General features: G+C 42.4%; 3 protein-coding genes across 3 annotated transcripts; 1 reads left to right on the forward strand and 2 right to left on the reverse strand.

Annotated features, from left to right (window-relative positions):
• Positions 1 to 15,669: 15,669 nt before the first annotated feature.
• nanog (nanog homeobox) lies at positions 15,670 to 19,094 on the reverse strand. The gene is made up of 4 exons (XM_060920453.1): positions 18,617 to 19,094; positions 18,098 to 18,489; positions 17,898 to 18,014; positions 15,670 to 16,574 (listed from the first exon to the last, which is right to left on the reverse strand). Exons 1-4 carry the CDS (start codon positions 18,999 to 19,001, stop codon positions 16,266 to 16,268), a joined length of 1,203 nt encoding a protein of 400 aa, XP_060776436.1. The 5' UTR covers positions 19,002 to 19,094; the 3' UTR covers positions 15,670 to 16,265.
• Positions 19,095 to 22,035: 2,941 nt separating this feature from the next.
• On the forward strand, positions 22,036 to 79,434 carry ipo4 (importin 4). Its single transcript, XM_060921427.1, has 30 exons — positions 22,036 to 22,363; positions 22,486 to 22,572; positions 22,654 to 22,733; positions 23,354 to 23,395; positions 23,495 to 23,624; positions 32,472 to 32,651; positions 33,390 to 33,455; positions 33,638 to 33,739; positions 34,237 to 34,320; positions 37,648 to 37,800; positions 38,179 to 38,232; positions 51,899 to 52,008; positions 52,124 to 52,232; positions 52,380 to 52,509; positions 54,979 to 55,092; positions 55,283 to 55,396; positions 55,477 to 55,600; positions 64,603 to 64,714; positions 65,532 to 65,647; positions 65,743 to 65,820; positions 66,024 to 66,081; positions 66,269 to 66,374; positions 66,536 to 66,729; positions 72,624 to 72,671; positions 74,380 to 74,505; positions 74,594 to 74,820; positions 74,910 to 75,042; positions 76,968 to 77,072; positions 78,419 to 78,488; positions 78,582 to 79,434. Exons 1-30 carry the CDS (start codon positions 22,298 to 22,300, stop codon positions 78,710 to 78,712), a joined length of 3,249 nt encoding a protein of 1,082 aa, XP_060777410.1. The 5' UTR covers positions 22,036 to 22,297; the 3' UTR covers positions 78,713 to 79,434.
• Positions 79,435 to 79,517: 83 nt separating this feature from the next.
• Positions 79,518 to 101,873, reverse strand: si:ch211-196f5.2 (uncharacterized protein LOC556372 homolog). Its single transcript, XM_060920788.1, has 4 exons — positions 101,663 to 101,873; positions 80,601 to 80,727; positions 79,780 to 80,009; positions 79,518 to 79,612 (listed from the first exon to the last, which is right to left on the reverse strand). Exons 1-4 carry the CDS (start codon positions 101,871 to 101,873, stop codon positions 79,518 to 79,520), a joined length of 663 nt encoding a protein of 220 aa, XP_060776771.1.
• Positions 101,874 to 144,179: the final 42,306 nt, after the last annotated feature.

Raw genomic sequence — 144,179 nt, forward strand, 5'->3', positions numbered from 1 at the left:
GCCTGTGTGTTGCGTGAGCGGCAGTCAGTCAACAACTCTTCGCAAAGTTTCCTTATGAAACAATATGCTCGCTGAAATTATGGCAGGAAACGCCAGATTAAATATTAAAACTGCCTTCTGAGCACTGTATCTACAGGCTACCACCGAAAGAAGGAGGCTACCAGAAAGGCATCTCTACTCCGTACGATTTTACTTTCACTACGACATTACTTTGAACAGACTATCAAAAAATTGCAAGGTGATATGATAAAGTAAGGCACAGTTTACTTACAGTCGTTGTTTTTTGAAAAAACGATGCAATCGTTTTCTGCCTTTTCGGTTTGGCACCCCTTCATCATGCCGTGTTGGGGTCCTGAACTAGGAGCTGTCCCCGATATGCCTGTCAAACTTGTTGTGGGTAACCATAGCAACCAAGCTCGAGCTTGCAACCTGTGCAGTCTGCGCAGCTCAACCAACCGAATATCAGTCTTTGTTTTGTTTTATGCGAGTTGTTGCAACTATGTATGTACTGCTGTGCACCTCAATAAACCGAATGGTAATTAGTCTTTTGATTTTTCCGTGAGGTTTGCCTTATGCAAAGAAAGACAGCATAGACGTTTTTTCCTCCCTATAAGTGGGAGGGACCGAACGAGGTGAATTTAAATCTGGGTGGGACGAATCCTACCCGTCCCACCCTCTATCTGCGCCCGTGCTGCATAGTAATATTCTAGTAAACATGGAAGCCCCATTCCTCCATATTCTTTCCGGAGCTGTAATGTTTTATATTTAATCCTCGGCTTCTTACCATTCCATATGTACCTAGATATAAGCTTATCCCACTCAATAAAGTGTTGTTTTGTGACCTCTATAGGCAAAGCCTGAAAAAGGTATAATAACCTTGACAGGATATTCATTTTAACTGATTCAACCCTTGAGCTTAGACTTAGAAAAGGAATGACTTCCCACCTTCTGACATCTGCTTTTATTTTTGAGTTCAGGGGTCCAAAATTCACCCTGAACAAGGTATTTAAGTTTTTAGGCAAATACACACCCAAGTACTTTGAGTCATTATCCCATCTTAATTGATACTGTTGAATAATATCTGTGGGGGGTTCATAATTAAAGGCAAGGATCTGGGTTTTTGACACATTAACCTTGTATCCAGCCATTGGGCCATATTCCTCCATACGACCCAACAATCTGGGTAAGGATTTGGAGGGCTGTTCTAAATACACTAAAATATTGTCTGCAAAAAGTGCCAACTTTTGTTCACCCCCAATAGTTGAGATCCCTTTAATATTAGGATCTTGCCTGATCCATTGACTTAAAGGCTCTATAAATATGGCAAACAAGAGAGGGGAAACGGCACATCCCTGCCTACATCCTCGCTGTAGGGAGAAAGAGGTAGTGAGGTCTCCGTTCACTTTGATTTTAGCTGTGGGTTTGTCATACAATGTTTTAATCACTCTTATGAAGCTCTCATGAAAACCAAAAATATATAGTGTTTTATACAGAAATTTCCAGCGAACTGTATCAAATGCTTTTTGAGTATCTAGACTAATCAGGGCCGATTCAATATTATTTTTTGTAGCATGGTGTATTATATGTAATGTTCTTCTTATGTTGTCCTGTGTTTGTCTGTTCTTTATAAAACCAGTTTGGTCCAAGTGTATTATGTTCGGCAGACATGTTTTCAGCCTCCTTGCTAATATGGATGTAAATATTCCATAATCCACATTCAGTACACTTATAGGTCTTAAATTTTCACATTCTTGTCTGTTTTTACCTTCCTTGGGAATAAGAGAGATGACTGCCTCCCTCTACGATGGAGGCATTTCATTTTTTTGTAAGATCCAGTTATAAGTCTTTGTCAGTCTAGGGATCAGCATATCCTTCATAACTCTATACCATTCAGTGGTGAAGCCGTCAAGACCAGGGGAGCTACAGTCTTGTAATGGCCTGGTTAATTTCCTCACCAGTCACTTCAGCCCTGAGTGTGTCATTTTGGGTATCCGTGATTGTTGGCAAATTGATTGACCGTAAGAACGTGTCAATCTCCATATCATTGTCTAATTCATGTTGAGAATATAGTTTCTGATAGAATGAAACCAAACATTGTTTAATCTTCTCCTGCTGATATTCAATTACCTTAGTCTCAGGATTCCTTATTTTGTAAAGCGCACTATCAGCTTGTTTTTTCCTTAACCTATAAGCTAATAGTTTGGATGCCTTACCCCCAGCTTCCCAGTATCTCTGTTTAAAATAGACAAGTTTTTTCTTTATTTCCTGTGTATATAGGTCATCAATCTCATTTTTCAGAGTTTTTATTCTTTGCTCAGTACTAGGCTCCAAATCATTTTTATGCTCTCTTTGTAACTGCTTTAATTTTAATTGAATATTATTTAACCTTTCCGGCCTTAACTTTTTAGAACATGCTGATCGTGCTATAATATTTCCCCTCATAACCGCTTTGAATGCATCCCACAGCATGGGCGGGTCCACCTCCCCTGTGTCATTTATCTCAAAATAGGCTTGAATTTCCTTTCCCAACTCTTCCTTGATTGGTGTACTATTCAGTATACTAGAGTTGAGCTTCCAATACGTATGTCTGGGGTTTCGGTTTGAATTGATGGTAAGATATATCGGATCATAGTCCCATCTATCAATATTTCCAATATTGCATTGAGCAATCCTATGTCTTTCTGTGTTATACATTAGGAAATAGTCAATACGTGTATATACTGAATGAGGATGAGAGAAGTGGGTATAATCCCGACCCGTCGGATACAAATCCCTCCATACATCTATAATTCCCATCTCTCGCATTGTGGCATTAATTTTCTTATTTATCTTGGTTTGCCTAGTGGTTGGTCTTGATGAATCTAGTTTGTCATTTAGCTTTATATTGAAATCTCCACCACATATTAAAATCCCTTCAGCCTCTGATGTCATGATATCAAAAACTTGCCTATCGAAATTCCAGTCACTATTTGGGGGTGCATAAACATTTAATAAAGTAATCACTGTACCATCCAGCTTCCCCCTGACCAGCACATACCTTCCCTCCTTGTCTCTCTTCTCTAGTGTGTGTTCATAATTCAGAGCATTTCTTATTAATATTACAAGTATTACAAGTATTATGTCATAGTATATACAGTGGTGCTTGAAAGTTTGTGAACCCTTTAGAATTTTCTATATTTCTGCATAAATATGACCTAAAACATCATCAGATTTTCACACAAGTCCTAAAAGTAGATAAAGAGAACCCAGTTAAACAAATGAGACAAAAATATTATACTTGGCCATTTATTTATTGAGGAAAATGATCCAATATTACATATCTGTAAGTGGCAAAAATATGTGAACCTTTGCTTTCAGTAGCTGGTGTGACCCCCTTGTGCAGCAATAACTGCAACTAAACATTTCCGGTAACTGTTGATCAGTCCTACACACTGGCTTGGAGGAATTTTAGCCCATTCCTCCATACAGAACAGCTTCAATTCTGGGATGTTGGTGGGTTTCCTCACATGAACTGCTCGCTTCAGGTCCTTCCACAACATTTTGATTGGATTAAGGTCAGGACTTTGACTTGGCCATTCCAAAACATTAACTTTATTCTTCTTTAACCATTCTTTGGTAGAACAACTTGTGTGCTTAGGGTCGTTGTCTTGCTGCATGACCCACCTTCTCTTGAGACTCAGTTCATGGACAGATGTCCTGACATTTTCCTTTAGAATTCACTGGTATAATTCAGAATTCATTGTTCCATCAATGATGGCAAGCTGTCCTGGCCCAGATGCATCAAAACAGGCCCAAACCATGATAGTATCACCACCATGTTTCACAGATGGGATAAGGTTCTTATGCTGAAATGCAGTGTTTTCCTTTCTCCAAACATAACGCTTCTCATTTAAACCAAAAAGTTCTATTTTGGTCTCATCCGTCCACAGAACATTTTTCCAATAGCCTTCTGGCTTGTCCATGTGATCTTTAGCAAACTGCAGACGAGCAGCAATGTTCTTTTTAGAGAGCAGTGGCTTTCTCCTTGCAGCCCTACCATGCACACCATTGTTGTTCTGTGTTCTCCTGATGGTGGACTCATGAATAGTAACATTAGCTGATGTGAGAGAGGCCTTCAGTTGCTTAGAAGTTACTCTGGGGTCCTTTGTGACTTCGCTGACTATTACACACCTTGCTCTTGGAGTGATCTGTTGGTTGACCACTCCTGGGGAGGGTAACAACGGTCTTGAATTTCCTCTACTTGTACACAATCTGTCTGACTGTGGATTGGTGGAGTCCAAACTCTTTAGAGACGGTTTTGTAACCTTTTCCAGCCTGATGAGCATCAACAACGCTTTTTCTGAGGTCCTCAGAAATCTCCTTTGTTCATGCCATGATACACTTCCACAAACATGTGTTGTGAAGGTCAGACTTTAATATATCCCTGTTTTTTAAAATAAAACAGGGTGCCCACTCACACCTGATTGTCATCCCATTGATTGAAAACACCTGACTCTAATTTCACCTTCAAATTAACTGCTAATCCTAGAGGTTCACATACTTTTGCCACTCACAGATATGTAATATTGGATCACTTTCCTCAATAAATAAATGACCAAGTATAATATTGTTGTCTCATTTGTTTAACTGGGTTCTCTTTATCTACTTTTAGGACTTGTATGAAAATCTGATGATGTTTTAGGTCATATTTATGCAGAAATATCGAAAATTCTAAAGGGTTCACAAACTTTCAAGCACCACTGTAGGCCCCTTTGTTACCAGATATGTGATGAAGAAATATGTTTAAATCCCATCCTTCCCAGGTTTACATGTTCAGTGTTACTTAAGGCAAGGCAAGGCAAGGCAAGTTTATTTATATAGCACATTTCATACACAATGGCAGTTCAATGTGCTTTACAGAAGTAAAAACAAAAACAGTAAACAATAGAGAAATAAAATTACATAAAATAATTTTATCTTTATTCTAAAATAATTAATTAAAAGAATTAAGAGAAAATAATAAGAATTAAACAATAGTAGAAATAAAATATTAAAATGCCAAAAAGAAAAAGGAGAAAGAGAAAAAAAAACTAGCAGAATAAAATAGAATAAAGTTAAAATAAATTTAAAACATGCAGAGAAAAAGATTATAAAAAATGTAAAATATTAATTATTTAACAGAAAGCATCTGAAAACAGCTTGGTCTTTAACCTAGACTTGAAGCTGCCAACAGCAGGAGCATTTTTAATGTCCTCTGGCAGTTGGTTCCATAGCTGTACTGCATAGTAGCTAAAAGCTGCTTCACCACACTTTGTTTTAACAACTGGTTTTAATAGTAAATTTTTCTGTTGCGATCTGGTAGATCTGATTGGGTTAGGCCGCTGCAACATATCAGAGAGGTAATTGGGCCCTGTACCATTTAGAGATTTGTACACCAGCAGCAATGCTTTAAAGTCAATTCTGTAGCTTACTGGAAGCCAGTGAAGGGACCTTAGAATTGGAGTAATGTGCTCTGTTCTTTTTGTTCGTGTGAGAACCCTCGCCGCTGCATTTTGAACCAGCTGAAGTCGTTTGATGGTCTTTTTTGGCAGGCCTGTGAAAAGGCCATTGCAGTAATCAACCCTACTAGAGATGAAGGCATGTATTAGTTTTTCCAGATCATGTTTTGACATAAGTCCTCTTAGTTTGGAAATGTTTTTTAGGTGATAAAATGCCGTTTTAGTGATTGCTTTCATGTGACTGTCAAAGTTTAGCTCGCTGTCAATGAAAACACCAAGATTTTTAACCATTTCTTTAGTTTTAATCGCTTTTGTGTCAAGAATAGTGGTAATCCTGAGTCTTTCATCTTTTTTTCCAAATAGAATTATTTCTGTTTTATCTGTGTTCAGCTGAAGAAAATTTTGTGACATCCAGCTATTGATTTGATCGATACACTGGTAGAGACGTTCAAGGGGGGCATAATCATTTGGTGATAGAGCAAAATAAATTTGGGTATCATCTGCATAGCAGTGATACAAAATTGAATTTTTATTGATAATTTGCCCAAGTGGGAGCATATAAAGGTTGAAAAGTAATGGTCCAAGAATCGACCCCTGGGGGACACCACAGGTCAAGGGCATTGACGTTGAGGAACAATTTCCCAGGGTAACAAAGAAGCTTCTATCTTTTAAGTATGATTTTAACCAATTGATAACTTTACCAGTCAATCCAACCCAGTGTTCAAGTCGATATAGCAGTATGTTGTGATCAACAGTATCAAAAGCTGCACTGAGGTCCAGTAATACCAGGACCGATGTTTTGCCTGCATCAGTATTAAGACGTATGTCATTTATAACTTTAATCAGCGCTGTTTCAGTGCTATGATTGGCACGAAATCCTGACTGAAAATTATCAAAACGGCTGTTTGATATCAAGAAGGCAGTTAATTGATTGAAGACAATTTTTTCCAGGATTTTCCCGATAAATGGTAGATTTGATATTGGCCTGTAATTATTTAACACTGAAGGATCCAGATTATTTTTTTTAAGAAGGGGCTTTACAACAGCTTTTTTTAGGGACACAGGAACAACACCAGTCTCCAAGGATGTATTTATAATTTGAAGCACATCTGTAATTATAAGATGAAGAACAGACTTAAAAAAGTTGGTGGGCAGAATGTCCAGTTCAGATGTTGAGGAACTGAGATTTTGTACAGTTTTTTCAAGAGTCTCATAATCAATTAAACAAAATTCTGACATTGTGTTAAAGTTATCTATCTGTGTCATTGGTGATTGAAGTTTTTCAATTTTTTGCAACTGAGATATATTATGAGAAATATTCTGCCGTATTTTATCAATTTTACCTTTGAAGAAGGATGCAAACTCATTGCATTTATTAACTGAGAGAAGTTCAGGTGCTAATTGTGGTGGGGGATTAGTTAGCTTCTCTACTGTTGAAAATAGCACACGGGCATTGTTCATATTCCTGCTGATGATATTGGAGAAGAAAGACTGTCTTGCTTTACGAATTTCATAATTATAATTACAAAGCATCTCTTTATGGATTTGATAATGGATGTGAAGTTTAGATTTGCGCCATTTTCTTTCAGTCTTTCTACATTCTCTCTTTAGCAGTTTAACAGCCGGGTACTGCTTCCATGGTGCTTTCTGCTTATCATTGACTCTTTTGACTCTTAAGTGGGTTTCCTGTAGGAAAGCAATATCTGTTTTTTCTTTTTTTAACTAGGATAATATCTTGCCCCTTTTTATAGGATTATGGATCCCATTGACATTAAAAGAAGTAATTCTTATTCCCTCCATAGGATTTCCCCCTGTAAACTTTGGTTAGTGTCGAGTATTAACATCTTAAACCATTCCTCCTTTTTAACCAAGAAAAGTAACGAACAAAGATAGAAAAAACAAACAAAAAACATCTCAACTTCACTTTTTAAGGCTTCCAAGTGCCAGGTCCAAACTATGTCCTTGATCGAGCTAGTCAAGTCCAACTCTGAGGGAAAGCCTTTGTCACTGACAAAGGGCCCTCGCCCATATTCTTGGCAGTTTGAAAAAAAAATTTTTCAAGCGCAAGCAATTTGAAGTCTGTTTTTGGCTGGCACTTCTACTTTACTATGCATGTGATCAGCTGCCGAGCAAGTTTAGGTGATACAATTATTTGGTATATGAACATTTTAAATGCAGAACTGTCAGAATTAGACTGAATAGACTGTTGCCGGTTTAACAGCATCAATTCTTGCACTCCAGCGAGTGTCAGACAAGCTGTGGAGAGAGCAGCCGGTAGTTTCTTTGTATATGGCCCATCGTTCTGGACTGGCACTTACAAATTTGTAAAGACAATTGATGAAGCCAAAAACAGCTGACACTTCCTCACTTGATCCTGCAGCATGTACCCCAGCGAGATTTAACACATGAACATTTTGATTGAATAAACTCCATACTAGGGCGGCACGGTGGTGTAGTGGTTAGCGCTGTCGCCTCACAGCAAGAAGGTCCTGGGTTCGAGCCCCGGGGCCGGCGAGGGCCTTTCTGTGCGGAGTTTGCATGTTCTCCCCGTGTCCGCGTGGGTTCCCTCCGGGTGCTCCGGTTTCCCCCACAGTCCAAAGACATGCAGGTTAGGTTAACTGGTGACTCTAAATTGACCGTAGGTGTGAATGTGAGTGTGAATGGTTGTCTGTGTCTATGTGTCAGCCCTGTGATGACCTGGCGACTTGTCCAGGGTGTACCCCGCCTTTCGCCCGTAGTCAGCTGGGATAGGCTCCAGCTTGCCTGCGACCCTGTAGAAGGATAAAGTGGCTAGAGATAATGAGATGAGATGAATGAAACTCCATACTAAGTTACCTAAGAATAGTTGCTCATAAAAAAAAGAAATGTCTTTTCATTTTATTGCAAGTCTTAATAGCCTAATGCTGCTTACTGTAGCCTAGCAATTAAAATAGTTTTTAACCCTAAATCCTTTATTCATGGATTGTATTGCTCACCTCCTTCTCCTAGGATTTGGGTTGAGGGCTGGGGTCCTATTCCTGAGGCTGAATCTGTGGATGTTGAGGGCACCTCATTAGTTTTGAAACCAGTTATTAGCACCAGTATCATGTAGGCTAGCCTAATATTTTACCTCACGTATTAGCCGAGTAGGCTAGTTTACTGCACAAGTTTAGCTAGTTCTGTGCAGACCTTCTACATTACATTCATCTGCTCTGCCATGGCAATAAACGTGAAGTATTTAAATAAAATGACACTTTAAAATTGAAAAGTGGCTTATTGAAAAGTGTTGTCTTGATATTCCAACTCGGTTAAAATGAAATCTGCTAGTCTATCATTAGCTAGCATGCTGTAATGGCATCGAGTGTCAGTGAATAATAGGCTTTCTCTGGGAAAAACTGAGTCACCAATTGTCGACCCTTTTTCTCCCTTTCAGCTTTCTGCTGCTTCTCCTTCCGTTTTTGATATCCAGACTTCATAATTTATCTCACCACCAGCACTCCTGCTTAGCAACTTCTAGAATGTTCACCTCTGTTGCGCACGGAGAGAAACCGACAACTGATCTGAGCTGCGCTAATAGCGGCGCTGTGCGCACACAGAGCTACACAGTTCATTGTCCCCGCCCACAATCAGACTGTACCATTACTAAAAAGGGAGGAGGGGTGAAATGACAATATCATAAATAATTCAAGGAAAATGTGATAGCAAATCATAACCATGTATAATTTGCATATTTTAACAGATGAAATGAAATATTTTATTTCAAAAACTTACACAAGGCAATACTATTAAAATAATATTAATATCCCTCACAGGGCCCCCTGTCAGTGCCAGGCCCTTAGAATCGTCCTAACTTATCCCCCCTAGCGGCGCCCCTGGCGCTCTCTCTATCAGAAGGGAAGAGTCTGTCGGTAGATCTAATAGCGCTTTCAAAAACGTCTCAACCCATTGCGCCATATCCCCCGACTCTGTGCCTTCTAAAACTCCATACACTCGCAAGTTGTTTCTTCGTGTGAAGTTTTCCAACTCTTCACACCTTTCCTCAAGTTGCCTCTCTTGGCGCAGAAGGTAACCTAGCAGGGGTGAAGAGCGTGCGGAATCTCCCTCCACCTGATTAATTCGGTCCTCGGCATGAGCTAGGCGTTCTCCCATGTTTTTAACTGATTGTTCTAAAGAACTAATGGCCGCTGTCATAGCCGTCATGTTGTCGTTATTCTCTTGTTTAAACTTTTGTAGCTCGGATAGTATTTCCACACTTACATTAGTCTCTTTGTGGGGGCTAGCTGTAGAATTAGCCTCGTCGAGTCTACGCCGAAAGTAGTTTGGCCTTGCTAGAGCTGCTCTTCCCATCCGTTTTTTTCTTTCTGAGATTTACTGTGGTGACTCATTTTAACTTTGACAACAATTTCTCACAACTTTTGAATCAATAAAATGAAGGAGGATAATGAAGAGGGTCGCTGCTCCACTAACACGCAGCCGCCATGACAGAACCGGAAGCCATCAATGTGAGTTTTGAATGAAAGACTGGGGTCAATAATCACCCCGAGGTCTTTTACTGCTGCACGTGAAGAAACAGAAAGGCCGTCCAGAGTCACTGTGTAATCAGAAAACTTACTTCTAGCTGTATGTGGTCCTAATACAAGTACTTCAGTCTTGTCAGAGTTAAGCAGAAGGAAATTAATAAGCATCCAGTGTCTAATGTCCTTAACACATTCCTCAATTCTATAAAGCTGGTGTCTCTCATCAGGTTTTGCAGAAACATACAACTGTGTGTCATCAGCATAACAGTAGAAACTAATACAATGTTTATGAATAATATCACCCAGAGGTAACATATATAGAGAAAAAAGCAGTGGACCCAAGACAGAACCTTGTGGAACACCAAACTTTACCTCAGTACGTCTAGAAATATCACCATTTATATCAACATACTGATAGCGATCAGTTAAATAAGAGCTGAGCCAGGAGAGGGATGTTCCCTTAACTTCCACAACATTTTCTAGTCTATCCAGAAGAATGGAATGATCAATGGTATCAAATGCTGCACTAAGGTCAAGCAACACAAGCAGCGAGACACAGCCCTGATCAGACGCCAACAGTAGGTCGTTTACTACTTTAACCAAAGCTGTTTCTGTGCTGTGATTAGGTCTAAATCTTGACTGATACATTTAATGGATGTTATTCCTATGTAAATATGAGCATAACTGCTGTGCCACAGCTTTTTCAAGGATCTTGGAGATAAAGGGGAGGTTTGATATTGGTCTATAATTGGACAGCTGACAGGGATCAAGGTCAAGTTTTTTTAATCAGGGGTTTGATAACTGCTAGTTTAAAGGATTTGGGTACATAGCCAATCGTAAGAGAAGAATTTATTATTTTTAGAAGCGGTTCAATTACTTCAGGTATTATCTGTTTGAATAAACGTGTAGGTAAGGGATCTAGTACGCAAGATGAGGCTTTTGATGCCGAGATTAATGAAAGTAATTCAGTTTCTTTAAGGGGAGTAAAACATTCTAATTGATGATCTGATAGCGTTATATTGTTAACTACAAGGTCACTTTCATTGTCTGACCTTAAATTAGTAGTTTGAATTTTTTGTCGGATATTCTCAATTTTGTCATTAAAAAAATTCATGAAATCGTTACTATTATATACTGCAGGTGTGCATGTGTCTATAGTGGACTTATTCCTTGTTAATTTTGCTACAGTATTAAATAGGAATCTAGGATTATTTTTGTTATCTTCTATTAGGGAGGAGAGATATGTTGATCTTGCAGCACTAAGAGCTTTTCTATACTTCAGGAAGCTCTCCTTCCACGCTAATTTGAACACTACCAATTTTGTTTGACGCCATTTACGTTCCAATTTTCGAGTGGTCTGTTTTAATGTGCGAGTGTCATTATACCAGGGTGCTAATTTTTTGTCTCTGACCATTTTCCTTTTAAGAGGAGCTACATTATCTAAGGTATGGCGGAATGTTGACTCTAAGCATTCAGTTGCCTGATCAAGTTCTGCAGGGGCTGACAGTGACCCAATCAAAGTTGATAACTCTGGGAGATCATTTATAAAGCTCTGTGCAGTAGTTCACATAAATGTACGTTTAATACAGTAGCATGGTGAGGTGCATATATTATTACTCAGACATAGTTTGAATGAGATGAGATAATGATCTGAGATAACTTCAGACTGTGGAAGTATGACTATATTGTCTACGTTTAACCTGAATGTTAGTATTAGATCAAGGGTGTGACCACCATTATGGGTCGGTCCTATGACATTCTGATTAATCCCTACTGAATCTAAAATGGACACAAACGCTGTTTTTAAAGGGTCTTCTGGGTTATCGAAGTGAATATTAAAATCTCTGACAACTAAAGCTGTGTCTAAGGAAATAACCAGATCTGAGATAAAATCTGCAAATTCAGAAAGAAACTCAGAATATGGCCCTGGGGGCCTGTAAATAATAAGCAATGGAATTAACTGGGTAGACTTATTTTTCAAGGCTACATACATTATATGAGTATGAAGAACTTCAAATGTATTAAATTTATAACCAGGTTTTTGTGTTACACCTAGATAATTATTATAAATAACCGCAACGCCTCCTCCTCTGCCAGTTTGACGAGGCTGGTGTATATAACTGTGTCCAGGAGGACTCGCTTCATTTAATGCTATATATTCATTTGGCTTAATCCATGTTTCAGTTAAACAAAATACATTAAACTCCTGATCAGTAATGAGTTCATTAACCATTAGTGCTTTAGATGTAAGAGATCTAATATTTAATAGCCCCACCTTTAGATCAAAGGTGCTGGCAGCAGCTGTACAGTCAGTATGATCTAATTTTATATTGATTAGGTTACTGGAGCAAACTCTCTGAAAATTTCTACCTTTTTGTTTAGCCAGGGGAACAGACACAGTCTCAATGTTGTGGACCCTGAGTGACGACTCTGTGCAGCTAGCAGACAGTCGGTTTAGCCTGTTCGTCTGCTCCCTGGCCTTGGCTCTGGATTGTCAGAAATTAACTAGGCCTGTTCTGAGACTATGACCTATGCTGCAGGAAATGAGAGCAGCACCTTCCTGAGTGGGATGGATACTGTCCCGCCCGAACAGGCCAGCAGTGCCCTCAAAATTAGCCCAATTATCTATAAAGCCCACACTGTTTTCAGAGCACCACCTGGACAGCCAGCAGTTCAGCGACCATAACCTGCTGTAAGCTACATCGCCACGCCGCATTGGGATGGGGCCAGAGCATACTACAGCATCGGACATCGCCTTCGCTAATTTAAACACCTCTACAAAGTTACTCTTAGTAACCTCAGACTGACGAAGGCATATATCATTAGCTCCTGCATGGATAACTATCTTTGAGAACCTGTGCTTGCCTAGGACCCTAAGATTACCTGCTATGTCCGGCACCATGGCTCCCGGTATACACCTGACTAAAGCTGCTGGTGCCCCTAAAGGCTGAGCTAATTTCACGTGCCGTATGATAGAGTCCCCTATAACCAGAGCTCTTTCAGGTTTCTCAGTGGGTGCGTCACTAAGGAGAGCAAACCTGTTCGACACGTGACGCGGAGAGGAGTGGTGCTCCCGTGGATGAGCTTCAGTGGTAGCTTTGGCTCTACGCTTATGCCGCCGAGTCGTCACCCATTCGCCCCGCTGTAAGGGCTCTAATGCCAGAGTTGGGGGATTACTAACTTCACCTAGGGCATCCAGACTTTCCCCTACAGAAACTATACTGTTCTCACACTCACTAACCTTCTCTAAAGCCTGGACACGCACTTCTAGCACTGCAATCTTCTCCATCAGAGAGCTATCTAATCTGCACTTATCACAAATAAAGCTAATAAAGCTATCACTAGCGACGGAGGAAGAATGACTAAACATCCTGCACTCAGCACACTGAACAGGCTGAAGGTGTGCCATGATGAAAAGATTCATGCACCTTAATCGAAGATCTGTTGATATTAAAGCAGATCCAATGTAGATGGCCTCTGCTTGTGGTCTTTACACAGGAGGAGAGAAAAAGAAAGTTTCCAGTCTCTGTGTTCTTCCAAAAAAAGAGAGAAAAAAATGGAAAAAGGAAAGCGAAAAAGTACAAAAAGGAAAATGACAGTACAATAAAAATGAAGAGGATACTACTGGTCACCTGGCCCCTCCTCCTCTCCGCTCCTGCCCAGCCTGCTCAAGCCTGCTGTCTGTTCTGGTTCACCATTGGTGGAATGACCTTCCCGTTGTGGTTAGAACTGCAGACTCCCCTGATCACCTTCAAGTGCAGACTGAAGACTGACCTCTTCAGGCTGTACCTCTCCCCTGGTTCCCTGCCCACTGTGTAACTGCATTTCGGTCTAGACCAACCCAGGCTGTGTACTGTGAAGCCTAGAGTTTTGAGTTCTCTATTTAGTTGTACTTTTGTAGGGTTGGTTTGTTTCCTTGGATGTTTGCTGGGTATTGGTATTTCAACAGAATATTACACTATTATTCAGTCACTTGTTCAGTTGGTACTAGAACTTTCTTGCCTAGAAGTTCAGCATTTCGCATACCTGACACTTGCACTCGTATGTTGTGCTACTTAAGAGCATCTGCTAAATGCCATGTAATGTAAAGCAGATGATCACAGAATTCTTTCTTCGAAGAAAAACCCATGAAGATGAAATTGTGTTCATTAGCGAATTTAGTTTTACTGTCCCCCCCCCAATTTTTTTTCAGTAAAACCCCCTTCACAACATGTAGCCAAGTCAAGAACGCTCAAATATTATCAAAAGCTTGCAACTCCCTTGTGTCAAATCCCTTTACCAGTACAAAAGCACAGAGTCTTCTATAACATTTTATAAGGTTGGAGAATACAGACCAGGGCAGCTGGGACTATTCCTCTTTACAAAATATTTACAGAAATTCCTACACTCACTGGGATTCAGGGCAGGAGACTGAGATGGCCATGGCAGGAGCTTGTTTTGGAGATCAGCTAACCACTTTTGGATGTATTGGATTTGGACATATACTTCAGATCATGGTCCTACTTTGAAGATCCAGTGATAACCCAGTTTTCTGTCAGAGGCAGCCAGATTTTGATTTAAAATGTCCTATTTCATGGAGTCCATGATGCTGTTTACCCGAACAAGGTTTCCAGGGCTTTTGGAGGAAAAACAGCCCTAAAACAAGTTCTACCATATTTTACAGATTGGCCAGTGTTTTAAAACAGCAATCCCATCTTGGGCTTATTACCCCAAAAAAGGCTTACTTACATTTGACTATAGAACTAAACTCAACCAAAATTGTCTTGCAAACCTCAGGTACTTACATCTGTGGTTAAGTGACAGAAAAAGGCTTCCCCCTGGCATCCCTTCCAAATAATCTGTTCACAGGGAGGGGGTGTCTGATGGCAGTTTGAGACTTAAACTTCTTTGCCTTGTAAGTCATCCTTGGGATTTTTTTTTTTGGCCCCTCACTGTACCTAGAGGACAAAAACTTAGATCCTCTTCCAGGCAAGTTTAACAGTTCTGGTTGGTGGCCACATACCCCAACAGAAGAAATGGAGTCAGGTCAGTGGCCATTTTTTGTAAGCATTCCCTGACACTTCATCCACTTTGGTTTGTATGTTCACTTCTCCATGATGGATTTCCACTTGGAAGTTCCTACTCACACCACTATACCATTTAAGTGACCTGCTGGTTATTTCGTTCATTCATTTGTAGGAGGGAGGCAAGTAGTTTAAATGAGGGTTTTTCCTCTCTGCAGAAAAAAAAAAAAAGGATTCCCTCTGCTCTAGTTAAAAGCAGCCATTTCAAGTATGGCATTTAATCTTTACAAAGGGTGCTCATGATCAGGGATTGCACAGTGTAGGTTTGTGATAAAACATGGAATTGATTTAATTAAAAAAAGTTTCATTTTAGGTTCTAAATAGGTATTATTTACCTTAACGTTTTGTACACAATTGGCATCATAAATCAGCTTCATAAGGTAGTCACCTGGAACAACTAGTAGTTGTGGCTCATTAAGTTCATTAGTAAAGTAAATGTCCCACTCTACTGTAGTAATCCAGATTGTCAAGAATCACCAAGAGAAATGACAGCAAGTCAAATGTGTTTTAATAAAGTAAAAAGTTAGCTGTAGAAATTGGTACTACATATAGTACCTGTTCACATTCCATGTGTGTGATGTGCATACACATGAGGAATGATCCCCAAAAAAAAAAAAACCCTCCCCACACAAGTCAAAGAAAAATTAAACGAAACAATGGTTTGGGATGTCACATTGCTAGACAAAAGTAGAAATAGCTATAAAGGCTTGCTTTACAAGGTTAAGACATTCTTGATCAGAGAAAACATTCTGAACACCATAACATGCACAAGGTCTACACAAGGATGGGTCCAAAAAACAGCTTAAAGACAAGGACCAAAAGGTGGGGGGGAAAAAAAAAAACAAAAACAAAAAACACAAGCATTGCAGGAATTAGAGAGCAAGGGTTCCCAAGAGGATTAAAATACTCTGGAAGGCTCATTGACAAAATAGATCTTCCATATAAAAAGTAGAGGAACAAAATCATTGCTCAAAGCATTGACCACTTACAGCAAATTTAAAAAAAAAGTTAACATACTTCAAAGCTATTGACAGCATACAGGTTCCCAGTTCCAGTCTTGGAGGGTCACCGTAAAACTGTTCCATCTAATAAACAGGGCAGAAAACCAAATTATACCAGGACCCCCCCAATGACTGGAATGGGGAAACCCTTTGCTATAAAATCAAAAGCAGCCAATTCTGAACTACACACCACCTTGCAAGCCACAGGCAGCCAGGTGCAGTTGCTTATTATGGCCACTGTGTGGCACCATGCACTGTGGCCATCTGTGCAGGGGTGCTGCCTGGATCAACACAAACATCTCCTGGACCAGTATTCCCACCAACTGGCACATAGTTGGCAGGATTGAGGAAATCATAGTGCTGCACAGCTTGGGACATACACCAACCTCCCTGAGGCTTAGATGAAGCCTGGGAAGGTGACATCTGCCGAGAGTAGTTGAGGTAAAAGGAGGGGGCCTGTGGAGGGCTCTTGAACACAGCATCTCTAAACTGGTGGTTGTAAAGGTCTTGGGTCAGTATTGGTGCATCAACCTGGAACTAAAAAGGGACAAGAAATTAAGATAAGACAAAGCCCTCTAGTGATTATATAGAACTAGTTGTTTCATCATGACTAAGTGCCTATATACATGAAGTACATCATGGAAGTTGAAGATTTCAGTGACAGTTTCCCTCCAATACAATACCTACAGATCACAGTAAGACACCAATCTACAAAATATCAAGTTATGACCATACAAATTTAGATTAAAAAAAAGTCAGGAAGTACACCCTTCCATTTATCACTAATTTTATGGATGTCAGGTGTTTCAGATGGAAGAGTCATTGATTAAAGCCTCCTGCAGGTGGAACCCATCTTGTTTCAACCCGACATCTAGGGTCTGGTGTTCGCTTTGCTATTGAAGTGTGAGATGTGCCAAAAATCTAAGTGCTCAGAAAAGGTTGTGGATATCTGAATCTGGAAAGGGCTTTAAAGACCCCTCAACTTGGAAATAAGTCGTTCCACTGTAAGGAAAGTCTACAAGTGAAATGATTTCAAACAACTTCCAGTTGTCCAGGACTGACAGTCCCAGCAAATTCAGCCCAAGAGCATACCATTTGATGCCAAAACTAATCCAAGAACCACAAAACATCACTGGATCTAGTCAACTCTTACAATTGGTAGAATGAAAGTGCATACATCAAGCCAAAAACCTGGACAAATCTGACCTGCATAGGAGGCATGCCAGGGGAGAGAGAAAAAAGGGGGGGAAAAAAACAAAACACTTGCTGTACAAATGGAATGTTAAAGACTGCAGTTTACCAGTGAACATAGGCAAAGACTAGGCCTTTCAGAATAACACTGGAAAAGCAGCTTTGCCAACTGAAGCACCTCTGGTAAGACATTGCTTCAACTGAGTTGAGTCACAAAGGAGTGCTTGAAGATGGACCAACAAGCAAATCCACCAAGTAACAGTTCAAAAAAAAATTAAGAAAAAGTGGGGTGGGTTATGGAATGGTCTAGTCAAAGCACACATTTGAATCCCAAGAAAGTATGAGGAAGTTTGAAATGCAGTATATGCAAGAATAATCTTAATCATCTTGCAACTGAAGGAATTTTGCATAGAAGAGAGGTCAAAAGTTTCAGCAAGCTGATGTCAGATGGGTAGACAGTTACACAAGACACCTAGAAGTTAGTTCTGTTAAAAAAGGGGGCAATACTGGCTTCTGAAGCCAAGGGTGTACTTTCTCCACAGAAGACAATTTGTTGAATGACTGAAAGATCCAAGTTGCCTTGTTTTATTCAAGTGAATCTGTAGGCAGTGTGTAAAATGTTTGCTTGTTTATGTTAAGTACATGGAAGTTGTAGACACTGGTAGTTACCTGAGAATGTGCAGTCTGTGCATTTGGGATGCCAGTAATGTACCGCTCAGACACCCAGCTATTATCCTTCTGGTGCCTCTTTAGCTTCATTCTGCGATTCTGAAACCAGGTTTTCACCTTTAAACGAGAAGACAGTCAAGCCTTCCATTACAATACTGCATTCTTAAGAGACTTAGATGGTCAAGAGAAGACGTGTATACCTGTTTGTAGGTAAGCCCAGTGAATCCTGCTAGAGTCTTCATCTCGGCGGGGGTGAGGTACCTCTGCACGTTAAAGCGGTCGTTTAACGCGCTCATCTGTTCCTCAGAAAAGGCGGTGCGCGCTTTCGCTTTGCGCGGCTGAGGAGGCGCCGCCGTTTCCACTGGTTTGGGAGACGGAGCTTCTGTGGGCACCTCTGGCAAGACACCGCCACTCTCTGCGTTCATACAAGCCGGACCTTCTGAAACCGCGGATACGGAGCTGGAAACGACCTTGCTACCGTTAGGGCCATCAGTGTTAAGCTCCTGTGTCTGCGCAGTTTTAACCCAGTTAGGGAGAACTGCATCCACTTGAGCTGTGCCGCCTTCCCGACTGCTCCCCGAGCTCCAGGAATCTGGTCAAACAGCACCAAGACAGCACAATTAGACCACAAAGATACGTGAAAAGAAGGAGCATTACAAGTTCTGTCCTGGAGTTAGGATTAATTAGCAAGCAGCTGAGGAGTTAACACAGTTAGCCACCTGGCGTGTGGGCCTCGGAGTCGCTCGGTGTATCACTGCTGGCTCGCTCCTGTGGCTTGTTCGCTTGGCCAAACTGAAGCCGGTTATTCGGGAAGAAAACACGGCCAGTCTGTGTGCGCGCCTTCGGGTTGGCGTAGTACACGACTGAGCCTGGGTAACCAGAGGTCGGGTTGTTGTGTTCCGGACTCCCGGGCGGTGTTTGAGAAGACGGCGGCTGTGGGGTGTAGTAACTCCCTGGAACCCCTACAGAAGAGCCATAAGCAGACTCTGTCCAGTTCCTATTAGCGTGGGTTTGCTCAGGAGTTTGTGGGTACCTTAACCCATACGCGTAAGCATGGTACGACGGACTGTAGTTATAGCCCATTGGTACTTTAAAATTCGCCATCCTGTAGGATAAAACCTACTTGAACAAGCCCTCAGTCTAGCAGAATTGCCCAAGTTTCCCAGGCAATCCCCCAGGAGAAGTTCAGCGTCTTGATGGGATTTAAAAAAGCCAGGTGTTTGAGGATGGATCAGGTTTATACGGAAGCTTCATGTTCAGACCAATCAGAAACAGCGTGGGCGTGTCTCACCTTGAAACCTTACCTGAAAACCACGTCCTGAAAAACTCAGAACTGGGAATCTATGTATGTTTTGAGAATAAGAACGCAGGGTTAGTCAAAATTATGCTAACGCTTAATTCACAAAACATATATCATGTACAAGATTTACAGGACGGTCTCAACCTGTATCGTGTTCAACACACAAAAAACAGCGAGCAGCAGTACCATTTAATCTGTCACCCATGGCGTACGTCTATCTGCAGGAGAAAAATAATCCATTAGTGTTAACATAATTTTGACTAATCCTGTACTACTAGAATTGTTGTTTAATAAAGAAAACTTGAGCAGTTGTGTAAGATTGTTTTATTATCCTCAATAATTTTAAATTACATCTGTAATTTAAAAAAAGTGCTGAGACAGAATAACATTTTAGAAAGAAGCATAGATTGAAGTTTTCTTCAAGGCGTAGGTTCAAGTTTTCTCAAACTTTCAAATAAAGCTTTCTTTCTTTCTTTCTTTCTTTCTTTCTTTCTTTCTTTCTTTCTTTCTTTCTACCACGGATTTTACTTGGACACATTGTGTCCTGGAAAGGAAATCTGATACTCACATAACTGTAGGACATTTAAAAAAATAAATACAATTATTAAAGGAAAAAAGCTTAGAGCAAAATCAAACACAAGACACATAGCCTATATGCTTACTTTAGACTTCTATAGACTACCACTGGCAAAAAGCGTCACATTTTTAGCATCACGTTAAGAAGCAAAATGTGAACTCACTGAACTGAGCACAGATAAACAAAAAGCAGGCATTAATTAATTATTTTTTTAATCGGACATTGAAATTATAGTCTGTTTATTTGTGAAAAGAAAAATCCTGTGTCTAAAATCCATGCACTATCTTATATCTTGGAACATAAGCTCTAAATGTTATTCTGTAATTCAGTGTGGCCTGAGTGTAGTCTCTCTTTTTTAACTCCTTGGTTTAAAGTTATTATTATTATTATTATTATTATTATTATTATTATTATTAGGGTACTTATGTTGGTTCTGTTTATCTTGCTTCATTTTGTGAAGAGCTCACTGATGCTTTCATTTGCATAATCATGAAATTAAATGGTTGTTGGGAATGTATTATGTTGTTAATACTCCAAATAAATGTAAAGGAATGTGTTAATGGTGAGCCTGTACATGTAGCATTTCAGAGTCAGAAACAACTTTTGGTCAAGCTTTTGGACAAGATTGGGAAAGTTCTTGCAAGGCCTACCTTGCATTTCTCTGTTATTGAATATTTCATTTGCTGTTAGAGACAATTGCAATACATGTGACTAGATGACTTATCACGTTATTACGTAATGAGATTGATGACACTGAAACAGTACAATACATATACAGTTCCCTCCACAAATATTTGCACTCCTTGTAAAGATTAGTAAAAAGCTTTAGAAAAACTGAACCTTTAAGTGAAGTCGCTTCATCTCACACTGCAAAATGAGAAAAATCCAACTTTTAATTGAAACAAATTTAGTTAAAAACAAATCTCTCATCAAGAAATAATTAATGCAAAATGTTACTACAACTTTGATTGGAACCATATTCTATGGACTGATGTAACAAAAATAGAACTTTTTGGCAATAAACACTCAAGGTGGGTTTGGTGTAGAAAGAAGGATGGCTATAAGTAAAAAAAACCCAAACGATTCCCAACTGTAAGTTGTGTTATTTATTTATCTATTTATTTATTTATTTATTTATTTATTTTTGGGGGGGGGCTGTTTTTCTTCCAGAGGCCCTGGAAACCTTGTTGGGATACATGGACTCCATGAAATATTAGAACATTTTAAATAAAAATCTGGCTGCCTCTGCCAGGAAACTAAAACTGGCTCGTCACTGGACCTTCCAGCAGGACAATGATCGAAGCACATGTCCAAATCAACACACACACACACACACACACACACACACACACACACATGTGGTTGTCTGAGCACAGAAACAAGTTTCTGCCATGGCCATCTCAGTCCCCTGACCTGAACCCCATGGTGAGCTGAAGAGTGCACAAGAGAGGGCCAAGGACCCTGGATGATCTGGAGAGATTGTGTGAAGAGGAATTCTCTCAGGTGCCCTGCTCTGTATCTCCAACCTTATAAAATGTTATAGAAAACTCAGTGCTGTTTTACTGGCAAAGGTATGTTTTATTAAAAGGAAGGTATTAAATGCTTGAGTGCCAATAACAGTGGCATGTGTTGGATTTTTATGTTTTCAGTGTGAGATGAAGCTATTTGACCAAAAGGTGGAGATAGATAGATAGATAGATAGATAGATAGATAGATAGATAGATAGATAGATAGATAGATAGATAGATAGATAGATAGATATCCAGATCTTTACAAGGATTGCTAATAATCATGGACGGCGCTGTAACTTCCTCCCTCCTGTCGCCCGGACCTATGGCCGTTCCTGTAAGTGTTTCTTGCTGTAGATTAATGTGGTGTTTTCTTGTTCGTAACGAGCCTATTGTTTTCATCAATGTGGTTTAATGCTCTGGCATTCTGATACAAATAGCCTATTAATGCTCTGGTATTCATGTACAAATAGCCTGTTATCACCATATTATCCCTGTCTATCTGTATATATCGATGCGATTAACTTCAAAGAAGGGTGTAGTGTTGCTCTGGAAATTTCTTGCAAAGCTTTAATCACTCTCTCTCTCTCTGTGTGTGTGTTTGAAATTGTATTTAAACTAAGCAACAATCAGAAATATGAGAGAAATAGTAGGCATTATGATGATGATTATTATTAGTCAGTTAGTGAGTCCTCCGTGTCTATAAGCGGCGCTTGTTGATGGCGTCACTGTAGTTTGAAGCTGCTGTCTCTTTAACAGTCACCTCGCGACTTCTTTCCTTCCAGCGTGCTGACTGAGTTCGACTACAACTTTGCTAATGGGCGGTTTTTCTTTCTGTCAGTTCAGTTTTTAGTGTAAAGTCGTTCACGTGATAGAAAGTGCCATTTTACATCTGTTTGACTCAATTTCTGAAGGGTAATTCGACCACTTCATACTGCCTCCTGTTCATCAGACAGTGGTAGCCGGTGCTGCTGACGGTTTCTTTTGAGTGGTGGCGTAATTATCTCCAGCTAACATGACCGAGGAACTGGAGCACATTCTGTCTCAGCTGACACTCCCTGATAATGCAGCTATTCAAAAGGTATCATGATGGTTAACTTAGCTGTTGTGATATTACAGACTCCTAGAGTTAACATATATGCCCTAGAGAGATCGTATTGCTGGAACCAATACAATACATTTTACGCCGAGTTTCCATTTCAGGCCACTGCTCAGTTGAAACAGGCTTTCAAAGACCCAGCTGTAATCCCAGCACTATGTGCTGTTATGACCGGATCCACAAATCCACAGGTGGGAAGCAGGAGAAGCCAACTTCTTTCATTGTAGGCAATCACATCACATGTGGCTTAGTCCCACGTTTTTTTTTTAAAGGTTCGGCAGTCAGCTGTGGTGATGTTGAGATTGAGAGTCAAAAAGCACTGGAGGAAAATTATTCCTGACCATCGAGAAAGGTTAAAAACTTATACACAGTACTGTGCAAAAGTCTTAGGAACATGCCAAGAAATGCTGTTGATCAGAAATGACTTTAAAAACATAATGAAATGTTTCAACATTAAGTACTGTAAACAACAGTAAGCCATAATAAATGAAACAAAATCAATATTTGATATGAGACGACCCTTTGCTTTAAAAAAAATAGTAATTTCCGGTACAATTAGTGCAGTTTTATAAGGAAATGAGCTGTAGGTTTTACTGAGCATTTTGCAGAACCAGCCACAGTTCTTCTGGACACTTTGTCACACTTGTTTTCTTAATTTTGCAGCAAACTCCAATAACCTTCTTTTTTTTTTTTTTAATCTGAAAAGTGGTCCCTTTATTATATGCTGCTCAGATACAGACTTTTTTTTTTTCTCTCCCTGTAATATTTAATTTTGTGCTAGAAAATGAATGTTTGGAACTGTGAAATGTTTTTGTACTGATTTGATAATGTAGAAGTCATAAAATAGAAATCTATGATAAAGTTTGTATGAAAAAAGTAGGGTTCCTAAGACTTTTGCACAGTACTGTATATATTTTGGCATTTACAAGATAACACCATATCGGATTTTAATTTATTTATTTCACCCTTTAGTCTGAAGGAAGTGGTTCTGCAAGCTTTCCGGAAAGAAACTGAGTAAGTCTCTAGTTTTTTAAAAATATATAATAAAGAAAATGTTGTTAAGAGATATTTTAGCAATGTATTGGTTGTTTCTCTCCCCATTCTTTTGTTAAGGCGCACAGTTCGCTACTCTCTCTCTCAGCTCATTGCAGTGATGGTGAAACATGAAACACCTGACCGCTGGCCTGTGCTGTTTACACTGCTGACGGAATCCACCAACAGCAGCAACCCTCAGGACAGACAGGTAGAGATCACATGGAAATGAAGGACCGTTTATTTCTCATGATGGATCATCTGTGTATTTTACAAGCAGGAACAATGGATGATGATGGGTCATGTAGAACAAAAATCACTTTCTCACTCATTAAATCATTCAGTAAATCCTCATAGCCTGTTAATGGAATATTGGAAGAGGTCACTCCCGTCTGGATAGAAACGCTTCATCATAAGGATAGATAAGTCAGAGTAATGTTGTACTGTTTTACAATGATTCTTTTTCTAAGGGAAAAAATTGACTTAAACGATGAGTTAAATGTCTTGCTGGATAACAGTCTCATTACACACACAGTTTACAAATAATCTCTCTTAAAAACAGGCAAATGTAATAAATACTCCATCTATTGTTTGTATATGAAAAGAGCAGTATTTTTTTTTTTTCCCAAAAGACAAGCACAACAGAGTAGGGTTTTTATTACTATTATTTTTTTAAAAATGTAAACTAGGTGTGAGAGAACCTCATATTGAGCCTTATTTTATCAGTCTTTTAGTAAAGTTGTTTGTAAATGTTTGCAGAAGACACCCCACACACACACACACCCTGCCCGGAGTTATAAAAGTCTTGTAAATGCTGATTTTTATTTGCAATCGTGTGCATATGTTGATGTTATCTATAACTGGCCAAGTGCACATCAGAGCTGATTCGATGCCCACCAAACTCCAGAAAATAAGAAAATCTTGTTGAACTGAATTAATGATTAAACAGCAAAAACACGAGTTATTTAGACTTCTGTTTATGATAATAAAAATATGTAGTATTTCACAGAGTAACATCTAGTGATGTGATTAAACTTGAGACAAATTACAGAAAAGGTGTGTTAGGTTGAATTAAAAGAGGTGGGCAAAACTTCAATGCTCACGTGGGCAATGACCGTGAGACCTGGAGGGGTGTGATTGGGAGGAACTGCCTGCCTGATCTGAACCCGAGTGGTGTTCAGTTGTTGGACTTTTGTGCCATGCACAGTTTGGCCATAACGAACACCATGTTTGAGCATAAGGGTGTCCATAAGTACACGTGGCACGAGGACACCCTAGGCCACAGATCGATGATTGACTTTGTAGTCGTTTCATCTGATCTATGACCGTATGTCTTGGACATTCGGGTGAAGAGAGGAGCAGAGCTGTCAGCTGATCACTACCTGGTGGTGAGCTGGATCAGATGGCGGGGGAGGAGGACGGACAGACCGGGCAGGCCCAAACGAGTAGTGAGGGTATGCTGGGAACGTCTGGAGGAGGCTCCCGTCCGTCAGATCTTCAATTGTCACATCCGGCAGAGCTTCAACTGCATACCGGGGGAGGATGGGGACATTGAGTCCGAGTGGACCATGTTCCGCACCTCCATTGTTGAGGCGGTCGTGCAGAGCTGTGGCTGCAAGGTTGTTGGTGCCTGTTGTGGCGGTAATCCCAGAACCCGCTAGTGGGCACCTCTGTTAAGGGGAGCCGTCATGCTGAAGGAGTCCTATCGGGCTTGGTTAGCCTGTGGGTCTCCAGAGGCAGCTGACCAGATACCGATGGGCCAAGCGGAATGCGGCTCTGGCAGTCACTGAAGCAAAAACTCGGGTGTGGGAGGAGTTCGGTGAGGCCATGGAAACTGACTTTCAGTTGGCCTCAAAGAGATTCTGGCAAACCGTCCAGCGGCTCAGGAAAGGAAAACAGTTCTCTGTCCCTACTGTTTACAGCGAGGATGGAGTGCTGTTGACCTCAACTGGGGACATCATCCAGTGGTGGAAGGAATACTTTGAGGATCTCCTCAATCCCACCTTCATGTTGCCCGAGGAGGACGCAGAGTCTGAGGGTGCTTGGGAGGACTTGTCCATCACAGGGGCTGAGGTTGGCGAGGTGGTTAAAAAGCTCCTCGGTGGCCGGGCTCCGGGGGTGGATGAGAATCATCCCGAGTTCCTGAAGGCACTGGATGTTGTTGGGCTGTCTTGGCTGACACGCCTCCTTCCCTTTTTTTTTTTTTTTTTAAACTTTATTTAACCAGGAATAATCCCATTTGAGATTCAGAATCTCTCTTGCAAGGGGATCCTGGCCAAGAGAGCAGCACAGTAGGTCCACATAAAGTACACAATTGAAAAAAACAACAACAAAACAAACATAAAAACTGTTAAAACAAATTGGCAAATGACATAATTATATTATAATCACCAGCTGCGTTCAGTAAGAAGACGTGCATTCAGTAGTCAAATAGTCCTTCCTACCTTTTAAAATCTTCCGTACTTGGGAGGTAATCCAATTTAAGATGACTCTGTAATTTATACCAGGACAAGGGTGCGAATGCTTTAAAGACACTTTCACCAAAGACAGTTCGCGTACAAGGAATGGCGTACATTATCAATCTATCGAGCCGGAGACTACAGCTTTTGGTGGTGACTTTAAGAGTCAAAAGAGTACATAAATAAGGAGGCAAGTCACACGGCCTTTATAAAGAAAACTGTACCAGTGTTCCCATCTCCGATTGTGCAGAGAAGGCCAACCAACACTCTCATATAGGCTGCAGTGATGAGTATGAAAACCCGAATCCGTTACAAACATTAATGCTGCATGATGCACTGAATCCAGCATTTTCAGAGAGGAGAGATTTGCATGCATGTATGTCACTGTAGTCAAGTATTGATAAAGTTGCCTATATCAGTCTTTTTCTCGCACTAAAGGAGAAACAACTTTTGTAGAAACCCAGTTTAACCCTGAGTTTCTTTGTAATGCACTCAATATGGTATTTAAAAGACAGATTTTCATCCGAATAAAATCCCAAGTATTTGTAGACTGAGACTTGTTCAATCACTTTCTCGTTTTGTGTAACAATCTGACAAACATCATGTGTTCCCTGTTTTTGAAAAGCACATTTTAGTTTTGTCAGAATTGAGCACAAGTCTTAATTGAATAAGATTTTTCTGAATAATATTAAAAGCAGATTGCAGCTTTTCTGTGGCACTTGCTAACGATGAAGCAGAACAATACAAAATGGCAAATCTCTCTGCATAAAAGTGAAATTTGGCGTCAGTTACGTTTTGACACCCGACATTTATATAAATAGTAAATAAAATGGGACCCAGTATGGACCCCTGGGGGACACCATTTTGAGTCAACAAAGGATTGGAGGACATACAATCAACCTGAACACTTTGTGTTCTGCCACTCAAATAGTTTCCAAACCATTTGACAGCTTTTGAAGACCATTCCAATATCCCACAGTCTGGCACAAGACTGAGTGGTCAACTGTGTCAAAAGCCTTTGAGAGATCTAAAAACAATGCAGCACAGTATTCTTTAGAATCCATAGCACTTATGAGATCATTTAAGACTTTTATAGTGGCAGTGATAGTACTGTTTTTTTTTTTTTCGGAAACCAGACTGCAGTTCATTTAAAATGCTATTTCTTGTTAAAAAATCTTTCAACTGGTCATTTATAAGCCCTTCTAAAACTTTGGCTAAAGCAGATAATTTGGATATCGACCTATAATTATTGGGATTTGATCGGTCACCACCCTTCAATAAAGGAGTGACATATGCTGACTTCCATACACTGGGAATTATCCCAGTTTCTATAGTCAGGTTGGAAATGTATGTCAGAGGTTCTGTAATATGTTCAGCAGCAATTTTCAAAAAATGAGTCTAACCCATCAGGACCAGAGGATTTCTTGGTATTTAACCTAATGAGAGCATTGTATACCTCCTCTCTAGTAATAAGAGCAAGATCAAAATCACAAGGTACATTTTCACCAGACAGAGTAATCCTCTTGACTCATCTCTTGTTGCATTTCCTGCTCAAACAACAAACCAGAAAATATAAAGTGCTGGTTCAAAGAATCTAGCATACTTGTCTATAATAATCTCATCATTCAGCATTAAAGTATTCGGAAGCATAGTGTCCCTTGTGCCTGAAGACAATGATTTAATCATCTTCCAGAATTTAGAAGGGTTGTTTGTGCTATCACATAATTAACATAAAAATCTGCTTTAGCTTTATGTATTTGAGACACCCTTGTTTCTCAGATGCCTAAATGTTGCCAGTCTGAATTGCTTTTGGATTTTCTTGCAGTTGCCCAAGCAAGATCTCGTTCATGAATTATCTCCGACAGTTGCTCTGAAAACCACGGGTTGTCGTGTCCTTTAATCTTGTATTTTCTAAGAGGAGCATGTTTATTTATAATTTAAAATATTGCAATGCTATCTCGGGCTCTGGGATCAAATTTACCTTAGTCCAATCACAGAGATAAAGGTCATTTAAAAAAGCTTGTTCACAGAATGACTTAAAATTTCTCTTGGTATAATACGTGGTTTACACTTTGATAACCTTGTGTCTCTCGCACAAGCAATTATGCAGTGATCGCTAACATTTGCAAAAACAGCAGAAGCTTTGTATTTCTGCAGAACATTAGTTAAAACCAAATCAAGGAGCGTTGACTTCTCAGGATGTTTGGTGTTTTGGCCTAGTTGGTGAGTCTATAATTTGGGTCAAATGCGCTGAATCGCAGAAGCATTTAAAAGAATCAAATGCAGGAGTTAACCAGTCCCAATTTAAGTCTCCCATTAAAACCAATTCATCGTAGTTTAAAGATGATAAGCAGTCAGACAATGAGGATAAAATATCCTTTGATGCAGAAGGAGGTCTGTAGCATCCTGCAACCGATATAACACAGCTCTTTGTGAACTCAACTTTCAAAACAAGCAGTTCAAATTGTTTAGACACAGACTTGGATAATTGTACTGTTGCCTGAAAGGTATTTTTGATATAGATAGCCACCCCTCCACCTCTAGCACAGCAATCAGTATGAAAGATGTTCTACCCATCCATATGTACATAACTATCAGGAGTGGATCTACCCAACCATGTCTCAGATAAAACCATAATATCACCATTGGTTGATTTGGCCCAAATTCTAACCATATCAATTTTGGGCAGGAGACTTCTCACATTCATATGTACAAAACCAATACTGGACCTATTTAAAAAATCAACAGGAGTTTGTAGTGGTATCACATCAGGCGCAGGACCTGGGTTAGACTGCACATTTCCTGACATCGGCAACATAATACATTTCTACATGTGCGTATAATGAAAATGCTTCTTGATTTTCTTAGTCACCACTCATAGTGATAGGCCAAAAGCTGCTTGATGGGATAAAACAGTTACTTAGGAGAAGGAGGCTTAAAAGCTGTTTTAAAGTTTTTGTGTTCTGAAACCAGGCTCATGCCAAACATCCAGCACCCCTGGTTGCTGACAAAGTCCTGTGCACAGCCAGTAACCTTTGATGGTGATGACATGTAAAGTGTATAAAAGGAACTGTTAGTCACTCACTGGGATCTCCCTGTTAACTTCATACTCTGAGATTGTAGACAAACAGAGCAAAGTCAGGAGGGCATGAATAACACTTGCCATGATGGAGTTGGCACAGGTACAGAGCAGGATGGATGGAGGTAGGCCTCAGGCTGCAGAGCTGGGTGGATGGAAGTAGGCCTTGGGCTGCAGAGCTGCATGGATGGATAGAAGTGGGCTGCAGAACTGCATGGATATCTCTGCTGTAGATTCTTGGCTAAAATCAAGCCCCACGGTAGATAATTGGTCTCAGAATGCCTTGCTACTGTACTGCTGCAGTTCTAGGCTGAAAACTAACCACACTGCAGCAGCTCCTAAAGTCTCTGAGTAGGCCAAAGAGGCTTTCTATGGTAGCCTATAGTAGAGGCTAACTAGATCCAGCCCATGGAGTCAGACATGCAGAGAAGGATAGCCTCCCAAAATGGACACACATTTGCCCAAATCCACAGAGATTGCTGTAAACTTCCAAGGGAAATCCAAGCAATGGTAAATCAAGACACTAAAAACTATTAAAAACAAACACTGAACAAAGACACCAGACACTGAACAGAGACACCAGATATGCTGCCATCTTGGATTGGGGGAGGTAGTCCTACTTCAACATTGCATGGAGGTTGGGGACAGTGCCTTTTGGATTGGCAGACTGGGGTGGTGGTCCCCCTTTCTAAAAAGGGGGACCAGAGGGTGTGTTCCAACTATAGGGGGATCACACTTCTCAGCCTCCCTGGGAAAGCCTATGTTGGGGTGCTGGAGAGGAGAGTCCGGCCGATAGTCGAACCTCAGATTCAGGAGGAACAATGCGGTTTTCGTCCTGGTCGTGGAACACTGGACCAGGTCTTTACCCTTGTAAGGGTACTGGAGGGTGCATGGGAGCACATGCCCAATCAGTCTGCATGTGTTTTGTGGACCTGGAGAAGGCTTGCAATCATGTCCCTCGTGGTGCCCTGTGGGGGGTGCTTCAGGAGTATGGGGTTCAGGGCCCACTACTGCAGGCCATTCGGTCCCTGTATGACCAGGAGTTTGGTTTGCATTGCCAGCAGGAAGTTGGACTCGTTTCCAGTGCATGTTGGACTCCACCAGGGCTGTCCTTTGTCACCGGTTCTGTTCATAACTTATGGACAGAATTTTTAGGCGCAGCCAAGGGGCGGCGGGTGTCTGGTTTGGTGGCATCAGGATCACTTCTCTGCTTTTTGCAGATGATGTGGTCCTGTTGGCTTCATCAATCTGTGACTTACAGCATGCGATGGGACGGTTTTGCAGCCGAGTGCGAAGTGGCTGGGATGAGGATCAGCACCTCCAAGTCTGTGGCCATGGCGCTCAGCCAGAAACGGGTGGAGTGCCTACTCCAGGTTGGGGGATTTGCTACCTAAAGTGGAGGAGTTTAAGTATCTTTGGGTTTTGTTCACGAGTGAGGGTAAGGGGGAGTGCGAGTTGGAAAGAAGGATTGGGGCAGTGTCAGCAGTGATGCGGAGGCTAAACCAGTCTGCTCAGAGAGAGCTGAGCCAAAAGGCAAAGTTCTCAATTTACTGGTCCATCTACGTTCACTTATGGTCACGAGCTATGGGTAGTGACTGAAAGAATGAGATCGTGGATACAAGCGGTAGAAATGAGTTTTCTCCGCAGGATGGCTGGGCTCTCCCTTAGAGACCAGGTGAGAAGCTTGGTCATTCGGGAGAGACTCTGAGTAGAACCGCATGTGACTCCTCCTCATCAAAAGGAGTCAGTTGAGGTGGTTTGGGCACCCTGTTAGGATGCTCCCTGGATGCCTCCCAAGGGAGGTTTTCTGGGCATGCCCCACCGGGAGGAGAGCCTGGGGCAGACCCAGGACACACTGGAGAGATTACATCTCTCGGCTGGCCTGGGAATGCTTCAGTATTCCTCCGGAAGAGCTGGTGGAGGTGGTCAGGGACAGAGAAGTCTGGGCTGCTCTGCTTGGGCTGCTACCCCTGTGACCCGGATCCGGTTAAGCAGTAGAACATGGATGGATGGATGATTGGTGTATTAGGTTGACTTAAGAGGTGAAAGGAAAATGGTTTGACCATAGATATCCCATAATAACTAGACAGGGCACAATTAGACGCCATATTGGTTAGCTGATTCTCGTCATAGATATCCCTTTTTGTATATTGAGTTTTTGATCATATCAATGGAAATAGCTCTTTGCAATGATGAAAATAAGTGACCGAGGATTTTTGATCACTCAAAGCGTCAAATTTTCTTATTGCTGTTGTTGAAATGTACCATCAATACGCACATCACTCTCATTTTATCCCCCCAGGCTTCGTGTACCGTATGAAAACCAGTGCACTCAAAGGCCAAAATGCTGTTAGTCGCACAAAATGAGTTTTGAACTTGAATTCTTATCTGTCTTGATTTCCAACATTTTCCTTATAGTAGCTGCAGTTAATCGTGACTTGTTTATGCCCCTTCCAAGGAATTTCGTCCACTTGCTTATATCATCCCATGTATCCTATTTGTTTATTATGGGATGTCTATGGGTTTGACATGTTAATATGGAGGACATGGACATTGAGCACATCACACAGGGAAACTCCCCCCGAGCCAATGTGTTGGCTTTAAAATGTTGCACTGCATTTAAATAAGATGGTGTGGTGAATGGAACCAATTCATAAGCCAGCTTTCACCTTCTGAAAAAATCATACTACTTAAGTTTCTTTGCTCACCAAACCTTCCATCATCTGAGGTGTTTGTTTATTGCTATGCAAAGACTAGCTTGTCCTTGGTTTATACAAATAAATTTATATAGTATCATAACTGAATTATTAGTTTTATTTTTCTTAAATGTATGGGTTATGTTGTATTGTTTGTTTTATTTTTCATAGCCTTTAATTGATAAAATTATAGGATTTCACAAAATGTTCTTGTTGGTATTTGTAGTCCCTGACTTTGTGTGTGTGTGAAATTAGATTAGACAGCATGTCTATAAATCGCTGTGGAGAAATGGGGTTTGCTAAATAATACAAATGTAATAAAAATAAGCAATTTACTCAGCATATTCCAAACGTAATTGCAGTAATCCATGCAAATTATATAATTTGAAGTTAATCTAAGCTTGCATTAGTTAACTTCTTGTACACTAATTTTGATTTAGCTCAAATGACTCCTTTTCCACATGCAGAATACAAATGTTTTTCTGAAATTGTGGGATTTCTTGTGCTCCTGTGATAGGCTCTGGATAATGTGGTTACAGAAGATGATAAATACATTGCACAGTAGTTCAGTGGATATAGTTTATACAGCTTTTCTGGAGACTGACATTTTCTGACATTTTACTGCACTTTTTATTCAACACAAAAGCAGTAATTATTAGGACTAGATACTGACACAAGCATAAATGTTTACTCGGCTTATTTCACTTTAATGAACACAACAAATGGACAATTGTAGTCATTCTCATTTGTGCTAATGAACTCTCTCAAAGAAAGGGGTTTTATGATAAATGCCCACCCTAACAGTCAATCTCCTTTTCTCACAGGTGGGACTGTTGTTGCTGAGCAAAGTTGTGGAATCCAACCCTGAGCCCTTCAAGCCCCACTACAAGCAGCTGCTGCAACTGTTTGGTGTTGTGCTCCAGGATGTAACCAACACCACAGCCTTGTACTACTGCATCCTCACTCTCACTGCCATCACAGTTTACACTGGCACAGAGGAGATGGTTAGTTATGCCACAAAGCAAATGCATTTTTACTGGCTTGAGCAAAACTGTTTAGCAAAATGAGGTGTATGCTGGTCGGTTATACTAAGGATAATGGTATTACTTTTGTCGTGTGCAGACATGTACAGAAAAAAAGACAAGCTTTAAAGTGCATATTCTGGACCAATTTCATTTTTTTTAATATATGAAAGTATGTCCCTTTACACACTCATCCAGAAGGGTAATTTCTCTCTCATTGTCTGGTCTTTTGGGAAACAATGAGTACTAATCCCATCAAGATTGGTGTTGCTACACCCTCCTACGATACATTTGTTAACCATTTTAATAATTACGTGATAATGTTGAAGAAATTTGCAGAAAACCACCAGGTCGTTTTCTCATAAACAAACCAGCGCTGACGTAGGATTCAGAGGGAGGCATCCCGCATGTGACATCACGAAAATCGGTGTTTGCCGGGAAATCCAAATGCCAAGTTTTTTCAGAGGCGGACGAATTCGCCTCAAATGGCTTGATTTCAACTGAATTTTTCTGGTATTGTGCAAGGTCAAAAAAAATTGCACAAAATACAAAATGTGACACATATTTGACAAGTTTAATATAAAATAGGAAAATTACATTGATCTTGCTCCTGAATTTACCTGTGATGTGCACTTTTAAGACATAAGACAAGCCTTTGAATTTGAGTGTGTTTTATACAATTGTCACAGGACCATTTTCCTTTTGTTCTCTGTTTTTCAGAACTTGATGCGTTCGCTAATCCCGAAGCTGTTAACTGCTCTAAAGCATCTCATTCAGACTGACCAGGTATGAATATTTTACAATGTATTCATTACCTTACTACTTCAACTTAAAGCATGTGCTAACACTTTGTTCAGCACTCACTTGGTCGCTGTTTGTTCAACCTATTTAGCATTCCTAGACCTGTTAATGTTGCTGGACTTTTTGTCCTCTTGTGTCTTTTGCATTGTTTGCCTTTTTTTGGGCAGGATCAGGCCAGCAAGGCAATGGAGGTGTTTGATGAGTTGATGGAGAGTGAGGTCTCTATTGTAGTCCCACACATTACTGAAATTGTTCGCTTCTGTTTGGAGGTGGGTTTTAAGAATCTCCATTTTGCACACATTTGTCTCTTAATTTTTGCTGCTGAAGTAATATTTATACAACCTTTCTTTATGTACAGAGTAATGGTCTGACATAACACCATGTATAAGAAGTAAAGTAGAGAGGTACAATGGCACAGTTGGTTACAGTTGGACTACTGTTTATGTAATGCTTCACATGTTCTACCAACAGTTTTGAGCTTCCTACAGGTTTTCTATTTTGTTACACCACACCCCATCCCACCCTACCCTACCAAAACATGCTCAGAGTTGCATGGTTGACCAATTTGCCCCAAGGTGTGAATGTCCGATACTTTGCAATACTGTCCTCCCATCCAGGGTGTATTTCTGCCTTGTTTCCAGTGTAGAAATAATAGGCTTTGGATCCATTGGTGATCCGGATTAACATGAAACAAAAATTAGTAAATTAATGTGTTCTCAGTACTAAAGATCAATTTGGCTTTGTATGATTTTTTTTTTTCTTTAAGGTGAGTGCAGATGTTTCTCTCAGCAATTCTCTGCGTGTCAAGGCCCTCTCTTGTATTGCCCTCCTCATCAGACTCAAGAGCAAGGTACCTTACATACTCAATTATTGCATATAGAGACTAATGTAATGTCAGAAACTTGTACAACCCCTGGTAAAAATATGGAATCACTACTCTTGGAGGATTCAGCTTCTTTGAAGCAAAAAAAACAAGTCACAAAAATTACAACCTATTTTTTGTTTAACAGCTGAACATACTTTGTTCAACATACCATAACAGCTTTGTACAACATACCTCAAAGAGATTTAAATTGTTGTAATTAATTGCATGGTTTTTTTTTTCCTGATCAAGTAGAGGAACTTATTATGGAGTCACTCAATGACGAGGAAAAAAATTATGGCATTATCAACCAAAAAAAATCACAATCAATACAACCCCAATTCCAAAAAAGTTGGGACAAAGTACAAATTGTAAATAAAAATGGAATGCAATAACTTACAAATCTCAAAAACTGATATTGTATTCACAATAGAACATAGACAACATATCACATGTCGAAAGTGAGACATTTTGAAATTTCATGCCAAATATTGGCTCATTTGAAATTTCATGACAGCAACACATCTCAGAAAAGTTGGGACGGGGCAATAAGAGGCTGGAAAAGTTAAAGGTACAAAAAAGGAACAGCTGGAGGACCAAATTGCAACTCATTAGGTCAATTGGCCTAACATGACCTGGGTATAAAAAGAGCATCTTGGAGTGGCAGCGGCTCTCCGAAGTAAAGATGGGAAGAGGATCACCAATCCCCCTAATTCTGCGCCGACAAATAGTGGCGCAATATCAGAAAGGAGTTCGACAGTGTAAAATTGCAAAGAGTTTGAACATATCATCTACAGTGCATAAGATCAAAAGATTCAGAGAATCTGGAAGTATCTCTCTGTGTAAGGGTCAAGGCCGGAAAACCATACTGGGTGCTCGTGATCTTCGGGCCCTTAGACGGCACTGCATCACATACAGGCATGCTTCTGTATTGGAAATCACAAAATGGGCTCAGGAATATTTCCAGAGAACATTATCTGTGAACACAATTCAACACAATTTAGCTGCCGTTGCCAGCTAAAACTCTATAGTTCAAAGAAGAAGCCGTATCTAAACATGATCCGGAAGCGCAGACGTCTTCTCTGGGCCAAGGCTCATTTAAAATGGACTGTGGCAAAGTGGAAAACTGTTCTGTGGTCAGACGAATCAAAATTTGAAGTTCTTTATGGAAATCAGGGACGCCGTGTCATTCGGACTAAAGAGGAGAAGGACGACCCAAGTTGTCATCAGCGCTCAGTTCAGAAACCTGCATCTCTGATGGCATGGGGTTGCATTAGTGCATGTGGCATGGGCAGCTTACACATCTGGAAAGACACCATCAATGCTGAAAGGTATATCGAGGTTCTAGAGCAACATATGCTCCCATCCAGACGACGTCTCTTCAGGTAAGACCTTGCATTTTCCAACATGACAATGCCAAACCACATACTGCATCAATTACAGCATCATGGCTGCGTAGAAGAAGGGTCCGGGTACTGAACTGGCCAACCTGCAGTCTAGATCTTTCACCCATAGAAAACATTTGGCGCATCATAAAACGGAAGATGTAACAAAAAAGACCAAAGACAGTTGAGCAACTAGAATCCTACATTAGACAAGAATGGGTTAGCATTCCTATTCCTAAACTTGAGCAACTTGTCTCCTCAGTCCCCAGACGTTTACAGACTGTTGTAAAGAGAAAAGGGGATGTCTCACAGTGGTAAACATGGCCTTGTCCCAACTTTTTTGAGATGTGGTGTTGTCATGAAATTTAAAATCACCTAATTTTTCTCTTTAAATGATACATTTTCTCAGTTTAAACATTTGATATGTCATCGATTTTGTTCTATTCTGAATAAAATATGGAATTTTAAAACTTCCACTTCATTGCATTCTGTTTTTATTTACAATTTGTACTTTGTCCCAACTTTTTTGGAATCGGGGTTGTTCAGTGTTGCACCTCCTCTGACTTTTATGACCACTTTAATTCTGAGGCATGGACTTTTACTAATGAAAACCAATATTATGCAATCAGGTTCCAACTTTTTTGTACAGCGGTCGACAGATCAGCTTTGCAAGATTTGAGCCTTGTCATGGACCCCCCCCCCCCAAATTTCCACTATAACTTTTCAATCAGATTGAGATACAGACTGTTTGCTGGCCAAGTCATTGAGTTTGTTTGCATTTCCTCAAACAAATTAAATGTTAAAGCATTTAAAAAGCTTTAACACTCTTTGCTCTGTGGCAAGATGCATCATCATCATCTGGAAAAATGACTATCACCAAAGCTATTTTCTATTTGATGGAATGAGAAAAGTGTCTAAAATGTCAGTGTCAACCTGTGCATTTACTGCAGAGGTAATGGTTGCCTTCTTCCCTGGTCCTATCATCAATGTTTGCAGAAATTTACTTGTTTTCTTCAGGCAGTTATCTATTATGTTTTATTGGAACGGCACCAGACAAAAGATCCAGCATCATCTCCTTGGCCAATGCAGATTCATGAGTCATCACTGAACATCACTTTCATCCCACCATCCACAGTCCACAACTGCTTCTCTTCAGCCCACTGTAACCTTGTTTTCGTTTGGCTTTTCTGTATGTAAATCCCATTTCCTTCAGCCAATTTCTTACAGTTTGGTCACAAATGATCGAGTTGATTCCTGTTTCTGCCCATTTGTTTTGCATTTGTTTTTTGTATTTTCTATTTTCAAGGCATTGCTTTCAGTTGTCTGTCCTGATGCTTTGTCATGTCTTCTGTGATCTACCCATATGTGTTCCTTTTTGCAACCTTCCCATTTTGTTTTTACTTGCTCCAAATTTTAGACACAGCTGACTGGGAACAACCAACATCTTTTACCAGACTCTGTGTTGAATTACCTTCTTGAAGGAGTTGTATCCTTTCCATTGTTTGAACGGACAGCTCTCTTGTTGGGGCCATGCTTCCTTTCAGTTAACCAGGTGCAACAGCTGCAGACTAATTTGCATATTTAGACTTGTGCAGGTATTTGTTTTAGAAACGCAAATTACAAGGTGATTCCATAATTTTTTTTTTCTCATCATTGAGTATCTTCCATAATTTTGTTCCTCTACTTGATCAGGAAAAAAATATAAGATTAATTTCAATGTTATTTTTATTTGAGGTATGTTTCACAATGCCAGAATGTTCAGCTGTTAAACAAAAATAGTTTTGTCACATCTGTGAATTGATTTTTTGCAACAAAGTAAGAAAGCTGAATCTACATCCTTCAAGAATGGTGATTTTAATTTTTTTTTGCCAGGGGGAGCACTCTTTGAAAATTGTGTTTAGGAAGGCATAACTGTTTCCTCTTCTTCAAGGCTGTGTTAAAGCATAAGCTTTTGGCACCGATCTTGCAAGTGGTGTTTCCTATTTTGAGTGCAACACCTCCACCCGGAGAGGAGGACCCAGAGGATGAGGAGAATGTGGAAGGTGATGGTGACAGTGAGAGTCCCAAACACTTTGCTGCTCAGGTAACCCTTATGCCTTTTGACACCTGATATTTGCTGCCTTTCAGCCTTTTTTTGGTTATACAGCAACTACATGCAGTTACATTGTTTAAAGAAAAACACTCAACATTTTTATAGTGCTTGGATTTACACTCAGCCACCCCTACTAGTCCCAACATTGACCTTTCAACCCCTTTAGAGAGGGGGTGAGAAAGAAGGAAATGTATTTATTTAATATTTACAAAAAATTTTTTGTATAGGAATAGACTGAAATAAGTTTTTTTAAAAAGGATGCATTTTATTATTTTTTTTATTTTATTTTTATTTTTTATTAAATTCACTTGACCCACCAAGGATGGAAGAAGAGAAACTTTTTAATAGGTGTTTGTCTCAAATTTGCAGGTGATTGACACAATGGCTCTTCACATGCCACCTGAAAAACTTTTCAACCAACTGGTAAGAACATCAGTATGTTCTTAGGACATGAGTAGCCCATCATTAACATTTAAATGTATTATTAATAATAGTTATTAAATCACCGGTGATTTCAAATGCACGGGTGAATTCTTTGAGTAATCAGAAGGGGTGTGTGTAATTATTTTTAGTGTGTATATATATATATATATATATATATATATATATATATATATATATATATATATATATATATATATATATAAGTGCATCTCAAAAAAGTAGAATATTGTGAAAAAGATAAATATTTTCCATCAGTTATTTAAGAAAGTGAAAGTTATATTATAGACTCATTACACATAAACTAAAATGTTTCAAGCATTTTTCTATTTTAATTTTAATCAGTATGGCATACAGTACAAAAACATAAAAAAAAAAACCCATCTCAAAATATTATTAGAATATTTCATTTCGAATTTGAGTAAAACAGTATGAACACAGTGCATCTCTCGGTCTAGTTCAGTACACACAACCACAATCATGGGGAAGACTACTGACTTGACTGTTGTCCAGAAGATGATCACTGATGCCCTCCACAAGGAGGGTAAGCCACAAAAGGTCATTGCTGAAAAGGGTGGCTGGAAAAGGTGCACAGGCAACAGGGATGGCCACAGTCTTGAGAGGATTGTCAAGAAAAGTTGATTCAAGAACTTGGGAGAGCTTCACAAGGAGTGGACTGAGGCTGATGTCAGTGTATCAAGACCCATCACGAACAGACATCATCAAGAAAGGGGATACAACTTTCGCATTCTTAATATCAAGCTACTCCTGAGCCAGAGACAATGTCAGAAGTGTCTTATCTGGGCTAAGGAGAGAAAGAAATGGACTGTTGCTCAGTGGTCCAAAGTCCTCTTCAGATGAAAGTAAATTTTGCATTTAATTTGGAAGTCATGGTTCTAGAGTCTGGAGGAAGAGTGGAGAGGCACAGAATCCAAGGTGTTTGAAACCCAGTGTGAAGTTTCCACAGTCTGTGATGATTTGGGGTGCCATGTCATCTGCTGGTGTTGGTCCACTGTATTTTATCAAGTCCAAAGTCAACACAGCCATCTACCAGGAGATTTTAGAGCACTTCATGCTTCCGTCTGCTGACGAGCTTTTTGGAGATGCTGATTTCCTTTTCCAGCAGGACCCACAGTGCCAAAACTACTACCAAATGGTTTGCTGACCATGATATTACTGTGTTTGATTGGCCAGCCAACTTGCCTGACCTGAACCCCATCGAGAATCTATGGGGTATTGTCAAGAGGAAGATGAGAAACACCTGACCCAAAAATACAGATACACTGAAGGCCACTATCAAAGCAACCTGGGCTTCAATAATACCTCAGCAGTGTCACAGACTGATCACCTCCATGCCACACCGCATTGATAAAGTAATTCATGGTAAAGGAGCCCCAACCAAGTATTGAGTGTATAAATGAATATACTTTTCAGAAGTTGGACATTTCTGTATTGTAAATCCTTTTTTTGATTGATCTTGGGGAATATTCTAATAATTTGAGATACTGGATTTCTGATTTTCATGAGCTATAAGCCATAATCATCAAAATTACAACAAAAAAGGCTTTAAATATTTCACTTTACATGTAATGAATATAGAATATATGAAAGTTTACCTTTTTCAATTAAATTATGAAAAAAAAAAGGAATTTTTCATGGTATTCTAATTTTTTGACATGCACTAGTATATGAAAGTATGTCCCTTTACACACTCATCCAGAAGGGTAATTTTGCACAAGGCCATCTGTCTGCAGCAGAAGAAGAAGAAAAAAAAAACGCGTCTGGAAAAATCTCAAGGGAGTCTGGAGCCAGATTCGTGACGTTACCTGCGGAAGCGCCAGCAGGCTGCGCAAGCTTGCACAGTTTCAGTGCACAGCCTGTGTAGACCAAGCGCTCCCATTTCTCTCTCATTGTCCGGTCTTTTGGAAAACAATGAGTACTAATCCCATCAAGATTGGTGTTGCTACACCTTCCCATATCATAATACATCTGTTAACCATTTTAATAATTAAGTGATAATGTTGAAGAAACTTGCAGAAAACCACCAGGTCGTTTTCTTATAAACAAACCAGCGCTGATGTAGGATTCAGAGGGAGGCGTCCCGCATGTAACGTCACGAAAATCAACGTTTGCCGGGAAATCCAAATGCCAGGTTCTTTCAGAGGTGGACAAATTCGCCTCAAATGGCTTGATTTCAACTGAATTTTTCTGGTATTGTGCAAGGTGTAAAATTGCACAAAATGTGAGAGATATTTGACCCAAGTTTAATATAGAATAAGAGAATTACATTGATCTTGCTCCTGAATTTACCCGTGATATGCACTTTAAGGCTCTTGACATACAGACTCCACAATTTTTGTGATGTTTGAACACTTGCATTCAGGAGTTACACCTCATTATATCAACTGGGGCTGTACCCACAAAATTCATTGGATAAATGTGGCCAACTTTTCTAATGCAGCAACTTGCTTTGTGCAATATTTTAAAGATATTGGTTGGAAGGTGTACTACACCATATTTCATGTAAATTGGACAAACTGTCAAGGATGAAAGATTTATTTTACAAAAAAAAATCAAAATGGAAGAAATTCCAATATGGCATTTGTTTGTTTGTTTGTTCATCTGGAGTCAGGGAATCTAGTTTTTAAAAAATAAAAAAACATTGACTCTAGGCCAAATGGTTCAAGAGTTACAGCCAAAAACGTGTTTTGGCTTGCTATAGTGCCACCATGTGGCCGATCGGCATTCTAACCTCGGTAGTGGATGAGCATAGGACCATAGCTGCCAGATTGGTTGTTCTAATGTACAGTTTTTGCTGTGCAAACCCTTTTTAGGGAATAATGATAAATTATATTTTAATAATTTAAATAATTAAAACAATTTAAACATGGGCTCCGTCCATCCGGTCACATTTTCGTTTCCGGGCTATATCTTTAAAACTACTGAAGATATCTTCATGAAACTGTATACATATCAAACATGTGAACTGGTGCCTTTTGCTATTTTGTATTTTTGAAAAGGCCCCCTGTTTTTACATTTAAAAAATATATATTTTGACTTGGTTTCTAAGAGCAATCTTCATTTCTGGAGCATGTATCCAAAACACTTCATGATATGGGTTTGAAATTTGTATACATGTTAACAAGGTGATGTGCCTTTTCATACTAAGAAATTTGAGATTTTCATTTTTCATGTTTCCATGGAAACAATTTCAGACTTAGTCTTTCAGGTTAGTCCTAGGGGTTTTGTTTCTGGAGCAGAACCTGAAAACTATGGGTGGTGTGGTCTTGAAAGTTGGTATACATGTTGACATAAGTAATGTATATGTGCCTTTTAATACTAAGACGTGAGAAATTTTTAGCTTATGCCATGAGCTGCTGAGGTCAGTGTAAAAAAAAAAATTTTTTTTTTTTTTGAATCAAATATTTTTACATTATCATTATGGTCTGTATGTTACGTTATTCCTCTTCGTCCCGGATGGGACATAAGGCTTCCACTAGCTCTCTCCACCTTGCCCTGTCTTTTGTGTGACCTTGTGTGCCTCGCCCCATGTGAGCCCCATCTCATCCAGCTCTGCCAAAATTGTCCTGCGCCAGGTGGCTTTTGGGCATCCTGGTTTTCTTTTTCCTGGTAGTGTCCATCTTGGGGCGATCTTTGGGATGCGCTGACTGTATCCTCAGAGTGTGCCCAAGCCAGGTCAGCCTTCTCTTTCTGACTTCTGTGATGATGCTACGACAACCAGTCTTTCTGTACAGCTCTTCATTCTTGATTTTGTTGGGCCAGAATATGAGGCAGATTTTATGGAGGCATCCATTATGGAAGGCTTGGATCTTGTTCATGTCTGTTTTCACAACTCTCCAGCATTCTGATCCATATAGCAGAACAGATTTAACATTGCTGTTGTACAGACGGATCTTGGTTTTGAGGAAATACTGTTTGGCTTTCCAGATGGGACCAAGTTTAGCAAATGAACTACGGGCTTTACCAAGTCTTGCCTTGATGTCTTTCTGGGCTCCATTGTCCTTACTGATCAGACTACCAAGATATGTGAAGTCTTCCACACACTCTAGTGGTTGGTCATTCACTGTGATGGTGGATGTAGGTTTGGCATTGATACAACTTGAGTTTTGGTGGTACTGATGTTGAGTCCCACTTGTTTGGCACTGCCCTCCAGTCTGTTTGTCTTCTCTTGGAGTTGGAGCTGCATAGTAGACAATGCAGCAATATCATCGGCAAAGTCCAGGTCTTCCAAGTATGTGAAAAGGGTCCACTGGATTCCTCTGGGTTTGTCTGATGTCTGCCTCATAATCCAGTCTATGGCTACAAGGAAGAAGATAAGAGAGAGGATGCACCCCTGCCTTACTCCAGACTCTACTGGGAACCATTGTGAGAGGGTGTTATCCACAGTGATACTGCATTCAAAGTGCTCATATAACTGTTTGTTTGAGAGTGATGACCTTCATTGGAATCCCATATGACTGCAGGATCTTCCATAGGGTGTCACGGTGAACACTGTCAAACGCTTTCTTGAAGTCTATGAAGTTGATGAATAAGGGGGTGTTCCACTCCAGATACTGTTCAATGATGTTTCTTAGTGCAAAGATCTGGTTGATACATCCTCTTCCCTTCCTGAATCCAGCCTGTTCCTCTCTGTTTGGTGTCTATGGCCTTTTCAATTCTGTTTAGAAGGATTCTGCAGAAAATCTTGCTGGGGATTGATGGTATTGATGGTAGCGTTATGCCCCTCCAGTTTTCACAGTTATACAGGTCACCTTTCTTTGGGAGTTTAACAATGAGTCCCTTCATCCAGTCTTTGGGGATTTTGTCCTCTGACCAGATTGCCCCGAAGAGATCTGCTAATACTTTTGTGCTGGTACTGATATCAGTTTTCAACATTTCGGCATGAATGGAATCAATGCCTGATGCCTTGCCATTCTTCATAGCCTTAATGGCAGCAACAATTTCTTCTTTGGTAGGCTGGCTGGTGTCAATGTTGAGGACTTCGTCCGTGAGCAGAGGTCTAGCTGGCTCATCTGGTTCTGGGCGATTCAGTACTTCTTGAAAGTGTTGGACCCATCTGGCTGCTTGTTCACGCTCTGTTGTTGTTGTTCCTTCTTTGTCTTTGATGGATGACGACTTGGTGCTGTATCCACAGAGGCGTTTGGTCACCTTGTAGACTGTGCCCATCTCGCCCCTCAATGCTGCGCTCTCTGCCTCACCAGCCAGTTCCTTGATGAAAGTTCTCCTGGCACACTTTCACTTCCTTGTCTTTCAACTTGTAGGCTTCTTGTGCTTTTTCTCTGTCTTTGAGATTTGGTGTTGAGCAACTTCTCCTTTAGATTGATTTTTTTTTCCCCTTCTGTTCTGTGCCATGTTTCAGGTCTTAGCCATTCCTTGTTCTTTTTCTGCCGGTAGCCCAATATTTTCTTGGCAGATTCACAGTACATCTCTTTGATGTTATTCCATCTATCCTCTGTCTAGTTGTTCTTCCTCATCTAGGTCTAACAGAACACTGAATCTGTTCCTGACCTCTGTGACAAATTCCTTCTTGACGCTAGGGCACTTTAGTTTTGCAATGTCAGGTTGTCTCCTGTGCTGAGTGTGTGTTTACGCCTGTCTCAGTTTTAGTTTGACTGTTGCTGTGAGCAGGGAGTGATCACTGTTTACATCAGCACCATGGTAGACTTTAACGTCCAAGAGGGATCTGCGCCACTTGCCATCGACTATGACATGGTCAATTTGGTTCACTGTGTGACCATCAGGTGACTTCCATGTTAGTTTGTGGATGTTCTTATGTTAGAAGAGGGTACCACCAATGACCGTTATTATTCATGTAGAAGCCCACTAGACGTTCGCCATTGTCACCACAACCCTGTGTTCCCATTGCTCTTTCACTGTTGGCATTCATATCTCCCATTAGCATAAGCATGTCGTGTTGGGGGACTTTGGATATAGCATGTTATAATTGCTCATACCAGTTGTTTTTGTCTTCCTCTTCAGCATCATTAGTTGGTGCGTAGCACTGAATGATGGTGAGCTTACAGTGCTTGGGCTACATCCACACGACAACGGCAACGAGATGTTATTAAAAAAAATATCGCGTCCACATGGGCAATGGATCAGTAAAATATCAGGTCCATATGGCAACGCAACGCTTGCTGAAAACGATGCAATACACATGCCACACCTCTAGGGGCGCTGTAAGACGGTCCCTTCGGAGACACCAGAACAATAGAAGAAGTAAGGACGCATGCGCATAAACTATTATGCGCGAGACTTCATATTAGCCACAAAGTCAGAAAAATCTGTTCGTAAAATTACATTATAATGACCAAATACAATGAAAAGTATTTTTCCAGTCTCACCTATGAAAGGTAATCCCATGTGATCTCATTTGGACGGCAAACCTGTTGGTACAGTTAAACGCAGCACATGAATGAGGCATCTTTATTCTCCGCTTTGACCCATCCAATATGGCGGCGAGGATGACGTATGATTCTTCGCGGAAGGCGGCATCTTTAATGGTCCGGAATAAATTGAATGCTACACATTGATGGATTAATTTTTTCTTCTACGCCCTTTTTGAGGAATGTATTGTAGGACTTAAACCAACATCTGAAGAGGTGAGATCGCTCCTTTTTTTTTTTTTCCCCTATTTTTGCTGGCGGGATTGACTCTGCCCTAACTCTCTCTCTCTCTCTCTCTCTCTCTCTCTCTCTCTCTCTCTCTCTCTCTCACTTTGCACCATTACACAATAAATATTCACAGTGAAAATATTTTGTAAGCGCGTTTCATGAACCAAGTTATAGGATTTGTTGACAACTCGCATCGAGTTTGTTACACTTCTACCCGGCGTGAAGCACATGTGGTTGTGACGTCATCGTAAACAAATCCATTCTACTCATCCAGACGACTTTGCAACGGCGCCATTGCCAGATCTTTCCACTCTGGAACCCGTTCTCAAAAGATTTTGTTTTGGGGCACCCAAAACGCCGGTGCCGTGTGGACGCCAGGCCGAAACGATAAACAACTTTATCAGATTCACCTGAATCCGTTGCCGTGTGGACAGGGCCTTGGAGTTAAAGCTTGCTCTAATCATCCTCTCACTGATGGGTTCCCATTCTAACAGGGTCTTGGCCTTCTCCTTTGACACTATAATAGCTACACCATAAATATGTGCACTTCCATGTCCTGAGTATAGGGTGATGGATCTATCGCTTGCCACTTGGTGGCCTGCTGATGCCTAGGATGTCCAGATTGTATCATTTCATCTCTTTTTGATAACCTGAGCCGTCTTCGATGTTTCAAACATGGTGTGGACATTCCATGCACCCAGGTCTATCTTTTGCTTTAGGCCCGAGTAGACCATCTTTCACACTCCTAATGTCCCAAGGGCTTTGGTCAAGAGTGGTCATACTGCCATGATGTTGGCTCAAGTCTACTGTAGGGTTATTGGTAGAAATGCTTGTTGAAGTTTCCATAACATGATGATTATTTTTTATGGGGTGGAGTTGTTAGCACCACGCCCAACCTGGAGGACCAGGGTACCACTCTTCGTCTGACCTCTACCCTTTGACCTGTCTGGCATGGGTGACCCTACCAGGAGTATGAAACTCCAGCCAGCCTAGCTCGCCGGGTTGCTGAGGCACACAAGCTCTTCTACCCCGGCAAGGTGGGGTACCACAGAAGAGTTATGGTCTGTTGGTGTACCCCAATTCTCAGGCAGTTCAGAAAAAAAACTGTCTCGGATAAGTTTAGAAAAAAAAACATTTTTGCAAATAATGACTGCTGAAATTTTATTGGCAGTCATTTTTGTTGAGCAAGCCAATTGGTATTATATGTTAGCAAATATGCCAACTAGAAGCACCAAAATTTAAAATTCCCCCAGAGTTGTAATCACAATTTTATCTCCTAGTTTAAGAACCTGTATACCAAGTTTGATGCTGGCATGACATTTTTTACTGCTCATATATTTTTACGAAAGGTGTGTGTGTGTGTGTGTGTGTGTATACACTTTTTTTTTTTAATATAAACAGTTTACGAAAGCAATAGACTTCCAGCAACTCTGCTGCTTGGAATAATGATGATGGAAAATAAGAATCAGAACAAACACAGCAGGGTCAGTCTAAGCCCCAACATATAGAAAACTGGTTGCAGCAATATTTCTATTTTAATGGAAGTAACTGATGAAAATATATGTAAATCTAAATTAGATTTCAAAATTTCAGCTTTCTAGACCCAGTGGGTTTTTATTATTATTTTTTTTAATTTATGCCATTTTGGAAAAATTAATAAATTGGACTAGAATGTACCCCTAAATCCTCGCCAGGGATTTTAAATGCATTTTTCTCAGCTTCTAGGCTACACAGACATTTGAAATTTGGTAAATTAACACTCTACATGTTGCTGATCTGGTAGGAAAACATGGAGCCATTTATCTAGAAAATCCTGGCCATAGGTACTTCCTAAAAATGCTAAATTAAGAAAAATGTACTTGCGAGTGGGGTTTAGGGCCCTAAAAATACTAGAAAACAAATGTATTCATGTCCCATCACTACCTGGTCTTATTATAAACCAGATTGCCTGGTCACTTATATAATGGGAGTTCTCTAAATAGAATATTTACAGAAATATGGCAGATTCAATTACATACCCCACAAAAAGTATCACATTTCTAAGACCCTGAATGGAAATGAAGCACAGGTAGCACAGGTTTGCAACTTTTTTTTTTTTTTTAAATAGTTTCATTAATTCTGTCACTACAAACATGTGAAGTGTCATCTTATTTGTGCATCGTTCTCTTTTTGCAATGCCAAATCATCCATTTTTAATGCCCTCGAATTTGAGTCATTTTTAATATAGATTGTAATTTGTGATCAATCAAGGATTTAGTATTTTCTGTATGAGGAAGTCTCAGATATAATTAAAGGTTATTAGCATGTCAAAGCATTTGCAGAATTCAAATTTGTGTTTTACTTTGAGGGCTAAGCTTGTACTGTTGTGCCCATCTATTTGTGCCTGGTGCAGGGACCAAACACACTTTGGCCTATATTATTAAGGAACTAGCCGTTACTGGTATACCTTGATACCAGTCATTTTACAGTGCGCAAGGACTTCAGGGTTTGAAACTGTCTTTCTGTGAGATTTTACAGATCTTTCACAGGCATCTCTTGTGGAATTGGCCAAGTTTCTTAAGGTGGTACCATGTCCAGGTCTCGCATCCGTATAACAGTGTGGTTGGCACGACTGTACAATACACAGCAATCTTGGTGTTGGATCTGACCATTGGAGTCTTCTATAGACCCTTTTCACGTGACGTCACGACAAACGCGGCCGCCATTTTGGACATGTACTACCAGTAGTTTACCACAGCCAGCATTGAGGAACGGCAGCAAAGAAAGTGTTTATTTTCAGCAAGACTTCCATCATGCCACTATATTGTTGTGCACCTGGATGTAGTAACCATCAACAAACAAGGCAAGGGTTATCATTTTATCGGATCCCGGTAGATGCTGACCGACGGAGAAGATGGATAGCGGCATATCAACGCTTGTGTAGTGACCACTTTGTTGGAGGTAAGACGAATAAAATTAGCCAGAAAAGGCATTACATTGCTGTTAACGTTCTGTGGCGGCGAGTGTGTAACCAAATAGGCTAAAATAACCCATTGTAACCTCTTTGTTCTTCTGTAGTAGCTATTAGCTAACGACATTAGCTAGCGTTGTGTTCTTTTGCTGTTGGTAGACTGTAGGACAGATCAGAGGCAGTGTCCTACAAACAGTGCTTAATTTGAGGGGGAGCAAGCCGGAGCGTGCTCCGGAACCTCGGGCGTTGGCTCCAGCAGCTATTTACACTGGATCTGGTGATCCGACACCTCTTTTGACTATGTAACAAAAAAACAAACAAACAAATAATTAAATAAAAAAATGCAAGTTTATTTAGTGTTAATGTCTGATTTTGATAGCTGTCTTGTTGGTGATTTCTCTCATGAAACGACATCCACAAAATATCTGCAGATGAACTTAATTTGCAGTGTTATTACAAAACATGCCCAGAAGCGCAGCGCCGCGCCCCCCTCTCCCCCTCTTTTTTTCCGCACAGGAGCTGCTCATCCTCTGTGCTCCGGGACCTCCCACTTTACAAATTAAGCACTGCGGCTACAAATAAGTGTCCAAAATAAGAGGAACATGTATTTGTCTCTTAAATCCAGGCCGTTCCCTGTAATCTGTAACAACGGTTGGAGAAAGTAATGGCAAATAGTGAGTGCACAAACCATAGAAGGTAAACTGTACACAGCGCCAGGGCAGTGTGATGGTATGTCTACTTTTAGGCCCTGTCCACACGGCAACGGATTCAGGTGACTCCGATACAATTGCTTATCGTTTAGGCCTGGCGTCCACACGGCACCGGCGTTTTGGGTGCCCAAAACGCAATCTTTTTGAGAACGGGTTCCAGAGTGGAAAGATCTGGCAACGTTGCCGTTGTGAAGTCGTCTGGATGAGTAAAACGGATTTGTTTACGATGACGTCACAACCACATGACTGTGAGTGCTTCACGCCGGGTAGAAGTGTAACGAATATCACCAGGAAAAAGCCTTACAGAGCACTAGTGAGAGTGAAACACGAGCTTGGATATTATTATTATTATTATTATGTTCAGTGTTAGTTCACAGTAGTAATGCAAGAAGCAGAATAGTGACAGTAATAGTGAAGCAAAAACATGCAATTGTACAAACACTGCAGCTCTACAGCAAAATATTCATTTATGAAATGGTCTGATTCTTAACACCAGTAGTGCCAATGATCTCATTGCGATGCGATGCGAGTTGTCAACAAATCCTATAACTTGGTTCATGAAACGCGCTTACAAAATATTTTCACTGTGAATATTTATTGTGTAATGGTGCAAAGTGAGAGAGAGAGAGAGAGAGAGAGAGAATAGCCCTTAGGGCAGAGTCAATCCCACCAGCAAAACTAGGGGGAAAAAAGAGCGATCTCACCTCTTCAGATGATGGTTTAAGTCCTAGAATACATTCCTCAAAAAAGCAAATTAATCCATCAACGTGTATATCATTCAATTTTTTCCGGACCATTAAAGACGCCGCCTTCCGCGTACGTCATCCTCGCCGCCATATTGGAAAGGTCAAAGTGGAGAATAAAGATTAGCTGCGTTTAACTATACCAACAGGTTTACCGTCCAAACGAGATCACATGGGATTACCTTTCACAGGTGAGAAACAACAAATTAATCCATCAACGTGTAGTATTCAATTTATTCCGGACCATTAAAGACGCCGGCTTCCGCGTACGTCATCCTCGCCGCCATATTGGAAAGGTCAAAGCGGAGAATAAAGATTAGCTGCGTTTAACTGTACCAACAGGTTTACCGTCCAAACGAGATCACATGGGATTACCTTACAGGTGAGACTGGAAAAATACTTTTCATTGTATTTGGTCATTATAATGTAATTTTCCGAACAGATTTTCCTGACTTTGTGGCTAATATGAAGTCTCGCGCATAATAGTTTATGCGCATGCGTCCTTACTTCTTCTATTCCCATACGAAAAAGAACAGTAAAGAACTTATAAGAGTTTACCACTGTCTTAGTAGTAAATCCTTATAAATATAAGGATAAATCCTTATAAGGATTTATAAATAAATATATATGCCATGTATGATTTACTCCTGAAAGTGGCCCATTTTGCATTTTCCTCATACAAATTTTTTATGAAAATCTAGTATGTATGAAGTGAACATTGTGCATGGTTTTTACAGATAATGTGTATGATGAATTACACCGTCTTTGTATGCTTCACGTAATGTTTGTAGTTTTAAATTATATTTTACAGTTTAAAATGTATATGCCTTTTATATGTAAATCCACATATGTTTGTGTTGGATTTACATATAAAAGGCATATACATTTTAAACTGTAAAATATAATTTAAAACTACAAACATTACGTGAAGCATACAAAGACGGTGTAATTCATCATACACATTATCTGTAAAAACCATGCACAATGTTCACTTCATACATACTAGATTTTCATAAAAAATTTGTATGAGGAAAATGCAAAATGGGCCACTTTCAGGAGTAAATCATACATGGCATATATATTTATAAATCCTTATAAGGATTTACTACTAAGACAGTGGTAAACTCTTATAAGTTCTTTACTGTTATTTTTCGTATGGGTTGTTCTGGTGTCTCCGAAGGGACCGTCTTACAGCGCCCCTAGAGGTGTGGCATGTGTATTGCATCGTTTTCAGCAAGCGTTGCGTTGCCATATGGACCCGATATTTTACTGATTGTTGCCCATTTGGACGCGATATATTTTTAAATAACATCTCGTTGCCGTTGTCGTGTGGATGTAGCCTTAGATTGTGTTAGCTGATCAATGAACACACTCGTCACTCGATGAGTTTCACGTCTTTACGACGGATACTTAAATGTGTGTTAGGTATTATTGTTGCATTGTAGCAGCTAGATGAGCAAGAACCGAAAGGGTCTGTGCCATAAACCGTTATTTCTGTACGGCGTTGCTAATGTGTCGTTACTGTTGTTATTTCTCCCTCTGCTCGCCCTGTAAGTTTGTCGCCTTCCTCGCATTCAAACCAATTCGATCCGAAGTCCGCTACATGTCCAAAATGGTGGTCGCGTTTACGAAGGTCACGTGACTGAAAAGGGTCTATACACAGCATTAGCTTTGCTGATTTGGGCTGTCACCTTGTCATCTATTCTGAGATAGGAAGCCTACAAGGTAGCAGAATTTGTTGACTGCATTTAATTGTTGACCATCCACTCTAATTATGGGATTACAGGGTGCAGCTTCTAGCTTTGGCTGGTGGAGAACTAAAGAACGTGCTACCAGTGGTATTTAGTCATAAGTTTTCTTGTGTTTTTATGCCAATTGGTCATTAGCTTATCTTACTGATACCCATCCTACATTTGGCTGTAGTCTCCTCACATTGCTCCTGTGGAGGATGGCCCCATATGGACAGTCAAAAGTGTCACTTAGAAGATGGCTCTGGACACTGACAGTAATGCATCTATGACTGAGGACTACAGTTGACTTGTTAACTTTAGGACTGCAGTTGTCATGAACAGTTTATAACCTCAACAAAAGACTTTATGTTAAAACTATAATGATTTTCCTGGTTACATAGTTATACTTTGTGACTATATAGGACAAAGTTATAGAAGCAAATTTATTTATAATCACACCATCACCCAAATGAGGATGGGTTCCCTTTTGAGTCTGGTTCCTCTCAGTTTCTTCATGTCATCTGAGGGAGTTTTTCCTTGCCACTGTTGCCACAGGCTTGCTCATTAGGGATAAATTAGGAATAAAATTAGCTCATGTTTAAGGTCTTTAATTTTCTGTAAAGCTGCTGTGCAATAATGCCTGTTAAAAGCGCTATACAAATAAACTTGACTTACTGATGTGATTGTTATGGACTATATTGATGTTTCATGACTCAACAAATGGGTAACTACACCACATGAACATGGCAAATTGCTGTGTTATAAGCAGAATCCAATTTTTAAGAGTATGCTGTTAGGAAATAATCAGAAACTGGATGGTGTGCTCAAATGCAACCCAGAATTTTTTATTTTTTAATATCTTGGTTGTTATCTTCTGCAGATGCCCCTGACACAGGCTTGCCTGGCCAGTGAGAATGCTTATGAGAGGAAAGGAGGTCTCATGTGTCTAGCAGTGCTGGCAGAGGGTTGTGCTGACCACATTCGCACGAAGTAGGGTCTATTTCATGTTGCAAAGTTGTTGCGGTTTTTTTCTTCCCCCTTCCCTTTTCTTTCCCCCTCCAAACAAAGGAAGAAAGTTCTGCTAAACTGTGTATGTATCTGTCAGAATGCTTTCGTCCATGCTGGAGACGGTGTGCCGCAGCCTGTCTGACACTAACCAGGTAGTGCGCAGTGCAGGGCTTTTTGCTCTGGGACAGTTCTCGGAGTACTTGCAGGTAAGAATGCTTGTATTCCACATGCTTTGTGTATGAATCTATAGAGGCTTTTATAGCAGGTGTCTATTTACGGTTTTAACTAGCATATCTATTCATGTTGTGCATTTTTATAGTACAGTATTTTAATGTGGCGTTGCTTTGTCACAGCCTGAAGTTAGCAAATACCATGCAGAGCTGATGCCACTGTTACTAGGATACCTGTCTCTTCTGAATGAGGCCAGAATTGGCCATGTCACGAAGGCTTTCTATGCCCTGGAGAACTTCCTAGAGAACCTGGGTAAGAATGTGTCCTTCACTAAACAAGACAAAATGAAAATCAGTGTTAAAATCTTTAGGGGGCTAAGCACTACTAAAGCAAGAAAGGTAAGTTCAGGTAAAACCTGAAAATGCATGGTTAATGCATTTTCATGCATTTTCAGGTAAATGCATGTTTTTATAGAGTACAATATCAATTGAACAAGGTGCTATATAACAAGTATTTTCCACCAGTTACTGTTAGCTGCTTTAGACACTTGCAAACATGTACATATTCATGTAATATGGATTCAACCATTTTTAAAGGCTGTGGATCTTAAAAAAAAAAAAAAAGATTTGAGCTTTGATTTTAAAAATGGATCTGTGTGTGTGTGAGTGAGTGAATAAAAAAAAAAATATTTTTTTTTATTCACACACACACACTGGTGCTTGAAAGTTTGAACCCTTTAGAATTTTTTATATTGCTGCATATGACCTAAAACATCAGGTTTTCACAAGTCCTAAAAGTAGATAAAAAGAACCCAGTTAAACAAATGAGACAAAAATACTTGGTCATTTATTGAGGAAACTTATCCAATATTACATATCTGTGAGTGGCAAATGTATGTGAACCTTTGCTTTCAGCATCTAGTGTGACCCCTAATGTTTAGATGCAGTTATTTAGTGCAATAACTGCATCTAAACATTTTCCGGTAACTGTTGATCAGTCCTGCATGCTGGCTTGGAGGAATTTTAGCCCATTCCTCTGTACAGAACAACTTCAACTCTGGGATGTTGGTAGGTTTCCTCACATGAACTGCTTGCTTCAGGTCCTTCCACAACATTTCGATTGGATTAAGGTCAGGACTTTGACTTGGCCATTCCAAAACATAACTTTATTCTTCTTTAACCATTTTTTGGTAGAACGACTTGTGTGCTTAGGTTCGTTGTCTTGCTGCATGACCCACCTTCTCTTGAGATTCAGTTCATGGACAGATGTCCTGACATTTTCCTTTAGAATTTGCTGGTATAATTCAGAATTCATTGCTGCATCCTGGCCCAGATGCAGCAAAACTGGCCCAAACCATGATATTGCCACCACAATGTTTTACAGATGGGATAAGGTTCTTATGCTGGAATGCAGTGTTTTTCTTTCTCCAAACATAACGCTTCTCATTTAAACCAAAAAGTTCTATTTTGGTCTCATCTGTCTACAAAATATTTTTCCAATAGCTTTCTGGCTTGTCCATGTGATCTTTAGCAAACTGCAGATGAGCAGTGGTTTTCTCCTTGCAACCCTGCCATGCACACAATTGTTATTCAGTGTTCACCCGATGGTGGACTCATGAACATTTGGCTAATGTGAGAGAGGCCTTCAGTTGCTTAGAAGTTACCCTGGGGTCCTTTGTGACCGCACCAACTATTACATGCCTTGCTCTTGGACTGATCTTTGTTGGTTGACCACTCCTGGGGAGGGTAACAATGGTCTTGATTTTCTCCATTTGTACACAATGTGTCTGACTGTGGATTGGTGGAGTCCAAACTCTTTAGAGATGGTTTTGTAACCTTTTCCAGCCTGATGCGCATCAACAACGCTTTTTCTCTGAGGTCCTCAGAAATCTCCTTTGTTTGTGCCATGATACACTTCCACAAACATGTGTTGTGCAGATCAGACTTTGATAGATCTCTCTTCTTTCAATAAAACAGGGTGCCCACTCACACCTGATTTCAATCAATGGGATGGCAAACACCTGACTCTAATTTCACCTTCAAATTAACTGCTAATCCTTGAGGTTCATGTAATTTTGCCACTCGCAGATATGTAATATTCGATCATTTTCTTCAATAAATAAATGACCGAGTATAATATTTTTGTCTCCTTTGTTTAACTGGGTTCTCTTTATCTACTTTTAGGACTTGTGTGAAAATCTGTTTTAGGTCATTTATGCAGAAATAAATATAGAAAATTCTAAACGGGTCGCAAACTTTCAAGTGTGTGTGAGAGAGAGAATATTTACACCCACTTTATTTCTTCATTTTATATATAAATAAAAAACCCACACCATCTTGTCCTGTGTGTGATGTGAGATATATCTATCTCACATCACACACAGGACAAGATGGTGGTTTTTTTTTTTGTTTGTTTGTTTTTGTAAGGGGCAGGGACACAAGTTAAATAGCTGTTTCTCAGGAAGTGTAAATATGTAAGCATTGAGCAACCACAATAAAACACAAGTATGCTCATCAATGGTCTCTTTAGTGTTCTGTGTAACAAGTAACTTGCCACAGGGTCCTATTTTTAAAGGGTGTTTGTGGGTATATTTATTTCCATTACAATTCTATTTATGTTCTATTACGGTTGTGGCAATTAACTTTTGAGAAATGTATTTTTCTTCTTATTTAGCACACCTCACTGATGTTTTATGTTTGAAGTGGCTAACATTTACCTGTTATTTAAAAATGCTTTTAAAACTAATCTAACATGTGGATGCTTCTTTCCTTTCTCCATCAGATAATGACATTCAGTCTTACCTGCCCACACTTATGGAGACAATGCTGTCAGCCCTGAACAACACGATCAACCTTAAGCTTAAGGAGCTGGCTGTCAGTGCTATCGGAGCAATCGGTAATCAAAGTAGCCAAGAGGAAGTAATTTAAATGAATAGGTTATTAGTTTTGGTGCATTTTTGTCAAATCTCTACTTTGGTAATATACAGTAATCTCACTTGCCTTAATTATACCATTTCATTATTTGTTAAACTCCTGTCTGCACTTCCCATTCCTAGATTAGTGTCTTTCACTTTCCTTTCTCTTAGCTAATGCTGCCAAAGAGATGTTGGTGCCTTATTTTCCTCCAGTAATAGAGAGCTTGAAGGTTTTCCTGACAGATATGCGAGATGAAATGAGATCACTGCAGATCCAGGCTTTGGGTAGGGATTATATTTACTTCTGTTTCTGTTTTGTCTTTATGGAATTATAATCTGAACAAATATCTCTCTCTCTTCCCCAGATACACTGTCTGTGTTGGCCCGCACTGTTGGTAAAGATGTGTTTGGTCCGTTGGCTTCAGAATGTGTGCAGCTGGGTCTGAACCTGACTGATGCTGTGGATGATCCAGACCTGCGCCGCTGCACGTATGGACTTTTTCTGTCAAAAGCTAAGCTTAAGCTGTATGTTTTTGACGATTTTTTTGTGGCTAAATTGTATCTGAGTAGCACAGTGTGAAAGAATAAGACGCCTGATCCACAGAGCTTTCGGAGATAAATATTTGACATTTTGAAAATGTAATCAGACATTAAGTGTGAGCATTATTGCTGTCTGTTGTAACAGAAGCCTTGTTAGTGTGGTCAGTCTTTGAGTGGCTGTAGTTGCATGGTCATCATAATTGTGCTGTAGGCTGTTTGTAGTGAATGAACAACTGTAGTGACATGCATCCAATGAACAACTATGAGAAAAATGTCACAAAACTCCCAGGTAATGGAAGCTGCACTAATCAGGTAGTGAAGTCCTTATATATATATATATATAAAATATAATTATTATTATTTTTTTTAAACATTTCTGTGTATAAAATTCCACAAACTAAGCGCTGTCTGCTTTGAGGCTGGTAACCGGCAGCATCATTGATGTTTGGCACAACTGTTAACATTTGTGCATTTTGTGCACCTGTGTTGAGGGATCATGAAGTGAACTGTTTTGACAGATTGAGTCTCATAGTTTGAGCAGTAGGGGTATTATGGTTTTTTTTTTAATATTTCCAGTGTTTCATAACCTAGTCCAACACTGTGATGGTTAACACAGTATAAGATGCAATCAAAATGTTCTGGGACTGTGGCAAGCTCATGCATGTGCAGCAGGAGCAAGCAATAACTTGAGTCAGTATGCTGCGTGGTGTCGCACTGTCAACATCAGGACCGCAAGTCAAGTTTTTATTTTTATAAAGCTTTTAACAATAGACATTGTCGCAAAGCAGCTTTACAGAATTTTAGTGACTTTAAAGGAGATACGCAGAACGATAGCCTCACTTTGTTTACAAATGCCTTGAGACCTCAAGAATGGCATAGGAATAGTTTTAAGTGTTAACAATAAATCTAATACAGTAATTTTCTCATCTCATGATCTCTAGCCGCTTTATCCTTCTACAGGGTCGCAGGCAAGCTGGAGCCTATCCCTTTTTTTGATTAAAATGATTTAATATAGGTAGCAGTCTGAGTGAATGACCTTGACATCTGTGATGTCACTGCAGGAAGGTTATCGGTCTCCTCGCCGTTTTCGCTATATTAAAACACAGAACTGACTGCAACTTTGAGCTTCCATTTTGAGCTAATTTATCGCCATGCCACGTAGATGTGTTGCTGGCGGGTGCAGTAACACAACAGAAGGTGGATTTACGTTGCATTCATGTCCCAAGAATGTTCAAACTGCAAAGATTTGGACGCGTTTTGCAAGATGATCATGGGAACATTGGGTGCCTACGAAGTGGTCTCTCCTCTGCTCTGCACATTTTACTGAAGACTCGTATGAGAACTCTGATCTGTCGAGGAGCGTTGGCTTTATAGCGTTGGCCTGTATTGAAAGAGGGTGCAGTACCAACAATTAACGGAAAAAAAAACTACAAGAAAAGGAAAGCAAGTTCAGTTGCACCAGTTCTCCTGGAGTGTGAGCCGAGGGGTGTTGCTAAAACCCGGGACAGAACGGGATGGGACATATTATCGCTTGGGCAGTGACTTCCCTGTGGTTGTTGCTAAAACCGGTGACATCCCGTCCTGGGTTTTAGTAATTGCCTGAGCCGAGCAGTAATGGCAGCGCACTCCATATGGAGAAAACAGAGAATGAGTCGACCAGCCGTCTGATTTCTCCACTGGATATGCTTGCCTCAGCAGCAATATCTCGCCCTTGCGTGGAAGAACCAAATGAACGGAGAACTGAACGAACAACAAAGTCAGATTGTTTCAAAACAATCAGCCATAAGATTGGCCTTCAAGAAGCGAGAACAGACAGGTAAGCTGCGACTCTCCTTTGGATACAAAACAACACTACTCGTTTACCTGCATTTAGATTAATACATGTAACTTGTATTGTGTATTTAAGTTACTGGTATAAGATTATTTAATTTGCTTCAGAATGTGATTTGTCTCAGTTCATCTGATTGATTTATTTAATTAGCCTTTTACGGTTTCAGTGAAAAATGTATGCATGTACATGTATGTTGCCCAAGTTATAACACCCATCCTGTTTTAATGAGACACAATCAATGAAGTCAAATCAGTCTTAGTTGAGCAAGTCGGTAATGGTATTTCTTACTTTCACCATGTTTTTATTTACATGACTTTGGCTTATAGCTGTCAAAGGCCTTGGCCTTAAAACCGGTTCCTGCTGTGACGTCACGCACTCAGGGCTGGCTGGCCCAGCGGGGCAGCTTGAATGCCAACTTTGTGTTTTTTTTTTTTTTTTTAAACTCGTATATAATGAGTCAAGGATGGAGATACTATCCACTCAGAAATGTATTTAAAAATAAAGGTTCTGTGTATCTCCTTTAAACCTGAGCTAATTTTAACCCTAGTCTATCCCCAGTGAGAGAGCCTGTGGCAAGGAAGAACTCCCTCAGACAGCCTGAGGAAGAAACCTCGAGAGGAACTCGACTCAAAAGGAAACCCATCCTCATTTGGGTGATAACAGATAGCATGGTTATAACATTTCAACACTTTTAACATGAAGTCTGTTTTGTTGAAGTTATAAACAGTGTTGCATGTGTTTTTGAGACAACATGCACATTTGCAGTTTGTGCAGTGTGCAAGCATTTGTGATCAGCACTGGAGACCCTAAAAGTGCTTCACCAAGCCCTTGGTGATAATTAAAGGAAAAAAACTTTAAGTTAGTCTCAAACATCAGGTGCATGTGGTACGGGCGAACAGAATAGTATCCATGAGCAGAAAACAAACCTTGTAAGAGCGCATTTACAAGCCATGCCCATGCTGAACAGTATCTGCAAGTGGAAAACGAAATATTGTGATAATGTCCATTGTATACCCCTGCTATAACCCTCACTATTTGAGGTACCAAGAAATGGCCTGCACCTCTTGATTTAAGTCGGTGTGGCAGGTGATAAAAGACCAGAATTTTGCTCAGATACTGTGATGTATGACCATTCAGTGCTTTATAGGTTAATAGTATTTTACAATCTGTGCAGGGGCGGCACGGTGGTGTAGTGGTTAGCGCTGTCGCCTCACAGCAAGAAGGTCCTGGGTTCGACCCCCATGGCCGGCGAGGGCCTTTCTGTGCCGAGTTTGCATGTTCTCCCCGTGTCCGCGTGGGTTTCCTCCGGGTGCTCCGGTTTCCCCCACAGTCCAAAGACATGCAGGTTAGGTTAACTGGTGACTCTAAATTGACCGTAGGTGTGAATGTGAGTGTGAATGGTTGTCTGTGTCTATGTGTCAGCCCTGTGATGACCTGGCGACTTGTCCAGGGTGTACCCCGCCTTTCGCCCGTAGTCAGCTGGGATAGGCCCCAGCTTGCCTGCGACCCTGTAGAAGGATAAAGCGGCTAGAGATGATGAGATGAGACAATCGGTGCAAAATTTGAGAGCTAATGCAGTGTGGATAAGATGGGGGTGATGTGGTCATATCTTCGGGTTCTAGTAAGGACTCTTGCTGCTGCGTTCTTAACTAACTGGAGCTTGTTCATCTACTTACTGGAACATTCCAATAGTAAGGCATTACAATAATCCAACCTAGAGGTAACGGAAGGCATGAAATTAGTTTTTCTGCATCGTATAGTGACATTATATTTCTGAGATGAAAAAAGCCTATCCTGGTAATATTATCTACATGAGTTTCAAATGAAAGACGAGAATCAGCAACATTAAGGTCTTTTACTGCTGCACATGATGAAACAAAGGCCATCCAGAGTTACTATGTAATCAGAACGCTTATTTCTAGCTGCATGTGGTTCTAGTACAAGTACTTCTGTCTTGTCAGAATTTAGTAGAAGGAAGTTAATAAGCATCCAGTGTCTATTATAGATGAAAGTCTTCCGGATTTACCCGGAAATCCGGACATTTGACAAAACTCTTGAAAATCTCTGGTTTTCCGAATGGAGAAATTAAATTTTTCGTATTTTTCGCGTTCTGTTTCATAGAAATCCCGTTTTGCGATCACGCGGCTTGTTTAGGTTCGGCGACAGGGCGCCGCCATTTTTGTAGTCTCGCAATGCTTGCTGGTGTGTACGAGACCTTTTATATGCTTGTATACATACCTCATGTCATGTGAACGAGATTTTATCGCGATATCGTGCTTTAGAAAACGTGGTCTTTTGTGTACCTTTCTATTGAGCGAGACAGTTGAAGAGTTTGAATTCTATTGAAACGTGTTTACCGATTCAGCAATAATAATGTACAAACAAGTTGACAGGTCGGCGGATATCCGTAGCATAGAGGGAAAGGTAAAGAACAAGTTCAAATGGTTGTGGCTGAAGGAGAAAGATGCAAACTGTGACTTTTTATCGGACTGTGTGAGGAAAGTGGACAGGCCAGGATATGCATTATGCACGTGGTAAGTAATTTTTTATTATTCTCAATTTGTTGTACTTGAGATCCATGTTACGATTTAGAAAATTGTGAATGAATTCTTATTGACTTGCCGTGACTGATAATGAGCGCAAATAAAAGTAGTTATCAGTGAGCATGCATGATATTGTAAACTGTATCGGTGTATATGCTAAAAAAACTCAGGGAGAGGAAAAGGCACTGCCAAATCCAGCCTCTCAAGACAAGACAGTCCGTTCATAGCATAGCAAAAAACATTTAAAAAAAGCCATTTGGGGAACGCGCAAGAGAAGACAAAACAACTGTAAGGCTGTGGAACAACCGAAGAAGAAAAAGAGGGTCTAGGTTTAGTGGTGTCCGTTTCACAGCTGGTTTTCACTTACCCTAGCAGACTGTCGTCTTTGGTTTTTACAAAGCTATGAACTTTGCAGTGCATTCCATGTCTCTCTCTCTCTCTCTCTCTCTCTCTCTCTCTCTCTCTCTTATACACACACACACACACACCATCATCTGTCATCCGGCGAGCTGGTGACTTGATAAGATATCCTATCCCAGACCCGCTGGTCGAGCATAGCTGCTCTGAGTTGATCTTCCTTCAACCCCGTCTCTCGCTCGAGGACCGTTTTCAGAGTGGTACGTGGTCGACCGACTTTGCACTTCGCCTCAGGCTCCCACAAGAGAACTTGTGTGGCAGGTTGATTGTGACGAAACACATGGCCGCACAATGCCAGACGGCGTTTGTCGATTATGGTCGAGAGGCGTGGTAGGGAATCGTACAGGCAGTCGTTTGTCCAATGGTCCTGCCAGCTGATGTTTAACACACTGCGGAGGATTGCTCTTGTGCTCTCGTTAGAGACCAAGACTTGGATCCATAGAGAAGAATGGATTCGACTGAGGCCTTGAACACTCTGACCTTTGTGTCTCTAGACAGCAGGGCAGCCCATACCTTGATTAGAGAATTTAGGGCGCCCCAGGCTTTGGCCTTTCTGGAGTTGATGTCATGAGCAGTGTTCATCCAACTGCCAAGGTATTTGAAGTCGTCCACCTTCTCGATAGTAGAGTTGTCAAGCGCGTGGAGACATTGGTCTGTAGAGGAATTTATATGCATCCATTTGGTTTTGCATGTGTTCAACTGAAGGCCAACTGATTTAGCAGCCAGTTCTACTTGGTGGAGAAGATCCTCGCCCGAATTCAGAGTCCTCGAGAAGAGCAATGTCATCAGCGAAGTCGAGATTGGATAGATGGACAGCAGGGTGGCAAGAACTTCTACGGCGTTTAAGAGTGAGTCCATCATCCATGCGAAGGGCTAAATGCAAGGCATAATCAAGAACAATGATGAAGAGCAGAGGAGCTAGGGGGTCTCCTTGAAGGATGCCCAAGTTGATAGAAAACTCCTCAGTTACACCGTCAGGAGTTATAACCACGGCAGTGTTATCGATATACATTGTCCTGATTGCCTCGACCATGCTAGGGGGGACGCCATATGCTTGTAGAATGGAAAACATTGTGTCACGTCTGATGGAATCAAAACCCTTCTTAAAGTCCAAAAAGACTATCACACCTTCTTTATGGTGGTTCATGAGCTCTTCGATAATGCGCCGGAGGGCTAAGATGTGAGCGCTAGTAGAACGCAGTTGACGGAAGCCATTTTGGTTTGGGCGCAAGAAGTTATCCATTACCAGCCTCAACCTATTGAGTAACAGTCGGTTATACACTTTAGAGGCGATCTGAGCTAGACTAATTCCCCTGTAGTTGTCAGGCAACGGCAGGTTGCCTTTCTTAGGGACAATGCCTGCTAGACCCCATTCCTTGGGCCTGTTGCCTGCAAGGGTTTCATTGCAGAACGTGAAGAGGAAGTTGCGGATGTTTGGGAGCTTCCATAGCTCAATAGGGAGACCATCCATCCCAGGAGCGCGACCAGATTTCATCTCAACAGCAGAGTTAACTTCATTACGGTCGAACAGCCCAGTGAAAATTTGCTCATTGAGTTCAAAGATTTGGATGATCTCAGTTGGCCTTTCTGGCGTAGGGCTATCAGGTGATAACACACATTGAAAATGGTCCTTCCAGAGCTTCAAACGATCTTCGCCTTGGATGAATACTGGGTTTGGAGATTTGTTGGATAACGTCTTCACTAGGTTCCATGCACTTTTTGTGTCCGTCAAGGTGTTACTGGAGTCGAACCGGTCGAGGATGGCTCGAATTCTTAATTCTTCCTGCATAACATGCGTAGAACAAAGGGAAGCCTGGGCAGCTTGAGTAAGCTGAACGCTGGCTTTAATAGTGACATGGTGCGCCTCTGCCACCGCAGGGCAGTCGGAAAGTGGTGACTTTTCGGGATGTTCTTTGGGTAGAAGGGACGACCCCACTTTATTACAGACTCCCACGAAGGACGTATAAGATTGGTCTTCTTCAGGAAGGCTTCGGAATTCTTCAGATATTAAAGCATCGACGGAGGAGGCGAGATTTGGGTCGGAAATCAAGGAAGACCAGTTGAGCTGTTTCATTTGCGGGCGCCTGGTTGAACGGACACTCAATTTGGTAGACACAGTAACAATTCTGTGATCGCTGCCAACAGGATTGGATGATGAGTGTGCTTGAGAGTCTCTAAGGCTGTTTCGCCAGCACTTACGACATAGAATGAAGTCGATTTGAGAGAGATCACCTCTCGGGGACCTAGGAGTCCAGAGTTTACGCCTGGGCTTTTGGAAACAAGTGTTAGCAGTGATAAGACTGTGTGCTCGCGAACAAATTTGGTCAATAGCTCCCCGTTCCGATTTTCACTCGTGATTGTGATATGAATGTCGTGCCATGACATGGGCATTGAAGTCGCCCCCAATCGCAAGGAAAGCATGCGCCGGTATAGAGGCAACTGCCTCATGCAAAGAGCGGTAAAACTGCGTGACTTCCTCTTCGGGGGAAACGTTATGAGGCGAGTAGCATGACACAACATTGAGCTTTGGATTGCCTTTGAAAACGGCGATAATAATTTGTTCCGAGACCTTCCTGATAGTAGAAAGTAGTGGTAAGAAAGACGAAAGTATAGCTATCCCTACTCCATGAATGGCCGCTCCTTGGGCGTTACGGGAAGCCGAGATGGTAAACAGCGTCACTGCGCCTAGATTATGGGTTACGATGTCCGAGGACTCGTCGTTATGGACTAAACTATGTTAACTCCAAGGCAAGGACTAAACGATGTTAACTCCAAGGTACTACTCCTCCAGGCAAGGTCCCTGGAGGAGTAGTACCTTTCTGGTTGCCGATCGTCATCGTGGCATCCCAGACTGGTCTCCCCATACCAGCGGCATGCGATGCGGAATATAGGACCAACTTGTCACCAAGCGGTCCCTCTATCTAGCCTCTCACATGCCGAAGATCGTCCGCGTGGCTCTTGGTGCCGCCCCTAGTGTTGCAGAACGCGGCAGACCTATGGGAGTAAACCCAGACAGAGAATCCCGGGAGTATTTGCATCACTCCGGTTTTTCACAGCAATTTGAAAACTTGATGATGCTATCCAATGCTTGCACCACGGTTCAAGCCCGTGCTCTAACTTCACCCGGTACCGTGCCTGTCAGACATCTCATGACGACAGTGCCCCAAACCCCCAGGGGAGGTCACTGTCTGATCGCCAGCCTGGGAAAGGTCTTATGCACCCTGGTAAAACACCTCATCATAGGGCAGCTCAATTGTCGAACTGTCTCAACTATGTCATCCAAGGAGGAACTGAAAGACATGGATGGATGGATGGATGGATGGATGGATGGTAGTTCAAACCAGTTAAGTTTTGATGCATTATTAATAGTTTTAAATCTTTAAAGTGGCATGATAATATTATTTTTGTGTTGAATAAGCTCAATTTTACAAGATAATGTGGCTGATTTTATCTTTTCTGTTCTGAATGAGTTTACTGTTACAATATCTGATTTAATAACTTTTGATATTGAATCAATTCAATTTCATGAAAGTGTGAACTATTTAATATCAGTTGAATTATTATTTTCTAAACATAAATGCAGTATTGCGCATAAGATGTGACAGCATCACTTTATATAAGTTTTAGTTATATAAAACTAACTAAACCCCCCCCCCCCCCCATCTTAGTTTGACTTTCAAAAGTTCAGAATTTTTTCTTTGCTCCACTTTCATCTCTAATTGATGTGCGTTTGGGGTCATTGTCCTGTTGGAACACCCAACACCCAGTTGTATGCAAATTTCAACTGTGTAGCTGAAGCATTTTGAGCTACTCCTCTTCCTTTGTTATTGTATCCACTTTGTGTAATGCACCAGTTCCACTGGCAGCTAAACATGATGCTACCACTGCTATGCTTTTTAGTACAGTATTTCTCAGGTGCAATTTCGCCACACCGTCGCCACAGGCTTGCTCATTGGGGATAGGTTAAGGATAAAATTAGCTCATGTTTTAAATCGTTCAAATTCTGTGAAGCTGCTTTGCGACAATGTTTGTTAAAAGCGCTATACAAATAAACTTGACTTAATCTCTAGGTGTAGAGAATTTTGTTCACCATGAAATTTGTGGTTGAATATTTTACTTCTTGAGTAATTAAATTTGTGGTATTGTATCCGTATGTTCAGGTATAGCTTGTTCTCGGCTGTGTCCACAATCAGTCCAGAAAGTATTGATCCTCATCTTGCTGCTATCACCACATTGATGCTCTTATCCCTAAAATCTACAGAGGGTGTGACGGTTAGTATACTCCTTCCATATGGCCAAGTTAACTATTTGGTTAACTTCTACACAATTGCTGTATCCATTATGCCAGTCTGATGGGCTTTCATTAAATGTACATTTTTGTGGAAAAGGTTCTGAACTGTCAAAATATTTAGGTTTAGCTACAAAAATGTGATCCAGTAGCAGAAAATGACACCTTCTGAACTATCCATTCATTTATGGAGGACTAACTAGTTTTGAGATAAATAATAGTGGCTTTAGCACAAAAGAAACAAAGGTAAACATGAACACTCAAAAAATCCACAATTAACTGAAACAGAATGGGTTTGCCACCCATTCTGGTGGTATTTTGAAATGCATAAGAATCTCAGTGATGGCATTTCCCAGGGCATCATTAACATTTGTTAATGATACCCTGGGTATCTCTTTTTAATTAATGGCAAATAACATGTAGTCTGTAGTGTTGTATAGTAATTTTGTTTGTCTTTCTCGACTTCCTTGCTGGACCACCAGACCTAAAACTTGGGACTCAAGCAAAAATATCAGCTAGTACGGTTTTGGAAGCAATATCAGGATGGGTCCCAGTCTAAAACTCTAACTTGTTGGCAAAGCAAATGCAACTCATAAACATGAATGAATAAAGCTTAAAAAGAAAGAGTGAGTGAGAGACGTACATACAAACAAAGCCAGAATGCTACATTGAGTGTGTGAAAGGTATCGTAAACACTATTGACATACATGCATGAGAAGAAAAAGGGGAAAACGGACACCTGTACATGTAGCAATTACTTCCCAATACATGACATACCATAACATGTTTCTCTCCTCACAGACTCATCTAGAGGAGGACAAGCAGTTTGTTCTCTTGGAGGAGGAGGAGGAGGATAGTGGTGGTGATGCTGTATTGGAGGAAATTGGAGAGAATGAGGTGGATGAGGATGTTGTTGGGTGTGTTTCTCTTCTGTCTTTGCCCTCTCTTTCTCTTATATTGGGTATATATATATTGACAGCACACTCATTTTAAAAGCTTTCCTTATCTGTAGCTTCAGCGTGGAAAATGCTTATATCGATGAGAAGGAGGATGCTTGTGATGCCCTAGGGGAAATTGCCTTTAACACTGGGTAAAAAATTTTAGATTTTACATGATTCACTTCGTTTTGCTTTCCTTTAAACATAGAGAAGCATGCATATTATTTGAAGGTAGCATAAATGTGCATTTAAACATTGTTCTTTCTGTAAAAACAGCATCAGATGATTTGGATGTTATGAATGTGATAATTTACATGGTTTCTGTGCACATCCTTGCATTAAAATTCTTTCTCAGTGCTGAGTTTCAGCCCTTCCTGGAGTCAAGCTTTGAGCAGGTCTATGGTCTCTGTGATGTAAGTTGCTGACAGAATGTTCCTCAAACCACTCTGCATTAATGTGTATAACTTGTGGCACTCGTGTCAATGACATTTTAAAGTACAGCTTTTCTATTAAATTGTTTATCACTGTAGCATTGTGTGTGTACCTAGTGGCTGTTTCATAATGTGGCCCAAGTAAATGGTGTGTGTGTGTGTGTCTCAGTTTCCACATGAGAATGTGAGGAGATCAGCCTTTGGTGCGCTGGGCCAGTTCTGTCGAGCTCAGCATAAAGTGTGGCAGGAAAATCCTACTGAAGCTAATCATCAGGGTATACCTCAGTTCATATCCCTCTCTCATCTTACTCTTTTCAGCACTGTTATTTACACCTCCTGCCCCTTTTAATTGCTCTTTATTTGAATCTGCCCTTCATTTCTTCCTTTGAATCAACCTTCTGACTGATGGAAATGTTTTTTTTTTTTTTTTTTGTAGCATTACATAAACTGCTTGACGTAGTGATGCCTTGCTTCCTGGAAGCAGTAAAGCATGAGCGTGAGCGACAAGTAGTCATGGGAGTTTTGGAGGCCATGAACGGCGTCATCAAATCATGCAAGTGGGAGGCATTGCAGACACCACATAGATTGGCTGAGGTCAGCCATGCCATTCAAGATGTTCTGAAGAAGAAGGTAAGAATAACCAGTTTGCCTTATGAACTTATCTAATGTTTTATTTTCCTATTTTGCAATTAAGTCAGTATCCTCTGATTTTGATTAGAAGGTTTTTGGGTTTTTTTTGCATTTAGGGGGGCACTTGAAATCGGATTTAAAAAAAAAGTGGCATTTCTTTATTCAAAGAAATTCAGTGTACAATATTTGTATTTTCACAAATATTCAGATGTTTAAAATCCCACATTCTGACTGACTAATCCTCTGACTAACTTTTTTTTTTTTTTTGCCTGCGTTACACTACTCAGATACGTGCCTGTGCCATTACTGACTATTGATACCTGAGCAAATGACCATCACAAAGTTGACCATCTCATCTCATTATCTCTAGCCGCTTTATCCTTCTACAGGGTCGCAGGCAAGCTGGAGCCTATCCCAGCTGACTACGGGCGAAAGGCGGGGTACACCCTGGACAAGTCGCCAGGTCATCACAGGGCTGACACATAGAGACAGACAACCATTCACACTCACATTCACACCTACGGTCAATTTAGAGTCACCAGTTAACCTAACCTGCATGTCTTTGGACTGTGGGGGAAACCGGAGCACCCGGAGGAAACCCACGCGGACACGGGGAGAACGTGCAAACTCCACACAGAAAGGCCCTCGCCGGCCCCGGGGCTCGAACCCAGGACCTTCTTGCTGTGAGGCGACAGCGCTAACCACTACACCACCGTGCCGCCCACAAAGTTGACCATTTCCTTCAAATAGTCTGGAAGATTCCAGAAATTAATAATGGCTTTTAGATGCTTCTGATTGGCCAATTGCCATAATTGAGTTAATTAGTAGTGGACATGACCTGTATTTAAAGGCCTTTTTATCCTTGATACCATGGGGGAAAACTCAGCCAAGACCTCAAAAAAAAAATTGTGGGCCTGTACAAACAATAGACTTTTGTTGAATAGAGACAGCATCTTTTCAGGAAGGAGGCACAGATTAACTCCCAGGGATTAATGAACCTTGTTCTAAAAGATTCAGGACAACAAAGGAACTGATGAGCTGGAAATATCAGGTAACTGTACATCCCCAATTAAGATTTCTATATCACCATGGCCTGAAAGGCTGTTGTGCAAGGTAGAAGCCCTCCTTTTGAAGGTGTATTCACTGGTCAGAAGAAACAAAAAAATTGAACTGTTTGTCCATTATAACCACCACTATGTATGGATGAAAATGTGTGAGGCTTTTAGCCCAAAGAACACCATCCCAACTGTGAAGCATGAGGGTGGCAGTATTATGTTGTGAGGATGTTTTGCTGAGAAAGGGACTGGGGAACTTCAGAAAATAGGGAAGAAGTCATGAGGAAGGAAGATTATCTAGAAATACTGATGCAGCACCACAAGATATGAGCAAGAAAGCTAAAACGTGATCACAACTGCATGGATTAAAGTTTTCTGTCGCTACGACGGATTTCCGTCAACTGGGAGTGCTAAAGGTCAATAATGAGAGTGATGCAGATCCGAGGAAAAAAAAGGGAAGGGGGGGGTAGGCCCATAGGTCTGACACCGATGTGATTTAGAACTTCACCAAGCTGCTGTGATTGCCTGTTGTTGAACCCTTTCTTGTGCTATGTTTGAGTATATGTAAAGGAATAAGTTGTTGCGCTAGATAGGCCTAAATAAATAAATACAGCCTACACTACTGTCTAGTCCCGGGGAGGCTCGGCGTAGGCAGCGAGCCGCGGTGCTCGGCTTGAGTTTCATTTCTATCGGCGGCTCCAGCCCAACTTTGCATGGTCGTAACTCGGCCAGGGGAGGTCCCAGCCTCTCCAAACTTGGCAGCCAGCGACCTCTGCCCTCTCCCCAATGAACCAGTGCTGCCAGGGCGGGCCAGCCCTGCGCCTCGGGACGCAATTCACCCCGAGGCGAGCCGCGGCGCTCCGCATCAGTTTCCTTTTAACGGCGGCTCCACTGATGAAACAATCTGGCTGTCCTACTACTAGGCAACTACTTGCCTACTACTAATACTAGGCCTATTGTAGTAGTAGTAGTAGTAGTAATAATGATAATTGCCTATTGAAAGGCGATCAGGTGAAAAACCTAAACAGCCCTGTTGAAGCCGCAGCAAGATCTATGCTATTAAGCCTTTTGTAGGTTAAACAGGCTTCGGCAGACAATGTTCTGGAAAGGCTATTTTTTTTTTCTTTGGTTTGATTAGCCTACGATTTAATCTTTAAACATTATGGTTTCAGCAGTTCGCTTAAACATTGGAGGCTGCAGAGTCGGGCTGCAAGATTTCCCGACACTTGTTTAAGATGCCAAACTTCATAGTAAGGAGAAAATAATTCCACAGTATTTAGTGCCTCGTCAGTCTCAAAAATTAATAGTGAAGGACCAACGCAAATTAAGTCCCAAAAAACATCTCGTAGGCCTATATTTTACATTTTCAAAAAAGTCCGGAATTGGAAGTCGGTCAGTGGAGTGTAATGAAGTGTCTCATTCACTAAGCACAAAAGGTCGGAAAACAGTGGAGAAAACAGCTATTGCTTAAATAGGCTACTAATGTTTTACATTAGTAATTTAATGTATGTGACAAATTCATTGATTAAATAGATAAAGAAGCAAATACTCCAAAGCTCAAAATTCAGGAAAGTGGCTCCGGTGTTGCAAGTGCAGAAGAACAGTTATTTGAAAGTTAACCTAATGAATTTGTGCGTGCACGTGCGATTTCATGAAGAACCGGGACAATTGGCATTCGGTGAAAGATTCACACCTATAACTCATTATATTCACGCGTGCCTTCTCGCCCACTGTTGCTTCGTTTTCCCGATTTACACAAGTGTCTGAAGATGGAGTTTTCAGAAATCTCCACTCTGCCCCGAGTTTGCAAAAGTAGCTGATTTCAGTGACTGAAACCTCCGTATAGGTGTGAATGAGAGGTGCAACCGAATAAATAAATATGCGTCTTTTTTATCCGGCTACATGTAGGCTATCACTGCGCAAAGCCTCTAATGTTGAAATAGTAGGAATATTTGTTAAAATAATAGTAGGCTAATTGGTAAAATGGCCCAAGGGATGTGATGGGGGGATGGCCGTTTTATAAGGGGAATGATTTGAGATTTTTATTTCAGAAGGGGGATGCCTCCCCCCACATCCCCCCCTCGACTCAAGTACATGCGTATAAGGCCATATTTCACCGGACATAGGCCCTTCGATTTCCATCACTAGAGCGCGTCAAATTACTTTCGGTTTTGCCAGCATGGACGCGCTTCTTTTAAATGAAGGCACAGATGTGTCAGACATTGACAAAACGGTAAAGAATAAGTGGAGATGGGCTTGGCAAAATGAAATGGGCAATAATGGCAAGCTCCTGCTGCTGTGCCAAGGAAAAAGAAACAAAAACAGGCATCAGGTGTTGCCAAACTAGATGCTTTTGGCTTCACTGCGAAGAAGCAGAAAAAGTGAACTTTCACTTTACTTTTCTTGTTTCCTGGCTTTATTTCAACAGATTTTCTTATTTTTCTTTCTGTTCCACCCTTTTGAAAGCATGGTTCAAGTTCGACTGCACTTGCACTTTTCTCTTAACCACTGCTGTGCATTACTAAAGTATTGTTGAAATAAATTTGCACTTTGCGCTGAAAACCTGATGTTTCATCATGAATAGCCAGTAATGACAATGGTCAAGTCTTGCCTTAGCTTTAGTCATTGTTAAAATTATGTAAATGTACTATAAGTAGGGGCCTAGAGGATAATGGACAACACGGCGTTTAAAATTTGACGCATCGATGACATGGTAGGGGCCAATGACATGGAGCTTTTTTTTTTTTTTGCTTTAATCCATGCAACCGCATCTTTCAGCAGGACCATGATCTGAAGCATACCTCTCAAAGTTCTAACAAAATGGTTTACATATACAACCCCGATTCCAAAAAAGTTGGGACAAAGTACAAATTGTAAATAAAAACGGAATGCAATGATTTGGAAGTTTCAAAATTCCATATTTTATTCAGAATAGAACATAGATGACATATGAAATGTTTAAACTGAGAAAATGTATCATTTAAAGAGAAAAATTAGGTGATTTTAAATTTCATGCCAACAACACATCTCAAAGTTGGGACAAGGCCATGTTTACCACTGTGAGACATCCCCTTTTCTCTTTACAACAGTCTAAACGTCTGGGGACTGAGGAGACAAGTTGCTCAAATTTAGGGATAGGAATGTTAACCCATTCTTGTCTAATGTAGGATTCTAGTTGCTCAACTGTCTTAGGTCTTTTTTGTCGTATCTTCCGTTTTATGATGCGCCAAATGTTTTCTATGGGTGAAAGATCTGGACTGCAGGCTGGCCAGTTCAGTACCCGGACCCTTCTTCTACGCAGCCATGATGCTGTAATTGATGCAGTATGTGGTTTGGCATTGTCATGTTGGAAAATGCAAGGTCTTCCCTGAAAGAGACGTCGTCTGGATGGGAGCATATGTTGCTCTAGAACCTGGATATACCTTTCAGCATTGATGGTGTCTTTCCAGATGTGTAAGCTGCCCATGCCACACGCACTAATGCAACCCCATACCATCAGAGATGCAGGCTTATGAACTGAGCGCTGATAACTTGGGTTGTCCTTCTCCTCTTTAGTCCGAATGACACAGCGTCCCTGATTTCCAGAAAGAACTTCAAATTTTGATTTGTCTGACCACAGAACAGTTTTCCACTTTGCCACAGTCCATTTTAAATGAGCCTCGGCCCAGAGAAGATGTCTGCGCTTCTGGATCATGTTTAGATACGGCTTCTTCTTTGAACTATAGAGTTTTAGCTGGCGACGGCGGATGGCACGGTGAATTGTGTTCACAGATAATGTTCTCTGGAAATATTCCTGAGCCCATTTTGTGATTTCCAATACAGAAGCATGCCTGTATGTGATGCAGTGCCGTCTAAGGGCCCGAAGATCACGGGCACCCAGTATGATTTTCCGGCCTTGACCCTTACGCACAGAGATTCTTCCAGATTCTCTGAATCTTTTGATGATGATGTGCACTGTAGATGATGAGATGTTCAAACTCTTTGGAATTTTACACTGTCGAACTCCTTTCTGATATTGCTCCACTATTTGTCGGTGCAGAATTAGGGGGATTGGTGATCCTCTTCCCATCTTTACTTCTGAGAGCCGCTGCCACTCCAAGATGCTCTTTTTATACCCAGTCATGTTAATGACCTATTGCCAATTGACCTAATGAGTTGCAATTTGGTCCTCCAGCTGTTCCTTTTTTGTACCTTTAATTTTTCCAGCTTCTTATTGCCCCTGTCCCAACTTTTTTGAGATGTGTTGCTGACATGAAATTTCAAAATGTCTCACTTTCGACATGTGATATGTTGTCTATGTTCTATTGTGAATACAGTATCAGTTTTTGAGATTTGTAAATTATTGCATTCTGTTTTTATTTACAATTTGTACTTTGTCCCAACTTTTTTGGAATTGGGGTTGTAACAAAGTATTGGAGTGGCTATCAAAAAGCCATGAATTGAATCCCATAGAAAATTGGTGGACTGAATAAAATGAATCAAACTGCTTGAACAAGGAGGCCCACAAACCCACCTGTCAACAGTTCTGTCAAGAAGAATGACCAAAAATCCTGGGAAAAATTTGTGAGGTGCTTCTGGAAGGCGACCCTGAGGATCAGATACAAATTTGGCAATGGCATTAAATACTAACAGTGTATGTAAACCTTTTGTCATATTTTAATAATGAGCCTAATTATTTGAATAGCTGTTTGAATTATGTTGTAAAATATTTGTCCTAAGGAAGTCCATATAAGGTCTGAGGTGTAGTTGGTTACTTAATCATTCACATATATTTTAGATTTGTAAATGTGTTTAATGCAATGCATTTATTTCATCAGTCAGCCTCCTTGTTTTTCACAGACTGTTTGTCAAGATGGTGGAGGGGATGAGGGAGATGATGAAGAACAGGTTCTTATTTGCTTTCTATTAGACTCTTGCACCACTCAACATATCTATATGTTAGCAGTATAGTGGTGCTTGAAAGTTTGTGAACCCTTTAGAATTTTCTAGATTTCTGCATAAATATGACCTAAAACATCAAATTTTCACACAAGTCCTAAAAGTAGATAAAGAGAACCCAGTTAAACAAATGAGGCAAAAATATTTTACTTCGTTGTTCATTTATTGAGGAAAATGATCCAATATTACATATCTGTGAGTGCCAAAAGTATGTGAACATCTAAGATTGGCAGTTAATTTGAAAGTGAAATTAGGCAGGTATTTTCAATCAATGGGATGACAATCAGGTGTGAGTAGGCACCCTGTTTTATTTAAAGAACAGGGATCTATCAAAGTCTGATCTTCACAACACATGTTTGTGGAAGTGTATCATGGCACGAACAAAGGAGATTTCAGAGGACCTCAGAAAAAGCGTTGTTGATGCTCATCAGGCTGGAAAAGGTTACAAAACCATCTCTAAAAAGTTAGGACTCCACCAATCCACAGTCAGACAGATTGTGTACAAATGGAGGAAATTCAAGACCATTGTTACCCTCCCCAGGAGTGGTCAATCAACAAAGATCACTCCAAGAGCAAGGCATGTAATAGTCGGTGAGGTCACAAATGACCCCAGGATACATTCTAAGCAACTGAAGGCCTCGCTCACATTGGACTCATTAACATTAGCCACCATCAGGAGAACATTGAACAACAATGGTGTGTATGGCAGGGTTGCAAGGAGAAAGCCATTGCTCTCCAAAAAGAACATTGCTGCTTGTCTGCAGTTTGCTAAAGATCACGTGGACAAGCCAGAAGGCTATTGGACAAATATTTTGTGGAGGGATGAGACCAAAATAGAACTTTTTGGTTTAAATGAGAAGCGTTATGTTCGGAGAAAGGAAAACATTGCATTCCAGCATAAGAACCTTATCCCATCTGTGAAACATGGTGGTGGTAATATCATGGTTTGGGCCTGTTTTTGCTGCGTCTGGGCTAGGACAGCTTGCCATCATTGATGGAACAATGAATTATACCAGCGAATTCTAAAGGAAAATGTCAGGACATCTGTCCATGAACTGGACCTCAAGAGAAGGTGGGTCATGCAGCAAGACAATGGCCCTAAGCGCACAAGTCATTCTACCAAAGAATGGTTAAAGAAGAATAAAGTTAATGTTTTGGAATGGCCAAGTCAAAGTCCTGACCTTAATCCAATTGAAATGTTGTGGAAGGACCTGAAGCGAGCAGTTCATGTGAGGAAACCCACCAACATCCCAGAGTTGAAGCTGTTCTGTACGGAGGAATGGGCTAAAATTCCTCCAAGCCGGTGTGCAGGACTGATCAACAGTTACTGGAAACGTTTAGTTGCAGTTATTGCTGCACAAGGGGGATTACACCAGATACTGAAAGCAAATATTCACATACTTTTGCCACTCACAGATGTATAATATTGCATCATTTTCCTCAATAAATAAATGACCAAGTATAATATTTTTGTCTCAACTGGGTTCTCATTATCTACTTTTAGGACTTGTGTGAAAATCTGATTGTTTTAGATCATAATTATGCAGAAATGTAGAAAATTCTAAAGGGTTCACAAACTTTCAAGCACCACTGTAAATCAGGATTGCCCAGTTGCTTTGAGGTCAGAGATATCTGAGGTTTTAATTGTGTGTATTAGGCAGAGTATGATGCTATGCTGCAGGAGTTTGCTGGGGAGGGAATTCCTGTCCTGGCTTCAGCTGTACCAGCAGAAACCTTTTATTCTCACCTCAATGACCTACTGCCCCTCATTATGAACAAAGCTGTGAGTCTTGCCTTCCTTTTCCTTTATGAAAAAGTTCACCAGTAATCTGCATTCTTTAGAGCATAACTCTCTTCCTCTGGCATTGCAGAAGTCTTCCTGCACTGTAGCAGACCGTTCCTTCTCTGTGGGCACACTTGGTGAGACACTGCACTCCCTGGTTGGTGTGTCTGGAGGAAGGGCTGTTGCAGGAAAGTTGTCCAATCGGTTGCTGCCTCTGCTCGTGGGTGGTGTTAAAGACAGTGATGCAGAGGTGCGCAATAACAGTGTGTTTGGCTTGGGGGCTTTAGCACAGGCTGCTGGACCAATTATCTCCTCGTATCCTTGATCATGTACGGTATATATTTTTTACATTTGAAAAATCAGTTTTGGTTCTGTTACTGGTTTTCCTCAGCATTTTCATGCAGCGATTACCCAATGATGCTGTCTCTCTTCTCTAACCTGCTGGTCAGAGAGTCTGACAGGAGAGTGATTGATAATCTGTGTGCTGCACTTTGCCGGATGATCATGAGCCATACCGAGGGAGTGCCACTAGAGCAGGTATTGGAGTATGGCATGTTGGCCAGATTAAAAAACAAACAAAAAAAACCATCTTGGTTCTTTGTGATGCCATGCACATTAAAAATGACTTCCCCTTTAAACTTGCGTTATTTCTTAATTAATGTCTTATTCAATTACGTTTTTGGTTTTAGTAACCTTATATCATGAATTGTATTGGCAACTAATTGCAATTAAATATTATACTTATCGGCCTATTTGGTTTTTAGCCATGTTGAATTTAGTTTGTTTGATCCATGGCGGGTGTCACTTATCCATGTGGTCTTCACAAGAATTGTGCAAGACTTCAAAATGTGAAGTGTCAGCCAGGTGTCAGTGCCGCCATTTTCAAAACTGTTTTCCAAACTAAATATTGCACAAAAACTAGTTTAAATGATGATTCCTGCATACTTTTTTTCAAAGTTTCCTGATTTGCTATCAAAACAAACAAAACTTCCGTCTTGATTACATCAGTATTCGAAAGAGGGCGCGTGCATCTTTTGACAACGTTGGCAGATGTTGGTCACTTTGACTTCCGCTGTAAGTCCTATGAATCTTGTTTTTGGCCATTGCTTTGACATATGGACTGATGTATTACATAGCATATTTCAAATACTCATAACTTGCTATAGCAGTGACAAAATAGCTGTCAAAAATGCATTCCTATATTTAATAAAATGAGAGAGAATTTTGACAATAAAAAATTTGCCTTCAGTTCTCTTTTAAAGATGTACATTATATTGCATTTGCCTTTTGTGTGTTGAAGCAAAACAAATAATATAGGGAAAAGTCTGCAGTGCATTTAAAGGTGGGATATGGGCTTTCTAATATTTTATTTAAATAGTTCAGTTCAATATCCACTGACATGGTCGTGAAAACTACGTCCGGTAATCGATAAGGGTCACTAATCTGTAGGTCGTTTATTTTAGACATGTATCTAGTTATCTGTTCATTAGAAAAATGAGCCGTGTAGTCCGTCGGTTGAAATTTATCCATTTTGTGCACGAGTGCAGCAATATTCAGCTGTGTTTTTTACCGACAAGATGGCGGCTGTTTACATTCCGGTCACGTGACTGCAAGAGGTCTATACAGCAGAATTAACTGCTGGATCTAGCTTGAAGCATATGTGCTCGAGTACAGCTAGCTTGCATCATATTACGTAATGAATCAATGTTGCGGGTCTATAAAGTAGATATGTATTGATTTCACCCAGTTCACAACTAGATTCACAATATTGGGTTCACAATTCGATTTTCATGATATTTTTGAAATAAATTAAGAAAATCTTACCAAAAAACTGCAGTATCTTCCATTTTTTTTTAACCAACTTGAAGATTCCTTTTGTTAAATCAAAAACGCTTTTTGTAAATTTTTTAAAACCAATTTACCCACATTTTGTAAAATGGAATACAATATAATACTATGTCAGCTGGTAGTCAGCCTTGGGGTCAATTCCAAACCCAACTCTTGACATTATTCTTCAACTCAATCTGTCGTCACCCCATTTTAATATATTGTTGATTATACTCATATTTGTTGTATAAATTAGATTTACTGCTTTGCAAATCCACTCTTGTATGCCATCTGATCTTCCCCGAAGTTCTTGAAACATGGTACTCTAGTACTAATGGGTTTGAAATGGGCTTGTTTAACTTGAACAAAATGTCCATTTTTGCATGCGATGATTGATTTTGCCTTTTGGCCATTCAAATAGCTGTTGTGCCGAATGCAAATAAAACATCACAACACAACAATGTGACCTCATTTTAATGCAAAAAGAATGGGAGATGAATAGGATAAAAGCAATGATCTGCTCAAAGTACACATGGTGGCTTTTGTTTACAAAGATGGTTCTTGGAATGAAATCAGATTACTGAAACTTGCTGAAGATTTGTATCTTGAGTTGAAATTACTCCTCCATTCTCTAGGTGCTTCCTGCACTTGTGGATCGTCTCCCTCTGAAGGAAGACCTTGAGGAGAATAAGACTGTCTACAATTGCCTGGCTTTTCTCTACTCCCATAATCCAGCACTGGTAATGGCCTCTTCAGTGTTCTAGCCTATGAGCCTATTTTCTCCTGTAGTGCTGTTTCAGCAGAGGGGAACTGTCGGGGCCTTCTAATCTAGGCCCTCAGAGAAGGTCCAAACATACCAGCATTTCAAATGTTGTATTCAATTTCTTTCATCGTTTCATTATAATTATTCTCTTCTAATTTGGCTTTATTTTCTATAAAATTTGCTTCAGAAATGAAAGGGTTACTATCCTGAAAACATTAAAATGGTTATCCGATGAGGTTTTTTTTTTTTTTTTTTGGAGAAGGGTTTAGAGCTGGCTCACACATTGGTGAGGACTTCATTGCCAGGACAGAAGGCAATGGCAGTGTATGTTTATGGAGGAAGTGACAGATGGATTAATCAGGTTTTGATTTATAGTGGGAGGGACCAAAAAGTTATTGCCCTAAGCCTTCTCGAAGGCTAATGTGAGCTTAACCATGAGGTGGTGCCATCAGCGCTTCAGTGATGTAACCTTCCAGGCAGTGTAGCGTTAATCAGTGGTGTTAACAAATGCTAAGAAAGCAGTCAAGTCAGGGCTATCAAGAGCAAGTAGCACAGGCTAATGACCGTGAAGCTAGGATTCCTGTCTCCAGACTCCATGCGCATGTAGCAATGTTGTCATTTAATAATAATAATAATAATAATAATTATTATTATTTTTATTTATTTATTTTGGGAGAACGTCCCCAAATTCCTCTGTTGTAATGTTAATTTGTTGGGTTCTGTTAATGGTTCCATTATTGTTTCTGATGGGGCATTAATGTATGTGTGTGTGTGAGAGATTTTTAAACCCCCCCCCCCACACACACACACGTGTATTATGATGATTTTATTTTTTGATGCAAGAATGTTTTTGACACACTATACTTGTATTAGATCAAAGATGTAAATTAGCATTGTAAAATTCTATGTGTAATATTGAGTGTTTATCTGAGTGGGAGCTAATTGGTGTATTATGTTGTAGGGATGCCAGAATTCTTTCCCCTGTCCTTGTGTTGATGGCCCAATCATTGTTTTCCAGAATAAATGCTGACAGATCAACTCTTTGCCTCCTCTGCATCATCACGCAGAGACTTTGTTATTATTAGAGTAACTCACTGGTTACTCTCTGAATACTTTGGTATTCATTTCTCTGTGTAATTTACTTGGTTACTTTTAAAATTAACATCAACTATGCACAACAGAGTTGCCTGCTGCTAATTCCTTGCAAAATCCTTTGCTCCCTGTCTGGCTAAGTTTTGGCTGAACTGAAGTCCCAGCTTTTATAGTAATGGTTCACCACTGTGTTTCAATATCATGATCTCTTGTGTGATTTTATTACTGTAGGTTGTTAGCTATATGAAGCCAATCATGTGTGTTACAGCACAAGTAATGGGAACAAAGGATATTGATGCAGGTGAGGATGCTGGGTTTCTTGAGAGTGCTTTATTATTGTTTGTGCATCCAACAGACATGCTTTAATTTATGTACTGCATGTTTTGTTTTGTAGACACCCAGAACACCCTTGTCATGTTGCTCAGAGATGTTGGCCAACAATACTCCCAGGAATTTGAGAGTGCTATGATGTCTCTTCCAGTTGAGCAAAGAACCAAGATGACCACTTTTGTTGTTCAATCCTAATCAAAGCAAAGAGCCAAATTTCAAGTGTGTGTTTTTTTTTTTGGGGGGGGTGTAAGCAGGCATCAATTAGTCACTTGTGCATACTCAAGCATTTCACTTCACTACTTTGTTTTGCAGTGTTATTTTATTTTTTTCGTCTTTGTAAAAATGTCATTTATTTTATTAACTTATTGTGACCTTGTTTCAATATTCATTTGATCTGCTGCATCCCTAATAGACTCATGAAATTCTATACTTTGAGTATATTTGGAAGTTTGCATTCTCTTTGCATTTCTCATATGCTGGTCATTTTTCTCTATCTGGCCACTCTGCGTAATGAACATCACTACTGCAACCCAAAATGGTCATATAAATAAATTATATATTTATAGAACAATTTAAATGTATAGTAATGCTTGCTGAGAGAGATCAGCAGTTTCACAAAGCATGTTCAGAAGTTTATAAGGTTGCATTTTCCCAGTTTTAAGGAGAGCGTATACTTTAATCTTCAGTAAAAGCCACTGCTTCAGTTTTATATGCATTGTCTTCTAAGCAAAGAAGAAAGCAGGTAGTTTTTCTTGGCGTTACTTGCTACTGTTAGAAACTCCTTTTAAAATATATTCTGAATAAATTGTGTGTATTGTTCCATCTTTCCATGCAGTTATTAGTAGTTAACTGTAACTACTGTTTGGGGAATATTTGAGGATTTTACATTTGAGGATTTAATAAAATCCCTGAAATAACACCATAATCTGTATTTAACCAGTGTTGCAGTAAAAAGCAGGTTACAGAAAATTCGTATCTAGAATGGCCAACAGGTCAAATGTTACAATATTAATTTGCAGTCTGCTTTTCTAATTTCTCCTTTGTAATATGATTGTGTATCCAAAGCCACAGTCATTTCCACCATCTCATTGTCAACTGCAAAAAAAAAAAAGTTTACAACTGGTTATAAGAAATTCTGCACAACCATACTGAGAAATCTCACCTCATGGTCTTCTAGTGGCTACTGACTAAGGAACACACAAGGAAATGCAAATTTGTGATTTAGCTATACTGAAATGATGAGCTATTAAAGATTTCCTAACCTGGTTGAGTGTGTAGCCAGGGCAGGAAGCTGATACTGCTGTGACAGTATGAGCGGTCTGTGTGAGACTCACTACTGTAGAGAACCTCTTGGCAGTTTGTTTGACCCGGCAGTTGTGCTTTCACTCGTACCTCCAGCACTGACACTTGTTTCTCCTTAAGTTTCCCCGTTCTGCTCCTCACCTGTGTGCGCTTAGTGTCCACCCACACCACACGCTCTTTCACTGCCGATCTACATGTCAACACAATTTATTCACAGTGACAGAAAACATGAAATGTCACATAACCAATGATCATCATAGGCACCATCTGATAAATGAACAAGCAGACAAGGTATTCATGTTAGGCTCATCATGGACATTTCATACATCATCTGATAAATTTATTTACATGTTATTATTTACAAATTATCGGTGAATAATAATGGAGACGAAGCCGAGGTTATTATTCACTGATATTCACTGAGCCCAAGGCGGATAATTGTTTTAGTATAAATACACAGGTGATTATTTCAAAAAGATTTTTAAAAAAGTATTTAAAAACATTTATTTCAAACTTCAAAAGTGGTATGCAAACGTAATAAAGGTACGGTGCAGACTTGTCACTTATCTATGCCGTAATACTTTGTTTTGAAATCTCTCATCTCATCTCATTATCCGTAGCCGCTTTGTCAAGAAATTGGTCAAGAAATTTGGACTATCAGTGCGTGTGATTTTTCTACAATCACCTGTATTTTTATACTAATAACATATATTGTCCAGGAACATTATTTGTTAACATTAACATTATCAAGTTGCATATTGGCTTTCACTTAAGGACTCACTCGGCGATACCCAGATCTGCAAGTATGGTGTTCACGAAAGGAAAAGCCTGATCAGGACTCATCACCTCAATGGGCAAAGACACACACATGGGAATGTCCTTCTCTATTTCAGTTTGTATCATTTTCTCTTCTCGGGGGGATTCAGAAGATTTTTCTTTCCTGGAAAGTTTTCCTGGGCATTCTGAATTCCACCCTCTTCCTACGACTCGTTATCACTCCTCTCCAAAAATTAAAATCGTTCTTCAGAAGTCCTCTTTTGGATATGACAGATCTTTGATCCCAAACAACAAACAAATAAGGTTTGGCTTTCTTTCTCCTCCTCTTGTTTCCCTACTTGGAGCTTGTCACGGTGTGAAAAGGTTCTAAAGCATGTGTCAATTTAAATGGCCCGTGCAAATGTGTGTAATGTTGAACGAGCCTGTGAACGCTCAGACGGAGATAACAGAAAGTCTAAAATGTTTTGTTGATATGTAAGTTGTTAGGCACTTCAAGTTGACACTAGCAAATCCACTTGGGCATGTATTCATTCCAGGAGGCTTACTACAAAACAAAATTAGTTAATGACATTTTCTAATGAGACATGCATTATTTTTTTGTAACTTGGTTGTACATTTTGAATGTGCTCAGTCTTATTTTTTTCATAACTTGTGGTATATCAGAAACTGATAACTGCTGAATTACAGAATAGGTTTAGGAATAAAATAGTTTTAGTAATGATATAAACAACAGTGATTACATCAGTGATATAAACAAAATGAATGATTTAATCTTTCCCCCTTAAGGCCCTAAAATTTATCATGTCCTCAATTGAATATTTTTAAGACTTTTGCACTGCTACTTGTAATTTAAAATCTACTATGCATTAATGATGGAGCACATAAAAATACCATCACGTTATTTGCAGTGAGCTTTAGAGTATGTGCTGTTCTCCCAAAACTTCGTAATTTGAACTGAATTTACATTTCCTCATATCAGTGTGGCAGGTAGCTAATGTTAGCATTAGTTTAAAACACAACTCTTCCTCTTGTAAGAAAATCCTTAAACAGATTACATAAAACATTAAGCACCAAACCTAAAAAAGCCTAAAATCCCTGTGGCAGCGGGGGCGTGGCCAAGCAGCAGTCTGTCAATGGAGGGTGGGGTCGGGGAAGGTAAGTGGCTAAGTTATTCCACCTGCTGTCAATTGTGTGTGTTTGTTACAGGGATGGAGCATAAAAGGAGAGAGGGAGCAGAGAAAGGGAGCTCTCTAGTGAGTGAGAGAAAGGAAGGAAAGAAAAAAAAGAAAAGCAAGCAAGCAAGCAGAAAAGCTAAAATTAAAGTGGTTTGTGGAACATTAACTCTCGCCTGCCATGCTTCTGTGCTCCACCCACATCAGGAATCACTACAGTGGTGCTGAAACCTGGGAGCACAGAAGGGAACCACCCCATTCAAAGAGCTCATCCTTGCCCTCGCAACTGCCCAGCAGAACCAGCATCAAGTGCTGATCACCCTCCGGAAGGAGCATCAGCAACACTTCGAAGCCTTGATGCTGGCTCTTTGAATGGGGAGGACTCCATGGGGTGGTTCCCTTCTGTGCTCCCAGGTTTCAGCACCACTGTAGTGATTCCTGATGTGGGTGGAGCACAGAAGCACGGCAGGTGAGAGTTAATGTTCCACAAACCACTTTAATTTTAGCTTTTCAGCTTTCTTGCTTGATTTTCTTTTCCCAGCAGGAATATCGCCAGACGTTCCGGCATCCGCTCACGTCAGCAGGGCCGACCACCGCTGCCGCCACCCTCAAGAAGATGGGACCGCAGGACGATCTGGAAGCGTTCCTCGCTCTTTTTGAGCAAGCAGCCGAGGCGTGGGGGTGGCCGCTGGAGCAGAGCACGGCGCACCTCCTCCCGCTCCTGACTGGCGAGGGGCAGCTCGCAGTGCAGCAACTCCCTGCTGACAGCTGACTGGCCTATGCTGACCTAAGGAAAGCCATTCTGCAGCAGCTTGGCCACTCCCCGGAGCAACATCATCAGAGCTTCCGGAGGAGGTCGGCCGGCCGTTTGCATTCAGCCAGCAACTCCGGGACGCTTGCCAGTGGTGGCTGAGGGTGGAAGACCGCGATGCAGACAAGATCATCAATCTGGTGGCACTGGAGCAGTTTATCTCTCTACTTCCTGAAGGAATTGCGGAATGGGTCCAGTGTCACCGCCCGGCATCGCTGGAACGAGCCATTGAGCTGGCGGAGGACCATCTGGAGGCAGCTCCAACGGCAGGCAGATGAGGCGTCTCCCCTCGCTTCTCTTCTCTCTGTCTCTTGTCCTCCTCTCCACCCTGTTCACCTGCCATGGAGGCAGCGGCTGGCTCCTCCCCAGCCAGCCCGTCGCACCTGTGGTGTCCTCTCATCTCCCTCTTCTGTGTCTGTGTTGTCTCCCCCTCAGATGAGTGACGCCCATAACACCAGTGCAGAGGGAAAGCCTGGGCCGGTGTGCTGGCGCGGTGGGGAATCGGAGCATCTCCAGAGTCAGAGCTCCGCAAGGGAGGTGGGTGCTGTAATCCAGATCCCCGATGCACCAGAAACCGCCCCCGATCAGGCCGGAACATATTGCATACCGGTGAGTATTCAAGGGGATACATATCACGCTTTGGTGGATTCCAGTTGTAATCAGACCTCAATTCACCAACGCCTGGTGCAAGGTGAGGCATTGGGGGGAGCACAAGCAGTGAAAGTGTGCGCACGCGCACGGGGATGTTCACCATTACCTTCTAGTGTCTGTCCATATTCTATTCCGGGGCCAAATGCATAGAATAAAGGCAGCAGTTAGTTCTCGTCTTACCCACTCGTTGATTTTGGGTACTGATTGGCCAGGATTTAAAACTAATGGAATATTTAACACATAGTGGGTCCTGCCCTAGTAGGTCATGGGAAGATCCCAGTGTGGCATTGTCTGGAGAAGCTGTCACAGAGCTGTCTACGTCAGCACCGCGTCAGAGTGAGAAGCAGCCCGCTCCTCCTCCCTCTCTCGGGGATTCCCTTGGGGATTTCACAGTAAAGCAGTCGTGAGACAAGACTCTGCGGCATGCGTTTGACCAAGTGAGAGTAATCGATGGTCAAACTCTTCAGCAAAGTGTGGCACTAACCTTCCCCTATTTTGCCATTATTAAAGATAGATTGTACCGAGTGACGCAGGACACTCAAACTAAGGAACGAATAACCCAGTTGTTAATCCCGAAGAGCCACAGGGAACTCGTATTCCATGTGGCTCACTTTAATTCCATGGCTGGACACTTGGGGCAAGACAAAACACCAGCCCGAATAATGGCCCAGTTCTATTGGCCAGGGATTCGCGGGGATGTCTGTCGGTGTGCGGCATGCCGTGAATGCCAATTAGTAAATCCCGCGGCCAATCCAAAAGCGCTGTTGCGCCCTCTTCCTCTAATCGAAACCCCGTTTGAGCGAATTGGGATGGATCTTGTTGGGCCATTAGATCGGTCAGCACGGGAATATCACTTTATTTTAGTTCTAGTGGACTATGCAACATGATATCCAGAAGCAGTGCCTCTCCGCAATATCTCAGCATGCAGTATTGCAGAAGCACTCTTCCATTTTATCTCCTGGGTTGGGATTCCGAAGGAAATCCTGACAGACCAAGGCACCTCATTTGTCATGCACACTGTGCGAGCTGTATGGGTTACTGGGGATTAAGTCTATCTGCACCAGTGTCTATCACCCACAAATGGATGGCTTAGTAGAGCGATTTAACCAGACACTCAAAAACATAATCCAGAAATTTGTAAGTGAAGATGCGCGTAATTGGGATAAGTGGCTCGAGCCCTTGTTATTTGCAGTACAAGAGGTCCCGCAAGCCTCCACAGGGTTTTCTTCCTTTGAATTATTATATGGGCGTAAGCCTCGTGGCATTCTGGATGTGCTGCGGGAACAGTGGGAGGAGGGACCTTCACCTAGTAAAAATGAAATCCAGTGCATTCTTGACCTGCGTGCAAAACTCCACACTCTCACGCACCTAACCCAGGAGAATTTGTGGCAGGCACAAGAACGTCAAAGCCGGCTGTATGACAGGGGCACACACCTTAGAGAGGTCATGCTGGGAGACAAAGTGCTCGTATTATTGCCCACATTGAGTTCTAAATTAGTTGCCAAGTGGCAAGGGCCCTTCGAGGTCACACGGCGAGTTGGGGACGTCGACTATGAGGTGAAGCGAATGGATGGGGCGGAACACTGCAAGTCTACCACCTCAACCTTTTAAAACACTGGAATGAGGGGGTCCCCGTGGCATTGGCATCGGTAGTCCCAGAGAAGGCAGAGCTGGGGCCGCAGGTAAAAAAGATAACACCTCGGACCACTCTGGTCCCTTGTGGAGACCACCTCTCGCCAGCCCAACTCACGGAGGTAGCCAAGTTGCAGAAGGAATTTTCCGATGTGTTTTTGCCCCTTCCAGGTCGTACCCACCTCATAGAACACCACATCGAAACGCCCCCGGGGGTGGTAGTGCGTAGCTGCCCTTACCACTTGCCCGAACATGAGAAAAAGGTGGTTTGGGATGAACTCAAGGCCATTCTTGAAATGGGCATAATTGAGGAGTCCCACAGTGACTGGAGCAGCCCAGTGGTCCTGGTTCCCAAGACTGATGGGTCGGTCCGGTTCAGTGTGGACTATAGAAAGGTCAACGCGGTGTCTAAATTTGATGCATACCCAATGCCCCACATTGATGAATTGCTTGATCGGTTAGGTGCTGCTCGCTTTTATTAGACACTGGATCTAATAAAGGGCTATTGGCAGATCCCCTTGACTCCTCTATCCAGAGAGAAAACGGCTTTTTCTACACAGTTTAGTTTACACCAATTTGTCATGCTCCCTTTTGGTTTGTTTGGAGCGCCCACTACGTTCCAGCGGCTTATGGACAGGGTCCTCCGCCCTCATGCTGCCTACGTGGCTGCCTATCTAGATGACATAATAATCTACAGTCATGATTGGCCGCGGCACTTGGAACACCTAAGGGCTGTTCTAAAATCGCTGAGGCGAGCGGGCCTCACAGCTAACCCAAAAAAGTGTGCAATTGGAAGTACGGTATCAGGGGTTCCACTTGGGTCATGGGCAGGTGCGTCCCCAAATCAACAAGACTGTAGCGATTGCAGCCTGCCCGAGGCCCAAGACCAAAAAGGAGGTGAGGCAGTTCTTGGGGCTGGCTGGCTATTATCGTAGGTTTCTACCTAATTATTCGGATGTCACCAGCCCGCTAACCAACCTCACTAAAAAGGGGGCTCCAGATCCGGTCCAGTGGACGGAGCAGTGCCAACAGGCCTTCTCTGAGGTAAAAGCTGCACTGTGTGGGGGGCCACTTTTACACTCCCCTGACTTCTCTCTCTCCTTTATTTTGCAGACTAATGCCACTTTTCCACTACAAACGCGGCTGAGTCGGGCTGAGCCGTGCCGTGCTGAGTTGGGCTGAGTCGAGCTGAGCGGGGCTATTGAAGTTGCATTTTGACTACAACCGCGCTGAACCGTGCTGGCTGGAAGTGGGTGGACACATTGGGTGGAGTTAGTGAAAGTGGGTGGACGTCACGTGATGTCGTTAAGCAGCGCAAACAGTGACATCAGTGAGCTTTTAAGCGGTAGTCTCACGACCCGGATAGTAAACAATAAACATGGAGTCGTTAGTGTTGCTGGTCTTGGTGCTGTGGCTTGTTGTCACTGACAATGTCAACAGATACTGGCAAGAGCGTATAGATGAGGCGAGGCACATAAGGCTTCAGAAATTCTCGTAATTCGTAATTATTCTTCTTCCGGGTTTGCGGTGTTTACAGATCCCAGCGTGCTCGCGGGGCGTGTGTGGGCATGTGAGGACACTCCTCCTCACCAATCAGTGCACAGGGGAGTGTCTGCTCACGCCCCCAGCCTCACTCGGCTTGCTTTGGCTCGCTTCAGCCCCACTCCAAAACGGTGCGAGTTTTAGGGGCTAAGCAGGGCTGAAGTGAGCCGAGTCGTGCTGTTCTTTGGTAGTCGAAACGCGAGCCGTGTCGGGCTGAAGTGAGCTGAAGCGAGCTGAAAAAGGGTAGTGGAAAAGGGCCATAATGCATCGGACAGAGGGCTGGGGGCCGTTTTGTCCCAGGAAGTGGAGGGCGAGGAGCACCCTGTGCTTTATGTCAGCCGAAAGCTGTCGATGCGTGAAAGCAAGTACAGCACAATTGAAAAGGAGTGTCTTGCCATCAAGTGGGTGGTCCTCACCCTCCGATACTACCTGCTGGGGCGCCCTTTCACTCTCTGTTCGGATCACGCACCCCTCCAGTGGCTCCACCGCATGAAGGATGCCAATGCACGGATCACCCGTTGGTATCTCACTCTCCAGCCATTTAACTTCGAGGTGCTCTACAGGCCGGGGGCACAGATGGTGGTAGTGGACTTCCTGTCCTGTCGGGGGGAGTCAGCTTCAGGCTGGAAGGCTCCCCAGCTGAGTTGGGCAGTGGGGGTATGTGGCAGCAGGGGCATGGCCAACATGGCAGCAGTCTGTGAATGGAGGGTGGGGTTGGGGAAGGTAAGTGGCTAAGTCATTTCACCTGCTGTCAATTTTGTGTGTGTTTGTTACAGGGATGGAGCATAAAAGGAGAGAGCAGAGAAAGGGAGCACTCTCTCCCCAACCACAACGCATGTATGAGTGAGAAAGGAAGAAGGAAAGAAAGCTGAAAAGCTAAAATAAAGTGGTTTGTGGAACATTAACTCACCTGCCATGCTTCTGTGCTCTACCCACATCAGGAATTACTACAATCCCCAAATCAGTCATATAGATTCCACGCTTAGACAATTTAATAATTGAAGGTTTTAACTGATAAAGTTCAGACAATTTAAAACTATGAACAGTGTCATACAGAGACTTAAAAAGATGAGTAGAAAACATGCCATGGTCATGTATGAAATGTGTACAGTCCTTCCATCTCCTTTTCATTTATTTTTTCATACTTTTCATTAAAGAGCTGCCTGCAATTTGCTACATACCAGCTTTATAAATGTGGCTCCTTTGCTTCAATACAGCATGTACTGTGACAATGTCAATTCAAATATGACCATTCTGTTGGATTTGGATTTTGTGTGAAAATGTCAAAGTTGCATATTAAAACCTATCTGTGACAGGTAATTTGCTTTGTGGATGCTGTATTTTACCAGAAGCATGCATATTAACGTCTCCTTGAAAGTTAACTGTTATATTTGATGGGAGGTACCATCATAGAATAAACATGATGCTTTTGGATGCACCTTTTTAATTTTCCTCCTTATGAAGGATGAAAGGATGCTGGGAGAATGTACAACATAGTAAATTAATAATTTTGTCTGAACCTCCTGGCAGAGCCAATTACGTTTTGGAGTGAAATATCCTGGTACCAGCAATAAAACGGCTCCAAAGCAACAATGATCCACCACTGATACCAAGACCATTTAACAACTGCTTTGGGAGGAGGGGGAGAGATGCAATTCCACAGCTGTGATATTTGGCCTCTTTTTACCCTCCCCTCACCATTTTAATTACTGTGTGGGTAGACGGTGTGCTCATGCATTCTGTGGGCTCACTGCACAAACTCTGATAAGTAAAAATACCTGCAAAACCATCCATCCACTATCTGTAGCTGCTTATCCTGTTCTACAGGGTCGCAGGCAAACTGGAGCCTATCCCAGCTGACTATGGGCAAGAGGTGGGGTACACCCTGGACAAGTTGCCAGGTTATCGCAGGGCTGACACAGAGACAACCATTCACATTCACACCTATGGTCAATTTAGAGCCACCAATTAACCTAACCTGCATGTCTTTGGACTGTGGGGGAAACCGGAGCACCCGGAAGAAACCCACGGAGAACATGCAAACTCCACACAGAAAGGCCCTCACCGGCCGCTGGGCTCGAACCCAGGACTTTCTTGCTGTGAGGCGACAGTGCTAACCATGACATCACCATGCCGCCCCACCTGCAAAACCTTTTCTAGCAATCTGCAGAACTTTTGGCACACATTTTGAAAATAAATACTACTATAAAAAGTAACTCTATAAAAAAGTTTTTGTTAGTTTTTCCTATTCTTTGGATCGAGACCTTGAATTATTGTGTGTAATGTTATTTTTTTGGTAATCATTATTGCTCATTTTTTAACAGTTCCAATAATTTTGGAGAGCACTGGAAATTGAAGATATGAAAAATGTGAAAATATTACTGAATGCATTTTAAGGTTTTAAAGCTCATGTAATGGAAACAGTTATAACTAAAGTACTTTAATATTTTTTATTTGTATACGCTTGTATGTTACAGTATGCAATTTCCAGTAGATGTGCTGATGTGTGGTGGTGTAATGGTTAACACTGTCACCTCACAGCAAGAAGGTCCTGGGTTCGAGCCCAGCAGCTGATGAGGGCCTTTCTGTGTGGAGTTTGCATGCTCTCCCTGTGTCAACGTGGGTTTCCTCCGGGTGCTCCGGTTTCCCCCACAGTCCAAAGGCATGCAGGTTAGGCTAATTGGTAGCTCTAAATTGACCGTAGGTGTGAATGTGAGTGTGAATAGTTGTCTGTGTCTATGTGTCAGCCCTGCGATGACCTGGCGACTTGTCCAGGGTGTACCCCACCTCTCGACCATAGTCAGCTGGGATAGGCTCCAGCTTGCCTGTGACCCTGTAGGACAGGATAAGTGGCTACAGATAATGGATGGATGTGCTGACATGATGCTGACAACGAGCGTTATTGTAGGCTGGTGTTACATTCCTGCAGCAATGTTCATACTGCCTCATTTCACTGTGCCCTGAGATCAGACACTCACTTCTGACAAGTTACAACTCCAGCAGATAAAGCTGTGTGCGCAACAAAAGAGGTCACTCTCCATTGTCTCCTTCTGCTGTTCAGCTGAATTTAACTACAATACTCATACCAGTTTCTTCATACTAATTAAAAACAAGAAAAGGGTAAATGTGACCCTAAATTAACTAAAAATAACAACAGACTCCGGACTATCCCAAGTAAGACATACATCATATGGCCAGAAGTTTGCAGACACCTGACCATCACACCCATATGTGAGCCTTCCCCAAACTTTTGCAGCAAAGTTAGAAGCACAAAATTGCCTAGAATGTCTTTGTATGTTATAGCATTAAGATTTCCCTTTACTGGAACTAAGGTCCCAAATATATTCCAGGATAACAATGCTCCTGGGCACAAAATGAGGTTCATGGAGGACAGTGGAAGTTGAAGAACTTGTTTGGCCTGCACAGAGCCCTGACCTCAACCTCACTGGACACTGAGATCATCTGGAGCATTGACTGCAACCCAGGCCTCCTTGCCTAACAATAATGGCTGACAACACTATTGCTCTTGTGGCTAAATGGACAAATCCCCATGGCCACACTCCAAAATCTAGTAGAAAGCCTTCCCAGAAGAGTGGAGGTTATTATAACAGCAAAAGGGGACTAAATCCAGAATGGGAGGTTCAACAAGCAGATGGGTGTGACTGATCAGGTGTCTATATACTTTTGACCATATAGTGTGTAATACAGTGCGGAAGCTCTTGACCTGCATCTGCCTGATTTTATGCATATCAGCCACATGACTGGGCAATTGGATAATTGCATGAATGTGTAGGATTTGGGGTGTTTCCCATTAAAGTGGTTGGTCAGTGTATATGAATAATATGTCAAGCTTTAACTTAAATATAAGGAACAGGATTATCTTTTTGGTAATGACTGATATACATTGCATCATAGCAAATAAGAGCATATTGCATACTACAGAAGAAAAAGAAACAGTATGGCAGCAAACAAACATGTGAAACACAATTCTTCATTATTTTCATTATTCACCTCAATAGCATAAGAAATGAAGCAGAACCAGTTAGGACTATACAACATTGTCTTCAGCTAATGCTAAACTGAATGCATGTATACTGTATAAACAAAAACTGATGGGGCAAGAAAAAAATGTCACTTCAATCATGTTTGCTTACAAAACCTTATTTTTTTATAGTGCTTTATAGTACTATATTGTTATTCCTAGGCTTCTTCTCCTTCTTTTTGCTATTAATTAATCTTGAGCCAATTAAAGTAGAAACTTCATTCCAATTTTGTTGCATAGGTCTTATAAATGAAACTTTTTTTTCATTGTGATATTCCTCACATCCCTCTTTTTTAATCCCTCTATCCCTCCATTTCTTCCCATAGACTTTGAATGGAAAATATTTCACATGCTCCCAATGGTCAATTTTTGAAAGAATACCTCCAAATTTACTAGGCATGTTCTGGGCAATACTGCAAAGTGCTCTGTACTGCTTTTCATACCTCTATCACTCCTTTATTTAGTGTTAGAAGTATGAAAACTCCTTCATATCCTCTTCTATCAATATAATTTCCTCCCATTGCCTTCAATTCATTGTTCAGGGCCTAAATGCTCCTTGAGATTTTGTGCTAGAAACTTATTTTCAACTGTCAAATGTCCTTTAAACATTCATGAACTTTATTAAGCTGGTGTCTTTCATTTGGTTTTGCTGAAACATACAACTATATGTCATCCATATAACAGTGGAAGCTAATACCATGTTTAAGAATAATATTACTCAGAGGTAGTGTATATATAAAGAATAAAGCAGTGGGCCTAATACAGAACCTTACAGAACACCAAACTTTACCTTAGTATGTGTAGAGAAGTCACCATTTATATCAACCAAATGATAACGATCAGTCAAATAGGACCTGAGCCAGCAGAGGGCTGTTCCCTTAACTCCAACGTTTTCTAGTCTATCAAGGAGAATAGCATGATCAGTGGTGTCAAAAGCTGCACTAAGGTCAAGCAACACAAGCAAGGAGACACAACCCTGATCAGAGGCCAGTCATTTACTAGTTTAACCGGTGTTGTCTCTGTGCTATGATGAAATCTTGACTGAAACATTTCATAAATGTTAATACTGTGTAGGTATGAGCATAACTGCTGTGATACAGCCTTTTCTAGGACCATGGAGATAAAGGAGAGGTTTAATATTAGCCTATAGTTGGACAGCTGACAGGGATCAAGGTCAGGTATTTTACCCACCACCTATGTCGACCTTTTGATCAGACTCCAGCAAAAATACTCATCCAGTTTCCACGATCTTTCATTGAGCTCTCCAAACATTCAATGTCTTTATGTCCAGGGTCTTTCAGTAAAGTAAAGTATCGACATAAGTTGTCTTTCTTCTGCCTCTATTCATTTTCCCAAATTTGGGCTGCCACAGACCAAGACGGCTTGTCCTGTTGTCAGGTATTTTAATCAGGGGTTCGATGACTTAATTTAAAGGATTTAGGTACATAGCCAGTGCTAAGGGAATAATTGATTACTTTTAGAAGAGCTTCAATTGCTTCTGGTAGTATCTGTTTGGAAAAAAAAAACGTGTAGTTAAGGGATCTAATACACAAGTCATAAATTTCTCCAGATTTATAAAGAAATTAGCTGGTATGTTTTGCTGAGGATCTTGCAGAACCAGTCATAGATCTTCTGCAGACTTTGATTGTTATACTTGCTGCTTATTTTTGCAAAACCCAACAGTCTTCATTATGTTGTCTGAAAAGTGGTCTCTTATGTAATATGCTGCTTTCTTTACAGACACACATTTGTCTGTAACATTTAGCCTAGTTTTGTGCTGGAAAACTAATCATTGGAAATCTAAAATGTTTTTGTACTGACTCAATGTAAAAGTCATAAGATAAAAATCAAAACAAAACATTTCTACCAAATAATATAGGGTGCCTAAGACTTTTGTACAGTACTGTACATTATAGCACAATGAAATTATTTCCTTCACATATCCCAGGTTATTAAAAAGCTCAGGTCAGAGCACAGGATCAGCCACGATATGGTGCCCCTGGAGCAGAGTGTGTTAAGGGCTTTTCTCAAGGGCCCCAAAGTGGCAGTTTGGCAAATTAGGTGTAAATGTACCTAGCTTGTTAGCTTGGTGAATAGGTTAAATATTGTCTTGTTGATGCTATTGGGGATCTTTTTTAATGAGTCCCAACTCATTACATAAAGATCTGAATATGTATGTCCTTGTGGGGTCATCCAAATACAGTAGTGTCATTATGACTCTGGCCATCAGAGGTGGAAGGACCATTGCTGTGCAACTAAAGAACACCTCTGGTGCTAGACAGAGGCAAAAGGGAAGGACTTGGCTTTGACTGGAATTGGAATGACTGGTCGTGGAAGGTAACCTCAGTAAGCTTCTGTATTCTAGAGCCCTGTATGCATGTATGTATTCTCAACCTTTTCAGCTTTGACGCCCACCTACAGTTAGGTCCATAAATATTTGGACAGAGACAACATTTTTCTAATTTTGGTTCTGTACATTACCACAATGAATTTTGAACAAAACAATTCAGATGCAGTTGAAGTTCAGACTTTCAGCTTTAATTCAGTGGGTTGAACAAAATGATTGCATAAAAATGTGAGGAACTAAAGCATTTTTTAAACACAATCCCTTCATTTCAGGGGCTCAAAAGTAATTAGACAAATTAAATAATTGTAAATAAAATTTTCATTTCTAATACTTGGTTGAAAACCCTTTGTTGGCAATGACTGCCTGAAGTCTTGAACTCATGGACATCACCAGACGCTGTGTTTCCTCCTTTTTAATGCTCTGCCAGGCCTTTACTGCACTGGTTTTCAGTTGCTGTTTGTTTGTGGGCCTTTCTGTCTGAATTTAGTCTTTAACAAGTGAAATGCATGCTCAATTGGGTTGAGATCAGGTGACTGACTTGGCCATTCAAGAATATTCCACTTCTTTGCTTTAATAAACTCCTGGGTTGCTTTGGCTTTATGTTTTGGGTCATTGTCCATCTGTATTATGAAACGCCGACCAATCAGTTTGGCTGCATTTGAGCACACAGTATGTCTCTGAATACCTCAGAATTCATCCGGCTGCTTCTGTCCTGTGTCAGATCATCAATAAACACTAGTGACCCAGTGCCACTAGCAGCCATGCATGCCCAAGCCATCACACTGCCTCCGCCGTGTTTTACAGATGATGTGGTATGCTTTGGATCATGAGCTGTACCACGCCTTCGCCATACTTTTTTCTTGCCATCATTCTGGTAGAGGTTGATCTTGGTTTCATCTGTCCAAAGAATGTTCTTCCAGAACTGTGCTGGCTTTTTTAGATGCTTTTTTTTTTTAGCAAAGTCCAATCTAGCCTTTTTATTATTGAGGCTTATGAGTGGCTTGCACTGTGCAGTGAACCCTCTGTATTTACTTTCATGCAGTCTTCTCTTTATGGTAGATTTGAATATTGATACACCTACCTCCTGGAGAGTGTTGTTCACTTGGTTGGCTGTTGTGAAGGGGTTTCTCTTCACCATGGAAATTATTCTGCGATCATCCACCACTTTTGTCTTCTGTGGGCGTCCAGGTCTTTTTGCATTGATGAGTTCACCAGTGCTTTCTTTCTTTCTCAGGATGTACCGAACTGTAGATTTTGCCACTCCTAATATTGTAGCAATTTCTCAGATGTTTTTTTTCTGTTTTCGCAGCTTAAGGATGGACCTAACTGTATTCATACTTGTAACGAGTTGGGGCCCATTAAAAAAGATCCCCAATTATTTTGGCTTATCTGTTCTATTAGAATCTAATAATCTATTGTAAAGTGTATTAATGGAATGCAACATCACTCCCTGTTACAGGTGAATTAAATACATGCAATAAAAACAAACTGTGTTTAATTGTAGGTATTGTATTTAAAACTGCATAGATGTGCCAGAAGCCAATATAAAAACATGCATACAGGGCATTTTCAGTCAAAAGGGATTAATGATCCAAAAGTGGAGTCTGTTCAATTAACAAAAACACTTATTGCCATGTTTGTGTACAGCAAACAAGAAAGTTATTAAAACCAAGAAGTACACTCAAAAGAAGTGGATATAGAAACAACTCAATGGGATAGATACTTACATTCTAACAAAGAAGGATTTTTCCTATGAATTGGAAAATTATCCATCCGTTGAGTTCCCCAACATCTCAAACTACCTTGTGCTGCAGACATTGTTGTACACAGACAAACAGATAAAAACCTGGAAGAGCATGGAGGTAAACAACTTTTTATATTTGGCTGGGTTAAAGATCTGGGGATCAGGAAACTACAAGATGGATGGCGGTATGGATCTAAGTGCAGGGAGAGTGTTTATTAGCAGGCACGATATTTACAAAAGCAAAACAGTAAGCAGAATCATAAAGCAGAGTATTTAAACAATGCTATAAACATGGGTACAAACAAATGTGACAGTGATAATGATGATACTTCGCAAAGTCTCTGTGAAAACAGCTTCTGTATCTGTGTGTGCTGATTCCGTATCTGTGCGCCAGACTCAAGTGCGCAAAGGCGTGAAATACTTGTAACGAGTCACCTACTGTGTGACCACAACTTTTAGCTCACATGCATATCGCCACCAAAATGCCTCATTTTCATTGATAACCCATTGCAAAGCATCATGAGCTGTAGCGTGACCATAGTTTAATGAGGCAGATGTGATGCCAAATGTAACCCAGCAAAGCATTTGTATAAAGAAGGTGCATTGCTCACATGAAAAATCACTTACGCTTGCATTGTTTTAGGTTGTTTGAATCGATCAAACCATGAAACTGATAATTTCTTCAGGGTTCCCCGTGAACTAATTAAAAAATAAAAAAGGTGAACAAACCCAGGATTTCACAAAAAGATGTCGATAAAGGTGGCTTTTGAACCTCTCACTGAAATTGAAGGGAGCTGAGTCAAAGCATGCTCAAGTTTGCAGTGATCACTTCATGAAAGGTTTGTATATCCCTCTCAGCTATGTTGTTAGTGTTTTCCAAGTACTTTTCTTGCTATGCGTCGTTATTTTACGGTACTTTTTTTAGTCACGAAGCGCTAAAATCCCGAGCTGTTTCTTCGTTTATTCCTCACTCTTCACAAAGTCCATATGCATGAAGGTCACGACAAAATTCTTACCCAGCCATACAGTTACAATGCGCCGTGATCACTTCCCTATCTTGTTTAACTAAGCTCCAGTTCTTTAAAGGGTTTTCTGATGATCTTTGTGAATGATTTATCTGAGAGATAAGAGTGAACACAAGTGAGAATCAAGTGAACTGTTGTTTGTTTACACTTCAACTTGCAGTGATTCGTTGTAAAGATGCAAAGGAAAAGCTTAAAAAAAACCCACATACATACACGGGCAAAAACAATACAGAATTCATTTGGCAGCAACTTGATATCGAGGTCCTTTACCCAGCCACATACAAAAAAGTTGTAAGCCTCTATACTCTTCCACGCTTTCACCGGTTTTGCGGTGTAGAAGGATGTCTGCAACATCAGATAGTTCAAGATGTTGGGGAACTTGACTGAAGGGTAGTTTTCGAGATCGTATGATAAATCCTTCTTTTCCAGACTGTAGGGGTCTATTCCATTGCACATAGCAATCTTCTGAATATATCTAAAGCGAGCAGTGACTTTTAGATTACAAGCATACTCTAAGTTATTGCTAGTTGTTTGCACTACGGCAGCTGTTTAGACCACCAGCTATTTCACTTCTGGTAAAACTGCTAAGAAAAGTAACATGACTGAAACCCAGCAATTGCACCCTACTATGAGTAAAAAATTAACTTCAACTTGAAAAAAAATTCGCAGCCCACTAGATGGCGCTTCACGGGCCCAGTGGTTGAGAAACTGACTTTAATTGACAAATTGACTTTAATTGAATCCTGAAACAGTGGTTCTACAGCAGTGGAAGGATTCAATTAAAGTCAATTTATTTGTGTCATGCTTTTAACAAAAGACATAGTGGCAGCACGGTGGTGCAGTGGTTAGCACTGTTGTCTCACAGCAAGAAGGTTCCAGGTTCTAACCTCACAGCCAATGGGGGCCTTTGTGTGTGGAGTTTGCATGTTCTCCCCATGTCCGCGTGGGTTTCCTCCGGGTGTTCCGATTATCCTCACCATCCAAACACATGCAATTAGGTTAACTGGCTACTCTAAATGGGTTGGTTGGAAATTGCTCTGTGTCCTCGACGTCCACCCTGGGTAGCTCTCCTGAGCTAGCTAACAAATCTGTAGCAAAAACATTCAACTATGGCTGACATACAAGAAGAAGAATAGACATAGTCACAAAGCAGCATGACATAAAAATATAGATTTTAAACATATAAATTAATACATTTATCCATAAAGAGCAAGCCTGAAGTGACAGTGGCAAGGAAGAGCAACCCTGAGATAACATGAGTAAGAAACCTTGAGAGGAACTAGACTCAAAAGGGAACATCATCATTTGGGTCGTAACAATAACAATATGGTTAGAAAGTGCAAGTGGGTAACCAGGAAATTCATTATAGTTTTGACATGAAGTCTACACTGATCAGGCGTAATATTATGACCATTGACAAGTGAACAACGTTGATTATCTGGTGACAGGTGACAATGGCACCTGTCAAGGAGTGGGATATATTAGGCAGGAAGAGAACAGTCAGTTTTTGAAGTTGATGTGTTGGAAGCAGGAAAAATGGGCAAGCATAAGGATCTGAGAGACTTTTTGTGAGCGACATCACAAGGCCAAATTGTGATGGCTAGATGGCTGGGTCTGAGCATCTCCAAAATCACACCACTTGTGGGGGTGTTTCCAGTATCCAGTGGTTAGTACCTACCAAAATAGTCCAAAGAAGGACAACTGGTGAACCAGCAACAGGGTCATGGGTGTTGGAGGCTCACTGATTCACATGGGGCACAAAGGCTAGCCCCATGGTCCAATCCCACAGAAGAGCTACTGTAACACAAACTGCTGAAAAAGTTAGTTTTTTTTTTTTTTTCTTTTTTATCAGACATCTAATTTTTGGGTTTGTTTACCTGACATGTTTCGACGTACAACTTCCGTCTTCCTCAGAGTGTCACCGGATGTTAATTGGTGACGCATCTTTTATCAGCTGATGTTTCCGAAGGCGTGGCCTTCCTGTCTGGTTTGACAGGTCGGTCACGCCTTATACTGTCTGTTTGTCCCCTGCAAGATGGCACTCCAGGTATGGGAGAGCATGTACGCTCCCTCATCCCGGTTGATGGTCCTCGGGCTTCGCTTACGGATCTCTATGGCCTCCCTGATCCAGCGCTGATGTTTGTTATCTTCTGTGCGGATGACTCTGGCATTCTTCCAGTCCATAATGTGATTTTCCCTTTTACAGTGATCTGTTATAGCTGACTTATAATTTTCCTGTTGTGCCTTTTCTTTTATTGTTCGGGTTTGTCTTGTAGCTGTCTCCTTTTCGCACTCTTTCTTATGTTCATGTTTTCTTGTGTTGAAACTCCTTCCTGTCTCCCCAATATAAGTTTTATTGCATAATTTACATGGAATCTCATATATGGTGTTGCATCTGTTGTCCGGATGTATTCTGTCTTTGGGATGAACCAGGATCTGACGGAGTGTTGTGTGTGGTTTGACAGGTGTGTTAATGTTGTGTTTCCTCATTGCTCTTTGAATGCGTTCAGTTATTCCCCTGATGTATGGTAATGTAACTACTCCCCTGTGTTCTTGTTTGTTAGTTTGTTTTTTCTCTTTCTTCTGTGTTTTGTTGTTCTTAACCTGTTCCACCCCTTTGGATATTGCCCATTGTGGATATTGACATGCCTTCAGTGCGTGTTGTATATGTTGTTCCTCCTGTTCTTTGTCCTGTGGATCTGTAATTATTGCTGTGCGTTCATGTAATGTTCTAACTACGGATATTTTGTGCATTATGGGGTGTTCGGAAGTCCAGTTTAAATATTGGTCGGTGTGTGTGGGTTTTCTGTGTACTTTTATTTTGATGTCCCCATCTTCTGTGTGTTGTATTTTTAAATCCAAAAATGCTATTGACTGCTCCGTTTCTTCTTCATGTGTGAATTTTATATTGCCAGTATTGTCTATGGTGTTAAGATGGTCGGTGAGTTGTTGAGTGTGTCCCCTCTTTACTTTTTCCAATATGTCGTCCACATACCGTTTCCAGAGTGTTGGCCTGTATTCCGCTGGTATTGTAGTGAGTGCTTTCTGCTCCAGATCTTCCATGAAAAAGCCGCACATGATGGCTGATAGTGGGTCTCCCATGGCAAAACCTTCCTTCTGTCTGTAGATTGTATTCCTGAACTGAAAGTATGTGGATGTGGCGATGAATTGAAGGAGCTGAGTGATGTCTTGTACAGTGAGGTTTGTGCGTTTCTTGAGCGTCCTGTCTGTTTTTAATTTGTCTTGTACTATCTGTATGGTGGCTTCCGTGGGTGTTCTGGTGAAAAGCGATATGACATCGTGTGAAATGAAAACTTCATCTTGCTGCATTTTGATGTTTTTTAGTTCTTCTGCCAGATGTTTTGAGTTTTTGCAGTGTTGGTCTGTGAGTCCTAGTAATGGTTTAATTATTTCGGTGAGTGCTTTTGATAAGTTGTATGTGACCGAGGACCATCAACCGGGATGAGGGAGCGTACATGCTCTCCCATACCTGGAGTGCCATCTTGCAGGGGACGAACAGACAGTATAAGGCGTGACCGACCTGTCAAACCAGACAGGAAGGCCACGCCTTCGGAAACATCAGCTGATAAAAGATGCGTCACCAATTAACATCCGGTGACACTCTGAGGAAGACGGAAGTTGTACGTCGAAACATGTCAGGTAAACAAACCCAAAAATTAGATGTCTGATAAAAAAGGAAAAAAAAAAAAAAAAAACTAACTATATATAATATAAGACATAATGAACGTAATCGAAAGATGCTGAAAAAGTTAAAGAACTGGACTGTTGCTCAGTGGCCTTGATAAAACACAGTGGACCAACAACAACAGATGACATAGCACCCCAGATCATCACAGACTGCGCCAAATCACAGACGGTGGAAACTTCACACTGGACTTCAAACACCTTGGATTCTGTGCCTCTCCACTCTTCCTCCAGATGCTAGGACCTCAATTTCCAAATGAAATGCAAAATTTACTTTCATCTGAAAAGAGGATTTTGGACCACTGAGCAACAGTCCAGTTATTTCTTTCAGTAGCCCAGGTCAGATGCTTCTGACATTGTCTCTGGTTCAGGAGTGGCTTGATATTAGCAATGCAACAGTTGTAGCCCCTTTCCTGAAGATAGCAGTGCTCATGATGCACTGCTACAAGGCTCAGTCCACTTCTTGTGAAGCTCTCTCAAGTTCTTGAATTCACTTTTTTGACAATTCTCTCTAGGCTGTGGTCATCCCTTGTTGCTTGTGAACCTTTTCCAGCCAGCCTTTTCATCAACGACCTTCTGTGCGGCATGGTGGTGTAAGTGGTTAGCACAGTCGCTTCACAGCAAGAAGGTTCTGGGATCGAGCCCAGTGGCCGGCGGGGGCCTTTCTGTGTGGAGTTTGCATGTTCTCCTCGTGTTTGTGTGAGTTTCCTCTGGGTGCTCCAGTTTCCCCCACAGTTCAAAGACATGCAGTTAGGTTAATATGGGACAGCCTTGGGCTGAGGTGCCCTTGAGTGAGGCACCTAACTCCCAACTGCTCCCCAGGCACTGTTAGCATGGCTGCCCACTGCTCTGGGTATGTGTGTGTGCTCATTGCTCATGTGTGTGTGCATGTGTGTGTTCACTGCTTCAGATGGGTTAAATGCAGAGAGGAATTTCACAAGTGTGTGATGAATAAAATTGTGCTTTCTTTCTTTTCTGTGGCTTACCCTCCTTGTGGAGTTGTCAATAATCACCTTCTGAACAACTGTCAAGTCAGCAGTCTTCCCCATTATTGTGATTGCGTGTACTGGACTAGACTGAGAGCTATACAGTATTTATACTGTTTTTCTCAAATTTGAAATGAATTCTAATAGTTTGAGATCCTGGATTTTTGATTTTCATGAGCTATAAGCCATAATGATCAAAATTAAAACAAGAAAGCCTTGAAATATTTCACTTTACATATAATGAATATAGAATATATGAAAGTTTACCTTTTTGAATTAAATTACAAAAAAAGAACGATATTCCAGTATTTTGAGATGCACCAGGAGTAGTACAAATTTACTCTATGTTTCTGTTGTTGTGGCGGCACGGTGGTGTAGTGGTTAGCGCTGTCGCCTCACAGCAAGAAGGTCCGGGTTCAAGCCCCATGGCCAGCGAGGGCCTTTCTGTGCAGAGTTTGCATGTTGTCCACGTGGGTTTCCTCCGGGTCCTCCGGTTTCCCCCCACAGTCCAAAGACATGCAGGTTAGGTTAACTGGTGACTCTAAATTGACCGTGAATGTGAGTGTGAATGGTTGTCTGTGTCTATGCGTCAGCCCTGTGATGACCTGGCGACTTGTCCAGGGTGTACCCCGCCTTTCGCCCGTAGTCAGCTGGGATAGGCTCCAGCTTGCCTGCGACCCTGTAGAACAGGATAAAGCGGCTAGAGATAATGAGATGAGATGTTTCTGTTGCAGTTCAGACCTGCTTGCATTCTCAGCTCCATATGACATGGTGTTCAAAGTGACCAATCAAAGGAGCAGAGGCATCAACCACTGTTCCATCTCCAAAGTCTCAACATTCAACTTGAATGAGTGTTGAGAAACTGTGAGCGCATAAGGAGGGTCACGGGAATGCTTGTTACATCCCCATGCTCCCTAGCCCACGTTTGTGTACATGGCTTAGACATGCACCCTTACAATGTTTGCATGCTCTTTGTTTTCTGCTCACAGATACTGTTCTGCGCACTTTTATGCTGTACACCCATAGGCACGGCTTTTGAGATTTATTTAATGAACATTTGTGGCATGTGTGTGTGTATGGGGGGGCAGAATTGAGTATCAGCTGTGGGCAGCGAGAAATCAGGTAGAACCAGCAAGTAACATGATGAGTTTCACCTGTGTTTTAATACTGGCAAGTTACTAATGTGTGCCTTTTGTGTTCTCCCAGGAGAGAAGCCAGTAACCAGAGAGAGAGTGTGTGAATGGACCAACCCGGCACTGTGTGTGTCCAGTTTAAGTAACTGAAAAAGGGGAAGTAAGCAGTGAAAACACACACTGTGTTGTCACAAGCCTGTGTCCCAGTCCCTCATTTCCCATAAGCCTCAAAAGTGTTACACTGGGGCCAAAACCCAGGACTTGAGGAGAAAACACCATCATGTAGTCCACACCAGTCATCAAGATTCTCCAGACCCTTGTCAGTATCCACCAAGCCCAACATCAGGCCCTCATCACCCTGAGGGAAGATTAGGAGCAGCATTTCCAGGCTCTGCTCCAGGCCCAGGCAGGTGATTTGGAGTCTGGTCCAGCCAGTGGACACTCCAGTTGCCACACCTGTGGATGCTGTGACCCAGGCCCATGTCATCTTGACCACAATTGCTCTGCAGGACAACCCCAAGGCCTTCATGAAACTGTTTGAGCATGGCACTGAAGCATGCTTGTGGCCAACCTCGCAGTGGGCAGTCCATTTGTTGCTGCTCCTGTTGGGAGCATCTTGAATTTGCAGCTCAAGACCTCCCAGCCTCCAACCTGCTGGAATATCCAGACCTGAAGTGGACCATACTGCAGCGGGTCAGCTGCACCCCAGAACAACACTGGCAGCACTTTTGCGTGTTGGCCTTCAGTGAGGTCAGCTGCCTGTTTGCTTTCACCCAACAGCTCTGAGATGCCTGCCACCGGTGGCTGCTGATGGAAGAGTGTAACACCAATGACATCATCGACTGAGTGGTACTGGAGCAGTTTGTCGATCAGTTGCTGGCACTAGCAGCAGCCTGAGTCCAGTGCCACTACTTGGGGTTGTTGAAGCAGGTGGTCCAGCCAACAGAGGATCATCTTGTGACACTTCCAGGAGGAGGCACCCCCACCCCTTCTCTCTCTCCCCCCCTTCTATGTCCCTCCGCCCCTTCCCTTCCTTGTTCATGCACTGTGGACATGGGCCAATTCTCCTGAAGCCAGTTCACTGAACCTGTTCCCCCCCACCCACCCCCTTGTGCCTCCATGCCAATATTGCCACTAATCCCCTTCCTCTCTCTCTGCACAGGTGGTACCATCCGTGTTGTGATGGGAAAGCTGGGCCTTTCCAGGATCAGTGTCTCTTTAAGGTGGCAGGGAGTCTGATCCACATTACTAACATGCCTCGGGCCTCCTCCAATCGAGCAGGAATGTACAGAGTGGCAGGAAGTATTTAAGGGGAACACATTAGGTCTTGGTGGACTCAGGCTGTAATCAGACCACAGTTCATCAAAGCCTGATTTAAATGTGGGGCATTGGGGAATGTACAATTGACGGTGGTGTATGCACATGGGGATGTTCACAAGTATCTGCTGGTGGCTGTCACTGTCCAATTCAGGGGCAAAAAACCATAACGTGTATGTGGTGGGTAGTCCTTGGCTCATCCTAGGGACAAACTGGCCAGAGTTTAAAATGGCAGCAAAGCACTTTTTTTTTGTGGATGAGTCATGCTGTGGGTGGCACGGTGGTGTAGTGGTTAGCGCTGTCACCTCACAGCAAGAAGGTCCGGGTTCGAGCTCCATGGCCGACGAGGGCCTTTCTGTGCGGAGTTTGCATGTTCTCCCTGTGTCCGCATGGGTTTCCTCCAGGTGCTCCGGTTTCCCCCACAGTCCAAAGACATGCAGGTTAGGTTAACTGGTGACTAAATTGACCGTAGGTGTAACACCAATGACATCCGCACAGAAAGGCCCTCGTCGGCCACATGCTTAGTCATGAGAATGGTTCTCCCCATTTGAATGTGAATGGTTGTCTGTGTCTATGTGTCAGCCCTGTGATGACCTGGCAACTTGTCCAGGGTGTACCCCGCCTTTCGCCCGTAGTCAGCTGGGATAGGCTCCAGCTTGCCTGCGACCCTGTAGAACAGGATAAAGCGGCTAGAGATAATGAGAGAGAGATGATCACAGGGCCATTGCTTCAGCTCTGTGTCATGGGGACATGGAGAGTGGGGAGGGCATCGCCCTCCCCACTCAGGGAATTCCCTTCAGGATTTCCCATTGGAGCAGTCCAAGATCTGGGGCATGCTTTTGATCAAGTGAGAGTAATTGATGGTCAAAACCTCTAGCCTAAGTTGCACTCTCCTACCCATATTTTTCTGTTATTAAAAATAGGTTATATCAAGTGACGCAAGACACTCACACAGGAGAAGAAACAACCTAGTTGTTGGTTCCGAAGAGTCACAAGAATCTTTTATTCCATGTGGTTCATCATAATCCCATGATGGGACATTTAGGTCAGGATAAAACAAACTATCTCATGGCCCATTTTTATATTGGCCTGGCATTTGTGGTGATGTTCACAATTGGTTCATGACATGTCAAGTATGTTAGCTGGTGAATCCGCTGGCCACCCTAAAAGAAACATTGCACCCTTACCATTGATCAAGATCCCCTTTGAAAGGGAGATTGGTATGGATCTCTTTAGGCCATATAATTAATCTGCACAAGGGTATAGCTTTGTGTTAATCTTAATAAATTAAGCAATGCAATATGTGGAAGCAGTGCCTCTACACATTTCTGCTTGCAGTGTTGTGGAAACACTCTTCTGGATCCCAAGTTGGGATTCCCAAAGAAATCCTGACTGATCAAAGCACACACACACTTTGCAAACACACACTTTGCAAAATGTATGAATTACTGGGGATTAAATCAATTTACACCAGGGTTAACCATATGCAAACAGACAGCCTAGTCTAATGATTTAATCAAACTCTTAAAAAACATGATTCAGATGTTCGTTCAAGACGATGCCAGAAATTTGGACAGGTGGTTGGAACCCCTCTTATTTGCAGTATGAGAGGTTATGCAAGCCTACACAGGGTTCTCCCCATTTGAATTACTGTATGGTCACAAGCCTCATGATGTCTTGGATGTTATTAGGGAAAATTGGGAGGAGGAACCTTCTAGAAAAAATGAAATTCAGTATGTTTTTGAACAGACACAGTTCAAGAATGTACTGAATTATACATCACTTTGGATAACAGCATTGGCTAAATGCCATGTAATGGAATAAATGTAATATAACTCCACATGCTTAGTCATGAGAATTTGCTACAAACATAAGAATGACAATGCCGGCTGTATTATAGGGGGGCTCAGCTACATGAATTTGCACCAGGATATAAAGTGCTCATTTTACTACTTATATCAAGTCAAGTTTATTTGTATAGCGCATTTTAACAATAAACATCGTCACAAAGCAGCATTACAGAATTTGGATGACTTAAAACATGAGCTAATTTTGTCCCTAATCTATCCCCAATGAGCAAGCCTGTGGCGACGGTGGCAAGGAAAAACTCCCTCAGACGACATGAGGAAGAAACCTCGAGAGGAACCAGACTCAAAAAGGAACCCATCCTTATTTGGGCAACAATAGACAGCATGACTATAATATTAACAGTTTTTACATTAAGACAGTTTTGTTGATGTTATAACTCTTCATTGATGGAAACTGGAGTGCAAAACTGTTCATGACAACTGCAGTCCTAAAGTTAGCAAGTCAACTGTAGTCCTCAGCCATAAAAGCATTACTGTAAGAGTCCAGAGCATCCTCCAGGTGTAAACCTCAACTGTCCTCATGGGGCCGTCCTTCACAGGAGCAATGCGATAAAACTCCGACCAGACACAGGGCACCAGGATGGATCAAGCAGGTCCGAGGGGCAGAAGAGGCCAGCATCTCAATCCCAGGACCAACATGTAATTCAGAGGGACAGATTGGGGGGGGGGGGGGGGGGGGAGAAAACACAGGTTGTTAGGTATGCCCTAAAAATGACAAGTATTAAATCTGTGTGGTAGGCTTGCAGAGACGAGAGTCTTGACATCAGGCATAATACACAACAATCGCATGTTAATATGGTTAAAAAATATCATGACCTGCTCTGGCTGGATGCTTGATTGGGTGATGGGAGCACACTCCTCAGCAATGATGAGGTACAGATAGGACCCTTAGGGCTGGCCAAGACAATTCAGTTACATTTCACCAGGTCTGGGACATGCGACAAATGTCTGACGGCCGATTCCCTGCAGGCTACCATAGCCAATCGAGGTCTCACCCTCTCCACAAAAGATTTCCTGTTGACTCCATGTAACTCAGAGGGACAGATTTTTTTGGGGGGAGGGAAAGAAAACACAGGTTGTTAGGTATGCCCAATGTCACCTGAATAAGTAGGAACAGTATACATATTGCACTGAGTACAAGCAGGGACTCCGGCAACTAACTATGACAGCATAACTAAAAGGGGAGAGCCAGAAGGTAACACAGGCATGAGGGTGCCATAAAGCAGCCAGCCACTACACCATCAACAAACTCGAGTGAGCAAGCGAGTGGGGACTGACAGCATCCATACATCCCAGTTTACCAAAACACTATGTCTGAGGACCCTCTAGATCTACACCTTTACTTCATAAACACCATTAACAAAAGGCTTGACTAAACAGATATGTTTTCAGCCTAGACCTAAACGCTGAGACTGTGTCTGATTCCCGAACACTACTTGGAAGGCTGTTCCATAACTGTGGAGCTTTGTAAGAAAAGGCTCTGCCCCCTGATGTAGCCTTCACTATACGAGGTACCAGCAGATAGCCTGCATCTTTTGATCCAAGTAGGCGTGGCGGGTCATAGAGGAGCAGAAGTTCACTCAGGTACTGTGGTGCGAGACCATTTAGTGCTTTAAAGGTCAATAGTAGTATTTTATAATCAATACGAAATTTGATTGGGAGCCAATGCAGTGTGGATAAGACAGGCGTGATGTGGTCATATTTTCTAGTTCTAGTGAGGACTCTTGCTGCTGCATTTTGAACTAACTGGAGCTTGTTTATGCACTTATTGGAACATCCAGACAGGAAGGCATTGCAATAATCCAACCTGGAGGTAACGAAAGCATGGACTAGTTTTTCCGCGTCATGTAATGACATTAAATTTCTTATCTTTGCAATATTTCTGAGATGAAAGAAAGCTATCTGGATGATGTTATCAATGTGAGTTTCGAATGAAAGACTGGGGTCAATAATCACTCCGAGGTCTTTTACTGCTGCACGTGAAGAAACAGAAAGGCCATCCAGAGTCACTGTGTAATCAGAAAACTTACTTCTAGCTGTATGTAGTCCTAGTACAAGTACTTCAGTCTTGTCAGGGTTAAGCAGAAGGAAATTAATAAGCATCCAGTGTCTAATATCCTTAACACATTCCTCAATTCTATAAAGCTGGTGTCTCTCATCAGGTTTTGCAGAAACATACAACTGTGTGTCATCAGCATAACAGTGGAAACTAATACAATGTTTATGAATAATATCACCCAGAGGCAACATATATAGAGAAAAAAGCAGTGGACCCAAGACAGAACCTTGTGGAACACCAAACTTTACCTCAGTAAGTCTAGAAATATCACCATTTATATCACCATACTGATAACGATCAGTTAAATAAGACCTGAGACAGGAGAGGGCCGTTCCCTTAACTCCCACAACATTTTCTAGTCTATCCAGGAGAATGGAATGATCAATAGTATCAAATGCTGCACTAAGGTCAAGCAACACAAGTAGCGAGACACAGCCCTGATCAGACGCCAACAGTAGGTCGTTTACTACTTTAATCAGTGCTGTCTCTGTGCTATGATGAGGTCTAAATCCTGACTGATACATTTCATGGATGTTATTCCTATGTAAATATGAGCATAACTGTTGTGCCACAGCTTTTTCAAGGATCTTGGAGATAAAGGGGAGATTTGATATTGGCCGATAATTGGACAGCTGACAGGGATCAAGGTCAGGTTTTTTAATCAGGGGTTTGATAACTGCTAGTTTAAAGGATTTGGGTACATAGCCAATCGTAAGAGAAGAATTTATTATTTTTAGAAGCGGTTCAATTACTTCAGGTATTATCTGTTTGAATAGACGTGTAGGTAAGGGATCTAGTACGCAAGTTGAGGCTTTTGATGCCGAGATTAATGAAAGTCAGTTTCTTTAAGGGGAGTAAAACATTCTAACTGATGATCTGATACAGTTATATAGTTAACTACAAGGTCACTTTCATTGTCTGACCTTAAATTAGTAGTTTGAATTTGTCGGATATTCTCAATTTTGTCATTAAAAAAAATTCATGAAGTCGTTGCTACTACATACTGCAGGTGTGCATGTGTTGATAGTGGACTTATTCCTGGTTAATTTTGCTACAGTGTTAAATAGGAATCTAGTGCCGCTTTTCCACTACAAACGCGGCTGAGCCGTGCCGTGCTGAGTCGAGCTGAGCGGGGCTATTGGAGTTGCATTTCGACTACAACCGCGCTGAACCGTGCTGGCTGGAAGTGGGTGGACACATTGGGTGGAGTTAGCAAAAGTGGATGGACGTCACGTGATGTCGTTAAGCAGCCCAAACAGTGACATCAGTGACAGTGGCGGAACAAGTCAGAGCCGGGCCGGGGGCGGGGCAAATGACCGGGCCCTTTATTAAAGCTTATCATAACATCATTTTAGGCTACAAAAACGAAGTCCTTCAAACGAACATGTAACTCAGAAACAAAAAACATTAGGATACTGTACATGGCTCATAATAAAACATCAATAGCCTATACTGCGCACATTATTTGAAGGGCATACGAATGAGCGCTCAGAGGTTGCAACGGTGACAGGAAGAGTCAGAAATAAAAGGAGGGAGGTGCAAACCTCACTGAATGCACTGTGTTTACCAATTTCAACACTACGGGGTGCAACTATGTTATTTTGTACATTAAGTCCTTCAAACGAACATGTAACTCAAACAAAAAAACATTAGGCGACATACTGGACATGGCTCGTAATAAAACATCAATAGCCTACTGCGCGCATTATTTGAAGGGCATACGACGAGCCTTGCGCTCCGCGAACTCGTCCACGATGCTCTGTATGTCACTGATTCAGTGGTCTTTTAAGCGGTAGTCTCACGACCCGAATAGTAAACAATAAACATGGAGGACATGGAGTCGTTAGTGTTGCTGGTCTTGGTGCTGTGGCTTGTTGTCACCGACAACGCGGACAGATACTGGCAAGAGCGTATAGATGAGGCGAGGCACATAAGGCTTCAGAAATTCTCGTAATTCATAATTATTCTCCTTCCGGGTTTGTGGTGTTTACAGATCCCAGCGTGCTCGCGGGGCGTGTGTGGGAATGTGAGGACACTCCTCCTCACCAATCAGTGCACAGGGGAGTGTCTGCTCACGCCCCCAACCTCACTCGGCACGGCTTGGCTCGCTTCAGCCCCACTCCAAAATGGTGCGAGTTTTAGGGGCTAAGCAGGGCTGAAGCGAGCTGAGTCGTGCTGTTTTTTGGTAGTCGAAACGCGAGCCGTGTCGGGCTGAAGTGAGCTGAAGCGAGCTGAAAAAGGGTAGTGGAAAAGGGCCATAGGATTATTTTTGTTATCTTCTATTAGGGAGGAGAGATATGTTGATCTTGCAGCACTAAGAGCTTTTCTATACTTCAGGAAGCTTTCCTTCCACGCTAATTTGAACACTACCAATTTTGTTTGACGCCATTTACGTTCCAATTTTCGAGTGGTCTGTTTAAATGTGCGAGTGTCATCATTATACCAGGGTGCTAATTTTTTGTCTCTGACCATTTTCCTTTTTAGAGGAGCTACATTATCTAAGGTATGGCGGAATGTTGACTCTAAGCATTCAGTTGCCTGATCAAGTTCTGCAGGGGCTGACAGTGACCCAATCAAAGTTGATAACTCTGGGAGATCATTTATAAAGCTCTGTGCAGTAGTTGACGTGAAAGTACGTTTAATACAGTAGCGTGGTGAGGTGCATATATTATTACTCAGACATAGTTTGAATGAGATGAGTTAATGATCTGAGATAACTTCAGACTGTGGAAGTATGACTATATTGTCTACGTTTAATCTGAATGTTAGTATTAGATCAAGCGTGTGACCACCATTATGGGTCAGTCCTATGACATTCTGATTAATCCCTACTGAATCTAAGATAGATACAAACGCTGTTTTTAAAGGGTCTTCTGGGTTATTGAAGTGAATATTAAAATCTCCGACAACTAAAGCTTTGTCTAAGGAAATAACCAGATCTGAGATAAAATCTGCAAATTCAGAAAGAAACTCAGAATATGGCCCCGGGGGCCTGTAAATAATAAGCAATGGAATTAACTGGGTAGACTTATTTTTCGAGGCTGCATACATTATATGAGTATGAAGAACTTCAAATGTATTAAATTTATAACCAGGTTTTTGTGTTACACCTAGATCATCATTATAAATAACTGCAACGCCTCCTCCTCTGCCAGTTTGACGAGGCTGGTGTAAATAACTGTATCCAGGAGGACTCGCTTCATTTAATGTTATATATTCATTTGGCTTAACCCATGTTTCAGTTAAACAAAGTACATTAAACTCCTGATCAGTAATGAGTTCATTAACCATTAGTGCTTTAGATGTAAGAGATCTAATATTTAATAGCCCCACCTTTAGATCAAAGGTGCTGGCAGCAGCTGTACAGTCAGTATGATCTAATTTTATATTGATTAGGTTACTGGAACAAACTCTGAATATTTCTACCTTTTTGTTTAGCCCGGGGAACAGACACAGTCTCAATGTTGTGGAGGATGGGTTCCCTTTTGAGTCTGGTTCCTCTCAAGGTTTCTTCCTCATGTCGTCTGAGGGAGTTTTTCCTTGCCACCGTCGCCACAGGCTTGCTCATTGGGGATAGATTAGGGATAAAATTAGCTCATGTTTTAAGTCGTTCAAATTCTGTAAAGCTGCTTTGCGACAATGTTTATTGTTAAAAGTGCTATACAAATAAAGTTGACTTGACTTGACCCTGAGTGACGATTCTGTGCAGCTAGCAGACAGTCGGTTTAGCCTGTTCGTCTGCTCCCTGGCCTTGGCTCTGGATTGTCAGAAATTAACTAGGCCTGTTCTGAGACTATGACCTATGCTGCAGGAAATGAGAGCAGCACCTTCCCGAGTGGGATGGATACCGTCCCGCCCGAACAGGCCAGCAGTGCCCTCAAAATTAGCCCAATTATCTATAAAGCCCACACTGTTTTCAGAGCACCACCTGGACAGCCAGCAGTTCAGCAACCATAACCTGCTGTAAACTACATCGCCACGCTGCATTGGGATGGGACCAGAGCATACTACAGCATCGGACATCGCCTTCGCTAATTTAAACACCTCTACAAAGTTACTCTTAGTAACCTCAGACTGACGAAGGCGTATATCATTAGCTCCTGCATGGATAACTATCTTTGAGGACCTGTGCTTGCCTAGGACCCTAAGATTACCTGCTATATCCGGCACCCTGGCTCCCAGTATACACCTGACTAAAGCTGCTGGTGCCCCTAAAGGCTGAGCTAATTTCACGTGCCGTATGATAGAGTCCCCTATAACCAGAGCTCTTTCAGGTTTCTCAGTGGGTGCATAAGGACAGCAAACCTGTTCGACACGTGACGCGGAGTGGTGCTCCCGTGGGCGAGCCTCAGCGGTAGCTTTGGCTCTACGCTTATGCCGCCGAGCCATCACCCATTCACCCCGCTGTAAGGGCTCTAATGCCGGAGTTGGGGGATTACTAACTCCACCTAGGGCATCCAGACTTTCCCCTACAGAAACTACACTGTTCTCATGCTCACTGACCTTCTCTAAAGCCTGGACACGCGCTTCTAGCACTGTAATCTTCTCCGTCAGAGAGCTAACTAATCTGCACTTATCACAAATAAAGCTAATAAAGCTATCGCTAGCGACAGAGGAAGAGTGACTAAACATCCTGCACTCAGCACACTGAACAGGCTGAAGGTGTGCCATGATGAAAGGATTCATGTACCTTAATCGAAGATCTGTTGATATTAAAGCAGATCCGATGTGGATGGCCTCCGCTTGTGGTCTTTACACAGGAGGAGAGAAAAAGAAAGCTTCCGGTCTCGGCGTTCTTCCGAAAAAAGAGAAAGAAAAAAAAACGGAAAAAGGAAAGCAAAAGTGAAAAGTACAAAAAGGAAAGCGACAGTACAATAAAAATGAAGAGGATACTGGAATATCAAGCTCTAAATTACTCACAAATTAGCAAAAACTCTTTACCCAGAGGTAAGTCTAAAAAGTGCTGCCCAATTCACTCCAGTCCCCTGTGAAGATCACCTCTCATCATCCCAGAGAGCACAGCTTGCCAGGTTGCATTCTCTGATGTGTTTTGGCTCTACCCAGTCACACTAATATCAGAGCACCACATTGAGACTCCTGCAGAGGTGGTGGTATGCAGCCATTCATATTGGCTCCTGAAACAAACACACACACACACAAAGTGGTGCGGTTTGAATTCAAGGCTATGCTTGACCTGGTGGTAATCGAGGAGACACACAGTGATTGGAGCAGGCAGGTGGTTTTGGTCCCCAGAACTGATGGGTTGGTCCGGTTTTTCATAGACATTAGAAAAATCAATCTGGTGTCTAAATTTAATGCATTGATAAGCTGCTCAATTGGTAAAGCTTGGCTCACTTTTATTTGACACTGGACTTAACCAAAGGATATTGGCAGATGCCCTTGATGCCAATATCCAAAGAAAAATCAGCCTTTTCCACTCCATTTGGGTCACACCAATTTGTCACCCTTCCATTTGGGTTGTTTGGGGCACTAGCGACATTTCAATGTCTCATGGATGGAATCTTCCACCCACACAGTGTGTATGCCACTGCCTATTTATCTCCACCTTTCCTGCTTTGAGGCCCACCTATTCATACTTATAACAAGTTGGGGCCCATTAAAAAAGATCCCCAATTATTTTGGAATTATTAATGGAATGCAACATCACTCCCTGATAAAGATGGACACCCAGGAATTAAATAAATGCAGTAAAAACAATTTTTAATTGTAGGTACCGTATTTAAAACTGTATGGATGTGCCAGAAGCCAAACCATACATGCAGGGCATTCTCAGTCAAAAGGGATCCAAAAGTAGAGCCTGGTTAATTAACACAAGTGTGGCAGCGGGGGCGTGGCCAAGCAGCAGTCTGTGAATGGAGGGCAGGGTCAGAGAAGGTAAGTGGCTAAGTCATTCCACCTACCGTCAATTAATGTGTGTGCGCGTGTCACTGTTTTTGTTACAGGGACGGGGCATAAAAGGAGAGAGACACAGAGAGCAGAGAAAGGGAGCTCTCTCCCCAACCACAATGCGAGTGTGTGTGAGAGAGAGAGAGAGAGAGAGAGAGAGAGAGAGTGAGTGAGTGTGTGAATAAGTAAAGGAAGATGAAAAGCTCACTGCAGTTTTATCCGATAAAGCTAATGACTAGATGCCTTGGGGCCGAAACGATGTCAAACTTTAAATGGGTAAGAAGCCCAGCTCGCTGGCTTGGAGCCGGGCATGGAACGCGAGCCGCCCAGTGGTGCTGAAACCCGGGAGCACAGAAGAGAACCACCCCATGGAGTCCCCGCCATTCGAAGAGCTCATCCTCACCCTCGCTACCGCCCAGCAGAACCAGCATCAAGCACTGATCGCCCTCCGAAAGAAGCAGAAGCAACGCTTCGAAGCCTTGATGCTGGCCCAGCAGGAAGATCGTCAGACATTCCAGCACCGGCTCGCGTTAGCAGGGGCATCGACCACCGCTGCCCCCACCCTCACAAAGATGGGACCGCAGGACGATCTGGAAGAGTTCCTCGCTCTTTTCAAGCAAGCAGCTGAGGCGTGGGGGTGGCCGCAGGAGCAGCGCATGGCATGCCTTCTCCCGCTCCTGACTGGCGAGGCGCAGCTCGCAGAGCAGCAACTCCCTGCTGACAGCCGGCTGGTCTACGCTGACTTAAGGAAAGCCATCCTGCAGCGGCTCGGCCGCTCCCCGGAGCAACATCGCCAGTGCTTCCGGACGCTGGCATTGGAGGAAGTCGGCCGGCCGTTTGCATTCAGCCAGCAACTCCGGGACGCCTGCCGGTGGTGGCTGAGGGCGGAAAACCGCGACGCCGACAAGATCATCGATCTGGTGGCACTGGAGCAGTTTGTCTTTCGACTTCCGGAAGGAACTGCGGAATGGGTCCAGTGTCATCACCTGGCATCGCTGGAGCGAGCCATCGAGCTGGTGGAGGACCATCTGGAGGCGGCTCCGACGGCAGGCAGACGAGGCATCTCCCCTTGCTTCTCTTCTCCCTCTCTCTTTTCTCCCCCTGTCTCTCGCCTCCCTCCCCACCCCGTTCCCCTGCCACGGAGGGGGCGGCTGGCTCCTCCCCAGTCGACCCGTCGCACCCATGGTGTCGTCTCCCCCTCAGGTGAGTGACACCCATAACACCAGTGCAGAGGGAAAGCCTGGGCCGGTGTGCTGGCGTGGTGGGGAATCGGAGCATCTCCAAGGTCAGAGCTCCGCAAGGGAAGTGGGTAGTGTTGCCACCTGTCCCGGTTTTTCCTGATTATCCCGGATTTTCATGGTCTGTCCCGGAAAAAAAAAAAAAATCCGGGACACTGAATGTCCCGTTTTTTTGTACATGAAGGGCAAAATGTGTATTTCAATTTGCGAGCCAGCTGAGAACCAGTTTGCTTTTCCATAGCTCGCCGTGCTAAGCGGAGCCACGTCATTAAGTCGCTGTATACGTCACTTACGTCGCTGTATATGTCACTTACGGTGCTACGTTTACATAAACCTTGGCGCGAATATCAAAGCAAAAACAACACGGAAGAAGCAGCAGCAACAACAACAATAATAATAATGGATGACTTCGCGTTTGTACAGCTGCTGCTTCTCGTCGCTTAAAAATGGCGATCTTTCACTGTCTTGTTATTGTTGTTGGTCTTAACAACTCCGCCCCCCCGCTGACGTAAGCGGTTCTTTCCTCTGGCCCAGCAGAGAGTTGGTGCTAGCCTGGAACCGGTTTTTCTGGCCCCAGAGCCAGTTCTTTGTCAGTGGAAACAGAAAACCCGGTTCCAAACTAAGCACTGGCCCCGAACCAGCCCTGGAACTGCTTTGGTGGAAAAGGGGCATTGGAGGATGCTTGGACTGATAAAAGAAACAGACTCTCTGTTGCAATGGTGAAGGTTGAGCTTCAAGTCAGGCTAAACTTTCAGTTGTCCTGTACTGAGTTCAAGACATTCATTGAAAATCAGCCAGGACTCATAGCAGCAGCAAAGAAAAACACCAAATATACATGGAAGATTAGGTAAGGTTTTGGTGAATTAAATGAAATAGTGTAGTGTAGTACATACTCCTGTATGTACTGTATGTGCCCAGTTATATCAGTTACATGTCCTCCTATGTATTTATTTAGCCAAGAGCAGCAAGCAGCAGAGGCACAGGCAAGCACAAGCAAAGCACACACCACACTCTAAGCAATCAGGTAAGCTGTTTGACACTACACCTTACATTGTTACATTCAGGCATTCTTAGATACAATGAAAAAATAGATTATTTTTATTCCACATAAGCAAACAAACAGAACTTAATTATGTATTCCCCTTTAACCTGTGCCCACTACTGCCCCCAGGTGTCCACAACCAAAAACTGTTGGAAATAAACCAAAATAATGAAGACCTGCTATATTATGTAAAGCAATTAACTAAACAAATAACTGGCAAAAGCGTCATTTTTACTAATTAGAGCAATACAATTTCAGCATAGAAGGTCGATTTTTGTCTTGGGTTAGATGTGCAAAGGGCGCCGTTGCTTACAAGCAAAAAGGTCGATTGGATGGTTGAAATGTCCAGGATTTTTGTCAGACACAGGTGGCAACCCTAGAGGTGGGTGCTGTAATCTGAATCCCCGACGCACCAGAAACCACCCCCGATCGGGCCAGAATGTATCGCATAGACAGACAAACAGATGAAATCCTGGGAGAGCATGGAGGAGTGCAACTTTTCATACGTGGCTGGATTAAAGATCTGAGGATCAGGAAACTACAAGATGAATCCTGAATCATTTTTGCCCAGGTAAGGAGGCATTTCTGGGTTTTTTCGCTGCATCTTTGTGATGGTTGCTAGGATGCTACAAGTTTTAATATCAGGTGTAAACAAACCACAGCCATTTGATTCTCAATCCTCCCTGCTCTTCTCTTCCAGCAGGCATCATAGATCCATATAATTTACCCACAAACGTACAGTGGGGCAAAAAAGTATTTAGTCAGTCACCAATTGTGCAAGTTCTCCCACTTAAAAAGATGAGAGAGGCCTGTTATTTTCATCATAGATACCTCAACTATGAGAGACAAAATGAGAAAAAAAATCCAGAAAAATCACATTGTCTGATTTTTAAAGAATTTATTTGCAAATTATGGTGGAAAATAAGTATTTGGTCAATAACAAAAGTAAATCTCAGTAAATGTAAACCTCACGTTTGACCTCTGTCATTGCCAACAAAGGGTATACCCTTTGTTGGCAATGACAGAGGTCAAACGTTTTCTGTAAGTCTTCACAAGGTTTTTACACACCATTGCTGGTATTTTGGCCCATTCCTCCATGCAGATCTCCCCTAGAGAAGAGATGTTTTGGGGCTGTCGCTGGGCAACACGGACTTTCAACTTCCTCCAAAGGGTTGAGATCTGGAGACTGGCTAGGCCACTCCAGGACCTTGAAATGCTTCTTATGAAGCCACTCCTTCGTTGCCCGGGCAGTGTGTTTGGGATCATTGTCATGCTGAAAGACCCAGCCACGTTTCATCTTCAATGCCCTTGCTGATGGAAGGAGGTTTCACTCAAAATCTCACGATACATGGCCCCATTCATTCTTTCCTTTACACGGATCAGTCGTCCTGATTCCTTTGCAGAAGAACAGCCCCAAAGCATGATATTTCCACCCCCATGCTTCACAATAGGTATGATGTTCTTTGGATGCAACTCAGCATTCTTTCTCCTCCAAACACGACAAGTTGAGTTTTTACCAAAAAGTTCTATTTTGGTTTCATCTGACCATATGACATTCTCCCAATCCTCTTCTGGATCATCCAAATGCTCTCTAGCAAACTTCAGACGGGCCTGGACATGTACTGGCTTAAGCAGGGGGACACGTCTGGCACTGCAGGATTTGAGTCCCTGGCGGCGACTGATGGTAGCCTTTGTTACTTTGGTCCCAGCTCTCTGCAGGTCATTCACTAGGTCCCTCCGTGTGGTTCTGGGATTTTTGCTCACCGTTCTTGTGATCATTTTGACCCCACGGGGTGAGATCTTGCGTGGAGCCCCAGATCGAGGGAGATTATCAGTGGTCTTGTATGTCTTCCATTTTCTAATAATTGCTCCCACAGTTGATTTCTTCACACCAAACTGCTTACCTATTGCAGATTCAGTCTTCCCAGCCTGGTGCAAGTCTACAATTTTGTTTATGGTGTCCTTTGACAACTCTTTGGTCTTGGCCATAGTGGAGTTTGGAGTGTGACTGTTTGAGGACAGGTGTCTTTTATACTGATAACGAGTTCAAACAGGTGCCATTAATACAGGTAACGAGTGGTGGACAGAGGAGCCACTTAAAGAAGTTACAGGTCTGTGAGAGCCAGAAATATTGCTTGTTTGTAGGTGACCAAATACTTATTTTACCGAGGAATTTACCAATTAATTCATTAAAAATCCTACAATGTGATTTCCTGGATTCTTTCCCCCCATTCTGTCTCTCATAGTTGAAGTGTACCTATGATGAAAATTACAGGCCTCTCTCATCTTTTTAAGTGGGAGAACTTGCACAATTGGTGGCTGACTAAATACTTTTTTGACCCACTGTACTAGGACCACATGCAGCTACGTAGAAGTAAGTTTTCTGATTCCACAGTAACTCTGGATGGCCTTTCTGTTTCTTCACGTGCAGCAGTAAAAGACCTCGGAGTGATTATTGACCCCAGTCTTTCATTCAAAACTCACATTGATGTGCGTGTGCTGTGTGTGTGCGCGCGCACGTGCACACGCCTGGGTTGAATGCAGAGGAGGAATATGACAAAAATAAAGGCTTATTCTTGTTAATTAACTCACAAATGTATTTATTCCACTTGAAAAGTGTTCGGCAAACCAGTTACCAGATTTGGGACACTACGACATCCTAAACTATTTAGTATTCGGCTTCAAACTTGAAAAAATTCACGGCCCACTAGATGGCACGTTCACGGCCCACTAATGGGCCACGGCCCAGTGGTAGAGAAACACTGATTTAGAGGACATTATCTACAGTAATGACTGGCAGCGGCATTAACATCTAAAGGCTGTCTTAAGATTGTTGAGATGTGTAGGATCCACAGCAAATCCAAGGAAATGTGCAATTGGGTGCATGGAAGTATGATATCTGGGTTTCCACTTGGATCGTGGGCAGACGCATCCCCAAATAGACAAGACTGCAGCAATTGTGGCCTGCCCAAGACCCAAGACCATAAAGGGGGTGAGGCAGTTCCGTGGGCTGGCTGGTTATTACATGAGGTTTGTATCAAAGTTTTTGGACATCACTAACTGACTGACCTCACTAAAAAGGGGGTACCAGATCTGTTCCAGTGGATGGAACCATGGGAACAACCTTTTGTCCAAGTTGAAGCAGTTTTGTGGGGGGGGGGGGGGCACTGTTGCATTCTCCTGATTTTTCTCTCTCTTGCAGACTGACACATTGGAAAACCAGGGACAGTTTTGTCTCAGGTAGTGAAGGGGGAGGAGCACTCCATGCTGTACCTCATCTGCAAGCTCTAGGTCAGGGGTGTCAAACCTGATCCATAAAGGGCCATGTGGCTGCAGGTTTTCATTCCAGCCATGCAGCAGCACCCTGATTTGGCTTATTCAATCAACTGACACACCCACCCTTTAATCAAGGGTGGGTGTGGCTGCAAGTATTTGACTGTGTGAAGACAGTTCAGTTGATTGAATGAGCCAAGTCAGGTGTGCTGCTGCATGGCTGGAATGAAAACCTGCAGCCACAAGGCCCTTTATGGATCAGGTTTGACACCCCTGCTCTAGGTGCAAGAGTCGAAGCACAGTACAATAGATAAGGAGTGTCTAGCCATCGAATGGGTGGTCCTCACACTCCAATACTACCTGCTAGGATGCCACTTCACTCTCTGTTCCAACCACACCCCACTCCAGTGATTCTACCACATGAAAGATGACAATGAATGGATGCTGGTATCTGGCTCTTCAGCCCTTTAAGTTTGAAGGTGGTCCACAGGCTAGAGACAGATGGTGGTGACGGGTTACCTCTCCCACTGAGGATGGGGAGTCAGCTGCAGGCCAGACGGCTTCCCAACCTTAGTCAAGTGGTGGAGGTATGTGGCAGTGGGGGCATAATCGAGAGTCAGCTGTGGACAGTGAGGATTCGGGTAGAACCAGTGATAAGTGATACTGTGTGATAAGTTTCACCTGTATTTGATTACTGGCAAGTTACATGTGTGTGTCCTTTTCTCTTCTGAATGAAGACAAGCCAATAACTGAAGAGAGACAGCTGAGTAACCCAGCGACACGTGTGTGTACCCAGTTTAAGTTGCTGAAAAAGCAGAAGTAAGCAGTAAATAAACATACCTTTATCTGTCACAAGCCTGTCTCCCAGTCCCTCATTTCCCATGAGCCTCAAATGTGTTCCATTACCATAAATGTAATTTCAAAGGAAAAATCTACTGAGACAGAGCACCTTAAAAGGTTCTAGAGGGAACCTGTTGCAGTGGGGACATGGTCAAACGTCGATTTGTGAATGAAGGGCTAGGCCAGGGAGGGTAAGTGGCAAATTGATCACACCTGTGGTTAATTAATGTTGTATGTGTGTGTGCGCACTTTGCAGTGATGGCTGAGGACTGAAAAAGAGGCAGAGTGGAGAGGTGGTGTTTGTTTCCTGAGCTAAGTGCTCATGTGTGGGGTGTGCGTGTGTATAGAGTACTAGTGAATCTAGCTGAAAAGCATAAAAGAAAATAACAAAAAGAGTCAATTTCCCACTGTAGGATCAGAGCAGGTGGGTGGAGCATAGAAGCACGGCAGGCCAGAACTGAGTTCTCACAAACTTTTATTTTTAAAGATATACAGCTCACACACTCTCTCACACCCACATTTCTGGTCAGGAGAGAGCTCCCTTTCTCTGCTCTCTCTCTCCTTTAAATAGGGCACGGTCACTGGAAGAGACACACAAACACGTTAATTCACATCAGGTGCAGTGATGCTACCACTTACCTTCCCTGACTCCGTCCTCCATTCACAGACCGACGCTTGACTATGCCCCTGCTGTCACATACCCCCACCGCCCGACTCAGGCCAGGGAGCCATCCGGCCTGCAGCTGACTCCCCCCCCGGTGGGAGAGGAAATCCGCCACAACCATCTGTGCCCCCGGCCTGTGGACCACCTCGAATATAAATGGCTGGAGCGCCAGATACCAACGGGTGATCCACATGTTGGCATCCTTCATGCGGTGGAGCCACTGCAGGGGTGTGTGGTCTGAACAGAAGGTGAAAGGGCGCCTCAGCAGGTAAGTAGCAGAGGGCGAGGACCGCCCACTTGATGGTGAGGCATTCCTTCTCTATCGCGCTGTACTTGCCCTCGCACACCGACAGCTTCCGGCTGATGTACAGCACGGGACGTTCCTCCACCTCCAGGGACAGAACAGCCCCCAGCCCTCTGTCCAACGCGTCCGTCTGCAAAATAAAGGGGAGAGAAAAGGCAGGGGAGTGTGACAGTGGCCCCCCACACAGTGCAGCCTTTACCTCAGAGAAAGCCCGCTGGCATTGCTCTATCTACTGGACCGGATCTGATGCTCCCTTTTTAGTGAGATCAGTCAGCGGGCTGGTGACGTCCAAATAATTAGGTACTGTATAAACCTACGATAGTAGCCAGCCCCAGGAACTGTCTCACCCCCTTTTTGGTCTTGGGCCTCAGGCAGGCCACAATCGCTGCTGTCTTATTAATTTGGGGACGCACCTGTCCATTGCCCAAGTGGAAACCCAGATACCATACTTCCACCTGCCTAATCACACACTTCTTCGGGTTGGCTGTGAAACCCGCTCGCCTCAGCGACCTAAGGACAGCCCTCAGGTGTTCCAGGTGCCGCGGCCAGTCACTACTGTAAATAATGATGTCGTCTAGGTAGGCGGCTGTGTAGGTGGAGTGGGGGCGGAGGACCCTGTCCATAAGCCGCTGGAACATAGCGGGCACCCCAAACAGCCCAAAAGGAAGTGTGACAAACTGGTGTAAGCCAAACGGTGTGGAAAAGGCCATTTTCTCTTGGGATAGAGGAGTCATGGGGATCTGCCAATATCCCTTTGTCAAATCCAGTGTTGAATAAAAACGAGCCATGCCTAGTCGATTGAGCAATTCATCAATACGAGGCATTGGGTATGCGTCAAATTCAGACACCACGTTGACTTTTCTATAGTCCACATGGAACCGGACCGACCCGTCAGCCTTGGGAACCAAGACCACCAGGTTGCTCCAGTCACTGTGGGACTCCACGACGATGCATGGCCTCGAGTTCTTCCTGAACCACTTTTTTTTGTGTTCGGGCAGTCGATAAGGGCGGCTGTGCACTACTACCCCTGGGGGCGTCTCAATGTGGTGTTCTATGAGGTGGGTGCAGCCGGGCAGGGGTGAGAACACGTCAGAAAATTCTGTCTGCAACTGGGCGACCTCTGTGAGCTGGGTCAGGGAGAGGTGGTCTCCATAGGGGACTGGAGCAGTGAGTGATGTCAATTTTCCTTTTTGAACCTCCGGCCCCAGCTCCGTGTTCTCCAGAACCAGACACCAGTGCCACGGGGACCTCCTCGTTCCAACATTTTAACAGATTTACCACCTCAATCTGCAACACCCCACCCCTGTCCGTTCTCCTCACCTCATAGTCGACATTCCGACTCGCCGTGTGACCTCAAAGGGTCCTTGCCAATTGGCAATCAATTTGGAGCTCAACGTGGGCAACAACACAAGTACTTTATCTCCCGGTGTGAACTCCCTAAAGTACGTGCCCCTATCGTACAAACAGACTTGACGTTCTTGGGCCTGCCGCAAATTCTCCTGGGTTAGGTGCGTGAGTGTGTGGAGTTTGGCACGCAGGTCGAGAATGTGTTGAATTTCATTTTTACTAGTTGAAGGTCCCTCCTCCCAATTTTCACGTAGCACATCCAAAATGCCACGCGGCTTATGCCTGTATAATAATTCAAACAGGGAGAACCCCGTGGAGGCTTGCAGGACCTCTCGCACTGCGAATAACAGGGGCTTGAGCCATTTATCCTAGTTATGTGTGTCTTTGCTTACAAATTTTCTAATTATATTTTTGAGGGTGCGATTAATCCATTTGACTAAGCCATCCGTTTGTGGGTGATGAACACTGGTGCGGATAGGCTTAATTCCCAGTAACCCATACTGATCAAGGCACTACATTCATGTCACACACACTGAGCTAACTAGCTCAGTGTGTGTGACATGAATGTAGTGCCTTGATCAGTCAGAATCTCTTCAGGGATTCCGACTCGGGAGATGACACAGAAGAGCGCTTCTGCAATACTACGTGCGGAGATATTGCGAAGAGGCACTGCTTCCGGATATCACGTTGCATAGTCCACCAGAACTAAAATAAAGTGATATCCTCGTGCTGACCGATCTAATGGCCCGGCGAGATCCATCCCAATTCTTTCGAACGGGGTCTCAATTAATGGCAGAGGGTGCAAAGGCGCTTTTGGAATGGCCACGGGATTTACTAACTGGCATTCCCAACATGCTGTACACCACCTACGGACATCACCGCAAATCCCTGGCCAATAGAATCGGGCCACTATTTGAGCTAGTGTCTTATCCTGCCCCAAGTGTCCGGCCATGGGATTAAAGTGAGCCACCTGGAATATGAATTCCCGGTGGCTCTTTGGGATTAAAAGCTGGGTTATTGGTTCCTTAGTCTGAGTGTCCTGCATCACTCAGTATAATCTATCTTTAATAATGGAGAAATAGGGGAAGGACGGTGTGGCGTTCAGCTGGAGAGTTTGACCATCGATTACTCTCACTTGGTCAAATGCATGTCGCAGAGTCTCATCTCGCAACTGCTCTAACGGGAAATCCACAAGGGAATCCCTGAGAGAGGCAGGAGGAGCAGGCTGCTCCTCACTCTGACGCAGTGATGACGTAGACGACTCTGTGACAGCCGCTCCCGCCAATGACACTCCAGGACCTCCCCTCGCTAAACTATGGCAGGCCCCACTCTTCACTAGATGTGCCATTAATTCCCCGAATCCCAGCCAATCAGTCCCCAGAATTATTGAGTGGGTAAGGCGAGGATTAACCACCGCCTTTACTCTAAATTTTTCCCCTTGAAATAGAATGTGGACCGACACTAAAGGGTAGTTGTGAACATCCCCATGCACACACAACACCTTCACCAATTGTGCTCTCCCCACTGCCTCGTCTTGCACCAGGCTTTGGTGGATTGAGGTCTGATTACAGCCGGAGTCCACCAAAGTCTGATACATATCCCCTTGGATACTCACCGGTATGCGATATGCTCCGGCCCGATCAAGGGCGGTCCCTGGCGCATCGGGGATCCGGACCACTGCGCCCACCTCCATCGCCGAGCACTGATGCTGGAGGTGCCCCGGTTCCCCGCAGCGCCAGTATACCGGCCCAGGCTCTCCCTCTGCACCAGTGTTCCAGTGTCATGACCCGGCTCGTTGGCCAAGACAAAAGATGGGGGAGATGCGCAAACATTTAAAAATAATTTATTTAACCCAAAATAACACAAATATCTACTTTATGTATATAAAGTCAGTGGTATCAGTATGTTTGTTGTTGGATGATTGTGAAGTGTTGAATGCAGGATGTTGTAAGGTACAAAACTAAAAAACAAAAACAAGGCCAAAGCCAACAGATACAAAAGACATGGTGCCGGGAAGACAAGGAGAGAGAGACTCAATGGGAACCCACAGCAGCCATTTTATGACGTACTCTCTCCTCAGGTACACCCAATCACCAGGCACCCAATCAAGCAGGTGCACCCCATTACTCAGAACACCTGTCAATCAGACCTGCAAAAACCAGGGAGACAGAGAGGAACAGGAAACAGCACACAGCTAGGCCCTAGCATAGGAGGCCGTCACACCCTCCTCCTTAAAAACGGGGTTCCACCCCGGACCAGAAACACCCCTCAACACAGTTCAACTAAACAGTTAAACTTGATGGCTTTAATTATCCTTAAAAACATAATATTGTTAACATAAGCTAACAGTGTTATCGTCTACTAAGCACAAAACTGACCTGACACTCACTGACGCCACCATCCACCATGTTTGAGTACCCTTGCCACCACACCCCAACCTCAGCAACCTGGTACCAATGGGAAGCAATTTAAGAGGGAGAAGAGAAGGGACACAAGCAACATAACAGACAAAATGACAGTGAATCAGACAGTTAACAAGGAGCTCTGGACAATGCATCCGCCACCACATTTTCAGAGCCCTTGATATACCGTATGTCTAACCAGTATGACTGCAGCATTAGCGACCAACGTATCAGTCTCTGATTAGGACATTGTATTGAATTGAGAAATGTTAAAGGATTATGGTTCGTATAGACCACTACAGGCACAACCCCAGAACCCACATAAATCTCAAAATGCTTCAGCGCCCACAACAGGGCCAGTGCTTCCTTTTCAATGGTGGCATAATTCAGCTGGTAAGAATTAAATTTCTTTGAAAAGAAGCTCACTGGTTTCTCCACACCCAAATCATCAGCTTGCAGGAGGACACCACCCGCCCCAATGTGGGCATCCACCTGCAAGGAGAATGGTCGGTCAAACCGTGGTGCTGCTAGAACAGGAGCTCCACACAACAATGTCTTTATAGTATCAAAAGCCTGCTGGCAAACAGAAGACCAAACAAAACTAACTTTGCCCTTTAACAAGTCAGTCAGTGGAGCAACTACCTCAGAAAAATTCCTGCAGAAACATCTGTAGTAGCCCACTAGCCCCAGAAAACGCATTTCTTTTTTTGTCACAGGCACTGGATACTGTGCAATGGCTTTAACTTTTTCCCTCAACTGGACGAACGATACCCTGCCCAACCACCCGACCTAGATACGTTACCGTCGCCCTAGCAAACTCACACTTTGCGAGGTTGACGGTGAGACGCGCCTCAGCCAAGCGACAGAACAGAGCCCGGATACGTTCCAGATGAGAAGGCCAAGTATCAGAAATCACCACCACATCATCCAAGTACACTGTAAAACCTTCTAGGTCTCCCAATACATTGATAATAAGCCGCTGGAATGTTGCTGGTGCGTTACGCAACCCAAACGACATAACGTTATAGGAATATAACCCAGCTGGTGTAATAAATGATGAAATTTCCCATGCTCGCACGGTCAGTGTGACTGGCCAATACCCCTTCAGTAAATCAAACTTACTCACGTACTTGGCAAAACCCACCTGATTGACACAATCCTCCATGCGAGGCAATGGGAAAGCATCAGATTTTGTTAACGCGTTTACTTTGCGGTAATTGGTACAAAACCTGTGTGTTATCAGATTTAGGAACTGTAAGACAAGGCGAAGCCCAACTGGATAAAGATGGCACTGCAATCCCATGTTCCAACATGTACTTTATTTCATCATCCAAATACTTGCGCTTGTCAGGACTAACACGGTAAAACCGCTGTCTGACCGGCGTGGCATCACCCACATCGATGTCATGCTCAATAACGTGTGTTTGCGTAGTGACGTCACTGAACAAACAGGCGAACTCTCCAATTAATTCAGCCAAATCAGTCTGTTCAGATGCCGACAAGTGGGCCAACAAAACATCCAGCTTACGCAACGTTTCTGAATTTTTCAAACGACCCTGTAATATAGCGGAATCAGGACAAGGCAACCCATCCTCCAATTCAGACGCCACAACCTGTGGGGCAGAGAGAACAGACACACTCGCCACAGGACATGCAGGAAAAACATCTTCTGGAGAAGACTTCACTTCAGAAAGACCAGACACACGACAGTAATAGGGCTTCAACAAATTTACATGACAAAGCTGAGTTGCCTTTCTGTGATCAGGGGTAGCTATGATATAATTTAGCTCAGACACTCTTTTCAAGACTTTGTGCGGGCCAGTGTACTTAGCCTGGTAGGGCGAGCTGACAATAGGCAATAAGGCCAATACCTGGTCTCCCACACTAAACACACGGTGCTCAGCATGGCAGTCAAACAATTATTTCATTTTACCCTGTGCAGATGACAGATTTTTCTTTGCCAGTTCCCCAGCCACATACAGTCTATGTCTGAATCCATTAACATAATCAATAAGGTTTTTTGGTGGTTCTGTTTCTTTCCATTGTTCATACAACAAAGAGGCCCATGCACAGTATGTCCAAAAACTAAATCATTGGGTGAAAAATCAGTACTTTCCTGAGATACCTCTCTCGCAGATAACATTAACCACGGCAAACCATCTTCCCAGTCTCCCCCCATCTGAACACAATAAGCACGCAAGTGTGATTTCAGCGTCTGATGGAAACGCTCAAGTGCCCCCTGACTCTGCACATGATAGGATGAAGCCCTGTTGTGCTTAACGTGTAGTTGTTTCAACACCTGACTGAAAAGGTGGGGAAAAAAATTTGACCCTTGGCCAGATTGAATGATTTTTGGAATACCAAAAATAGATATAAACTGTGAAAGCACACGCACTACAGATCTAGCAGTTATTGTGTGCAACGGGTATGCTGCCGGATACCGGGTAGACAAACACATTACCGTAAGGAGGTACTCGGAGCCATACTTCGAACGAGGTAATGGGCCCACACAGTTGATTATCAGATGCTCGAAAGGCTGGCTAATATTTGGAATCAGAGACAAAGGAGCAGGTGTGATGTTCTGGTTGAGCTTGCCTGTCAACTGGCATGTATTGCATGTTTTAATATATAAAGCAATATCTCTCTTCAAATGTGGCCAGAAAAAAACGATGCAAAGCCCTCTCATAAGACTTCTTAATGCCCCAATGTCCCGACTGATCATGTGCCAACTTTAACACAGACTCCCAAAATTTTCCAGGCGAGACAATCTGGTACACAGAGTCACTGATGAAACCATCACCATGAGGTACCCACTTCCTCACCAAAAAATCATTGCGCACAAAATAACCACGCGAGCTGTTTTCCTCAGGAGGGAGCACCTGGTCAAACAAACAACTCAGTGAAGAGTCAGCCTTCTGTTCCAACGCCAGATCCTCTCAAGTGACTTCAAAGGACAAATCAGACAGTGAAACCGCGCACACCTCTGCACCACTGCATTTAATATTCCCTTGTTTAGTGTCGACTTTACATAGCGCGTGTTACCGCACAAGCTGTAAATACTTCAGGAAACCTCACTTCACTCTCATCAGGCTGCTTTTTAACTGAGGGTACAGCAGACACAACAGGAGGGGGTGGCACATCAGGCCACACGCGCCCTCCAGCCACCTCATCCCCCAAAATCAAAGTGATGCCCTCAATGGGCAGCGCTGGGCGCAGCCCTACAGCCAGTTTTCCAGTGAAGAGCTCAGAATACAACACCAGATTATGAAGAGGGACCTGCAAAACACTCATGCCCATGCCTAACACAAGGACAGAGCACCCAGTGTCACTTTCCTCAGATGGTAACACCGAAGCCTCAATAAAAGAATCAAAAGCAGCAGCGTCGCGAAGTATCCTAAACAGGAACTTTTTCTCCATTCCCTACTAACGAAACCAAGCCCTCAGAGACAAAGGGTAAAAAAGATTGAAGCTTCGATTTTACCTGCTTCACGTCAGTCGCTACAACAACCGGAGACAACTCAGACATCGACACAGCAAGACACGCACCCTTGGGCTGAACAACAGACCCATTCAACTTAGTCTTTGCCTTCAGTGCATAACAATCAGATCTCCAATGCCCTTTCTTATGGCAAAACTTACAAATCTTGTCTGAAAACCTGAGATGATGCTCTCCAGTATCCGACTTACCAATTGGGCTAGAGACATGGACATCACCTGAATCAGGACTGCCACTAAACAAAGTTGCGAGAGTGAAAATCTCCAAAACTCCGCCTATGTGTCAAAACATAGTCATCTGCCAAAACATCAGCCTCAGCAGCACTAGTTACTTTCTAATTATTTATGTGAGTGGCAATACAATTTGGAGCAGAATCCTTAAATTGCTCCAAAACCATTAACTCAGACAGTTTCTCAAAAGCATCCACCTGTAGCGCAGTACACCAGCACGTAAAATGAGCAGTGAGATCCCGTGCAAACTCTAAATGCGTCTGCTTCTCACCTTTATGCCAGGAACGAAAACGTTGGCGATAAGCCTCGGGAACCAGCTCATATGCTTTTAACACTACCCACTTCATCACTGAATACTTTTGACTGTCAGCAACCGATAAAGAGGAGTAGGCCTCTTGCGCTTTCCCTGTTAACGCACACTATCAGTACATGGGCCGACTCTGGCCACTTATGTGTGCCTGCAACGCGGTCAAACAAAGAAAAAAAAACTTCAGGCTCCCTCTCGCTAAATTTAGGCAACAATCTCAAATTGCCCAAAATATCAAAACAATCAGCAGGCACCGGACCCAGCCACAGGCCTTCCAGGTCATCAAAACCATCAACACCCAATTTGCCACTACGTATTAGATCCAGCTTGCACTGCTGCAGAGACAACCTCGCTTGTTCAGTCTGTTGGCGCATCTTCTCGAACTCCAACTGCTTCCCAAGCTCAGCTTCATACTTAACCTTATCATGCTGTAACTGCAACATCATAAGTTCTTTTTGTTGCTCAAATGTTAAATTACTGGGTGTCAAAACTGGCGGAGACAACCCAGTAGTAACAACTGAACCAACTAGTTGTTCCTGGCTCGGCCCAAGAACTTTCATCTCCTGCAGATTAGCCTTAAGGATAGCTTTTACATTTTAAGGCATTTATCCGAGATCTCAATATTGTAGTGCTCTGCTATTTTCAGCAGCTGCTCTTTCGCAAGCGTGTTCAGTAAGTTCTCCGATGGAGACTTAATAAATTCGGCAATTTCAGCCATCTTAACCAAACGAGAATAATAATAATAATAATAATATTAACTCAAGCTCTCTCAAATCAAGTGTAGACAACACTAGTGAGCGCACCTCCCCTCTAACTGTAACTACAGACCATATTTAACTATCAATCAACTCAACCTAGTCTTCATGCAGTTCCATATGGTGGGTACTTACGCACTAGATACTGACAGCGCAAAAAGGGGACAATATTACAATCTCCCTTTGCAGCTACGGCTGTGCCCCCGAGCAATGCTCCAACCACGTTTACTGCAACACTACCAAAAAAACAAACAAACCCGACGAACCCAAAAGGATTACGCCGCTTTGCCTATCAGGGGATCGCACTCACAAAACACAAAAAAGTCTACACAAAAATTAAACACTACTACCCGGCACCACTATAATTAACACACCACGAACCGAGCAACTTACCGAATCTCTCCTGTCGCACCGCAAAACCTAACCACTCAAGGCTGCATGCTACTCACTAAACAGCAGTGACGTCAGTTCATTCATACATTACCACGCCATTCACAAATTTCAACTTATTACAACACAGGTTACAAGCTCCCAATTTGTTAGACAGGCTAGAATGGACGAGCCCCCAATTTGTCATGATCCAGCTCGTTGGCAAAGACAAAAGACGGGGGAGACGCGCAAATGTTTAAAAATAATTTATTTAACCCAAAATAACACAGGGCGGCACGGTGGTGTAGTGGTTAGCGCTGTCGCCTCACAGCAAGAAGGTCCTGGGTTCGAGCCCCGGGGCCGAGCCCCGGGGCCGGCGAGGGTCTTTCTGTGTGGAGTTTGCATGTTCTCCCCGTGTCCGCGTGGGTTTCCTCCGGGTGCTCCGGTTTCCCCCACAGTCCAAAGACATGCAGGTTAGGTTAACTGGTGACTCTAAATTGACCGTAGGTGTGAATGTGAATGGTTGTCTGGGTCTGTGTGTCAGCCCTGTGATGACCTGGCGACTTGTCCAGGGTGTACCCCGCCTTTCGCCCGTAGTCAGCTGGGATAGGCTCCAGCTTGCCTGCAACCCTGTAGAAGGATAAAGCGGCTAGAGATAATGAGATGAGATGAGAGAAAATAACACAATTATCTACTTTATGTATATAAAGTCAGTGGTATCAGTATGTTTGTTGTTGGATGATTGTGAAGTGTTGAATGCAGGATGTTGTAAGTTGCAAAACTAAAAAACAAAAACAAGGCCAAAGCCAACACAAACAAAAGACGTGGTGCCAGGAAGACGAGGAGAGAGAGACTCAATGGGAACCCCCAGCAGCTATTTTATGACGTACTCTCTCCTCAGGTACACCCAATCACCAGGCACCCAATCAAGCAGGTGCACCCCATTACTCAGAACACCTTACAATCAGACCTGCAAAAAACAGGGAGACAGAGAGGAACAGGAAACAGCGCACAGCCAGGCCCTAGCATAGGAGGCCGTCACATCCAGACATCACTCACCTGAGGGGGAGAAGACACAGACAAGGAAGTAGGAAACAGGAGGGCACCGCAGGTGCGGTGGGCTGGCTGGGGTGGAGCTGGCCCCTGCCTCCGCGGTGGGGGAATGGGGCAAGGACGGGGAGCAGAGAGAGAGAGAAGAGAGGGGAGAAGAGGAGACACACTGTCCTGCCATTGGAACGGCCACCATATGGTCCTCCACCAGCTTGATTGCCTGATCCAGCGAGGCCGGGCAATGGCACTGGACCCACTCCGCTGTTCCTTCCGGAAGTCAGGTGATGAATTGTTCCAGCGCCACCAGGTCGACGATTTCCTCGCCATCGCATTTGTCGGCCCTCAGCCACCGCCGGCAGGCGTCTTAGAGTTGCTGGCCAAGCACGAACGGCCGGCCGACCTCCTCCAGGCGCAGTGTGCGGAAGCGCTGATATTGCTGTTCCGGAGTGCGACCAACATGTTGAAGGACGGCCCTGCGGAGGTCCGCGTAGACCAGCTGGCTGTCAGTGGGGAGCTGCAGCGTGGCCAGCTGCGCCTCGCCCGTTAGCAGGGGGAGGAGGTGCGCTGTGCGCTGTCCCACCGGCCAACCCCACGCCTCTGCTGCCTGCTCAAAGAGAGAGAGGAAGGCTTCGGGGTCATCATACAGACCCATCTTAATTAGGGTGAGGTGGGGAGGGTCCGCGGCAGTGGTGGTCATGAACCCCGCCGACGCGAGCAGGTGCCGGAACGCCTGGCGATTTTCCTGCTGCGTCAGCACCAGGGTTTTGAACCGTTGTTCCTGCTCCTTCAGGAGGGTGATCAGCGCCTGGTGCTGGCTCTGTTGGGCCATGGTGAGGGCATGTACCAGGTCCTTGAAGGGGGAGGACTCCATGGGGCTGTCTCCTTCTGCGCTCCGTTCCCGGGTTTCGGCACCACTGTAAGATCAGAGCAGGTGGGTGTAACACAGAAGCACGGCAGGCCAGAACTGACTTCTCACAAACTTTTATTTAAAAAAAAAATTTTTTATATATATATATATATATATATATATATATATATATATATATATATATATATATATATATTTTGGCGGCACGGTGGTGTAGTGGTTAGCACAGTCACCTCACAGCAAGAAGGTCCGGGTTCAAGCCCCGTGGCCAGCGAGGGCCTTACTGTGCGGAGTTTGCATGTTCTCCCCGTGTCCGCGTGGGTTTCCTCCGGGTGCTCCGGTTTCCCCCACAGTCCAAAGACATGCAGGTTAGGTTAACTGGTGACTCTAAATTGACCGTAGGTGTGAATGTGAGTGTGAATGGTTGTCTGTGTCTATGTGTCGGCCCTGTGATGACCTGGCGACTTGTCCAGGGTGTACCCCGCCTTTCACCCGTAGTCAGCTGGGATAGGCTCCAGCTTGCCTGCGACCCTGTAGAACAGGATAAAGCGGCTAGAGATAATGAGAATGAGATATATATTTTTTCAGCTCACACACTCTCTCACACCCACATTTCTGGTCGGGAGAGAGCTCCCTTTCTCTGCTTTCTCTCTCCTTTTATTGGGGTGCAGTCACTGGAGGGACACACAAACACAGGTTAATTCACATCAGGTGCAGTGATATTATCACTTACCTTCCCTGACTCCGCCCTCCATTCACAGACCGATGCTTGGCCACACCCCCGCTGCCACACCCACCATTACCCATCTGGCTGTGCTTCAGTGTCTACACCCAGGGACGTTTACACTGGTGCTGAAACCTGGGAACGCTGAAGGGAACTGCCTGCACGGAGTCCTCACCCTTCAAAGACCTTGTTCATGCCCTTGCCACTGCCCAACAGAATCAGCACCAAGTGCTGCTTCCCTGCACAAGGAGCAGGAAGCCTTGCTGTAGGCTCAGCAGGAGGACAGACAGGCATTCTGGAACTTGCTTGCATTGGTGGTACCTTTCAGCTGCTGCATCTGCAGACTTCCCCCATGTCTCCCTTGTGAAGATGAGGGCAGAAGATCGGGAAGCCGAGGGAATCATCAACGTGCTGGCACAGGAGTCAAGTGCTTGGCACATTGCGTCAAGTCAAGTTTGTTTGTATAGTGCTTTAACAATAGACATTGTCCCAAAGCAGCTTTACAGAATCTGAATGATCCAAGACATGAGCCAATTTTATCTCTAATCTATCCCCAATGGGCAAGCCCGTGGCAATGGTGGCAAGGAAAAACTCCCCCAGATGACATGAGGAAGAAACCTTGAGAGGAATCAGACCCAAAAGGGAACCCCATCCTCACCTGGACAACAACAGACAACATGACTATAACATTAACAGTTTTAACATGAAGTCAGTTTCGTTGATGCTATAACTCTTCATTAATGGAAACTTGAGTGCAAAACTGTTCATGACAACTGCAGTCCTAAAGTTAGCAAGTCAACTGTAGTCCTCAGCATTACTGTAAGTGTCCAGAGCATCTTCTAAGTTGTGACTTTCAACTGTCCATATGGGGCAGTCCTCCAGAGGAGTGATGTAATGAGACTCCAACCAGACAGAGGGCATCATGATGGATCAGGCAGGTCCGAGGAGCAGAAGAGGTCAGCACCTCAATCCCAGGATTGTTAGGTATGCCCAATGTCACCTGAATAAGTAGGAACAGTATACATTTTGCACTGAGTACAAGCAGGGACTCCGGCAAAACTAACTGACAGCATAACTAAAAGGGGAGAGCCAGAAGGTGACACAGGCATGAGGGAGCCCCGGGACATAAAGCAGCCAGCCACTACACCGTCAACAAACTCAAGTGAGCAAGCAAGTGGGGGACTGACAGCATCCATACATCCCAGTTTACCAAAACCCTCTATGTCTGAGGACCCTCCAAATCTACATCTTTACCTCATAAACACCATTAACAAAAGGCTTGACTAAACAGATATGTTTTCAGCCTAGACTTAAATGCTGAGACTGTGTCTGATTCCCGAACACTATTTGGAAGGCTGTTCCATAACTGTGGGGCTTTGTAAGAAAAGGCATTGCGTGGCTGCTAGAAGTAACAGCAGAGTGGGCCCAGTGCCACTGCCCAGCATCACTGGATTGAGTGATTGAATTGCAGAGAGCCATCTGGTGGTGGTTCCAGTGGCAGGTGGACATCTTGCCTATTCTCTCTCTCTTTCCCTCCCTCATTGCCCCCTCTTCCCATCCCCACTCTTTCCCTTGCACCACGGAAGCAGGGGCCAACCCCCTGCAGCCTGCTTGCCAAACCCATGGTGTCCCCTTCCTTCCCTCCCCTTCCTTCCCCCCCTCAGATGAGTGATCCCCAAGTCACTAGTGCAGAGGTGAAGCCTGGGCCGGTATGCTGGCACTGCAGGGAGCCTGGGCATTTCCAGGACCAGTGCCATGTGATGAAGGTATAGGCCATGGTCTGGATCCCTGATGTGCCAGAGACCACCCTCAATCAAGCTGGAGCATATTGTGTACTGGTGAGTATTCAAGGGGATACATTTCACACGTTGGTGAAGTCAGGCTGTAATCAGACCTCCATCCACCAAAGCCTGATTCAAGGTGAGACATTGGGGACAGAATGATGGGTGAAGGTATGGTGTGTGCATGAGAATGTTCATGAATATCCGCTGGTGTCCATTTACATCCAATTTTGGGGAACAAACCATAGTGTAGAAGTGGTGGTTAGCTTGTGCCTCACCCACCCACTGATTCTGGGGACAGATTGCCCGGGGTCTAAATGTTTAATGAGTGTGTAATAGCGAGCAGGTCCTGCAGTGTTGTAGGGAGGATCCCGGAAAGGCACTGCCTGAGGAAGCCGTCTCAGAACAGTCCATGTCAGCACTGCATCATAGTGACCCCGAGAGAGCAGAGTGGTCCGGCACTCCCCTCTCTTTTGGGAATTCCCTTGAGGATTTTCCTTTAGAGCAGACATGAGATGAGACTCTGTGTCATGCTTTTGACACATGCTTTAGAGTAGTTGATGGTCAAATTCTCCAGCCAAATGCTGCACTCTCCTACCCATACTTCGCAATAATTAAAGATAGGCTAGACCAAGTGACACAGGACACTCAACCCCTTGAAAAAGTAACCACAGGTGTGATCAGTTTGCCACTCACCTTCCCTGGCCTTGCCCTCCATTCACAAACCGATGCTTGACCACACCCTGCTGCCACAGAACCTACTTCATTTGGATTTTTAACAATTTCTATGACACCCAAATGTATGCTGCAACTGTGACAAGTCACTGAAATTTTTTTGGATACATTTTTGGTACGTACTTAAACCCCATATTTCAATATTTTGTTTTTAACATGACCTTGTTGACTTTTCAAAATGCATAAGTACTCAAGACCTGTCAAATAAATGGCCACTTGCAACAGGAGAAGGGCACTACAAGGAGCAGATTTTGATACAGACATTTACTTGGTAGTAATCATAAAAATGCATAGGGAGATATTCCTGGTGATTTGTACACATTTATTTTGAACAGACTCTTGCAATGGTGAGAGGATTTTAGTGGATGATTCAAATACTTCAAAATCAAGTAAGTGTAGCTTGCAACGTTGTACAACCCAACTGCTACTTTGCTAACGTGAGTGAGCTTATTCACTATGAAAACTGGTAATGCATTGTTTTTGAGAAGTGTGAGCATAACATACAATGTTACAACAGTAACATTTTACTGTTCTATAACTCATAGTTGAATATGTAGGAATAATGTAGTTTTTCATTAACCCTTATGTTACTCCAATTAACTACTTAGAACTTTAGGAGGAAGTTCTGAAGGATCAATACTGACTAATCATTAATTACCAATTCTATCCATTATCGATACCACTTATCAGTCGGGGTCACAAGGGAAGCTGGAGCCGATCCCAGATGACTTCGGGCGAGAGGCAGGGTATACCAATCTATTACAGGGTTAACACAGAGAACCTTCTTGCTGTGAAGTGACTGTGCCAAACACTGCACCAATGTGCCACCAAAACACTGAGTCCTGAGCAAGAATTATGAATATTACTTTTCTTCTGAAGAACTACTAGCCAACTATGGTCATTTTATAATAAATACTGATTAAGTATTGAGCACTTCAACATCTCATCTCATTACCTCTAGCCGCTTTATCCTGTTCTACAGGGTCGCAGGCAAGCTGGAGCCTATCCCAGCTGACTACGGGTGAAAGGCGGGGTACACCCTGGACAAGTCGCCAGGTCATCACAGGGCTGACACAGACACAGACAACCATTCACACTCACATTCACACCTACGGTCAATTTAGAGTCACCAGTTAACCTAACCTGCATGTCTTTGGACTGTGGGGGAAACCGGAGCACCCGGAGGAAACCCACGCGGACACAGGGACACATGCAAATATGCAAACTCCGCACAGAAAGGCCCTCGCCGGCCACGGGGCTCGAACCCGGACCTTCTTGCTGTGAGGCGACAGCGCCAACCACTACACCACTGTGCTACCCCGCACTTCAACATAATTTCCCAAAAAAGTCTTACCTTCTTCATGGAGACCTGGTAATATACCTTAATCTTTCCCAATACTTCAGTATCTAAAATGCAAATGTCTTTATGTAAAAAAAAAAAAAAAAAAAACAGTAATGTATCATCATAATGCAATCATGACTTGATTTTTAGTCTGGTATGCATGATGAAGAAAAAAAGAAAAAAAAATCCCCAGGTGCTGGAGTGCAACTCTCCACTGCATTCGTGCTCTCTCTATGTGCATGTGTGTACATGTATACATTGCTTCAGATGGATTAAATGCAGAAAAAGAATTTCACTGTGGTGTTATGGATATGTGGCAAAGGTTTCTAATTTTAAAAATGTAAATTTTCTCTAACCATCTGATTTGTCAACAGAATATGCAAAAGACTTCACTTTTATCAAGTGTAAATCTAACACGACGAGAAAGCACATATGCAGTACTGACATATTAGTAAACAACTGCCGTTGTCATAGTAATGTGATTCTTGCCATCAGTGAATAAAAAAACAAGAGCATGTCACAAACATATCTGTTTAGTCAAGCCTTTTGTTAATGGTGTTTATGAGGTAAAGGTGTAGATCTGGAGGGTCCTCAGACAGTGTTTTGGTAAACTGGGATGTATGGATGGCATCAGTCCCCACTCGCTTGCTCACTCGAGTTTGTTGACGGTGTAGTGGCTGGCTGCTTTATATCCTGGGGCTCCCTCATGCCTGTGTTACCTTCTGGCTCTCCCCTTTTAGTTATGCTGTCATAGTTAGTTGCCGGAGTCCCTGCTTGTACTCAGTGCAATATGTATACTGTTCCTACTTATTCCGGTGACATTGGGCATACCTAACAACCTATGTTTTCTCTCTCTTCTCCCCCCCCTCCAAATCTGTCCCTCTGAGTTACATGTCGATCCTGGGATCGAGATGCTGACCTCTTCTGCTCCTCGGCCCTGCCTGATCCATCCTGGTGCCCTGTGTCTGGTTGGAGTCTCATTGCATCACTCCTGTGGAGGGTGGCCCCATGTGAACAGTTGGGGGTCGCACCTGGAGGACGCTCTGGACTCTTGCAGTGGTGCTTTTGTGGCTGGGGACTGCAGTTGACTTGCTGACTTTGGGACTGCGGTTGTCGTGAACAGTTTTGCGCTTGGGTTTCCATCAGTGGGGGGTTTATAGCATCAACGAAGCTGACTTGTTACGACTGTTAATGATAGTCATGTTGTCTTTTGTTGCCCGGATGGGTTCCCTTTTGATTCTGGTTCCTCTCAAGGTTTCTTCCTCATGTCGTCTGAGGGAGTTTTTCCCTTGCCACCATCGCCATAGGCATGCTTGTTGGGGATAGATTAGGGATAAAATTAGCTCATATTTTAAGTCATTCAAATTCTGTAAAGCTGCTTTGCGACAATGTTTATTGTTAAAAGCACATACAAATAAACTTGACTTTAAAAAAACAATTTAATTAAAAAAAAAATACCCCCCCACCACCACCTGCGAGTAGCCAGTGATGAAGCATTTATAAGTAGAGTAAAGTAAACTTTATTGTCCCCTAAGGGAAATTTGTCTTGAGCATAGTGCTACATTTCATTGCTTCACAAAACAAGATAAAAGCACCATCACAGGAAAACATCATTACAAAAATATTTCTGTCACATAAAACAAAGAAGGACTACATTTGACAATGGCCGTACAAAGACGTTAGGCAATTTAAAATGAAAAAGTTCTGAGTGCAAGGAAAAGTGCTAGTGCTGAAGTGCCTGTGTGTTCATTGCATCTTGCCCTATTGCACTAGTTTTTAACATTGTTCAACAGCTTAATGGAGGCTGGAACAAATGACTTGAGGTGGTTTGTCTTGCACTTTGGCATTCGGAATCTTCTTCCTGATGGGAGTAGTTCATATTCAGAGGACAGTGGATGAGTGGAATCTGAAGAGATTTTTTTTTTGCTCATTTCATGACTGACTGGTTGTACAAATTCTCTATGGACTCGTATTGTTTCATACCAATTATCTTCATTGCTGTTTTGTGCATGCGAGCCAACCTGTTTTTCAGTTGTACTGTTAAGGCCAATTTATGCTGACAACCCAGTCCTCGCAGATGGCGTCGCAGATGGCGTCTGCGAAGCCCCCCCTTCGCAGACGCTCTGTGCGCACCTCCCAAAAATTGTGACCACCGCAGACAGCCTCGCAGACAGCGTCGCAGACAAGAGGGCTCTGATTGGTCCACTCTACATCCGCTGTACACGCACTTCCACTTCCCTACTTTCCCGGTTTGGTTTGTTTTCACGACCGCCATTTTTAAAAACACGAGCGAAGATGGAGCAGCACAAAGAGCGGTTGATCAAGGAAGTGAGGAAGTACGTACATCTATACGACTCCAGTTCTAGTCATTATAACAGTAACCGGAGGATAAACACTCCACTAACCACACCCACCAACTACTCCTAGTGATTTCGCGACTTCGCGCCCCCTTGCGTTGTGGCGGTGAATAACATCGCGCACGCCTATTACTCCCCACTCAATGATAAATTACAACTGTCTGCGAAAAGCTATCTGCGAAAGCCTTGTCGCAAGAGCATGCAGAGCCCTTTAGGTTACCAAACCAGGCTGCGATTCCATATCTGATGAGGCTCTCCAAGATAGCTTTATAGAAAATTAGCATGATCTGGTTGCTAACACCATACAGCCTCAGTCATCTCAAAAAAATACAGTCTCTCCTGCAGTTTGTTGCACAAGTTGTCAATATGTGATTTCCAGCAGAGAAGGTTATCGATATGGACCCCTAGGTATTTGTATGTGGCCACCTGATTGATAGTCTGGTCTTTAATGACCGGAGCGCAGGTGGCCAAGTGGTTAGAGCGCTTGACCGCTAAGCGAACGGTCCCTGGTTCGAGCCTCGGCTCGACAGGGATCTGGGGCTCGCTCCTTGTCCACCCAGCAGTGAATGGGGACCTGGTGGAAACACTGGGGAAGTTAAAGGCAGCGAGGAAAGGAACTGGCCACCCTACCTCACTATGCCGATGGCCCAGGACAAGTGTGCTCTCTAACAGGCACTCCCCCAATGTACGAATCGTATATGGGACTCCCCTTTGCTTTGCTTTAATGACCACTGGCTCGTGTATAGTCACGTGCCTTGGGTCAAGAACCATCTCTTGTGTTTTTGTCACACCACTTAATGGTGTTGATCTTATTGTGGTATACAAGAGTGTCCATGTCCTTATGCAGAAGACTCACAATTGCTGTGTCTGCAAATTTAAAAGTAAAATTATTAGGATGTACTTTCCTGCAATTGTTGGTGTACAGTGTAAAAAGTATTGGTGAAAGCACACAGCCTTGTGGAACTCCTGCATTACAGTGTTTGATGTCTGACAGTGTCTGATTGACCTTCAATTGCTGTGTGCGATTAGCTAAAAAAGAATAAAACCATTTAAATCAAGGTAGTGTTGACATTCATGTCCCTCAGTTTCTCTAAAACCAGGTGGGGTTGTATAGTATTAAATGCTGAACTAAAGTCCATGAATAAAATTCAAACATAAGCTTTTGTCTCTTCCAGGTGCTTAGAAATAAAGTGCAACATGCACAGGATTGCATCCTCGGTACTGCTTTCATGTTTGTAGGCAAACTGACATGCATCTAACATAGGCCGTACTTCTGTTTTGAGCAGGGACACAAATGTTTCAAAACATTTCATGATTATCGAGGTCAAAGCTACAGGGCAAAAGTCATCATTCTCTGTAGCGCAAGGCTTTTTGGGCACTGGTGTTACTGACCTCTTCCACATAGCTGGGACAGTATGGGTGTCTAATGACCACTGGAATATAGGACACCATGCTAGCGTCAGTTCCTCTGCACAGCTTTTGAGCAGAAAAGCTGGCAGTCTGTCTGGGCCTGTGGATTTACCAGTTCGCACAGTACTAAAGAGATGCTGAACACTAAGTGGGTCCACTTCCAGCCAGCAGGTGGTATCGGTTTCTGGTAGAGACTGCATCACACTGTCGCTCATAAGAAAAATTCTCCAAATCGAATCTCGAATAGAAATCATTCAGCTCATTTGAGTTTTGCTGTTCATCCAAGGTGGCAATTTGGTTTTTTTTGCAGGGTTCATATTAGTTACTGATTTCATTGTATCCCAGAGTTTTTTAGTATTTGAAGTTAAGAGGCCCTGTTCCATTGTGGTGTTCTCGTTTTAGTTAGGAGTTGCTTCAGTTCTTTTTGAACTATCGAACTTGCTCTCTTTATTACTAAATGCTTGCTTTTTCCTATCTATACACTTTGATTTCTTTTGTTATATAGGGCTTGTTGTTAGGATAAATAATGACTTTATTAAAAAAATAAGCAGCAAAACCGCCTCCTAGCTGGGTTTGCATGTTCACGGCTTCAATGATTGGTCTTATAATTATTATTATTTTTTTTACAGCTAAAACGCTCGACACACTGGAATCTTTAGGGTTGTTTTTTTAATACAATTTAGAAGCGATGTATCCACTAAATCTCAGCCTTGGTAAGTTATGTGGCACGCAAGTGATGCCACAATCTCAGATTCTCTTGCATAAATTTGGACTGATTTGAACCTCAGAGGGAAGATGGCTGCACCCAGGGACATTTTATTTCAAAACAAAAGCAATCTGTACAGTATACAGGTACAAATATGAGCAAATGACTAAAATAACTAATTTGACGTGTCAGTATATAACTTTTTTTTTTGGGGGGGGGGTTGTTTGCCTTTAATAAATTTACAAAAAAATTCTAACATGTTTTTGCTTTTGGCGGCACGGTGGTGTAGTGGTTAGCGCTGTCGCCTCACAGCAAGAAGGTCCGGGTTCGAGCCCCGGGGCTGGCGAGGGCCTTTCTGTGCGGAGTTTGCATGTTCTCTCCGTGTCTGCGTGGGTTTCCTCCGGGTGCTCCGGTTTCCCCCACAGTCCAAAGACATGCAGGTTAGGTTAACTGGTGACTCTAAATTGACCGTAGGTGTGAATGTGAATGGTTGTCTGTGTCTATGTGTCAGCCCTGTGATGACCTGGTGACTTGTCCAGGGTGTACCCCGCCTTTCGCCCGTAGTCAGTTGGGATAGGCTCCAGCTTGCCTGCGACCCTGTAGAAGGATAAAGCGGCTAGAGATAATATGTTTTTGCTTTTACGTTATGAATTCCTCAACTCAACTTTATTTCTTCCACACATACATAGTATATAGATGAACAAAAATGTTCTGAACAGACCAAGGTGCTTAGACAACGCAAACAAGTATCAAAACAGTAAACATTAAATATTGTAAGTGTTTGTATGAAATTCAGAGCTTTAGAAATTGCATCATAATTTACTGTTTGTAGATTAATGACCAAAAAAGTAAATTTAATCTATTTAAAACTCATTTCAATTCATTAAATTAAATCTATAAACACAAAGTAAAAACTGCAGGGCTCTGAATACTTTCTGAACCTATTGTATAAACAGACTTCTATGCCATTTCTTCAGAAATTGTATCATTGTCAGATATCAATATTTTCTGGCCAAGCTCTGCTCCTGAAGTCTACATCTATGTTTACTCAGTCCGTCACCCCTCCAAAGAGTCATTAAAAAAAAAAAAAGACCCCAACAACCACACCTCACTTAAGCTAGCATAGTTTTTCTCCAGTAAAACAAATATGCCTAGTCAACACCTAAAAAGTGTCCTTTATCATCTTTGTTAAAAATACAGAAGACAAAAAGATTATTTTGCTTACATTCTTTAGATAATACTGCAGCCTAAGCCAAATTAATTAAAAAAATGTTTAGGTATAAATACAATTGCATAAACTAACTAGCTTGAGTTTATTCATTACATGATTGTTTAAAAAGCAGGCTTGTTTGCCACATTTTTAAGGAAGGTCTATAATTACCAGATTATTAAAACATTTAAAAAATGCTTTCTATAAAAAGACATACAGTGCATGGAAGTAATCTCTATGGCATGCCTGTAGAAGAAGGAAAATATGCAAGTACTCTGTTTATCTCATTTGTTCCATCATATTGCTACTTTCTTTACCAGTGGCATGTAGCAGAGCTTCAGGAGTACTGTAAGGGTTTAACACTTGAATAGGTTCAACACCTTTTTTCTTATTCAATCTTTGGCCAAGGTGCTTCTTGCCCTCAGATGACTGTTGATTTGCCAGAACAGGAGCATTATATGCACCTTCTGCTTCTTGAATTGATGTTCCGTTGGTGCGCAAGTCTGATTCAATTTTTCTACAAAGTGTAAACAGGTAAAAAAGGAAAGTTATTCCAACATATGCAGGTGACTTTTTTTTCCATATTTGCACACAAATTATGTAAAAATAAAGAAAAAAAAAATGCTAACCTGTTGAGGAAAGACCGCCTATGAATCACAATTCCAAGACAAAGAAGGAAGATCATGAACAGTAGAAACAATACAACCCCTGCTATCACTCCTGGCAAAAAGAGGTACATGTTTTGACATGAATGAATTATGGAATAATCAACTGCAGAAGAGCAATTCCAGCGTTATAGACGCGACACTTGAACTCAAAATGGCAACAAATGACCCAGTGCACGTTTTATTGTCTCCCAGTATTTAAACAGGTGTTGCATATTTTAAGGCTGGAGAAGTGGAGAACAAGAACAATTCCCATAGTACATCTAGGGCATGCCAGAAAATGCCAATAAAAGATGCGTTATGGATGTGACAGAAAAAGTATCACTTTTCTTGGGTGACTGTACATTTTTATCAAACTCTGTGAAATTGTAAACCTAATGTCGAAATGGAGATATCCATTTGATAGAGGGGTCCAAGGTGAATATTAAAAAATCTTTGTTTAAAATATTTTGTATTTCATGCAGAGTTTCGGAAGGAAAAGTCAGCGTTATGGATGTGACGAAATTCCGTTATGGATGTGACGCGTCTGAAATAGACATGGCATATGTTTAGAAAATCAGCAATTTAACCACCATAACCCTTTGAAAAACTCTAAATATCAGCTAAAACTATCAAAGTTCTTAAATAATATTTAGGATGGCTATTGTTTTGCTGTTTTGTGGATTTTAGCATACATTTCTGTGGCTTGTGGCAATAATATAGAATTGTACATGATCAAAGTTGATTTTAGTTTGGGGTTTACATTATAAGAAAGAAAGACTGACAGTGACATATTAGGTTGGTTACAAATTGGTTCAACTTATTCACATCTGTAAAATACAGGTCTAGGTGATATCTCTGGGAGTGGTTTTGATGTATTACATGTTGCTTTATTTTTGCATGGTGAGGTTGACATTTACATGGAATTGCCCAGAAGAGGTTACTAAAAACAGTTTTACTTAAACTCTAATTGACTAAATTTAAACACCAGATCTACCCTTCTGTAGTAAACCTCTATTACTTCAATAACCCTGAACTCTGAAAGCTACTAGAGCTTCACTCTAACACAAACTGAAATGCATTAATGTAACTCGTCAATCCTGACAGCCAAAAATACATGATTAAACAAATTAAGGAACACAATTTGATGTCATGGAAACCTTTTATCCATAGTTAATGTGATGGACTACACCATTTAGCTATTCTGTTAGGGGGCAACTGTATACATCCACTACAAATTAGCTAATTGGGACCAGCTGGTTAAGAGCATTTGCAAAAATGGATAAGAGGGAAGTAGAGAAAAAGTCTAACAATCTGCTTTGCACAAATACAGCCTCTATTTACCAGATCAGCAATCTTGTTGAAAAAAAAAAAAAAAACAAACCAAAACAGTTCAATGATAAAGGCCATGAGAATGAAAGACCACCAGCACTCTGGGCAGGATGATTGTGAGTAAAATCAAGAAAAACAAAAAAAGTGATACCATTCATCAAGAAAGCAAGGGTGAAATTTGCAAGAGAACTTGCAGAGAATGACAGCATTTAAATTACTTTTCAGATTAATCCAAATTCAACTTCCATGGTTGAGTGAGTGTGCAAAGAAAGCAAGGAGAATAATTCTAACCAAATGACACAGAAGCGCATATATGAAGTAGAACTGGAGTCTTTATTCTGTGTGGGGTTGACTACATTCAGGTATATGATCAGAAATCAGGTGAACGTGACAAAGTACATGGGTTTTGGGAAGTATAGCCCATGGTGGCAATATTTGTAGGCCACGGAGTGTTCTGGGAAATGGAGTTTCTTGTTAATCCACCTTCCCCCTTGAAGGGCTCTCTCTGGGAGCAATCCTTTTGTAAGCCTAGGACCCCCTGTTCTTCTGGGCCATAGCCATTCCATTTAATGAGGTATTCTAGTCTTCCATTCTTCCAAGTTGACTACTGATTTGAGTATTGAAGTTAAGTTGGTTGTCCTTTGATTTCCAGCAGTGCCAGTGGTTTTGTAAAAGAAATGTCAGTGGTCACAGTGATGAGTTTTTACATTACCTTGATTTGTTTCAGGATCCTTTACAGGTATCTGGTTTCAGTATGGTTCAGTTTCTTACACCCTTGAGTGTTTCAGAAGTCCTTGGTGGCCAACCAAAGGGTTGATGGTGTTTATCCTTGGTGTTGGTCTGCATTCTTCTTATTCACTTGAGCCATTTGTTCTTGTTGTCTGTGTGCTTCCCCAAACCTTGGGGAAGAACCTTGAGTGCTTCTCCTTGTTGGCTCTTTCAACTTGCCCATTTGCATGTAGGCGATAACCTGCAGTTAGGCTTATTGTCATTCCTAATTTTTCCATTACAGATTGGACACATCACAGATGTTGGACAAAATGGCGGTGCATACCAGCAATTTGGCAGGTCCTGCTGAAGTGCACGCAAACAAGCTCGCCAATTACCACTGTAAACCTGGTTTGTGTTATACTAATAACGTTACACACAAAGCTCGTAGAGTGACAGATGTAGTCAAAAGACTTTGTTTTAAGTTGTGTTTGCATTATTTCTACTA

Source organism: Neoarius graeffei, chromosome 5, assembly GCF_027579695.1.
Source record: "Neoarius graeffei isolate fNeoGra1 chromosome 5, fNeoGra1.pri, whole genome shotgun sequence".
Classification (NCBI taxonomy): Eukaryota; Metazoa; Chordata; class Actinopteri; order Siluriformes; family Ariidae; genus Neoarius; species Neoarius graeffei.

What these genes read in the sequence shown, in the direction of transcription:
- nanog (XM_060920453.1), bottom strand. Translation starts at nt 19,001, where the DNA reads ATGGCGAATTTTAAAGTACCAATGGGCTATAACTACAGTCCGTCGTAC. An exon ending in CTGGGCTTACCTACAAACAG is followed by an intron (nt 18,015 to 18,097) that starts GTATACACGTCT and finishes TCTCGTTTAAAG; the next exon opens with GTGAAAACCTGGTTTCAGAA. An exon ending in CACAGACTGCACATTCTCAG is followed by an intron (nt 16,575 to 17,897) that starts GTAACTACCAGT and finishes GTCCCTTTTTAG; the next exon opens with TTCCAGGTTGATGCACCAAT.
- ipo4 (XM_060921427.1), top strand. Translation starts at nt 22,298, where the DNA reads ATGACCGAGGAACTGGAGCACATTCTGTCTCAGCTGACACTCCCTGAT. An exon ending in GCTGACCACATTCGCACGAA is followed by an intron (nt 52,009 to 52,123) that starts GTAGGGTCTATT and finishes TGTATCTGTCAG; the next exon opens with AATGCTTTCGTCCATGCTGG. An exon ending in GAAATTGCCTTTAACACTGG is followed by an intron (nt 65,821 to 66,023) that starts GTAAAAAATTTT and finishes ATTCTTTCTCAG; the next exon opens with TGCTGAGTTTCAGCCCTTCC.
- si:ch211-196f5.2 (XM_060920788.1), bottom strand. Translation starts at nt 101,873, where the DNA reads ATGACATGGGCCTGGGTCACAGCATCCACAGGTGTGGCAACTGGAGTG. An exon ending in GCAGATCTGGGTATCGCCGA is followed by an intron (nt 80,010 to 80,600) that starts GTGAGTCCTTAA and finishes GTTGACATGTAG; the next exon opens with ATCGGCAGTGAAAGAGCGTG. An exon ending in CTGGCTACACACTCAACCAG is followed by an intron (nt 79,613 to 79,779) that starts GTTAGGAAATCT and finishes TTTTTTTTGCAG; the next exon opens with TTGACAATGAGATGGTGGAA.